The sequence below is a fragment of the Triticum aestivum genome, chromosome 3D, assembly GCF_018294505.1.
Source record: "Triticum aestivum cultivar Chinese Spring chromosome 3D, IWGSC CS RefSeq v2.1, whole genome shotgun sequence".
Lineage (NCBI taxonomy): Eukaryota > Viridiplantae > Streptophyta > Magnoliopsida > Poales > Poaceae > Triticum > Triticum aestivum.
The window spans coordinates 223,090,182-223,234,360 of NC_057802.1; positions in this window are offsets into that span (position 1 = coordinate 223,090,182).

A 144,179-nucleotide genomic window follows, 5' to 3' on the forward strand; every position below is an offset into this window, starting at 1 on the left:
CAAGGAAGAAGAAGCGAGCAGAGCAGGAAGAGATGAGTGACGGGGTCTCCGCCCCCCTCCTCATTTATAGCGGGAGAAGGCCAACCGGCGATCCCCACGATCACAGGTAATGATGTTTTTCTCTGCATGCATCAGGGACTCGTCAAGTCGGGCAGTTGCCAAGGCAGCGTGGGGAAGCGGAGACACCCACGTCCAATCAATCGCCACGCGTCAAGAGAGGCTGCGGGTTGTTGGGGCCCGCGGCTCTCTACACTTGCCCCTTGGCTTCGCCTCGAAGCCAAGTACGAGCGCGCCTTGGGCCCAGGGGCTACTGTCGGCGTCCTAGGAATGGGGGTCCCCAGACTTGCCTGCCTGCGGCCCACAGTGTGGCTCCACCCGCGGCCCTGTACGGCCCATCTTCACCAGCAAACACTCAAGAATCTCACGAGGGGCCAAGCCTCGCGAGGCGGACGACGCAAGACCTCCTCGGGGCGGCCTAACCAGGCTGACTCGCGAGGGGCGGAGAGATCAAGGCCAGGGGCACCTCGCGAGATTCCCGTGACGTAAGCCATGACAACCGAGGCCAGGCAGGTGCCAGGCGGGCACCAGCGCGCAGTGTCCTCGTTTCCTCTTTGGTGCTAAAGAGGCAAGCGCAGGCGAGGAGTCCCGAGGCATCAGGCAAAGGTTTCCATATCGGTGCACCGAGACCAAGACCAGTAGGACGGCAGGACGGAGGTTAGCATGGAGCCCAAGACGGCGTCACCACCAGAGCCTTTGGTAGGCGAAGACCACCTTTAGTCAGGATAAGTTGTACTAGTTGTCTCCCTTCAAATTTGGCCGTTGTGGGATCCCTTCCTGCTCAATATTTGGGAAGAGGACTAGGGCCTCTATAAATAGGACTAGCCATCACCTTAGCAGGGAACGGATCATTCAGACCACCAGCCACCTTACAATCTCACCAAGCACAAGAGCACCTCTCTTGAGGAGGCTGTTCTTCCCTTGTAACTGTTCATCCTCAGCCCGAGAGGAAATCCACCACACCACACTGGAGTAGGGTATTACACCACAACGGTGGCCCGAACCAGTATAAAACTTGTGTCACTTATTTTGTGAGTTCGACGCGCTAAGCTTGGAGATCGTGGTGAGGGTGTGAGCTTGGGGGAGGAGAGATCTTCGTGCGCACCCCAGTGTTCGAACCTCAAGGGTTTTGCTGGAATCCGAAATCCGATAGTTTCATTGAAGCCAATCCCTTCAACTTGAGTGTAACCTTGAGCAACGAGACAAGCCTTGTTTCTGACAACTTGACCATGCTCATCTTGTTTGTTGTGATAGATCCATTTGGTTCCCATGATATTGTGCTTGCGAGGATCAGGGCGGTTGACCAATTCCCATACATTGTTCAGCTCGAACTGTTGAAGCTCTTCCTGCATAGCTTGAATCCATTCATGTTCCATGAAGGCTTCAGCATCTTTCTTGGGTTCTGATATAGAGACAAATGCAAAGTGCCCACAGAAATTTGCTAGCTGTGTTGCTCTTGAACGAGTGAGTGGACCAGGTGCATTGATGTTATCAATTATCTTCTCAATCTGTACTTCATTTGCAACACGAGGATGAACTCGACGAAGATTTTGCCCTTGCTGATCATTGTCTTCATCTTCAGCATTGGCTTCAGGATGAACAGTGTCTTCAGGTTGATTAGGTGCAGAAATGATGATTTCTTCTTCAGCCTGTGCCTCTGAAGGTATGATCTCTCCAGTACCCATAAGCTTGATCGATTCATTAGGTGGGACTTCATCTAGCACATTTGGCAGGTGCTCTCTTTGCGAGCCGTTAGTCTCATCGAATCGCACATCCACAGTTTCAACCACTTTATAGTGAAAGAGGTTGAAGCCTCTGTAGGAGTGCGAATCCTTTCCGTAGCCAAGCATAAAACATTCATGTGCTTTCGGTGCAAATTTTGAAGTGTGATGTGGATCCTTGATCCAGCACCTAGCACAAAATACTCTGAAGTAACTGACGTTTGGCTTCTTACCAGTTAGAAGCTCATAGGATGTCTTCTTTAGAAGCTTGTGAAGATAAACACGGTTAATGACGTGGCATGCAGTATCAATGGCTTCAGGCCAGAACTTCCTTGGAGTCTTGTACTCATCAAGCATCGTCCGAGCCATGTCAATGAGGGTTCTGTTCTTGCCCTCCATGACGCCATTCTGCTGAGGTGTGTATGGAGCTGAGAACTCATGAGTTATGCCCAATGTATCAAGATAAGTGTCAAGGCCAGTGTTCTTGAACTCTGTGCCATTGTCACTTCTTATGCGCTTGATCTTGATGCCATAGTTCGTCATGGCACGATTGGCGAATCGTATGAAGACATCCTGCACTTCATTCTTGTAAAGGATTATATGCAACCATGTGTATCTTGAATAATCATCAATAATGACGAAGCCATAGAGGCAAGCAGTGGCAGTGAGAGTAGAGTAGTGAGTAGGGCCAAATAAGTCCATGTGAAGCAGCTCGAAGGGACGAGATGTCGTCATGATTGTCTTCATGGGATGTTTGGCCCTTGTCATCTTTCCAGCTTCGCAGGCACCACACAGATGATCCTTCTTGAACTTGACGCCCTCAATGCCTACGACGTGTTTCTTCTTCGCGATTGTGTACAAGTTCGTCATGCAAGCATGCCCTAGCCTTCGATGCTAGAGCAAGCACTCTGAAGCTTTTGCTAGAAGACATACGGCCAACTGTGGTCCTGCTGAGAAATGTACCATATACAGATCATCTTTCCGATAACCTTCAAAAACTAGAGACTTGTCAGATTCCATAAGAACAAGGCAATGATATTTTCCAAATATCACAATCATGTTCAAGTCACAAAGCATTGAGACAGACATTATGTTGAAACCAAGGGATTCAACAAGCATCACTTTATCCATGTGCTGATCCTCTGAGATTGCAACTCTACCTAGACCTAATACCTTGCTTGTACCAGTGTCAGCAAATGTGATGTGACTTTTGTCAGATGGACGTAAGGTTGATTCCATGAGAAGAATTCGATCACCAGTCATGTTGTTAGTGCATCCACTGTCCATAATCCACTCAGAAGCCTTTGGTATCGCACCCTATAGTGCAGTTAGGGGGATAGGCTTCACCAAGGGAAATGTGAAGCATAAACATTTGACGAACAATCATATTATCAAAGTTCAGATCCTGGTTAGGGCAGATAGGATGACTGTCAAGGAATCCAGGAACAAAATACATAGTAAGACCATTTGGGCATTTTATCTTGCGCCCCACAAGATGTTTTAGGTCCCCGGCATAAGCATCAAACGCCTTTGATTTCTGGCTGGAGACCTTTCCCTGCAAAAGAGAGTTAATTTTTCTTAACCACCCACATCTTTAGGGGTGGCTTAGAAGCAATGAGTCTAAGTGCAGCATCTGAGAACTTCGGCTTTGGAGCCTTAGCAAATAGCCTTGCAGGACGTGAATAATACTCATAAGAATAAGCAGAATAGTTCTTGGTCTTATGAACATAGCGGTTTGAAGAAACACGCTCATATTCACAAGTCTGAGTATGGTTTCCCTGCAAAACATTGGCGTTAGGATGACTCTAGTGAGTCCTCTGTCTATATGAAGCCTTTGGTCTGGGGTTTGTCTTCTTCCTAGGTGGTGTCCTGATGACATTCACAGGAAGATTCTCAAGACAACTTTTGGGCACCCAGATCTTCTTCATAGGTGGCCCATTCCTGCAGTTAGTACCAATATACCTGGCAAACACTTCACCATTCTGATTCTTAAACAGTTTATAGTTTGCATCAAAGGATTCATCAATGATAATCGGGTTAGCACCAGTGAATCCAGATAAGGTAGACGGATCCACTGAAGGTCCCTTTGCAGCAACCCATGTGGTTTTGGGGTACTGCTCAGGCTTCCAGTAAGTACCATCAACATTCATTTTCCTTTCGAACCCAACACCCTCTTTCCTAGGGTTTCGGTTCAGAATATGCTTTTTAAGGACATCACATAGTGTCTGATGCCCTTTGAGACTTCTGTACATTCCTGTCTCAAGCAATGTCTTCAACCTGGCATTCTCATCAGCAATAGTAGTGGTATCCTCCGTAGAGGGGTTAGTTACCACATTAGCAGTTGAAGATATTGCAATAGTAGCAGTAGTTGAACATTCAGCAATAGAGGTAGCCTTATCACGCTCAAGAAATTTTAGACATGGTGGTTCAAATCATTCCTGAGCGGAACTGATCTGTTGAGCGTGAAGTGACTCATTCTCTTTTTGAAGATCTTCATGAGCCGCTCTCAAGTTCTCAAGTTCTTGCTTCCTTCGAAGATAATCGTAGGAAAGCTTTTCATGAGTTGTTGGGAGCGTTTCATGACGATGTTCAAGTTCCTCGTACTTAACATGAAGATTTTTGATGTCTTCAATTAAGGACTGAGATCGGGTCATTTCCGCGTCCAACAGGTCATCGCTTTTTCTAGCAATTTTTGAATATGTTCCATGGCATTCTGTTGATCAGTTGCAATTTTAGCAAGTGTTTTGTAGCTAGGTTTAGATTCACATTCAGAGTCATCTTCACTTGATGTTTGAAAGTAAGCATCGCGTGAGTTTTCATTGGCACCGCGTGCCATGAAGCAGTAGGTGGGAGCAGACTCGTCCTTATCATCAGCATCGGCGTTGGTGATGGATCCATTGTCTTCATAGTTGAAGATGGACTTGGCAACATAGGCAGTAGCCAGAGCCAAGCTGGCCACGCCTGAATCGGACTCCTCCTCAGACTCCACCTCTGCCTCCTCAGAAGCAGACTCCTCCTCTAAATCCATCTCCTTGCCAACAAAAGCACAAGCCTTGCCAGATGAGCTCTTCTTGTGTGATGAAGACCTTGATGAAGACTTTGAAGAAGACTTTGAGGATTTCTTCTTCTTCTTGTCATCAGAATCATATTCCTTGCTCTTCTTCTTCTTCTTGGTCTCATTGTCCCATTGTGGACACTCAGAGATGTAGTGACCAGGTTTCTTGCACTTGTGGCATGTTCTCTTCTTGTGATCACATGTGGAAGCTTCATCATTTCAAGAGCTGGATCTTGAAGACTTTCCGAAGCCTTTCTTCTTCGTGAACTTCTGAACTTCTTCACAAGCATAGCAAGCTCCTTTCCAATGTCTTCAGGATCCTCGGAACAGCAGTCAGATTCTTCTTCAGATGAGGAAACAACCTTTGCCTTCAAAGCGCGAGTACGGCCATAGTTGGGACCATAGATATCTCTTTTCTCAGATAACTGGAACTCAAGTGTGTCGAGCCTCTCAAGTATGTCAGACAGATCGAGAGTCTTGAAGTCAGGGCGTTCTTGAATCATCAGGGCCAGGGTATTAAATGAGATGTCAAGCGATCTCAAGAGTGTCTTGACGATTTCGTGCTTGGTGATCTCTGTGGCGCCGAGTGCGTGAAGCTCATTTGTGATATCAATGAGGCGATCAAATGTGAGCTGGACATTCTCATTGTCATATCTCTTGAAGAGGTTGCGAAGAACACTGATCCTTCAGTCTCTCTGTGTTGAGACGCCTTCGTTGACCTTGGAGAGCCAGTCCCAGACTAGCTTCACAGTTTCCACAGCACTCACACGACCATACTGTCCTTTGGTCAGATGACCATAGATGATGTTCTTGGCAGTCGAATCCAGTTGAATGAACCTCTTGACATCAGCAGGGGTGACACCTTCACCGGCCTTGGGAACGCCGTTCTTGACGACATACCAGAGGTCGACATCAATGGCTTCAAGATCCATACGCATCTTATTCTTCTAGTAGGGGTAATCAATGCCATCAAAGACAGGGCACGCAGCGGAGACTTTGATTATCCCTGCAGTGAACATAGCTAAAACTCCAGGTGGTTAAACCGAATCACACAGAACAAGGGAGCACCTTGCTCTGATACCAATTGAAAGTGCTAGTTATCGACTAGTGGGGGGTGAATAGGCAATTTTTATGAAAGTTTTCAAAACACGGGGGCTTTGAAGACAAGCAGTAGAAATGAACCTATTAATATGCAGCGGAAGGTAGACTACACTAGACAAGCCATGGTCAAGTAAGCAATGAAGTGAAAGCACGAAGACTGTTAGCAGATAGGTAGTAAGGATCGGGATGGAAGATGGTATGAAGCCAAACAACAACAGTCTTCACACAGTGAAGCCAATCAGATCATGCAAGCAGGCAATGACTTCACGAAAACATACTGTAAGTAAAGAGAGCTGAGAGATATAACCAGTTGCTTGGTGAGGACAGGGATTTGTTGGACCAGTTCCAGTTGCTGTGAGAACTGTACGTCTGGTGAGGGAGGCTGAGATCTACCTCAGAAGACCACGTCTTCACCTTATTCCCCTTGAGCTAAGAACACTTAGTCCTCGCCCAATCACTCTGGTAAGTCTTCAAGGTAGACTTCCAAACCTTCACAGACTTTGTTCACCGCCAATCCACAATGACTCTTGGATGCTCAGAATGCGACGCCTAACCGGCTGGAGGATTCACAGTCCTCAAGTGTAACAAGTCTTCAGATCACGCAGACAGAAAGACTTCAGTGATGCCTAACACTCTTTGGCTCTGGGTGTTTGGGCTTTGTCCTCCCAAGGATCTCTCTCTCAAATGCTTCCGAGGTGGGTTGCTCTCAAACGACAAAAGCCGTGCACTAACTCTGAGCAGCCACCAATTTATGGTGTAGGGGGTGGGCTATTTATAGCCAGGAGGCAACCCGACCTGATTTGTCCGAAATGACCCTGGGTCACTAAGGAACTGACACGTGTCCAACGGTCAGATTTCAAACACACGCGGCAGCTTGACTTGGGCTATAAGTAAAGCTGACTCATCCATCTCTGGATAAGATTTGCTCTCATTGTCTTCGCTCGAAGACATAGAATTTGGTTGAGCATCACTTCAGTCACTCTGAATTTGTTCACTTGGACCCCACTTAACAGTGCGGTGGTTCCTATGACTCAATAAAAAAGAAAAGGAAACTACTAAACAACTATGTCTTCGCACTCCATAGTCTTCATGTGAATGTCTTCTCAAGTCATAATCTTTGTTGTGAATGTCTTCACAAACCACTATTGTCTTCAATGTATTCACACATTTTTAATGGTCATCTCTAGTAGGTAAACTGAATCAATGTGGGACTACTACCTGTGTTATCCTCCAATTCTCACAAATAGATTAGTCCCTCAACCAAGTTTGTCGTCAATACTCGAAAACCAACTAGGGGTGGCACTAGATGCACTTACAACAGGAGCCAGGCAACCCAGCTTGGCAAAAACTTAAGTCATAGAGGTGCATATGATGGCGAAGACAGGACGTATATGAGCAAACAATACACATATATATATGGTGAGCTTTATGCTCGAAATAATAATAAGCTTCTATTCAAGGAAGCCCCCAGTTATGGTGGGGTGTGTACATTTAAGGATGTATACCCCTCAAGTGTGCGGCTTACCCGAACACACGCTAGAAGTTGTAAAAGAAATGAAAATAAAAAGGAAAAAAGGGAAAAGGAGAAAAAGGTAACAAACAATGTGTGCGGACTTAGGCGTAGAATCTTCGGAGTTTGGCAGCGTTCCATGGGTTCGGCTCTAAGCGATTGTCCGATGCATTGCGAAGGAAATAGGATCCTCCAGTGAGAACTTCATCTATAATGAAGGGACCCTCCCATTTGGGCTTGAGCTTGCCCTTTATCTTCTCTGGTAGGCGTAGAACGAGTTCACTGACATTATAAGTCTTAGCCCGCACTTCTTTGCTTTGGTATCTTCGAGCTTGTTGTTGGTAGAATGCGGAACGGGCTTTTGCGACATCGCGCTCCTCCTCCAGGCCATCTAAGTCGTCTTTCCGATCGAGCTTGGCCTCTCTCTCCTCGTACATGCGCACTCGAGGTGAGTCATGAATAATATCGAAGGGCAGGACAGCCTCTGCGCTGTACACCATGAAGATTGGGTGTGGTCCGCAGCCCCCAGAGTACGGAGTCGAGCTCCTCGACCTAGTGTTTATCCGATTCCTTTAAGGATCGCACTAGTCTGCTGCTTGGTTACTGTCTCGGGCCACATGATGAAACTCGAGCCCCTCGAACCGAGCTGATATTTTGAGTACGGCATTGCGGTAAGCTGCCATCTTTGGATCTTTTTCATCGAATTCTCCGTTTATTTGGAATATTGCGAGGTTTGAATCCCCGCGCACCTTGAGGAGTTGTATGCCCATAGAAACAGCCATCCAGAGACCATGCAGTAGTGCCTCATATTCGGCTGTGTTATTGGAGTCCGTATACATGATTTTTAATACGTAACGGACTGTGTCCCCTGTAGGGGATGTTAGGATGACACCGGCCCCCAATATGGCTAACATTTTGGAGATGTCGAAGTACATCGCCCAGTTGGAGTATGTGTCGTACTCTTTAGGGAGTTCGGCTTCCGTCCATTCGGCGACAAAGTCGACCAACACCTGAGAATAGCTCGGCGTGGTTTGTACGTTATTTCAAATGGTAGGAGCTCGATGGCCCATTTTGCAATGAGGCTGGTGGCGTCTCGATTGTTTATGAAGTCATTGAGTGGTACCTTGGAGGCCACCGTGATCGAGCGCTCTTGAAAGTAGTGTCGCAGCTTCCGAGATGCCATAAAAACCGCATATGCTATCTTTTGATAGTGCGGGTATCGGGATTTTCATGGTGTGAGAACCGCCGATATGTAGTATACGGATTTTTGGAGTGGGAATTTATGTCCCTCTTCCTCTCGTTCAACGATGAGTACTGCACTCACCACCTGGTGAGTTGTAGATATGTACATTATCATAGGTTCGCCGATGTTAGGTGCGGCAAGGATTGGGTTGTTTGCTAGCAGAGTTTTTATTTCTTCCAACCCGGCTGTTGCCGCGTCCGTCCACTCAAAGTGGTCGGTACGTCGAAGCAGGCGACATAGCGGCAGCGCCTTCTCTCCCAATCTGGAGATAAAGCGGCTCAAGGCTGCCACGCACCCAGCTAGTTTCTGGACCTGCTTTAGGTCTATTAGTATTGCCAACTATGACAAGGCTCGGATTTTGGCCATGTTTGCTTTGATTCCTCTATTGGAAACAATGAACCCGAGCAGCTTTCCGGCCGGAACGCCGAAAATGCATTTTTCTGGATTGAGCCGTATGTCATATGTTCGAAGGTTGTCGAATGTAAGACGTAAGTCGTCCACCAGTGATTAGACATGTTTAGTTTTGATGACTACATCATCTACGTATGCTTCCACCGTCTTGCCAATTTGTTTTTCCAGGCATGTTTTAATCATGCGTTGATAAGTGGCGCCGGCGTTTTTGAGTCCAAAAGGCATAGTGTTGAAGCAGAAAGGCCCGTATGGGGTAATGAATGCCATTGCGGCCTGATCGGATTACTTCATCTTAATCTGATGGTATCCGGAGTATGCGTCGAGGAAACACAGTGAATCGTGCCCTGCAGTTGCATCAATGATCTGGTCAATGCGGGGAAGTGGAAAGGGGTCCTTAGGGCAACCTTTATTGAGGTATTTAAAATCGACACAAAGGCGCAGGATTTGTCCTTCTTTGGTGCCATGACAAGGTTTGCTAGCCAATCTGGGTGTTTTATCTCTCGAATAAACCCGGTTCATGTAGTTTGGCTAGCTCCTCCCCCATAGCTTGTAGCTTGTGTTCGGAAAATCGCCGCGGCGTTTGCTTGACTGGCTTGAACCCCTTTATTATGTTGAGGTTGTGTTCGGCCAGTCTGCGTGGAATTCCTGGCATATCCGAAGGGTGCCAGGCAAAGATGCCCCAATTCTCATGCAGGAATGCTCTTAGAGCAGCATCGACCGTCGGATCCAGCTGTGCTCCAATGGATGTTGTTTTATTAGGATCCATCGGGTGGACTTGGAATTTGACTATCTCGTCTGCTGGCTTGAAAGAAGTGGATTTCGGCCTTTTATCGAGGATTACATCGTCTCTATCCACTGTGGAACGCAGAGCGGTGAGCTCCTCGGCTGCAAGGGCCTCGGAGAGTGCCTCGAGGGCCAAGGATGCGGTTTTGTTTTTGGCGCAGAGTGTTATGTCCGGATCACTGGTGATAGTGATAACTCCGTTGGGCCCGGCCATTTTGAGCTTCATGTACCCGTAATGAGGTATGGCTTGAAAGCGTGTGAATGCATCTCGCCCCAACAGTGCGTGATATCCGCTGTTGAAAGGTGCCACCTGGAAGATTAACTCTTCGGACCTGTAGTTCTCCGGTGTGCCGAATACCACATCAAGTTTAAGTTTTCCTGAACATCGCGCTTCACGGCTAGGAATAATGCCTTGGAAGGTTGTACTGCTCTGCTCGATGCGGCTCTTATCCATTTGCATTTTGTCGAGCATGTCCTCATAAATGAGGTTCAATCCTCTGCCACCGTCCATGAGCACTTTAGTGAGCCGAAAGTCATCCACAATTGGGTTTAGAACTAAAGCAGCTGGTGCTCGAACTGATCGGGCCCGTGGTTCGTCAGTAGCGTTCAAATTTATCGCCATGTTATTCCAAGGATTTATTGCGGCTACTCGGTTAACTTCGGCGAGGTCGCGGAGTGCCCTTTTGTGCCGATTTTTTGAAGAAAAGGTCTCGAAGATCGTAAATACATTGAGATCGTTATCCTCCGAGGAGTACTTCTCTGGGGTGGTGTTGGTGAGGATGGCCTCACCACTCTCAGCCACCTGCCGGAGTATCCAACATGCCCGAAGGCTATGTGTTGGTTCAGAATTCAGCATCGTGTGTATCTGATAAGGCTTGTCGAGCCATTCATCAAGGACAGTTCTATGTCCCGTTAAGGGCTTAATGTTCTTGTCCGTGGAGCGATGACCAGGTGCCCCGTGAGGGTGCATCCTTTTTTCCCGACCGGTGGGTGGCTTAAAGGCCGGCGGTTCCCACCGAGCTGTCTGGGCTTTCCAGGCGCTTTCCATTCCGCTTTACTTCTGTACTACGTGTGCCAAATCTGCAAAGTACAGTATGCGGCGTCGGTTGAGGGCATTGAGGATCCCCTCATCCGTACAGTTGCGGCAAAACACTACAAAAAAAAGACACATCCATGACATTTTGGGCTGAACGAATTTTTTTCTGTCATGCTTATGACACTTCTATGACGATAATTGTGAGAAAACCCGGTATCATCATAGATGTGGTGGGCTCCTACTTCTATGACAAAAAATCATGACAGAAAATGGGCTTTTCGTCTTGGGCGGGCCGGAGACACAGCTGCATGACATTCTTTGGGCCGTCCATGACGTAAAAAACCGTGGTAGAAGCGAGGGCGAGGAAAATATTGGGGGAGTTCCCGGTTACGGTGGGTTGTCGAGGGCCGAGCGATGCGCGTTTCTCTCGTACGTACGCGCGTGTGTGCGAGGCGTTGGGCTCTAACTAAACCTGAGCGATTGCACTGCAAGCTGCGCGTTACTGAACCCGAATGATTGATCGATGGCAGTTAACTGAACCCGATCGAGCGATTCCTTCGCTACTGCTGCTAACTGAAGCCGATCGAACCTGCTGCCTCTTGATGAACAGTGAGTGTTCGGGGTTCCTGATGGGGGGTTGGATGAACAGGAACCCGTGGTGTTGCTGCTGGATGAATAGGACCCCGATCGATCGAGCCGGTGCAGGGTGGATGAACAGGACCCCGTGGAGGGCTGGATGAACAGGACGACCCCATGGAGGGCTGGTTGAATAGTAGCCGTTGGAGGGCTGGATGAACAGTACCCCGTGGAGGGGTGGTTGAACAGGACCCCGTGGTGAGGGTTGGTTGAACAGTAGCCAGTGGAGGAGCGCGCGGTGGAGGCTGGATGAACAGGAGCCCGTGGATGAACAGTCGCAGGTGGAGGCTGGAGGAGGTGAACGGTGGATGAACAGTAGCCTGTGGAGGCTGGAGGAGGTCGGCGGTGGAGAAGAACAGTATCCATCGAGTCCCGTTTTGCGGTACGCCACAACCCTAGCGATGAACAAGACCCCCGTTTCGACCGTAGTGCTCCAACACAAGTTCGTTTCCTCCATTTTGCGGTACGCCACAACCCTCCTGATCAACAGGACCCCGTTTCGAGCATAGGAGGTCCAGGTGAAATCCGTTTCCTCCGTTTTGCGGTAAGCCAGACCCCTCCCAATGAAAAGGATCCCGTTTCGACCGTGGCCGGTCGAACACAAGGCCGTTTTCTCCGTTCTGCGGTACGCTGGGCCTCGTTTCCATCGGCTATTCCGTCCAAGCCGGTTGGCTCCCGATGAACAGCATGCGTTCCGTTGCCTCCCGGTGAACACAACACATTCGTTGCCTCCCCATGAACACGACGACGACGCAGTTTCTCCGTTCCGACCCAGCCATGTACACGAGCCCTGGCCGTACGTATGCGCGAGTAGGCGTTCGAGACCCCGGTCGTATGTACGTACGTGGCCGTATTTACTTTCTTACACCTTGGCCGATGTACGTACGTGTACATGGTACGTGCGCGCCTCTACTACGACACATGCGCGCCTCTACTACGACGCGTGCCCTTCCTTACACGGCCGCGGTTCATCGCTGCAGCCTGCAGACAGAGCGATCGTATGTATGTACATGTTCGCGACCAGAATGACAGCGCTACGTACGCTTCGACTAGGTGGGTCTCAACTGTCAGGCACTTCCTTGCATGCGAAGATGTAGCTAGTGGGTCCCAACACTCAGGGGCGAATCGGTTTTTTTTGCCCGTAATATGGACGCACTTCCTTGTGTGCGAAGATGTAGCTAGTGGGTCCCAGCAGTTAGGGGGGAAACATTTTTTTCGTGAAATACGGTAGCCCGTATGGTGGGTCCCTGCTGTCAGGTGGAGGAATCATTATTTTTCGCATAATAAGGAGGCACTTCCTTGCTGCGGCCGTGGACCTAGCTGCAGCCTCTCCACGTACAGTACTCTTCCGATGGAAGTCTTTCCTTGACCACGTTGACCACGCCACACCGAGAGCACCAGGGCGGTGGACGACGGCGAGGCCTAGGAAGGGGACGACACGGAGCCGAGGAAGACGTGGCAGTGGATGCCCACGCGAAGAGGAGTACGAGGGTTCACTGGTTTGGCTGCGGTGTGAGGTTGCCGTCACCGCAGGGCCTGGCCAGCGAGGGGGGGGGGTAGTAGGGGCGGTGAGGCCTGCGCGGCATCATAGTCGGCCATGGGAGGCAGGAGCACGCGGCACGACCGACGCTCCTTTGGGTGGCTGGAGCAAGAAGACTAGAGGTTGAAGAAGCACGACGGCCGTTGGATGGACATCGTACGGTCACTTGAGCTAGAATCATTCATACTGACTAAGTTGACAAAGCCCTCCGTCCCCGTTAACTTAGTAGGCCCACAAGTCAGCCTCCCACTATGCTGGGTCCCAGCTAGGAGGGTGTATTCATTTTTTGTGCGTAATAAGGAGGCACTTCCTTGCATGTGAAGATCTAGCTGGTGGGTCCGACCTGTTAGCGGGGGGAACATTTTTTCACGAAATACAGAGGCCCTTCCGATGGGTCCCAGCTGTCAGGTGGAGGAATCATTACTTTGCGCGTAATAAGGAGGCATTTCCTTGTGTGCGGTCCTGGACCTAGCTGTCAGCCTCTCCACGTACAGTCCACTTCCGGTTGACGTCATTCGTTGACCGCGTTGACCACGCCGCGCCGAGAGCACGAGGGCGGTGCACGACGGTGAGGCCTAGGAAGGGAACGACACGGAGCCAGGGAAGACTCGGCAGTTGTTTCCCATGCGGAGGGGAGTATGAGTGTTTACTGGTTCGTCTGCCGTCGCCGAAGAAGAACAATAGGTGTGGGTGGGTAGAGGGATGGCTAGGCCAGCGATGGGAGTACGATGGGGCGGTGAGGCCTGCGGGGCAGCATAGCCGGCCGCGGGAGGTGGAAGCAGGCAGTCCCGCCGGTTCTTGTTTGAGCGGCTGGAGCAGGAAGAGCGGAGATTGAAGAAGCACGACGGTCGTTGGATGGACATCCAACAGTCACTGCTCTCATGTGTTGACTAAGTTGACACGGCGTTGCGTGTGCGTCAACCTTTTTTTAGTAAAGCATACGCGTCAACCTATAGTAGGCACACAAGTTAGCCTCAAATCTATGGAAACCAACATACAACCCATCTGCCATTATTTCTAATAATTTACAGCACATTTGCTAATTCTTAAGAATCTTTTTGGAGCCCATCTTCTTTTTGTTAGCATTACACCCCATATTGTGGCCACTGTTAAAAATTATACAAAATTTTGCATATTTCAGTGCGGTCAACTGTTTTTAATCCTGAAATATTGAGTCACATTCAAACTATTTTGAAAAATAATTTATATAAACATAAAATCCAAATAATTGTCCACGCATAAAAACCAATGGAATTTAAAATCTTGTAATGAAAAAAAAATTGAAACTAATTCCCGGTTTGATGTGTTTTAAAAATGTACAGCCCATTTCTGGGCAAACCGAATGAAACTCTCCTCATCTTGAAAGATTTGCAGCCCAGCAAGGCTGATAAAGCAAGTAGGCCTCGTTTGGTTATTTCTTTTAAAAAATAGAACTGGGCTAGCCATTTTCAGCAAGAAAAAAAACAACTGGGCTCATGATGTGGTAAACATAAATAAAACCCTCGCTAGCCGGGCCACAGCCCCCGCACAGCCCCGTTGTTACCCTGATCCGTCGCTAAAACTAGTATAAATAACAACTGCTTATTCCTCAAAAAAAGTAAATAACAACTGCACGACCTGCTGGGTCCCTGGTGTCAGCTGCTCGTTGTGTAATTCTCTCGTTTATTGACTACGTTGACAATGCCGTGAGCCCCAGATGTCCAAGCATTAGGAGGAACCATTTTTTTGGGATTGTTATAACGAGGAACTTGCTTGCGTACTCCCATGACGCTGGTGGGTCCCTACTATCATCCTCTCCACGTACAGTCATCTCCTTGTTCCTCTCGGTTGTTGACGACGTTGACAACGCAAGGGGGGGGCGCACCGCGCATGACGAGCGAACCAAGGCTGAGGACGATGGCGAGGCCTTGGACGGAATGAACACGAGCCGTGGAAGATGTGCCAGTCCAGTCACAGGCGGAGGGGAGTATGAGGGTTGATTGGTTTAGGTGCCAGTGCGTGTTGGGGCTAACGTCACCGGAAAATAACAGGATGTGCGGGTGGGTAGAGGGATGGCCTGGTGGTAGCACAGCCAGCCACGGGAGGAGGGAGCAGGCAGTCCCGTCGGCGCTGGTTTGGGCGGCTGGAACAGGAAGATCAGAGATTGAAGAAGCACGACGGCCATTGGATGGACATGCAACAGTCACTGCTCTATGTTGACTAAGTTGACAAAGCCTTGCGTAGGCGTCAAAAAAAATTTAGGACTGCATCATCGTCAATCTAGTAGGCCAAGAAGTCAGCCTCCAAATCTGTGGAAAACATCATACAACCCATTTGCTAATTCTTAAGGATATTTGAAGCCCATATTCTTTTTATTAGCATTACAGACCATATATTCTGGGCACTTCTAAAAAATTCAACGAAATTTTGCATATCTCGGTGGGGTCCGAAATCTTTTAATCACAAAATTTCGAGTCACATTAAAAATAATTTTTTTAAAATTATATCAAAATAAAATTCAAAAAAACAATTATTCGGAAAAAATGAATGAAATTTAAAATCTTAACTAGCAAGATGCCCGTGCGTTGCACGGAACATGAAGATGCATTTGTATGAGTAGTTTATCTTGTGCGAGAAAAGACGATATTTTAATGTAATTGCCAGTTTGCTTTGGTTTTTATAAGAGTAGAGAGAAGAGAAATCCAGAAAAAATGATATTTTATGTAATTGCCAGTTGGCTTTGGTTTAAAAATTTACAGCCCATTTCTTACAACTTATAGCCCATTTCTTACTACTTACATCCCTCCTCGTCTTGAAAGATTTGCAGCCCAGCAGGGCTGAGAAAAGCAAGTAGGCCTCGGTTTTGGTATTCTCCAAAAAAAAGAACTGGGCTAGCCATTTTTAGAAAGAAAAAAGATATCAACTGGGCTCGTCATGTGCTTAAATAAAAGCGTAAGCGTGGGCTAGACGGGCCACAGCCCCCGCACAGCGCGCAGTTGAGCTCCGTCTCTGAAACTAAAAAACAACTGGGCGAGCTGCTGGGTCCCTGGTGTTATCCGCTCGTTGTGTAATTTTCTCGTTTATTGACTACATTGACAATGGCGTGGGACCTAGTTGTCAAACAATTAGGAGGAAGTATTTTTTTTGGCTTGTAATAACGAGGCACCTGCTTGAGTAGTGCAATGATCTTGGTGGGTCCGTACTGTCAGCCTCTCCACGTACAGTCATCTCCTGATTCCTCTTGGTTGTTGTCCATGTTGAAAATGCCAGAAGGCGGCGGGCACAGCGAGCGAACCAAGGCGGAGAACGACGGCGAGGCCTCGGACGGCAACGAACATCAACCGTGGAAGACGCGGAAGTGTAGTGGAAGGTGGAGGGGAGTACGAGGGCAACAACATGCAACTCAAGCTTACAAACGGTACAAAAAGCCCAAGGATTAATTGTTCATCTTTGTAGGTCACCTTTGTAGTTCGTGCCAAATTTTGACCAAATACTTAGCTAACAATATGTTAATGCATGTCAACAAAAATTATATCTTTGGATTTGTATTTCCACATAGTTTTCAATGGTATAAATTTTGGTAACATGCATGAATGTTTTGTTAGTTCAATCTATAGTCAAAATTTGATACAATATACAATGGGGACCAATAAACCAGGACGGAGGTAGTACCTATGTTACTCCCACTATGAACTGTTGCACGTCCACCACTTGTAAGCAAAAGTTTCTCCTAGTGTTGAGAGCCACCGCACACGCATTGGTGAGGGAGAAGGCGTAGTAAGCAAGCTTCTCGTTGTTCTGCGAGTTGCCGCGTGTTGGCAAACGGATGAACAAAGCTCACGTCAAAAAAAGAGTGGGAGAACATAGATTCCCGACGACCGAGAAGGAGCAAGGAACCTCGTGGTGGAGCGTCTACACTCATAATATTTTATATTATACAGCGATATAAAATCAACCAATCATCTCCACAGTGGACTGGAAGAGTACGAAACACGGCAGCCCAGTGTAGTTACATCATACTACATGGCTAACCCACGCTATCACCATATTTCTTGGCCTTCGTGTGACACCTAGCTCTAGTAATCCAGCAGCTTGTATCGCTTCTCGCTCCTCCTCTCTCTCAAAGTGCGGCGGGCTGGCGTTTTTGCCATCTATTGAGGTCGGTTAACTCATCACATGTTAGCGATATGCCAAGAGCATTCTAAAAAAATTATTGTACTCTATTGTTATGCCAAGAAGAGGAAGCGCTTTGACCGACGGACCAAACGAGACAGGCATGTCCTGCCGTGAGTAGGTCCAGTTTCTCGTTTTGAACTCGTTTATAACACTTGGTTTTGAATATTGATAAGATTTTATATAGGGCCTAATGTATTCTTCGAGGATGCCTTTGACTATTGATAAGATTTTATATAATTTGAAAATTATATCATTCGAAGATCCTTTCACGTTCCGTTTAAAAAAATCCTTTCACGTACGAATTTGTTTGTATGCTTTGAGCAGCTTGCATGTCCTATACTGCTCCTGTTTGGATACTCTAACTTAGCTAGAGGTTAGACTAACTCATGACTAACCCTAAACTAACTGTAGCCAAAGAGGTGCTTGGGTGACAGGGTTAGATTGACAATAAATGCACTTGATAGAGAGATAAAAGTAATTTTTCAGTGGGCCCAATGAGAACTATCTCCAATTAGCACCTCTTGGGTGGGATAGTTTTTTTGGTGGGTTCGGTGCAACTTGCTCCAATTTAACCCTCATGCTTGGATACTTTAGGGCTATTTGATCCCCAACTAGCTCAAACTTAACTCTAACCCATGGATCCAAACAGGGCCAAAGTTAGTCTCGGAAAACGTATTAAGCCCTATATACATGGACAGGCAGAGTACATGATACTAGCAAACGCTCACCATTAGTAGTAGTTCATTGGTTGGTTTTGATTTTTGATTCAGTTGCTGTGCTGCTACCGCCAATATTCGCGTGTGGTTGTTTCTAGAGTAAAAAAAGGAGGTACTAGTACTTACTGTGGGAAAGGTGAAGTGATGGTTGCTTCACCCGAGCAACTTATTACTCTGGGAATATGGGAGTGCCCGTGGATTCAAGGAACAGAGAAATGATGGTTGCTTCGTCCGAGCAACTTACTGTAGCGAAGGTGGGTGTCTGTGATTTGACTGCTCACTAGTCATTACTACTTCGGCGCAACGACCGGGGGGGATCTTTCCTTGCAGTTGTGCACTCAATATTGCTGCATGGCAGGTGGAGCCGGATGAAGGATGTCCCACATGTTGGCGAAACGAAGTTGAATTGTTTCTGGCATTGCTCTCAATCCTTCAGGATTTGTTTATATGTACGCATAATTTTAATGAAATTGTAATGTGATGCTACGAAGGTTTCAACTTTGGTTCCTGCAGGAAAAAGAAGGTTTCAACTTAGGATTCATGTGTCCTCTTGCCTCAAGATTATCTCGTTACAACATTCCATCCAATACAAATGAAACTACCATGGCTGCTAATGCATCTCAATAGTTCGCAGATCAGCGCCAATATTCACATCACAACTGAAGACAAAGTTGTGAGAAGGTGTACAAATAAAGAAAAATATATAATAGATTGATGTTGTTCGTAGGCATGGCTCCATTTCCTGGGCACAGTGTTCATTGCTTGGGAGCTAGTTTCACCCAGCTCTATAGCCAAAAAAGAGTTGTATGGAGGACACCACAATCCGATCATTTTGTGCAGCTCCACTAAAATCGAGCGGACCATCCCTGTTTGCAAAGATATCCAGTCAGTGTGGTCACAATAATAGTGGAACTAGATGATGAAACATAACACACACAAATAGAAGTCGATCACCTCTGCGATCTCTCTTTAGGACTAACTACTTGTTGGAGAAGATTAGGCACGGAGTTGGATGGGGAGGATAGCAAAACAAATCTCCCTTTCTGCAGTCCCACAGAAATGTAAAAACGTTGCCCGTGTGACATTTTGGCGGAACTGCACAAAACACTCTTAAGAAAAAAGTGATTTGTGCAGTTCACCAAAAGGTCGCAATAGCAACGAGGTGAAAATGGATAGCCCTGTTTGCAAAAGGAGGTAGAAAGGAAACAATTACTGCCCAATAACACGAGTTGAAGACACAAACGCCGACAAAAAAGAAGCATATTCCATGTAATAAGGGAAAGGTAGCAGCATGGTGGTTTATCAAAAATTGTTTGAGGACGAGATTGCACGATGGAAAGTACGCCGGCCGAGATACGTTTTACGCAAACAACTAAAGAAGATCCACATGCAGCAACATGGGAAGATGGGCAGTGGAGCAAGGCCGGAGGAAGCTGTACTTGAGGGTCCTCGGGATGTTACTAGGATGGCGTCGGCGGTCGGGATCTGCCCATACTGCAGCACCGAGCAAGTAGCGAAGGCCCTATCGCGCCGGAGCTTGGTCAAAGAGAACGGCGGGTACTGCAGATCGGGACGTGCTGCCTCAACGCCGTCGAACGAAGAAACGATGCACATCCTCCCTTTCCGCCGGCGGACGGGATGTGGTCGGATCACTGACCAATGGTGAGAGAGAGAGGCCACCGCGGCCTTGTGTGAGATGGTGTGACGAGAGACAAACCCCGGCAGGCAGGCTCCGTTCTATATAGTCGAGCGGATTTTTCCATTTTCCCCACGGCAATCATTTTATATTCTGTACGTACCATTGAGGAATATATAACTTTATTTAATACTAACACGTCAAGTCGAACTTTGTTCCGTCTAGGCATGGTACCCGACCCTCCTTCAAGTAAACAACCACTACACGCGTCAAATTATCACGTGGGCTGCCTTTTCGTACAGAAACGAACTCCACCGTGTACCTGCGCGGGTGTGGCCGGGAACGAGACGTGAGTACGTGCATCCTACGTGCACCCCTTCTTTAGGTGCAGGTACGTACATCGGTGGGTGTGAGAGAGATGGTTTGTGCAAAACAGAGGCAATGTGTCAATGATATCTCAAAAAAAAACGTAACATATGCAATGTGTGTGAAACGGAGTCATGGACGTGAGATATCGATAGAATCAAAAACAGAGATGAAGTGTGTGGCTGCGCGATCGATAAAGAGTGCCATCGAATTTGTGTTTGCCCACGTCAAAGATACAAGGCGGCTGGCCTACTGGAATTTGAGAGGGCAGAGGTGCAGTTTTTCTCTGTGGCATGGATACCTACCTACAACGTTCGACTATCGGTGTGGGGGGGGGGCAGAGACCGATCGACTAGTATATGTGTGGGGAAGAAGAGAGACCTAGCTTTGTATTGTGGGAGATCGATCGGCATCCATGGATATGTGTAGCAGAGGAATGAGGTTGGGAGTAAGACAAAGGTAGAGTGCCGGAGGGTTGGTGGTGGAGTGGCGTCTCACAAATGGTGGGAGAGGCCTGCTAGACAAATGGAGGGTACGAGTGCAATATCAATAAGAGAGGGCGGGGGATGTCTGTCTGTCTATGCACGTGCTTGTGAGAGACGGGTCAGAAGGTATGCAAGGATGATGAGGGGAGACGATATGGTTGTGGTAAGCATACATAACTACACAGGAAGATCAACCGTCGTGTGTCCGAGAAAGGGAGAGACATAACTAGTGAGGTAAGTCTATCGGTGCATGGGGAAAATGAATTATAGTCGACCTGGCTATATGTAGGGAGATCGGTACGTATACATGCATGCATGTGTTAGAAGCAAATAAGGTCCGGAGAGACAGACAGGGGGAGAGGGGTGCGGCAAGGAGGTGGTGCGAGAGGCCTACCATGTCGAGGGGGAGGAGTGTGCGAGTATGAGATCAATGAAAAGAGGGGCGGGAGTGTGCACGTGCGTGGAACCGTATTGGACATAGGGGGGCATGGACGGTGAGAAGAGAAGAGGGGAAGTATGTGTTTGTGGTAGGCACACTTGGCTGGAGAGGTATATGGACCGGTGTGTGCCAGGAAGGAGCCGGGGGCCTACACACACCACGGGTGAACGACCTAAAGAGAAATAACGAACGCACGCAATCGAGGGGACACTGAGGGAGGGTGAGAGGGGGCTAATGTGTGGCTTTTGCTGCTGAGGGCTAAATACTTGTCATAATGTAGGGGGCGGGGCACTATACTTTGTGTGATAAACACGGTGTACGTATGAAACATGGTTTAGATTATGAATATATAGTTAGTACATCAAATGTACTATTATTTGGAATCAACGTCAAGTGTATTCAAAAAATAGAATTCGAGTTCATATAGTACACATACTTCATATCTATCTCTATAGTAATCCTGTGGTGTGTTATTAAGGTAATACACGAATGATGGTTAAAGTTGGCAACAATCATGATTGTAGATTCTTATTGAAATAGAGAAACGAATTCAAATTCAGTTCGAATTGTAGCAGTAGTATAGACATTTGGAATGCACTAAAATGTTGGTATGAGTAGGTTACATGCATTATACAGCCAGCAAAAAAATTAATTGGACATAACATGGATTCGTACTCCCTCCTTCCATCTATATAGGGCCTAATGCATTTTTTAAGACCGCCTTTGACTATTGACAAGATTAATAGTACATGACATGCACAATGTGAAAATTATATCGTTGAAAGCTCCTTTCACACACAAATTTAACGGTGTGCTTTTGTGTAAGTTGCATGTCATATATTATTGCACTAATATTTGGTCAAAGTTAGCCTCGAAAAACGCATTAGGCCCTATATAGATGGAAGGAGGGAGTAGCTTTGAATAGCATTTGTATAGTAAACGGGACAAGACATTCTCTTTGTGTGGTGTGAATAGTTTTATTTTTTTCGTTTTCTTTTGTTGAGGGAAGTGCGAATTGATTTGGTACGTAGAAGTACAATATTACACGTTAGGCTTGTCCCTAAAATTCAACACGCGCCTTGTTATATCCCGAAAATTCAGATATCGTGCTCCCAAAACTGGTGCCTTCACAACCCGCGCCTTGCTATCCCGAAATTACAACGCGCGTGAAAACTCCCTCCAGCTGCCAAATCCCGAGACGCGAAATCCCCCTTCTGTCCCTGTGCCGAAAGGGCCGCTAGTTCCTATCGGTGGGGGTACTTTTGTAACACACCCTACATTTTGGACAAGCGCGTCCCTAAGTCATGGTTCCCCCCTCCCATCGCCTCCTTTTCGCCATTCAAAATACCAGGCCGCCATAACCTCTCCGCTCCAGCCGCGAAACCCCACCCTCCTCCGTCCGCCACCTCACCGCTGCCCAGCTGGAGCCTCTTCCCCGATGATATCGTCCACCGCAACAGCTCGACGTCCCTCGTCCACCTCCCAGGATGAGGATCCGTCGTCCATCTCGTCGTCCTGCCGGTTCAGCCGCCCCGTCCTCCACCTCCAAGGAGCTGCTCCGACGATCGCCTCGTCTATCGCGACAGCTCCATCCCCACAGCACCGCCTTAACCTGCTCCATCGGAACCGCGACATCCTCACCGACTCCTCGGACCAAGCCGAGGCCTACTCGGCACCACCAAATAGTTTGTACACTCATCGCATCGCACCTTCTCCTTAACTCGACCTCCCGGCACCGACGGTGCTCCATCCCGCACCCCCATGGAGCGGCTACCACGAAGCCGGCGCCGCGGGCAACATCTCCACGGCGGCTCTGCCCCAGTGCGAGGCCCCTTCGGCGGCGGCGTCCATACCATCCGATTTAGCTACACTTCAGTCGACTGAATCGACTTTTGGGTCAGTCGATTTTCAGGGCGTGGGTGGGCTCGCCGGAGTTAAGGAAGAACCACCCGCGGCAGGGAGGGGGCCTCGCTGGATAGGTACCCCACTATCTATCTTAGGGTTCAGGGTGGGGGCGGTGGTCGCCGACGGTGGGGGGCACGGTGGTGGGGCGGTGGGTGGGGATCACTGGAGAAAAAGCTCGGCACGGGGAGGGGGGGGGGCTAGAGGGCTGCCCGGGGCGGCGGCGGACCAGCGGTGGGGAGTTGTTTCTGGGCGGCGAGGCAACGCAGGGGCCGGCGGTTCGGTCGGTGGTGGCTGGCGGCTCAGGGGGGTGCAGGTTCAAGATGAACTGCAGGCCCTCCCTAAACTACATGTCAAGTGCCTCTCTGCTACCATTGCATTGAGTTTCGACAGTAACATTCAGATTCCATAGTAAATTTCAGTTTCGACAGTAACATTCAGATTCCATAGTAAATTTCAGTTTCGACAGTTAAGTTTAGAGTCAACTATTTTTACCTCATCTATTGTAGTGAGGTGGTTTTTGGTGATGTAAATTTTACATCTATTTTACATCATCTATTGGAGATGCTACTAGAATCCCACTTGAGATTAACGATGTCTGTCTTATGCTGCTTCAGCCTTGACGTCTTATGGCTCACCGGAGCTGCTCCAATGATAGAACGATCCATCACAACAAAGCAGTGCCCTGGACGCCGTCTACAGATTCCTCAGATCTTCCTCCACACCTCCGACAGCCACCTTGCCTCAACTTCTTCAGCGACCAACCCAATGATGATGAGGTCGACACGGCTACGGCAAAGAGGTTATACACTTGTTGTATCACTTATTACTCTACATCCATGTCGATCCATTAGGGCTATTTTGGTTCAATGGAAAAACATAGCAATAGGAAATTTTCCTATGGCACTCTACTATTCAATTATTCATGCATTTTGTTGAAAGGAATGGAGCAAAACATCTACCTGGACCTACTTTTCAAAATCCTCTGCATGAAAACAAGACCAAGCGCATTCATATGGTTTCACTTTATTTTGGCCATGTTTCCTTGCATTCCTCTGCTCTTCCAATTCCTGTGAACCAAACACCCAAGTTGACAGAAATCTTGTGTTTACAAATGCTCTGTTTACCATGTGCATTCCTATCCTATTCTGGTGTTTTTCCTATCCCTGCGTTTTTAGAATCATGCAAGCCAAATGAGACCTTACAGAATTACTTCAGTTATAGGTAGGTGTCGAAGGAAACTTTGTGTGGTTTGTCCTACTCCTGCCGCGACGTCGTCCACCTCACCTGAGCTGCTCCATCGACAGAAGCATCCATGTCGTGGTTTTGTCACGGCAGATGTCCTAGAGAAAGGACTTAGTCGTGGAGCCATCGCTACGGGTTAACTTAAAGGGGTTAAAGCGGACAAGGGACGCAAGAGAGTTTTATACTAGTTCGGCCCCTTCGATGAAGGTAAAAGCCTACGTCTAGTTGTGATGGAATTGATGGGGTTTCAATGACCGGGGAGCGAATACGCTTTGCCTGAGTCTCGAGTTGTTGTTTGCTGTCCCTGAAGCGCCGCCGGGTCGTCCCCTTACATACATGGGTTGACGCCCGTCGTTTTACAGACTCCGAGGCCGGCTTATAATCGTGTATGGCTTGGTCTCTGCTACGCATATCTTACAACACAAGTTTACATCTCAATGCCGGTTTGTGTCTACATGCCTTAAACCGGCTTTGGGCCCTGGGCCTCCATGAAGCATCACCGTCTGTCTTCATGGGCTTCAGATACAGATGAACTACTTATGAAGTTAACCCGGCCTCTCCTGGCTGGTTTAGGCCCAGTGGTAATATCCCCAACATTAGGCCCCAGATTGATTTGAACTGGTTCATGTCAATCCTCAATACTTGAGAAAATTCTTCTTCAACATCTTCACACAATCTTGTAAACCGCCATGACATCATCTTCTAGGATCTTGGTAAACTGCCGTGACGTCACCTGTCATTAACGAGCCTCCGACAATCGAGGCAACAGCATTACCTTATATCCAGAAATCAGGCTCCTCGATTTTCGCATCTGTCGTGTATCTCTTTATAAATAGGGCCAGGGGGTCTTTCCAGTTTCCCCCTCGTGCCTCTTCGCTTCATCTTCATCCTCGCGACGCCTGAACCTTTGACCTCGGCCGCCGGCGTCAACCTTCAACTACTACACCACCCTTGGCCGCTGCATCAACCGGAACGTACCAGAGCTCCTCCACGCGAAGCCGCTGCTCAACAACATCCGTAAGTCTCCCCTTTCTCTTACCATAGATCTGCGCTTAGGGTTTCGTTGCTCATCGGTGTTCGTCGCTGCCCTTCTTTTCCGTTGTTTATATCAGTGGGTTAGATCCAAAAACCACATAGGTCTCGTGCGGTAGTAGTTTAAACCACATAGATCTCGTGCTTTAGCAGTTTCAGCACCTATTTGATATCCAACTCATCTCATCTTGGTGAACCTTCAGTACACTGGAATTTAGGTCAGAATATATTTTGTTTTTCCCATGCGCGGTAGATCTGAAATTACCATAGCAAGATGTGAAACTTGTTTCTTCCTTCTCTTACACCCTTTGAATACCAGATTGGCCGGTTTAACCTCACAGAAAAAATGATGACCCGGTAGATACCATTAGTCCCCTGTAGAACCGCCAATGCATTACACTGTTCCATTGCCAGACTCCGGTTTACCAATATGCTAGTATCCTCATACCGCTGTATAGTTGTCCACTGTAAATCTTAAACCGGTAATACTCATGTTTCCGATTTTCCCTGTCATGGCTAAACAAGTTTATGAGTGCAATTGGGCTCCCTCTCGAGTAACCGAGGAGCAATTAAACAACCTTGTTAAGACGGGCGCCCTAGCCAAGAAAGATGTCATCCACTGGAGGGTCCCTGGCCCGGAAAATCCTCCTACACCCAAGGATGGAGAAGTAGTCGTGTTTGCTGATCATCTCGGACGAGGTTTTAGCCCTCCCGATTCAAAAAATTTCCAAGATGTGCTAGCCAATTTTCAGCTGCGCCCTGAAGACATCGGTCCCAACTCTGTTACCAATATCTGTCACTTCCAAGTATTCTGTGAAGCTTATCTGCAAGAGGAACCTACAGTCGAACTGTTTAGGGATTTCTTTCATTTAAACTGTCGCACCGAGTTCTCAGATGGACCCAGTACGGAACTGGGAGGAATGGCGGTTCAGAAGAGAAAAGAAGTCACCTTCCCCCATCCCTAACTCCATAGTCACCCCAAAGAGTGGAACCAAACTTGGTTTTACTTAATGGATACCTCTCCATCTGACGAAAACCCCCTGTCGGGTTACCACCCTGAACGCCTGAGGAACACACACTCGTTTCCTCAGAGGCTGACAGCAAGAGAACGGTCCAACTATGCTCCCCAACTTTCGAAGCTTAGAGCCTTCATGGCGAACGGTTTGACAGGAGTCGATCTTGCTCGTTGCTGGATAAGCTGGAGAATTCTACCCTTAAGCCGGCGCCCCGGTTTGATGTGTGAGTACACGGGGAGTTTGAAGGATGCTCAGCGGCACATTGACATTCAGCTTACAGATGACGAACTCACTAGGTTGTAAATAAAATACTGAACGAACCGGAGGCCGTCTGTGCCCAAACCGGGCTACATCCTTTCTGGACCTTCAATAAACCACCAGCTCTAAGAATCATATAATCCTTTGTATCTGAATTTGCTTCTGTCCAAATATTCTCTGAAAGTGTGAATATTTTTCTGACAGGGTGATGATCCGTTCTGGCAGAAGAAACCATCACAAGATAAACCGGCAAAACCGCAAGACAAGCCGGTCAAGCCAGTTCGTCCAAAGACCAAGGTTGTCAAGAAACCTGCCAAGAGAAGGACCACTGCATCCTCCGATCTACCAGCTGATGACAATGTGCGTAATCCGGAATCAGAGGTAGAACTTGACTCTCCTGGTTTATTTTTCGTACATCTCATTGACAATGATTATTATCAGGACGACGCTGAAGGCAGTCACGCTGAGGACGTAGAGGTAACTATTCTTTCCTCCGATTCAGATCCTCTGCCAACATCAAAAATCCGTCAAGCAAACCGGAAAGTAAAATTTTCTCACCCTCTTGCTTATTTGGATCCAAACTTTCTTTTGAAGACGCAGCAGCACGAAGCTCGCCGTACAACCCGGCACAGCGGCCAGGTAGTTACCTCCGCCGGTTTACCGAACAGTCCGGTTCGGAAACGCCGATCAGAGGTCTCTTATCCCATTGATACTTCATGCCCAAAAGCAGGTTGTTTTCGCCAGCCTCTTAACCCGTCTGATTCAAATTATCAGGGTACTTCTCACTCATCCTCTGGCGAGTCTTCGGCCACACAGCTTCCACCTCTCAAAACAGTTCCTGGGTGAGTTATGCACATGTCTTTATTCTTGATATGTTATCTTTTCATACTGTACTGATCCTTATGTCTTATCTTTTCGCAGCGCCAAGCCAAGACCCAGCAAGAAAGCTCGGTTGAACAAACCGGCTGATGAAATGTAGCTGCTGAACCGGAAACAACTCCAGATCTGGAAGAAACCGATGCTGACGCCATGCTTCACGATCCGCCGCTTCAAGACCATGATTTCCTTGCTGAACAAGTGCAAGTTGATACTACAAGTCATGCAGACCGGCCAACCAGCCCTGTCCGAACTGGTGACAAACCGGTCAGTCCAACGAAGGACACTGATAAACCGCCAACTCCGGCAAGAGCTGCGGATGAACAAGATGATGATGTTATGATTACTGGCACTGGCCACTCCACTCCAGGCAACCCTGTAGCTTTGTCAAAGCATACTGCCAAGGATGATCTCTCTGCTATCGGCAAAGGCAAATGGAATGCCGATTTATCAAGCTTCGCCAACCTCAATGTTCAAGATATTCACTCTGGCTTCTTGAACCGTCTGTATACCAGTCGTGACTATGAAGCTAGTTTGGTAAACTTGATGAAGGAGCGATATGAGGTAACTACTGTTTTTCTCCTTTGTCCAATTGCAGTTCATCGACTCGTAGTAGCTCCCAAGTGACGGTTTATGATACCAATCTAAACCGGGACTTTTGTCATAACTTAACCTTGCCTATTTAGCCTCCAGGGACCGGATTACCTTGTTAAGATGAACCGGTTCCTTATAATTTGCCATACTTCTCTTTCGCCGGTATAGTCCCCAAGGGCCGGTTTAACTTTATAAAGATGAACCGGGACTGTAGAAGAATTCCCATATCAACAGCTTTTTGAGCAAACACACATTAGCCCCCAAGTGCCAAGCTTAATACTTGTATTGTGTTTGGGACTTGTAAAAATTTCTGAGTAAACGCAAATATGCATTAGCCCCCAAGTACTAAGGGCATAACTTGTTATGTGCTTGGTACTTCAAATATGTACTGTCAACTCATTATGTATCTGTCTCTTTACAGGCGGAGCTGAGCAAGAAGGAACGCCAAACCGCTGATCTGCAGGAGAACATCAAAACCCAGCAATCTGAAGCCTCCAAAGCGAAGGAAGAGTTGACCCGCGCTCTAGGCGCTATGGAGAAACTGAAAGAGGGCTTCAACAAAGAGCGGGCGGATTGGGAGACTGAAAAAGCCGCTTTGATAAAAAGGGCTGAAAACGCAGAAGCCGCTCTTAAACCGGTGGTTGACGAGCTGACTGGTGTAAAGCGGCAAGTGCATGCTATGACCTCTGCTGTGTTTGGTAAGCATCCTTCCTTTATGCTTTCAACATATCCTCTCATGCGTTGCCGGTTTACTGATGTTTGTAATGATACAGGAACCCGCATTAGCCATCTGGGCTCAGATGTGCAGAAGAAGTTGAAAGCTGCCTACACGCTGATAGAGCAACTTTATACCGGCGCACAACGGATTATCTGCACCGCTTCGCACAATAAGCCACCCCCGACGTTGATCAAGGATACCTTAGACAGGCTATCTATGCTGCCTGCCCGGATAGAAGAGCTGAAGAGGTCTGCTGCAAGGGCTGGCGCTCTGACCGCGCTAACCCGGGCAAAAGCATGGGTGCCTGATCTTGATCCGACGGACGTGGCTAAAGGCTACCCAAGCTTGAAAGAGGACGGATCAGAATTTTGCACTGAAGATCTCCGCGCCATAAACCGGGAAGTACGTCCACTGGCTTGTCAACTTGCTGAAGAAGCTGATCTTTCACATTATCAGGCGAGTTATGATATCAATAACAAGCGGGTTGCTGCACCAGCTCTTGAAACTCAAAGCCTGATCCCTCCAATCCGTAAGCACACTTATGCCCCTGATATTGAACCGTCCACCCTTATAAGCGACGAAGCTGTGTTCCAAGCTTTAACTGGGATCGACTGGACAACTGTTGACTTCCAGCCGCTGGGTAGGGACGAAGAAGAAGAACCGGTGCAAGATGACCCGCAGCCGTCAGGTCAAGCTGCTCAGTGATCATAACCCGGGGCCGGTTTAACCTTCCATACTGCAATGTTTATTGAGAAACAATTATTCCTTTGGGTACTGAAACGCCTTGTAATAGGCTAGTTAAAACACTTGGTCTGTTATGCCTTCGTGCATATTTATCTGCAACTGATGCGTGTTAATCCGCCATGCTTTGAGATATGATGTTCATAATCCATAGCTATTTATTCCAATTGTTCCTGCAGATAAAAAGCTTAAAAGCGCCCTGGCGGTTTACCACCGGGCGGGTCATGATACCCAACTATATATATGACCAAGTTTTATAACCAAGGTTGTAAAAGATAACCAAGTATGGAAATATATGATACCTGCGACCTTTAGGCATAGTGTTGGCTGACCAACCTTGTAATGAAGGTAATAACCTTAATCCGGAGTAAAAGTATCTCCTGTTATATAATGCCGGTTTACAACAAAACCGTTCCGGGTTGTGATAAACACCGGCTTATTCCATACTGGTGACTATGAGTCAAAACCAGACCGGGCTGATAGTCTCCGGATTATAACTTGGTCATGTACTGACAACTTGTAGTTGACAGCCCAACCGGGTTGATAAACACTGGTTTGAAAACATCACAAATCTTAGCAAAAGAAAAAGAAACTTAGCAAAAGGCAAATAAAACCGTTGTAGTCGAGGCTTTTCACGGGCTGCCAGGCCCCAAATTTGATCAAGAGGTGTTGCTATGGTTCGGGTTCGACCAAGCCCCCAAGTGATGCTGTGGCATTACGCCGATCAAAAGGCATTGCTATGGTTCGGGTTCGACCAAGCCCCCAAGTGATTCTGTGGCTTTACGCCGATCAAGAGGCGTAGTCATGGTTCGGGTTCGACCATGCTCCCAAGTGATGCTGTGGCATTACGCCGATCAAGAGGCGTGGCTATGGTTCGGATACGACCAAGCCCCCAAGTGATTCTGTGGCTTTACGCCGATCAAGAGGCGTAGTCATGGTTCGGGTTCGACCATGCTCCCAAGTGATGCTGTGGCATTGCGCCGATCAAGAGGTGTAGCTATGGTTCGGATACGACCAAGCCCCCAAGTGATCTGATATCAAGCTTTAAGAAGCTAAATCAAGGGGTAAACCGGACGCCGCTTTGTAAGCTCCATGTAACCACACGTGATGTAAGAAAACAACAGATACCCCGCTTTAGCTGAGGTTCCGGTTTATTATATTGATCATAATATATACAATGTCATAATATGTACATAAGCAGAGCCTGTAGCTCAAGTATAGTAGGGCCGAAGATGAGCAATATTCCACGGCCGGTTGGTCTCCTCCTCCGATTTACGTGAGTCTTTGCGCTCTCGAACATCGATTAGGTAGTACGACCCATTGTGCAAATCCTTGCTGACCACAAAAGGCCCTTCCCAAGGGGGGGATAGCTTGTGCATATCCGTCTGATCCTGGATGAGTCGAAGCACCAAATCTCCTTCTTGAAAGGTTCTGGTTCTAACCCGGCGGCTATGATAACGACGCAGATCTTGCTGATAAATCGCCGAACGGGCTGCCGCCATGTCACGCTCCTCATCTAACAGGTCAAGAGCTTCCTGCCGTGCCTTCTCGTTATCCGCTTCAACATATGCCGCTACACGAGGCGAGTCATGACGGATGTCACTAGGAAGAACCGCTTCCGCTCCATAAACCATGAAGAACGGCGTGTAGCCTGTCGATCTGTTGGGTGTGGTATTGATGCTCCATAACACTGAAGGTAACTCCTCAACCCAACAACCCGGCGTCCGTTGCAAAGGAACCATAAGCCGGGGTTTGATGCCTCTCAAGATCTCTTGATTGGCCCTCTCCGCTTGACCATTGGACTGGGGGTGAGCCACTGATGACACGTCAAGCCGGATGTGCTCACGTTGACAGAACTCCTTCATGGCACCCTTTGACAGATTGGTACCATTGTCTGTTATAATGCTGTGTGGAAAGCCAAACCGGAAGATCACCTTTTTGATGAATTGAACTGCCGTGGCTGCATCACACTTACTAACTGGCTCTGCCTCCACCCATTTTGTGAACTTATCAACCGCCACCAAAAGGTGGGTCTTCTTGTCCTTGGACCTCTTGAAAGGCCCAACCATATCCAGCCCCCAAGTTGCAAACGGCCAGGTGATTGGAATCATCCTCAATTCTTGAGCTGGTACATGAACACGCCGTGAGAATTTCTGACAGCCATCACATCTTTTAACCAAGTCCTCGGCATCAGCATGAGCTGTCAACCAATAAAAACCGTGACGAAACGCCTTGGCCACCAAAGATTTTGAACCGGCGTGGTGCCCACAATCTCCTTCGTGGATCTCACGCAAAATTTCACGGCCTTCCTCAGGAGATACACAGCGTTGAAACACCCCTGTCACACTGCAATGATGTAACTCTCCATTGATAATAGTCATGGACTTGGACCGCCGGGTTATCTGTCTGGCCAAAGTTTCATCCTCTGGTAACTCGCCCCGGTTTATATACGCCAGATACGGAACCGTCCAATCCGGGATAACATGTAGAGCTGCCACCAACTGAGCCTCCGGATCAGGAACAGCCAAATCCTCTTCACCAGGGAGCTTGACGGACGGATTATGCAAAACGTCCAGGAAAACATTAGGTGGAACCGGTTTACGTTGGGAACCCAGGCGGCTTAAAGCGTCTGCCGCTTCATTCTTCCGCCGGTCCACATGATCCACCTGATAACCTTTGAAGTGACCTGCAACAATATCCACCTCACGACGATATGCTGCCATTAGTGGGTCCTTGGAATCCCAAGTGCCAGACACTTGTTGAGCCACCAGATCCGAGTCACCGAAGCATTTAACTCGGCTGAGATTCATCTCCTTAGCCATCCGTAGACCATGGAGTAAGGCCTCATATTCAGCTGCATTATTAGTGCAAGGGAACATTAAACGGAGAACATAACAAAACTTATCACCTCGTGGGGAAGTTAACACGACTCCAGCCCCCGAGCCCTCCAATTGCCTGGACCCATCAAAATGAATAGTCCAATAAGTGTGATCCGGCTTCTCTTCTGGCGCTTGTAATTCTGTCCAATCATTGATGAAATCCACAAGTGCCTGAGATTTGATCGCCGTTCGGGGTATGTATTTCAACCCGTGAGGCCCGAGCTCGATAGCCCACTTAGCAATTCGACCAGTTGCCTCCCTATTCTGGATTATATCCCCCAAAGGAGCAGTGCTGACCACCATGATGGGATGACCTTGGAAATACTGCTTAAGCTTCCGGCTTGCCATGAAAACCCCATACACCAATTTTTGCCAATGCGGCTACGTCTGCTTGGAGTCAATGAGTACCTCACAAGTATAGTAAACCGGCCGCTGAACCGGATATTCCTTTCCTGCCTCCTTGCGCTCCGCAACAATAGCCACACTAACAGCCCGAGCGTTAGCTGCCACATATAGCAGCAACGGTTCTTTATCAACCGGAGCAGCGAGAATCGGCGGATTAGCCAGCTGCCGCTTTAAGTCCTCAAATGCTTCATTAGCGGCGTCACTCCAGACGAAGTTATCCGTTTTCTTCAGCATCTGATACAAAGGAATGGCCTTCTCACAAAGACAACTGACAAACCAGCTCAACGCGGCAATCCGGCATGCCAGGCGTTGAACATCATTGATACACTTTGGTTTAGCCAAGGAGGTGATGGCCTTGATCTTTTCTGGACTAGCTTCAATGCCCCTGTTAGACACCAAAAAAACCCAAGAGCTTGCCTACAGGTACACCAAAGACGCACTTGGCCGGATTAAGCATCATTTTATAAACCCATAGGTTATCAGAGGTTTCCTTCAAGTCATCAATCAATGTCTTTTTTTTCCTTGATTTCACCACAATATCATCCACATAGGCGTGAACATTGCGGCCGATCTGTTTATGAAGACAATTCTGCACACACCGTTGATAAGTTGCATGTGCACTCTTGAGCCCAAAGGGCATGGACACATAGCAGAAGGCTGCAAAGGGAGTTATGAAGGCCATCTTCTCCTAGTCCTTAACTGCCATCTTGATCTGATAATAACCAGAATATGCATCCAAAAAACTTAACCGCTCACAACCCGCCGTAGCATCAATAATCTGATCAATACGAGGGAGGGCAAAAGGATCTGCTGGACAAGCTTTGTTGAGATTTGTGTAGTCCACACACATACGCCAAGTGCCATTCTTCTTGAGGACCAACACCGGATTAGCCAACCACCCAGGATGGAATACTTCAATGATAAATCCAGCCGCCAAGAGCCTGGCTACTTCTTCTCCAATAGCTTTGTGTCTTTTTTATTGAACCGGCGGAGAAACTGCTTGACGGGTTTATACTTAGGATCAACATTGAGGGTGTGCTCAGCGATTTCTCTCGGTACAGTAGGCATGTCAGAAGGCTTCCATGCAAAGATGTCCCGATTCTCACGGATGAACTCAATGAGCGCGCTTTCCTATTTCTGATCCAAGTTAGCGCTGATGCTAAACTGCTTGGATGAATCGCCAGGCACGAAGTCAACAAGTTTAGTCTCATCAGCCGATTTAAACTTCAGGGCCGGATCATGCTCCGTAGTTGGTTTCTTCAAAGAAGTCATATCTGCCGGATCAACATTGTCTTTGTAAAACTTCAACTCCTCTGTTGCACAAACCGACTCAGCATAAGCCGCATCACCTTCCCCACATTCCAGGGCAATCTTGCGGCTCCCATGCACGGTTATAGTTCCCTTGTGACCCGGCATCTTAAGTTGTAGATAGACATAACAAGGTTGTTCCATAAACTTAGCATAAGCTGGCCGTCCAAATAGGGCATGATACGGGCTTCTGATTTTCACCACTTGAAAGGTCAAGGTTTCTGATCTCGAGTCATGCTCATCTCCAAAGGCCACCTCCAGAGCTATCTTACCAACAGGATATGCCGACTTACCAGGCACCACACCATGTAACACCGTATTGGACGGTTTAAGATTTTTATCTGTTAGCCCCATGCGACGGAAAGTTTCATAATAAAGGATATTGATACTACTCCCTCCATCCATGAGTACCTTAGTGAAATTATAACCTCCCACCTGAGGTGCCACCACCAGAGCCAGATGACCCGGATTGTCAACCCGGGGTGGATGATCGTCTCTACTCCACACAATGGGTTGCTCGGACCAGCGCAAATAACGGGGCACCGCCGGTTCAACGGCATTCACCATACTCTTATGTAGCTTCTGATCGCGCTTGTCCAAGCTAGCGGTGAAGACATGATACTGTCCGCTATTCAGCTGCTTCGGGTTGCTCTGGTAACCCGACTGCTGCCGCTGCAGATTGCCTTGCTGATTATAGCCACCTTGGTTACCTTTCTTTTATTGTTATGTCCAACCTGATTGCCATGGAATCCCGAACCGGAATTTCCTCCGCCATAACCCGGCCCATGAGAGCCAGAGCCCGAACCGCCTCCAGAACTCTTGCATGATATAACAATCTTTCCAGAGGTGCGTAGATGGTTCCTCCTTCGTCCCATGCTTTGGAAAGGGCTGGTTCAACAGATATGACAAACGGTCCGGATTAGGATTCGGCATTCCATTCTGTCGGGGAGGTTTACCCTTACGCCGCTGGCCCTTGTCGTGCGTATTAGTGTTAGCCACAAAGTCTAAACCGTGGTCCGCTTTACGCTTGCCGCCGTTTCCATGACCCGCCGGGTTGTGGTGCTGCCCCTTGGCGTTTCCGCTCTTCTTTCCCTTCCCTGTCTTGTCATCGTCAGACTCGGGATCCTTGGTACTATCAGAATCGGCATACTTCACCAGTGCAGCCATGAGGGTTCCCATGTCATTACAATGACGTTTGAGCCGTACCAACTTCAACTTCAAGGGCTGAAACCGGCAATTGCCTTCCAATGTTAAAACTGCGGTGTCAGCGTTGATGCGGTCTGATGAATGCAAAATCTCCGAAACCCGACGCACCAAATGGGTTGTTGACTCTCCTTCCTCCTGGACACAGGCTGCTTGCATGTATCCTTGAAATTCTGAACAAACCGGGCTCTCAACTCAGCCCATGACCTGATAGAATTAGCCGGTAAACTCTTTAACCAAGTGTGGGCCGTTCCTTCTAGCATCATGGTGAAGTACTTCGCACATGCCGCATCATCCACGTCCAGCATCTCCATGGCCATCTCATAGCTTTCAACCATGTTTCAGGGGATAAATCAGCGGTGTAATTCGGTACCTTGCGCGGGCCCTTGAAATCTTTGGGCAGGCGCACATTGCGCAACGCCGGGACAAGACATGGCACTCCCAAGGAACTAGAGGTAACTCCTGGTTCCACCGATGTGGTTGGACGAACCGGAGTAAGCTGACGGGCCTCGTGCTGCGCTGCTAACTCGGCCTCTCTGCGTGCCCGAGCCTGGTCCACGACATCCTGAGCATCACAAGCACCACCCGCCTGGTTATGGCCACGGGGCGGATCACGGTTCCGCGCATTGCTTGACACTGCCGGTTCATCCATACGCCTGCTGTAACTCCGGCTTGGACGGGGAGTGGAATGAATCCGATCGCGACTATATGAATAAGCCTCCTGTTGAATCAAGGCTGTCTGAAGAAGCTCCTTAACCCGACGCGTCTCGACCGCTGCTGGAGAATCGCCTTCGATTGGGATGGCCGCCAGCCGGGAAGCGGCAGCGACAATGTTGTCCATTGGGTTAGAATAATGACCCGGTGGTGTCGGGACATGAGGTACCACAACGTTGTTCTGACGAGGTGGATCCACCAAACTGAAGGAAATATGCCCTAGAGGCAATAATAAAGTATTATATATTTCCTTATATCATGATAAATGTTTATTATTCATGCTAGAATTGTATTAACCGGAAAAATAATACATGTGGGAATACATAGACAAACAGAGTGTCACTAGTATGCCTCTACTTGACTAGCTCGTTAATCAAAGATGGTTATGTTTCCTAGCCATAGACATGAGTTGTCATTTGATTAACGGGATCACCTCATTAGGAGAATGACGTGATTGACATGACCCATTACGTTAGCTTAGCACCCGATCGTTTAGTATGTTGCTATTGCTTTCTTCATGACTTATACACGTTCCTATGACTATGAGATTATGCAACTCCCGTTTACCGGAGGAACACTTTGTGTGCTACCAAATGTCACAACGTAACTGGGTGATTATAAAGGTGCTCTACAGGTGTCTCCAAAGGTACTTGTTGGGTTGGCGTATTTCGAGATTAGGATTTGTCACTCCGATTGTCGGAGAGGTATCTCTGGGCCCACTCGGTAATGCACATCACTATAAGCCTTGCAAGCATTGTGACTAATGAGTTAGTTATGGGATGATGTATTACGGAACGAGTAAAGAGAGTTGCCGGTAACGAGATTGAACTAGGTATCGAGATACCGACGATCGAATCTCGGGCAAGTAACATACCGATGACAAAGGGAACAACGTATGTTGTTATGCGGTCTGACCGATAAAGATCTTCGTAGAATATGTGGGAGCCAATATGGGCATCCAGGTCCCGCTATTGGTTATTGACCGGAGAGGTGTCTCGGTCATGTCTACATAGTTCTCGAACCCGAAGGGTCCGCACGCTTAGAGTTACGATGACAGTTTTATTATGAGTTTATGTATGTTGATGTACCGAAGGAGTTCGGAGTCCCGGATGAGATCGGGGACATGACGAGGAGTCTCGAAATGGTCGAGACGTAAAGATCGATATATTGGACGACTATATTCGGACTTCGGAAAGGTTCCGAGTGATTCGGGTATTTTTCGGAGTACCGGAGAGTTACGGGAATTCGTATTGGGCCTTAATGGGCCATACGGGAAAGGAGAGAAAGACCCCAAAGGGTGGCCGCACCCCTCCCCATGGGCTAGTCCGAATTGGACTAGGGAGGGGGGCGCCCCCTTCCTTCTTTCTCCTTCCCCCTTCCCTTCTCCTACTCCCACAAGGAAAGGAGGAGTCCTACTCCCGGTGGGAGTAGGACTCCCCCCTTTGGCGCGCCTCTCCCTTGGCCGGCTGCCTCCTCCTTGCTCCTATACGGGGGCAGGGGGGCACCCCATAGACACAACAATTGATCCTTGTGATCTCTTAGCCGTGTGCGGTGCCCCCCTCCACCAAATTACACCTTGATAATACCGTTGCGGAGCTTAGGCGAAGCCCTGCGTCGGTGGAACATCATCATCGTCACCACGCCGTCGTGCTGACGAAACTCTCCCTCAACACTCGGCTGGATCGGAGTTCGAGGGACGTCATCGAGCTGAACGTGTGTAGAACTCGGAGGTGCCGTACGTTCGGTACTTGATCGGTCGGATCGTGAAGACGTACGACTACATCAACCGCGTTGTGATAACGCTTCCGCTGTCAGTCTACGAGGGTACGTGGACAACACTCTCCCCTCTCGTTGCTATGCATCACCATGATCTTGCATGTGCGTAGGAATTTTTTTGAAATTACTACGTTTCCCAACAGTGGCATCCGAGCCAGGTTTTATGCGTTGATGCTATGCACGAGTAGAACACAAGTGAGTTGTGGGCGATATAAGTCATACTGCTTACCAGCATGTCATACTTTGGTTCAGCGGTATTGTGAGATGAAGCGGCCCGGACCGACATTACGCGTACGCTTACGCGAGACTGGTTTCACCGTTCGGAGCACTCGTTGCTTAAAGGTGACTGGCGGGTGTCTGTCTCTCTCACTTTAGTTGAACCGAGTGTGGCTACGCCCGGTCCTTGCGAAGGTTAAAACAGCACCAACTTGACAAACTATCGTTGTGGTTTTGATGCGTAGGTAAGAACGGTTCTTGCTAAGCCCGTAGCAGCCACGTAAAACTTGCAACAACAAAGTAGAGGACGTCTAACTTGTTTTTGCAGGGCATGCTGTGATGTGATATGGTCAAGACATGATGTGATATAATGTGTTGTATGAGATGATCATGTTTTGTAACCGAGTTATCGGCAACTGGCAGGAGCCATATGGTTGTCGCTTTATTGTATGAGATGCAATCGCCATGTAATAGTTTTACTTTATCACTAAGCGGTAGCGATAGTCGTAAAAGCAATAAGTTGGCGAGACGACAACGATGCTACGATGGAGATCAAGGTGTCGCGCCGTGACGATGGTGATCATGACGGTGCTTCGGAGATGGAGATCACAAGCACAAGATGATGATGGCCATATCATATCACTTATATTGATTGCATGTGATGTTAATCCTTTATGCATCTTATCTTGCTTTGTTTGACGGTAGCATTATAAGATGATCTCTCACTAAAATTTCAAGATAAAAGTGTTCTCCCTGAGTATGCACCGTTGCAAAAGTTCTTCGTGCTGAGACACCACGTGTTAATCGGGTGTGATAGGCTCTATGTTCAAATGCAACGGGTGCAAAACAGTTGCACACGCGGAGTACTCAGGTTAAACTTGACGAGCCTAGCATATGTACAGATATGGCCTCGGAACACAGAGACCGAAAGGTCGAGCGTGAATCATATAGTAGATATGATCAACATAGCGATGTTCACCATTGAAACTACTCCATCTCACGTGTTAATCGGACATGGTTTAGTTGCTTTGGATCACGTAATCACTTAGATGATTAGAGAGATGTCTATCTAAGTGGGAGTTCTTAAGTAATATGATTAATTGAACTTAAATTTATCATGAACTTAGTACTGATAGTATTTTGCAAATTATGTTGTAGATCAATAGCTCGCGTTGTTGCTTCCCTATTTATTTCTTATATGTTCCTAGAGAAAAATTATGTTGAAAGATGTTAGTAGCAAAGATGCGGATTGGATCCGTGATCTGAGGATTATCCTCATTGCTGCACAGAAAAATTATGTCCTTGATGCACCGCTAGGTGACAGACCTATTGCAAGAGTAGATGCAGACGTTATGAACGTTTGGCTAGCTCAATATGATGACTACTTGATAGTTTAGTGCACCATGCTTAACGGCTTAGAATCGGGACTTCAAAGACATTTTGAACGTCATGGACCATATGAGATGTTCCAGGAGTTGAAGTTAATATTTCAAGCAAATACCCGAGTTGAGAGATATGAAGTCTCCAACAAGTTCTATAGCTAAAAGATGGAGGAGAATCGCTCAACTAGTGAGCATGTGCTCAGATTGTCTGGGTACTACAATCGCTTGAATCAAGTGGGAGTTAATCTTCCAGATAAAATAGTGATTGACAGAATTCTCTAGTCACCATCACCAAGTTAGTAGAACTTCGTGATGAACTATAGTATGCAAGGGATGACGAAAGTAATTCCCAAGCTCTTCGTGATGCTGAAATCGACGAAGGTAGAAATCAAGAAAAACATCAAGTGTTGATGGTTAACAAGACCACTAGTTTCAAGAAAAGGGCAAAGGGATAGAAGGGGAACTTCAATTAGAACGGCAAGCAAGTTGCTGCTCAAGTGAAGAAGCCTAAGTCTGGTCCTAAGCCTGAGACTAAGTGCTTCTACTGCAAAGGAACTGGTCTCTGGAGGGGGAACTGCCCCAAGTATTTGGTGGATAAGAAGGATGGCAAAGTGAACAAAGGTATATTGGATATACATGTTATTGATGTGTACTTACTAGTGTTTATAGCAACCCCTCAGTATTTGATACTGGTTCAGTTGCTAAAGAGTAGTAACTCCAAAACGGAGTTGCAGAATAAACAGAGACTAGTAAAAGGCGAGGTGACGATGTGTGTTGGAAGTAGTTCCAAGATTGATATGATCATCATCGCACACTCCCTATACTTTCGGGATTAGTGTTGAAACTAAATAAGTGTTATTTGGTGTTTTCATTGAGCATGAATATGATTTGATCATGTTTATTGCAATACGGTTATTCATTTAAGTTAGAGAACAATTGTTGTTCTGTTTACATGAATAAAAACCTTTTATGGTCATACACACCAACGAAAATGGTTTGTTGGATCTCAGTGATACACATATTCATAATATTGAAGCCAAAAGATGCAAAGTTAATAATGATAGTGCAACTTATTTGTGGCACTGCCGTTTAGGTCATATTGGTGTAAAGCGCATGAAGAAACTCCAAACTGATGGGATTTTGGAATCACTTGATTATGAATCACTTGATGCTTGCGAACCGTGCCTCATGGGCAAGATGACTAAAACGCCGTTCTCCGGAACTATGGAGAGAGCAACAGATTTGTTGGAAATCATACATACAGATGTATGTGGTCCGATGAATATTGAGGCTCGCAGCAGGTATCATTATTTTCTGATCTTCACAGATGATTTGAGCAGATATAGGTATATCTACTTGATGAAACACAAGTCTGAAACATTTGAAAAGTTCAAAGAATTTCAGAGTGAAGTGGAGAATCATCGTAACAAGAAAATAAAAGTTTCTATGATATGATCGCAGAGGTAAAATATTTGAGTTACGAGTTTGGCCTTCAGTCAAAACAAAGTGAAATAGTTTCACTACTCACGCCACCTGGAACACCACAGCATAATGGTGTGTCCGAACGTCATAACCGTACTTTATTGGATATAGTGCAATCTATGATGTCTCTTACCAATTTACCACTATCGTTTTGGGGTTATGCATTAGAGACAGCTACATTCACGTTAAATAGGGCACCATCAAAATCCGTTGAGACGACGCCTTATGAACTGTGGTTTGGCAAGAAACCAAAGTTGTCGTTTCTTAAAGTTTGGGGTTGTGATGCTTATGTGAAAAAGTTTCATCCTGATAAGCTCAAACCCAAATCGGAGAAATGTATCTTCATAGGATACCCAAAGGAGACAGTTGGGTACACCTTCTATCACAGATCCGAAGGCAAGACATTCGTTGCTTAGTATGGATCCTTTCTAGAGAAGGAGTTTCTCTCGAAAGATGTGACTGGGAGGAAAGTAGAACTTGATGAGGTAACTGTACCTGCTCCCTTATTGGAAAGTAGTTCATCACAGAAATCTGTTCCTGTGACTCCTACACCAATTAGTGAGGAAGTTAATGATGATGATCATGTAACTTCAGATCAAGTTACTACCAAACCTCGTAGGTAAAGCAGAGTAAGATCCGCACCAGAGTGGTACAGTAATCCTCTTCTGGAGGTCATGTTACTAGACCATGGCGAACCTACGAACTATGAAGAAGCGATGGTGAGCCCAGATTCCGCAAAATGGCTTGAGGCCATGAAATCTGAGATAAGATCCATATATGAGAACAAAGTATGGACTTTGATTGACTTGCCCAATGATCGGCGAGCCATTGAGATTAAATGGATCTTCAAGAGGAAGACGGACGCTGATAGTAGTGTAACTATCTACAAGCTAGAATTGTCGCAAAAAGGTTTTCGACAAGTTCAAGATGTTGACTACGATGAGAGTTTCTCACTCGTATCTATGCTTAAGTCTGTCCGAATCATGTTAGCAATTGCCGCATTTTATGAAATATGGCAAAGGGATAAACAAAACTGCATTCCTTAATGGATTTATTAAAGAAGAGTTGTATATGATGCAACCAGGAGGTTTTGTCAATCCTAAAGGTGCTAACAAAATATGCAAGCTCCACCGATCCATCTATGGACTGGTGCAAGCATCTCGGAGTTGGAATATATACTTTGATAAGTTTATCAAAGAATATAGTGTTATACAGACTTGCGATGAAGCCTGTATTTACAAGAAAGTGAGTGGGAGCACTACAGCATTTCTGATAAGTATATGTGAAGGACATATTGTTGATCAGAAATAATGTAGAATTATTCTGCAAAGCATAAAGGAGTGTTTGAAAGAAGTTTTTCAAAGATAGACCTCGGTGAAGCTGCTTACATATTGAGCATCAAGATCTATAGAGATAGATCAAAACGCTTGATAAGTTTTTTCAATGAGTACATACCTTAACAAGATTTTGAAGTAGTTCAAAATAGAACAGTCAAAGAAAGAGTTCTTGCCTGTGTTACAAGGTGTGAAATTGAGTAAGACTCAAAGCCTGACCACGGCAGAAGATAGAAAGAGAATGAAAGTCATTCCCTATGCCTTGGCCATAGGTTCTATAAAGTATGCCATGCTGTGTACCAGATCTATTGTATACCCTACACTGATTTTGGCAAGGGAGTACAATAGTGATCTAGGAGTAGATCACTGGACAGCGGTCAAAATTATCCTTAGTGGAATAAGGATATGTTTCTCGATTATGGAAGTGACAAAAGGTTCATCGTAAAGGGTTACGTCGATGCAAGTTTTGACACTAAATCTAGATGACTTTGAGTCTCGGTCTAGATACATATTGAAAGTGGGAGCAATTAGCTAGAGTAGCTCCGTGCAGAGCATTGTAGACATAGAAATTTGCAAAATACTTACGGATCTGGATGGACCCGTTGACTAAAATTATCTCACAATCAAAACATGATCACACCTTAGTACTCTTTGGGTGTTAATCACATAGCGATGTGAACTAGATTATTGACTCTAGTAAACCCTTTGAGTGTTGGTCACATAGAGATGTGAACTATGGGTGTTAATCACATGGTGATGTGAATTATGGATGTTAAATCACATGGCGATGTGAACTAGATTATTGACTCTAGTGCAAGTGGGAGACTGAAGGAAAATATGCCCTAGAGGCAATAATAAAGTATTATATATTTCCTTGTATCATGATAAATGTTTATTATTCATGCTAGAATTGTATTAACCGGAAAAATAATACATGTGTGAATACATAGACAAACAGAGTGTCACTAGTATGCCTCTACTTGACTAGCTCGTTAATCAAAGATGGTTATGTTTCCTAGCCATAGACATGAGTTGTCATTTGATTAACGGGATCACCTCATTAGGAGAATGACGTGATTGACATGACCCATTACGTTAGCTTAGCACCCGATCGTTTAGTATGTTGCTATTGCTTTCTTCATGACTTATACATGTTCCTATGACTATGAGATTATGCAACTCCCGTTTACCGGAGGAACACTTTGTGTGCTACCAAACGTCACAACGTAACTGGGTGATTATAAAGGTGCTCTACAGGTGTCTCCAAAGGTACTTGTTGGGTTGGCGTATTTCGAGATTAGGATTTGTCACTCCGATTGTCGGCGAGGTATCTCTGGGCCCACTCGGTAATGCACATCACTATAAGCCTTGCAAGCATTGTGACTAATGAGTTAGTTACGGGATGATGTATTACGGAACGAGTAAAGAGACTTGCCGGTAACGAGATTGAACTAGGTATCGAGATACTGAGGATCGAATCTCGGGCAAGTAACATACCGATGACAAAGGGAACAACGTATGTTGTTATGCGGTCTGACCGATAAAGATCTTCGTAGAATATGTGGGAGCCAATATGGGCATCCAGGTCCCGCTATTGGTTATTGACCGGAGATGTGTCTCGGTCATGTCTACATAGTTCTCGAACCCGAAGGGTCCGCACGCTTAAAGTTACGATGACAGTTTTATTATGAGTTTATGTATGTGATGTACCGAAGGAGTTCGGAGTCCCGGATGAGATCGGGGACATGACGAGGAGTCTCGAAATGGTCGAGACGTAAAGATCGATATATTGGACGACTATATTCGGACTTCGGAAAGGTTCCGAGTGATTCGGGTATTTTTCGGAGTACCGGAGAGTTACGGGAATTCGTATTGGGCCTTAATGGGCCATACGGGAAAGGAGAGAAAGACCCCAAAGGGTGGCCGCACCCCTCCCCATGGGCTAGTCCGAATTGGACTAGGGAGGGGGGCGCCCCCTTCCTTCTTTCTCCTTCCCCCTTCCCTTCTCCTACTCCCACAAGGAAAGGAGGAGTCCTACTCCCGGTGGGAGTAGGACTCCCCCCTTTGGCGCGCCTCTCCCTTGGCCGGCTGCCTCCTCCTTGCTCCTTTATATACGGGGGCAGGGGGCACCCCATAGACACAACAATTGATCCTTGAGATCTCTTAGCCGTGTGCGGTGCCCCCCTCCACCAAATTACACCTTGATAATACCGTTGCGGAGCTTAGGCGAAGCCCTGCGTCGGTGGAACATCATCATCGTCACCACGCCGTCGTGCTGACGAAACTCTCCCTCAACACTCGGCTGGATCGGAGTTCGAGGGACGTCATCGAGCTGAACGTGTGTAGAACTCGGAGGTGCCGTACGTTCGGTACTTGATCGGTCGGATCGTGAAGACGTACGACTACATCAACCGCGTTGTGATAACGCTTCCGCTGTCAGTCTACGAGGGTACGTGGACAACACTCTCCCCTCTCGTTGCTATGCATCACCATGATCTTGCGTGTGCGTAGGAAATTTTTTGAAATTACTACGTTTCCCAACACAAACGTGGCTGAACCGGCGCCCTTGCTCCGGGTGCCTTTGCCCGGTTTACCACCGGCGGATTACTGGCTCCTGCCGCTGGGGTGTTAAAGAGATTTCTAGCGTCGTAAACCGGCGGCAGGCGAGATCGGTGCCTCCTCTTCAGGACTTCGTTCGACGCACTCTAATCCAGCATAATCCGGTAAGCTTGTGCTAAGCTCCGCGGCTATCCTGGTATCCTCAGCTGCTAAGTCGGCTTTTCCCAGGGTGATCTGATCTTTCACTTTCGCGACTTCCGCATTGTGTGCATCCTGATCCGCCGGGTTAGCCTCCGCCATCAGTGTTGCCAACACATCAAAAAAATCAGATAGAACCTGAGCTAGCGGTCGCACAGGGCCTCCTGCCCCAGCCGTTGCCGCCGCTGCTGACCCGGAAATCATCGCCGCTGCGGTTGAAGAGTGGAGCGCTGGTTGCGTGCCGGCCATGAAGATCGCCACCCGGTTTGGCAGATCGAAGGGGTCCGGAATACTGTCGCCATCGAAACAGCCCCAATCCGGCCATCTTGTAACTGATATAACGACTCGGTCTCTCCAGTCGATGACTCGTCGCCGGAATAAACGACGGTCTCACCACCGGATTCCGATCTATCCTCAGATTCACCTCCATGGATAACTCCCACGAAAGCACGCTTCATGACAGGCTTGGCCCGGGCAGATCTCGCACGCTGAGCCGTTTCGACGAGGTCGGTGCAGATGTCCGGCTTAGGGCCCGATTCACCGATCTTGCCAATGAAAACGTGTATGCCACCAAAGGGGACCTGTTACCCGTACTCGATTGAGCCGGCCTCGGGGCCCCAGCCTGCATCATCGATGTAGATCTTGCCGCGACGACTCTTGGTCATCCGGCCCATAGCGTAACCCTTGAGTCCTTCGAAGCTGCCCTCCAAGAACTTGAAACCATCATGCGATAGCCCCACGGTGGGCGCCAACTATCGTGGTTTTGTCACGGCAGATGTCCTAGAGAAAGGACTTAGTCGTGGAGCCATCGCTACGGGTTAACATAAAGGGGTTAAAGTGGACAAGGGACGCAAGAGAGTTTTATACTAGTTCGGCCCCTTCGATGAAGGTAAAAGCCTATGTCTAGTTGTGATGGAATTGATGGGGTTTCGATGACCAGGGAGCGAATACGCTTTGCCTGAGTCTCGAGTTGTTGTTTGTTGTCCCTGAACCGCCGTCGGGTCGTCCCCATATATACATGGGTTGACGCCCGTCGGTTTACAGACTCCGAGGCCGGATCATAATCGTGTCCGGCTCGGTCTCTGCTACGCATATCTTACAACACAAGTTTACATCTCAATGCTGGTTTGTGTCTACATGCCTTAAACCGGCTTTGGGCCCTGGGCCTCCATGAAGCGTCACCGTCTGTCTTCATGGGCTTCAGATACAGATGAACTACTTATGAAGTTAACCCGGCCTCTCCTGGCCGGTTTACGCCCAGTGGTAATATCCCCAACAATCCACCAAACCAGACATCACGACTCCCGACCGTCTTTCGCCGCCTCAGATCTCCTTCCCTGCCGCCGGCACCCACCGCAATGACATCACCATCATCGACTCAGCAGATGAACCTGAGGAGTACACGGGTCCACCAGAGAGGTCGCACTCTTTTGTTTCTGCTTATGTTATGCATTGCTTAAAATTACCTGCTACTTTATTGTCTTGTTCACCTCTTAGACTCCAAGTCAGGTCCAAATTAATGTTCAAACTTGAGTTCTAAATTAGTTGTGGCGCATATATCGAGGCAGCAATGAATAGTATCTCTGTCTAATATCTGGTTCACCTAGGGTATGCCTATGTTGTTCATCTTGGGTGGGAAACAAATATTAAAGCAATCATCATCTGTCTTTTTATTAAATTAAAGCAATCATCAGCCTGCTATCATTATTTTTGGATCCATCCACTAGTTGTTACCATCACTCTAGATTTCTGCATGCTCTCCTTCCATAATCTCACCATATTTTTTTGTATGCATGTCAGATATTGTACACGGTCATGCTGAACATGTACAGAAAAAGATAAGAGTTTTGCATGGCAATACAATGTCATGCAGACATCGCTCCATCGTGGGTTCAATGGCAAACCCTCACCCCCCTCTCCTGATTGTAATCCAGAGGAAGATATCTGTTCTGAAGCGGATTCAGACGCAGCTGACCACTCCTATTTACCCCCAAGGTGTTTGCTCTACCTTGGCATGATGATGTTAGTCATATCATGCATATGTTGCCTTGCAGTGCCTACTTTTGACATCATATATGTCATCTGCTTAGTTTAGACATGTTCTGTAATGCCACCTGTTTAGTTTCTATATCATATATGGGAATTATGCAGTCTCATGTCTTTTAGCCAGCCATAATATATGTGAAATGTGCAATGCCGTCTTGTTTAACCAGGCATCATATATTTGAATGATATCTTGCCCATCCTTTTCTTCATTACGTTTCCATTTATCGACAATGTTTGTACATTAAACTACTCTTCCTGTGAATCAGCCATTTGGGTGGGAGAGGGAAAAATCTGGAGTGAAAACAAGGCCTTCAGAGCAGACAGTGCTACCTGTCGAAGCAGATCTCTTGTTGGGTCCCGATAGCTCCTCAGAGATGGATTCAGAGATAGATGACCAGTCCTATTCCCCCACCGAGGTGTATGCTCTAACTTGGCACGATTATACTGCTCATATCATGCATATGGTGTCTTGCATTGCATAGTTTAGACATCATATACACAATATTGAACACCATGTTCATAGTTCAGACATCATATCGAATGCCCTCTGTTGAGCATATAAATCACATATGTGAATTAAATCATACGATCCTGATTACTTATATAACATGTATGTTAATTATGTCATCCGATCATGCTTAGTTATTCATCATATCTTTGAATTATGTTATGCTATGCTATCCAGTTTAGATAGACATCATATATGTGAAATTATGTCATGCTATCCGTTTTAGTTAAACAATATACATGTCAACTATTTCGTGCCCTCTTTTTTCCACACTATCCATTGCATCTGTCTCTCATACAATGTTTGTACATTCAACTATGTTTCCTGCTTATCAGCCATTTGAATTGGAGCGGGTGATGCCAGTATCTAGCGGAGTAAAAACACGGTCTTCAAATAAAACAATGCTACCTCTTGGTGGAGATAGCACCCCGGTTGTACATGCACGAGAACCAGCCCTACCACACATAACCCAAACTCTCGCGGATTGTACCCCTAGTGCGATGGACAGAGAACCAACTTCACCCAATCTAACAACAACCCCAGCAGATAGTAACCCAGTTCCTGTTAACATGGCACGATCTCCACCACTGAGCTCCCAAACAAGAGTAGTTAGTAAGGCAGCTCCAGTGCCCAAAGGGCAATTACTACCACGGCGAACCCCAACTCCACCAGTTAGTACGCCTATTCCTGTGGAGGAAGCACAACCAGCCAGTCGTAGTTTAGCATCTATCGCATTTGATGTTGTTAAATCCTATGTGCGTATCTTCCTATCTTGGAAATATTATACTGAAGATGAAGGAAAATGCCAGTTGCAGGTGTTTCTCCAGGAGTTATGTGTAAGTAATGTTATTCATGGCAATTACTTTGCTTTGTCCCATACATTCTAGCTCCATGATGGTTATAACACAACAAAATTTTCCCATTTTTCTCTATAGAGAAGGACCGATTTGGAAACTTAGGATGAGGTAACCTATGCTAATAGCTCTGATATCTTCAAGAATGCTTGGTGGCAGTATCAGAATTACCTAAAGGAAAGGTACTTCACTGGCAAAGAAACTCATCAAATTCCCTTACGTTCTTCTGAGACACATTTACTGGATGATGACTGAGAATGCCTTGTTCTGTACTGGTGCCGAACCAAGAATGTGGTAAGGTCTATGAGCTCATTTTCTATTTTAAGTACTATATTCTTGCATCTTACTGTACTCTGTTCATGTAGAACAAGTGCGTAAACCTGAAGAACAACTGTTCTAATTAAATATTCCATTGCTATCATGCATACTGCTTTGCTCTTGTATCAGTGTATTTACTCATACAAACTTATTTTGAAATTGAAGGATTCAATCGAAACTCCAATGGCACAGCAGGTATGTTCACGCATGTTTCTTGAACAGGTTTGCTCTTATCAATAGCTCTGTTGATTTCAATTTCAATTGTGTATACAGTTGACTTCTCATATCATGCACATTACTAGCATCACAACAGAGCCAATAGTGTTGTTGTACATGTAGACCCATGGTACACATCTGAAATCTTGTTGTGCTGTGTAGTTTCCCACGCTTTGTATTCTCTCACTCCTGCTTTGTCTCGAACTGATATGATTTGAACTGTGTCTCTATTTTGATTTGGCAAGACAATGCAGTGACCATAGGACATAGATATATGTTTGTTTGATGCTTTTATTATGAACTAGTACTTGGCAATAGAAGACTTGGTAGTTTAATCCTGTCCACCTTACTAATGAATTGGTTCACCGAAATGAGTTTCATATACTCCATGCAGAGCATTGTAGACATAGAAATTTGCAAAATACATACGGATCTGAATGTGACAGACCCGTTGACTAAACCTCTCTCAAAAGAAAAACATAATCACACCTTAGTACTCTTTGGGTGTTAATCACATGGCGATATGAACTAGAGTATTGACTCTAGTAAACTCTTTGGGTGTTGGTCACATGGCGATGTGAACTATGGGTGTTAAATCACATTGTGATGTGAACTAGATTATTGACTCTTGTGCAAGTGGGAGACTTATGGAAATATGCCCTACAGGCAATAATAAAATTGTTATTATTATATTTCCTAAATAATGATAAAGGTTTATTATTCATGCTAGAATTGTATTGATCGAAAACTTAAATACATGTGTGAATACATAAACAAATACCATGTCCCTAGTAAGCCTCTACTAGACTAGCTCGTTGATCAAAGATGGTTAAGGTTTCCTAACCATAGACATGTGTTGTCATTTGATAATGGGATCACATCATTAGGAGAATGATGTGATGGACAAGACCCATCCGTTTGCTTAGCATGTTGATCATTCAGTTTATTGCTATTGCTTTCTTCATTTCAAATACATATTCCTTCGACTATGAGATTATGCAACTCCCAGATACCGGAGGAATACCTTATGTGATATCAAAGGTCACAACGTACCTGGGTGATCATAAAGATGCTCTACAGGTATCTCTGAAGGTGTTTGTTGAGTTGGCATAGACCGAGATTAGGATTTGTTACTCCGAGTATCGGAGAGGTATCTCTGGGCCATCTCGGTAATACACATCATAGGCTTGCAAGCAAATGACTAAGGAGTTTAGTCATGTGGTGATGTATTACGGAACGAGTTTAGTCAACTAGGTATGAAGATACCGACGATCAAATCTCGGGCAACTAACATACTAATGGACAAAGGGAACTACATATGTTGTCATAACGGTTTGACCGATAAAGATCTTCATAGAATATTTAGGAGGCAATATGGGCATCCCGGTTCCACTATTGCTTATTGACCCGAGAGGTGTCTCGGTCATGTCTACATAGTTCTTGAACCGGTAGGGTCCGCACGCTTCACGTTCGTTGACGATATAGTGTTATATGAGTTATGTGATTTGATGACCGAATGTTGTTCGGAGTCCCGGATGAGATCACAGACATGACGAGGAGTCTCGAAATGGTCGAGAGGTAAAGATTGATATATAGGACGATAGTTTTCGGACACCAGAAGTGTTTCGGATGGTACCAGGTACTTATAGGGTCACCGAAAAAGATTATCGGGCACACCCTACAAAGCTATGGGCCTTATGGGCCAAGAGAGTAAACACACTAGCCCATCAGGGGATGGTGCGCCCCTACAGAGGCTGACCCTATGAGGAGGAGAAGGAAAGAGGGGAGGGAAAGGAATGTGTGGAGTAGGACTCCCCCTTCCTTCCCTCTCCCCCCTCTGTCCTTCCCCCTTCTTCATACAAGGAAAGGGGGGCGCAGGAGGGCAGGAGCCCTAGGGCCGGCGGCCAGCCCCATGCGGCGTGCCTTGGCTGCCCTAGGCTGCCTCCCCTGCCTTCCCTCCTATATATATGCGGGGAGGGGGCGCCACACAAGGACATAAAATTGTCTTAGCCGTGTGCGGCACCCCCGTCCACCATTTACTCCCTCAGTCATATTTTTGTAGTGCTTAGGCGAATCCCTGCGAAGATCACATAACCATCACCATCACCACGGTGTCGTGCTGCCAAAACTCATCTACTACCTCGCCGTCTTGCTGGATCAAGAAGGCGGAGGACGTCACCGAACTGAACGTGTGTAGAACGCGGAGGTGCCGTGCGTTCGGTACTAGATCGGTTGGAGTGCGAAGAAAGTTCGACTACATCAACCGCGTTGTGAAATGCTTTCGCTTACGGTCATCGAGCGTACTTAGTCACACTCTCCCACTCTAGTTGCTATGCATCTCCTTTATAGATCTTGAAAAAAAATAGTTTTCGATCCAACGTTTCCCATCAACTGACTGCTCCACCATTCAGAATATATACGTATCTGGTCTGAGACTTTGAGTCATTGAGATCAGTGTCAAAGCTAGCATCAACGTAACCCTTTACGACGTGTTGTTCGTCACCTCCATAAACGAGAAACATGTCCTTAGTCCTCTTGAGGTACTTGAGGATATTTTTGACCGCTGTCTAGTGATGTACTTCTTGATTTCTTTGGTACCTCCCTGCCAGACTTATGGCAAGGCACACATCAGGTCTTTTACATGGCAGGGCATACATTATAGAGCCTATGGCTGAGGCATAGGGGATGACTTTCATCCTTTCTCTTTCTTCTGCCATAGTCGGGCTTTGAGTCTGACTCAACTTCACACCTTGCAACACTGGTAAGAACCCCTTCTTCGACTGGTCCATTTTGAACTTCTTCGAAATCTTGTCAAGGTATGTGCTTTGTGAAAGTCCTATTAGGCGTCTTGATCTATCTCTGTAGATCTTACTGCCCAATATGGAAGCAGCTTCACCTAGGCCTTTCATTGAAAAACTCCTGGTCAAATCTTTCCAGAAATTATATACCATTTCCAATCAACAATATGTCATCCACATATAATATTAGAAATGCTACAGAGCTCCAACTCACATTCTTGTAAATACAAGCTTCTCCGTAAGTTTGTATAAAACCAAAAGCTTTGATCACCTCATCAAAGCGTATATTCCAACTTCGAGATGCTTGCACTAGTCCATAGATGGATCGCTGGAGCTTGTATAATTTGTTAGCATCCTTACGATCGACAAAACCTTCCAGTTGCATCATATACAACTCTTCCTTAAGGAATCCGTTAAGGAACGCTGTTTTGATGTCCATCTGCCAGATCTCATAGTCATAATATGCGGCAATTGCTAATATAATTCTAACAGACTTAAGCATCGCTATGGGTGAGAAAGTCTCATCATAGTCAATTCCTTGAATTTGTTGAAAATACTTTGCGTAAAATCTTGCCCTCAGATCTGTTATAGAAGGTATACCCAGTAGTCTCTTTAGGGTATCTTTTGAAGATGCACTTCTACGCTTTGGGTTGGCGCTTATCAGGCTGAAGCCTCTTGACATAAGCGTTGCATTCCCAAACTTTAAGAAACAACAACTTTGGTTTCTTGCCAAACCATAATTCATACGGTGTCGTCTCGACGTACTTAGATGGTGCCATATTTAAAGTGAATGCGGCTGTCTCTAATGCATAACCCTAAAATGATAGTGGTAAATCGGCAAGAGACATCATAGAACGCACCATATACAATAAAGTACGATTACGACATTCAGACACACCATTATGCTGTGGTGTTCCGGGTGGCGTGAGTTGTGAAACAATTCCACATTGTCTTAAATGATTGCCAAACTCGTAACTCAAATATTCACCACCACGATCAGATCGTAGAGATATTATTTTCTTGTTATGATGATTCTCCACTTCATTCTGAGATTCCTTGGACTTTTCAAATGTTACAGACTTGTGTTTCATTCAGTAAATATACCCATATCTACTTAAATCATCAGTGAAGGTAAGAAGATAACGATATCTACTTAAATCATCAGTGAAGGTAAGAAGATAACGATATCCACTGCGCCCTTCAACACTCATCGAACCGCATACATCGGTATGTATTATTTCCAATAAGTCACTTGACCGCTCCATTGTACCAAAGAACGGGGTCTTAGTCATCTTGCCCATATTGCACTTCCTTTCGTGCGAAGATATGCCTGGTGGTTCCGAGCTATCGGCGGGAGGAACGTTTTTTCGCATATTATAGAGGCCCTTCCGGTGGGACCCTGCTGTCAGGTGGAGGAATCATTATTTTGCGTGTAATAAGGAGGCACTTCCTTGCGTGCGGCCGTGGACCCAGCTGTCAGCCTCTCCACGTAGAGTCCTATTCCGATGGATGTCATTCGTTGACCATGTTTACCACGCCGCGCCGAGAGCACTAGGGTGGTGGACGACGGCGAGGCCTAGGAAGGGAACAACCCGTAGTCGGGGAAGACTTAGCAGTTGTTGCCCACGCGGTGGGGAGTATGAGGGTTTACTAGTTCGGCTGCTGTTGCCAGAAAAAATAGGAGGTGCGGGTGAGTAGAGGAATGGCCTGGCTAGCGATGGAGTAGGGTGGGGCGCTGCAGCCTGCGCAGCAGCACAACCGGCCACGGGAGGAGGGAGCAGGCAGTCCCGCCGGCGCTGGTTTGAGCGGCTAGAGCAAGAAGAGCAGAGAATGAAGAAGCACGGCGGCCGTTGGATGGACATCCAACAGTCATTGCTCTCGTGTGTTGACTAAGTTGACACAGGCTTGCGTGCGTGTGAACCTTATTTTTTTAGGAAAGCGTACGCGTCAACCTATAGTAGGCGCACAAGTCATCCTCAAATCTGCGGAAAATAGCATACAACCCATCTGCCATTATTTCTAATAAATTACAACCCATTTGCTAATTCTTAAGGATTTTTTTTGGAGCCCATATTCTTTTTGTTAGCACTACAGCCCATATTGTGGCCACGGTTAAAACTTTCTATGAAATTTTGCATATTTCGGTGCGGTCCGAACCGTTTTTATTCTCGAAATTTTGAGTCATGTTCAAACTAATTTAAAAATAATAAATTTATATCAATTTCAAATCCAACATAATTTTCCCTGCAAAAAATTTAAATTCGAAATATCAAAATTTTAAAAAATGATATTTGAAACTAATTGCTGGTTTGCTGTGTTTATAAATTTACATCCCATTTCTTACTACTTCATTTTCTGGGCAAGCGAATACATCGCTCTCATCTTGAAAGCAAGTAGGCCTCCATTGGGTATTTCTTTAAAAAAAGTAGAACCGGGCTAGCCATTTTCAGCAAGAAAAAAACACAACTAGGCTCATGATGTGATAAACATAAAATAATACCCTGGCTAGACGGGCCGTAGCCCCCGCATAGCCCTATTGTTACCCTGATCCGTCTCTAAAACTAGTAAATAACAACTGCTTGTTCTAAAAAAAGTAAATAACAACTGCGTGACTTGCTGGGTCCCTTGTGTCAGCCGCTCGTTGTGTAATTCTCTCATTTATTGACTACGTTGAGAATGGCGTAGGACCCAGATGTCTAACCATTAGCAGGAACCATTTTTGGGGCTTGTAATAACGAGGCACTTGCTTGCGTACTGCCATGACCCTGGTGGGTCCATACGGTCATCCTCACCACGTACAGTCATCTCCTTATTCCTCTCGGTTGTTGACCACGTTGACAATGCCAGACGGCGGCGCACCACGCACGGCAAGCGAACCAAGGTGGAGGACGACGGCGAGGCCTCAGACGAAACGAACAGGAGCCGTGGAAGGTGCGCCAGTCTAGTCGCAGGAGGATGGGAGTACGAGGGTTGACTGGTTCGGGTGCGGGTGCGTGTTGGGGCTGACGTCGCCGGAGAATAACATAACGTGTGGGGGAAGAGAGGGATGGACTGGCCAATGTTTGAGGGTACGGTATGGTGGTGGAGGCGCAGCCAACCGTGGGAGGCGGGAGCAGGCGGAACCGACGGGGTTGTTTGGTTTGGGCAGCTGGAGGAAGAAGACAAGAGATAGAAGATACACGACAGATGTTGGATGTCAATCCAACGGCTAGTAGACAGAATCCTTTGTGGACTAATAAGTCGACACCACCTTGGATAGGCTTTTTCCTCGTGGGTCCCAAATGTCAGAATCCAAATCTGTCACAGCCATGTAGCCTTTCTTATGAAAATTTACAGCCCATTTGGTGTGCTAGTTCAAAATAGGTTTGTGGGTGCTGGTGGGGGCTAATCACTTGGGTTCTATAATGCATAGTGAGCTCAAGCAGCCGGCGAGAGTGATGTTATTTCCCTTGGTTGGGATTTGTTACAATATTTCTCTCTTAATTAAACAAATGGCAAGCCATTTGCCATGTTTCAAACAAAATATGACAGTCACAGCCGAGTTGAAACCCACATTACAAACTGTACAAAAGAACGAGGGTTAATTGTTCATCAGGTTTAGACAAAACCCAGACTAAACATGCATGGCAATAACATCTAACCCAACCACTATTTTTGGCAGTCACAAACAAATGGGTTGGTCTAATCCATAAAATCAACATCCCGTGCCAAAAAGTTTACTGGCATATGACGACAAGTTGTTGTAAATAGAAGCCGAGTATGTTCAGAAGCCCATTTGTCGACTTGAAACTTCTTTTTTTGCTATTCAACATATCCATTCGTGAGGAATTTCTTGTTGAAAACTTAAGCCTCATGGACAATAGTAACCTCACATTCAACATTAAGAATGTGACGAAGTTTCTGTTAGCATGATTGGATGCATAACCTTCCATCCTTATTGTCCTAAAACGAATGCCATGAGAACTAAGAAAATCCTGGTGCTTATTATGCCACCGATTGGTTATATGTTTTTCTCCATGTGTTGCTGCCTACGTAGACATGAAGATTGAAAACATGTTAGGTCTAAAAAAGAGTATGTGGATAGAGCGACAGCCAAAAGGTAATTCTAGTACAATATATGTGGGCTTTCAATGTGCATGAAATAATCACCTCTATATACAAATTCTCCAGACATGGAAAGCATTGCAGCAAGACAATAATTGTGTTCAGGTCAATACTAAACATTCCGATATATAAGATCTTGACAGAATCCAACACCATTGATAGGCTATCGATGGACAAACTCTTAATTGAGCATATAACATAATATTAGTATTCAAAGTTACTCCAAGATGATATAGAACGTATGCGCACAAATGAAAAATGCAGCTTATGATTAGAAAAGTGTAGATGATAATACACAGTACCTAAATAAGTGTGGAGCCAAACACCGTATTGTGGTGTATAAACGGATCACGAATTACACCCAAGGCCTCAAGTTATTTGTGAAGATTTATAACAATAATCAAGGAGCAACCTTTGAAGTGAATGGGCATCTTCGATGATGAGCTCCTGTCCTTCAAAATAAATTCCAATGGTTTTAAGGTTAGGTGACTTTATTTGAAGACAACTGATATGGATTTCTATTCCCAAAACAATCAGCAAGAGCTCCAGGGCAGGGCAACTGGAGTGGATGATGCTGTGTAGTGAGGCCTCCGACAGATCAACCACCACAAGCGGAAGTCTTTTTAGCGGTGGGAGTCGAATCATTAGTACCAGATTGTCTGGTAGATGGCAACGGGCTCTGGTGAGGGTGTGGAGAGAGGAGGAAAACCACGAGATGGACAACGATGGTGTGGGCACAAATACATGGACTTGGGAACGCGGCATATATTTTTCATAGTAATGGTAGAATTCAAGCTGCTAGAGTTTTTCGAATTCAGTGCATTTCAGTCAAGCGTCCACTGTACGGGGTATGGACAGCAGCTAGCGTGTCAGGTCACACAGGCATTGAATAGGGCCCTAGTAGGAGGAGACGATGGCTCTAAAGATATAAAATTCAGGAAGGGCAGATATCTGACGACAGTCGAGATTAAGAGGCGCGGTGCGCCAGAGAGTGCACCACGGAGATGCGAGGACTTGTGTGCGGCAGCCATCCTTGGTGGGGAGAAGGGAGATGATCTCCCCAAGGATGTCGTCCGGGAGATCAGTGATACGGTCCACCGGAGATTCTATGGGTTCCTTAGATCTGGGTGGGGGGGGGGGGCTCGCCACTTCTCCCCACGCTACCGTGTGCGGGATCTACAACTGGTGTCGCCGCTAGCGGGAGCCTCATCTTCTTGGCGCTGAGGCCAGTCGACTCCATTTTCCTTGTGGGCATCGCGCTGAGCTCACGGGTTTGAGCAGAGTAGCAAGAGACGAGCCTAGTGGCAGTGCGAGTGGGTAAGAAGGATGCTGGGGTTTTCTGTAGGAGCGAGGAAGAAGAGGAGCAGGCGTTTTCTATACGAGTGAGGAAGAAGGTGAGCGAGGGTTTTCTGTACGGGTGAGGAAGATGGGGAGCGGGGGTAATTGGGGGCAATGGAAGCGGGAGAGTCTAGCGTGCTGTAGTATAAGTGGAAGCGAGGAGGAAGGAGGGCTTTTCTGGGATCGCCCCCTCTTCAATAAATATGGGCTTTTCCTCGCAAAAAAAGGGCTTTAAGATGGATAGGCTTTTGTATCGGCCCAGTCGACTGCCCATGTTTCATATTGGAAGGCCTTAACACTAGAGGCAGCCCATTAGAGACAATCTCCAGCTTATTGCCAATTCGAAAGAAAAAAAGAGACACCTCTAGCTTAATTATGGCTCCTCATCGGTAACATTTTTCAACTTGAAAAAAAGTTATAGCTCCTTTTTGGGCTGCCTTGGCATCCACCAAATTAGAGGATGGTGTACTGCATGCAGACACTCACACTGGTCATAGCATGACAAAATGAGGGGTCAAATAACATGCCCACAATATAGATAGATTGTAATGGTTGACACGCTAACATTCACACTAAACTAAGCTTCACAAGATACGGTATGCATACTAGCTAACATTCACAAGCACTTAAAGTTCAGCATGTTTACGCATCTAAATGATTCACAAGACTATAACCAAGACAAAGCTGTGAGAAGGTGTAGAAATAAAGAAAAAAGATAGATGCTTCTCTGAGCAATGTGCCTCCCTAGGCACGCGTTAATTTCCTGGGCATGCTTCTTTCTGCTCAATGTTGCGTGCACTTTGAGCATGTTGGCAACTCCACAGCTAGCTTGATGGCTCATCTTGCAATTTACGCAGACACATTGCAACAAACAGAGGAGCCAATAGAGATCACTCAACATCAGACCATTTTGTGCAGTTCCACTAAAATCATCTTCATTGTGCTGAATGTGAAAAGATAGGAAAGCATTGTACTTAAACGGTGTCGCAAAACAGTAGCAGATATCAATAGCTCGACATGACAAAACACGATCATCTGGACGAAGGGGATATTGACCTGCGTGAGGAAGATTATGCATAATTTTATAGGTGGTTAGTTGAATTCCACCTTGGGATCTCCTATGATGGCACGGAGGAAATTCTATGCAATCGATGAGCGCAATTCCTTCCGTGTGGCTATAGAAAATTTGTCCGACAAACCCCAATATCTTTTTTGTTCAGTTCCACTAAAATAATGCACCGCTGTTTGGATGACCCCTACGCGCTGGCCAGGCCATCAATGACTCGGTCTCTTTTATCTTGCGTTGACGGAGCGGCTGCAGTGCTTGTTTGATCCTCCACACATGACAGGCTCATTCCACACTGCAGACAGCAAGTCAACGTACGAATAAGCTTATTTCATCTTGTGTTGGTCATTCTACTTAGTTAAGAATGTAGGAATACCTGGAGCATCGTGAGGTCAGCTCACAGTAGGTTCCACTAAAATTGAGGTTTGTGCTTCCCTTTGCACAAATGGACACCATACGGAGATAGACAATCCTGTTTGCACAAATATGTAACAGGGTTATTTAATCAGTGTCATTTTTTTTGCAGCGGCATATGATTAACAACAACATCTCATATGTTATCAATGGCCTTATAGTGACAGTATGAAAATATGCCATTAACTAAGAAGTGCCATCACATCAAATCAACACTGGCACTAGATTAACGGGGGCTTACATTAACATGCATAACAATTGCATTATGGCTATGTGATGATAGAATGGGAGTAACACTTGATCAGTATGTACGTGCACGGTTAACAAGAATGATCGTTCTAACAAAGGGTGATACGGAAAGGAGAAACACATCATCATTTCAACCATTGTGCAATTAAATTTTGTGCAGTTCAACAGAGATGCAGCTATGTTATGGGTGTCAGAGTTTAATGTAACGGCCCAAAACAGTCTTTATCAGAAATAAAGCAAGACATAAGCATTTCATAAAACGGTGATGGCATTGATTCATTTTATCAATGACAATAGATTGGCAACAGCATAACTTAACAGCAACATCACATTAAAGTGGCATTGTTTCATTTTGCCTGTTATGTTAGATTAACAGCAGCAGTAAGGGCACAGGGACAGGGGAGGCACAAGCACGTTTTACATCCACCGAGGCATAAAGTGGTGAGGCAGAGGTGTTTCCTAGTGCGGCGAACATGCAAAGCATGTCTGGATTGGTGGTTTTTTTGTTCTCGTCAGTGACCTTTCCTATTTGACCACAAGAAATCTAGACGTGCTCATTCTCGGTTGCATTGTCGACCCAACACCCCCACTTTCTGTCCTTTTTCGACCAAGAGACTGGTTAGGCCAACATCTTTATTTCCCTTTCCAACCAAGAGATCGGTTCGTTAGCCAGTATCTGCAGTACCTTTTTTCCTCTAATAGTAAAAATTTAGGTGGTTTTCGAGTGTTCGACAAGGCGACGGAGCTAGCTACATGGAAAGCTTTGTAATACAAGAAGAATATCCACATGTAGGATGCAGCGATGTGGGGAGCAATCCTAACTTGATGAAAAAAGGGATGCAGCAACATGGGGAGCTAGGCCATTAGAACAAGGCTGGTTCTAAAAAAAGGTATACCTCCGGTCGGCGGGATGTGGCGAGGCAGGCGGCGGGATCTGCCAACTCGACGGCGGGGAGCAATGGTGAGGAGGACCTCCCATGCTGGCGCTAGGTCAGAGAAGACGACTCGCTTGGCTTCCTCCCTCGCCACTGGCGACCACCAGCAGAAGGTATCCAGCCGGATCTGCGTCAGCCAGAGAGGAGAGAGAGAGAGAGAGAGAGAGAGAGTGGACACCACGGTCTTGTTTAGATCTGGAGAGGGTGAGAGAGTGAGAACAAGAGAACAACCCTAGCAAGCAAGTCCCGTAGTGGACTTGTGGAGTAGTAATTGTTTTTCCCTCCGTAGCAATCATTTTAAATTGAATACGCACGAAGCCATATTTTTTTCATTTGACGTAACAGTAAAGAGAAACTCGATCAAGAACCACGCTACCACGTTCAGGTCGCACTGGTATGGCTGACATTTGGTCCCAGACCCCACATTAAGTGGATGATTAGATGTCTCATTTTGTCACGTTGCGTGCCTTTTCATGTGCAAATGCGCTCCATCGTGAGTGTACCTGGGCGTGTGCGTGAGGGGAGAGTGAAGTCCGATTTACTCCCTCAGTCCCAAAATAAGTGTCTCGAGCTTAGTACAACTTTGTATTAGAGTTACTATAAAGTTGAAACACTTATTTTGGGACGGAGGTAGTATAAACCTTGAGGTTGTAGAGCTAGTCGGAAACAAACCCTCACCTTTAAATCCTTGAAGTTTGTACCCTGTACTCTATAATATCGGTCATATTTAACCTTAGACTAGTCACAATGGGTAGTAACTTAGACTAGTAACATGCATATGTTACTAGTCTATGTTACTACCTCTACAGTGGGGAGTAACATATGTGTGGTGTCATGCAACACTTCATTTATTAGGTTGTAGACTCATCTTGTCTTGGTATGTGTGATGTTACAGTAACAATCTATGTTACCACATGCCTCTCTTTCCTCATTAATTACTCGCCACATCATTTGTTTTGTCTAGAGATGTGTGATGTTACCACCTATGTTACTCCCACTGTGGGTAGTCTTAAGGGCATGTGCGGTTCAAGGGGTTTTAACGGGGATTAACAGGGATTGTGGGGGATTAAATCATGTACAAGCCAAATTCCCCTCCATTCCTCTCGAAACCCCTTGGGAGGAAGTTGAACCGAACAAGGCCTAAGACTAACCACAGTGGGAGTAACTTAATTCCATACGGTAGCATAATATGATACTCAACCCTCTGTTTCTTCATTTAATTATGCGCCACCTCATCAAATTTGCCTACTTGGCATGCATGATACTACTTATGATACTCCCATTACAACCACCCTGGTAGAATTAATATACCTAATTTAAATGGTCGTCGCCCGATCTCTTTGTCCTCCTCGAGCATCCGGCTGAAGAAGAATCATGCAAGGCAATGACTGTTTTCGCCGGCGTCGCCTCGGCGGTGGCCTTCATGGGATAGAATCGGTGGCGGCCTCCCGTGTTCTACTTCGCCTCGATGATGGTGGCGGGCGGGGACGTGTTGGCCGTCACCTCGTCGACATCCGCGTAGCCGCGACACCTCATCGACATCCGCGGCGGCTTCTTTCTCTGCCTGCATGGCATGGCTACGCGCGCGTCGATGGCGGATGGCGCAGTCGCTGGCACTGGAGGCTATGTACGACGCGGCGGCATCGGGGGCAGCGACGATGCCCGTGCTGCCGTGCTCCACGACAAGCTGGCGTGCAGCAAGTCGGCACTCTTCCTTCAGCTATAATCGAGCGGCCAGCTACGAAACCACACACTGGCTTAGTGCGACAACTGCCTCCGATGGGCTAGGCTAGGTAGGTGGAGTAGCGAGCTACCTTGCTCGTAACTTTTGGGCTCGGCAGGCCACCCAGACGACTTTTACGCCGGAGAACTGCTCTTCCTGCTCGTCGGATGTCGCCGAAAGAGTGGAGAAAATGGTGGACGGAGGAGCTTGGCCGACGTCCTACTCCTGAACAGATGTGTGTGGCCGGAGTGGGTTTCTCGCATTCCACACGGGTTTAAATGTAGGTTTTTGAATGCGGCGAGGAGGTGGGTGTCGGTACAACAAACCCTGGGTATGTTTCCCAGACCATGCACAGTCCTAAGAGCATGATTGCAACATCCAAGATCAGACCAAGCCAAAAAGATAGCTCTTTGAGGAGTCAGAGAGCGGATCAAGATGACCAAGTCAAGCCAAGGGAGCAAGACACCACTAAGGGAAAACCTCCCTTACCGGGCAGGCGAGCCTTGTGAGGTCATGGTTACCTGAAGACATGCCTCAAGACCGTCCCGGCAGGCCTGCTGGGCCCTATGAAGGCAAAATACCCCGCCAAGGCATCACCGCTCCACCTCACAGTGACGCAAGTCATCGATCGATGCGGTGTCAAGCCCCCAAGTGACTAAGTGGCTGTTTCTTGCCACATGGCAGCCACTTCCTATGGAAATCACCTCCAAATGACACACGTCCAGAGACGTGTCATGCAGGCAGGAGAGAAGGTGGCCGAACAGTGCGGTAAGGCTTGCTGGGCAGGCCATGATGTGACACTAAGCGGCACATTTAATGCGCTCTGCCCTATCTACAGAGTTAGGTATGATAGAACTGTTTGCTATCTAATCAGTGCACAATGACTGAGTTGCCATTGTGGTGACCCCTTGATCTATTAAAGGAGGACTATGGTAACCATAGAAAGGATTCAGACACTTGTACACTCATACGTGCGTAACTGCCCTCGCCCCGAGGCAATCTTGCTGGGCTAGAGCGCTGCGTTTCCACCACAATGCACCATCAATCCACCAAAAGTAGGAGTAGGCTTTTACGCCTCGCGGCGGCCTGAACCTGGGTAAAACTGCCCGCGCAATCTCTGCCGTGCTGCGCTATGTCCCTCTGCTCTTTGTGCAATGTGCTCATCCCCCCCCCCCCCCGCCGAACCACAAGGGCTCATGGCCCCATAGGTGGCCATGGTTTCCCACGACATGATTAGCGCGCCAGGTTGAGGGAAGCGCTTTGATACATCTCCAACGTATCTATAATTTTTGATTGTTCCATGCTATTATATTATCTATTTTGGATGTTTAATGGGCTTTATTATACACTTTTATATTATTTTTGGGACTAACATATGAACCGAAGGCCCAGTGCAAATTGTTGTTTTTTTGCCTATTTCAGTGCTTTGTAGAAAAGGAATATCAAACGGAATCCAAACGGAATGAAACCTTCGGGAGAGTTATTTTTGGAACAAACGTGATCCAGGGGACTTGGAGTGGACATCAAGAAAGAAGCGAGGAGGCCACGAGGCAGGGAGGCGCGCCCCCACCCTCGTGGGCCCCTCGCAGCTCCACCGACCCACTTCTTCCTACTATATATATCCATATACCCCGAAAACATCCAGGAGCACCACGAAAGCCTATTTCCACTGCCGCAAACTTGTGTACACGTGAGATCCCATCTTGGGGCCTTTTCCGGCACTTCGCTGGAGGGGGAATCTATCACGGAGAGCTTCTACATCAAGACCATGGCCTCTCCGATGATGTGTGAGTAGTTTACCACAGACCTTCGGGTCCATAGTTATTAGATAGATGGCTTCCTCTCTCTCTTTGGATCTCAATACAAAGTTCTCCTCGATCTTCTTGGAGATCTATTCGATGTAACTCTTTTTGCGGTGTGTTTGTCGAGATCCGATGAATTATGGGTTTATGATCAAGATTATCTATGAACAATATTTGAATCTCCTCTGAATTCTTTTATGCATGATTTGTTATCTTTGCAAGTCTCTTCGAATTATCAGTTTGGTTTGGCCTACTAGATTTATCTTTCTTGCAATGGGAGAAGTGCTTAGCTTTGGGTTCAATCCTGCGTTGCTCGATCCCAGTGACAGAAAGGGAAACGACACGTATTGTATTGTTGCCATCAAGGATAAAAAGATGGGGTTTATATCATGTTGCTTGAGTTTATCCCTCTACATCATGTCATCTTTCCTAATGCGTTACTCTGTTCTTATGAACTTAATGCTCTAGATGCATGCTGGATAGCGGTCGATGTGTGGAGTAATAGTAGTAGATGCAGAATCGTTTCGGTCTACTTGTCGCAGACGTGATGCCTATATAAATGATCATGCCTAGATATTATCATAACTATGCACTTTTCTATCAATTCCTCGAAAGTAATTTGCTCACCCACCGTAATACTTATGCTATCTTGAGAGAAGCCACTAGTGAAACCTATGGCCCCCGGTTCTATTCTCCATCATATAAGTTTCCAATCTATTTTACTTTGCAATCTTTAGTTTCAATCTTTATCATAAAAAATAACAAAAATATTTATATTATTATCTCTATCAGATCTCACTTTTGCAAGTGGCCGTGAAGGGATTGACAACCCCTTTATCGCGTTGGTTGCAAGGTTCTTATTTGTTTGTGTAGGTAGAAGGCGACTTGTGTGTAGTCTCCTACTGGATTCATACCTTGGTTCTCAAAAACTGAGGGAAATACTTGCGCTACTTTGCTGCATCACCATTTCCTCTTCAAGGGAAAAACCAACGTAGTGCTCAAGAGGTAGCACACTTGCGCGAACCCGAGAAACGTACGCAGCGCATCATGTTCATCATCAATTTCTTCATCGACGGCTTCATCGTCCATGGCACCCAAGAAGAAGCCCGGTGCCGCAGCCCACCCGTCCACCTCGAAGGCCCTGTCGCACGCGGCCGGCGACGCTGCGGGGGCTACAGGGACGAACGGGGATGTGGATATCGTGGGGGATGTGGTCAGCGCAGGCGGCGCCGTCGCCACCTCCCCTGCGGCCGAAACGGTGGCAAGAGACACAGGAGAGGGACAGCATCAACAACATCCCAGCGACAACGCTCTACGAGGTACGGGTGGAGAGATCATTCCATCTGCACCTCTCCACCCGGCCGAAGGGCACAGCCACAGTGGCGACACTCCCTCTGGGGCGAATCGCAATCCTCCGGCCGCTAGCGCTGTGCGCGCGAGCGCAGGGCATGCACCACCCCCGGAGCGAGCTGACCCAGCCAATGCGCCAAACGGAGCCGCTGGTCCACAAGCGCGTCCACCTCATAACAACCCCATCTTGGCGACTAGCGCACGACGACGAGAGCACGGCGCAGTGTTGGGGAACGTAGTAATTTCAAAAAAATTCCTACGCACATGCAAGATCATGGTGATGCATAGAAATGAGAGGGGAGAGTGTTGTCCACGTACCCTCGTAGACCGAAGGCGGAAGCGTTATCACAACGCGGTTGATGTAGTCGTACGTCTTCACAATCCGACCGATCAAGTACCAAACGCACGGCACCTCCGAGTTCAGCACACGTTCAGCTCGCTGACGTCCCTCGAACTCTGATCCAGCTGAGTGTTGAGGGAGAGTTTCGTCTGCACGACGGCGTGGTGACGATGATGATGTTCTACCGACGCAGGGCTTCGCCTAAGCTCCGCAACGATATTATCGAGGTGTAATATGGTGGAGGGGGGCACCGCACACGGCTAAAATATCATATATCAATTGTGTGTCTAGAGGTGCCCCCTGCCACCGTATATAAAGGAGCAAGGGGGGAGGCCGGCTGCCCTTGGGCGCGCCAAGGAGAGGGGGGAGTCCTCCTCCTAGTAGGAGTAGGACTCCCCTTTCCTAGTCCAACTAGGAAGAGAGAGGGGGAAGGAAAGAGAGGGAGAGGGAGAGGGAAAGAGGGGCCGCGCCCCCTCCCCTAGTCCAATTTGGACACCTCATGGGAGGGGGCGCGCCACCTCCTGGCTGCTGCCCTCTCTCTCCCCTCAAGGCCCATTAAGGCCCAATACTTCCCCGAGGGGTTCCGGTAACCCCTCCGGCACTCCGGTTTTATCCGAAACTTCTCCGGAACACTTCCGGGGTCCGAATATAGTCGTCCAATATATCAATCTTTATGTCTCGACCATTTCGAGACTCCTCGTCATGTCCGTGATCACATCCGGGACTCCGAAGAACCTTTGGTACATCAAAACATATAAACTCATAATATAACTATCATCGTAACTTTAAGCGTGCGGACCCTACGGGTTCGAGAACTATGTAGACATGACCGAGACACCTCTCTGGTCAATAACCAATAGCGGAACCTGAATGCTCATATTGGTTCCTACATATTCTACGAAGATCTTTATCGGTCAGACCGCATAACAACATACGTTGTTCCCTATGTCATCGGTATGTTACTTGCCCGAGATTCGATCGTCGGTATCTCGACACCTAGTTCAATCTCGTTACCGGCAAGTGTCTTTACTAATTCCGTAATACATCATCCCGCAACTAACTCATTAGTCACAATGCTTGCAAGGCTTATAGTGATGTGCATTAGCGAGTGGGCCCAGAGATACCTCTCCGACAATCGGAGTGACAAATCCTAATCTCGAAATACGCCAACCCAACAAGTACCTTTGGAGACACCTGTAGAGCACCTTTATAATCACCCATTTACGTTGTGACGTTTGGTAGCACACAAAGTGTTCCTCCAGTAAACGGGAGTTGCATAATCTCATAGTCATAGGAACATGTATAAGTCATGAAGAAAGCAATAGCAACATACTAAACGATCGGGTGCTAAGCTAACGGAATGGGTCAAGTCAATCACATCATTCTCCTAATGAGGTGATCCCGTTAATCAAATGACAACTCATGTCTATGGCTAGGAAACATAACCATCTTTGATTAACGAGCTAGTCAAGTAGAGGCATACTAGTGACACACTGTTTGTCTATGTATTCACACATGTATTATGTTTCCGGTTAATACAATTCTAGCATGAATAATAAACATTTATCATGATATAAGGAAACAAATAATACTTTATTATTGCCTCTAGGGCATAATTCCTTCACGCAGTCACTACTGGCACCATCAGGAGCCGGGCGACGCTACGATCTACGTCGTCATCCATGCCAAGCACCACTTTGGAGGCCATAGCGCGGGCCCAGGTGCTGTTGAGATTTCCGCCAGCAGCCGATCAGATGGATGAGTGGAGAGCCACCATTCAAAGCCTGATTGGTTTCCTCGAGGTGGGAGCATCCCAGCGAGCTGTCCCGCCACGGCCTCCCCAGGCGACGACAACGGCCCACGCTCCTGGCCGTGCGGAAGGGGTCACCCCCACGATGCAGTCCCCTCCACGGGAGCCTGAGCGGGAGTCGCGCGACCAAGTACCCGACGACATCTCAATGGCTTCGTCCGACCCTCGAGCGCGTCAAGGGCAACGGCAAGTCTTGGAGGACAGGCAAAGGGAAGGCGTGCGTGTCACCGTCGAGCGACGCCGCGACACACACTACCAGTCCGATAGGCGCGATGGCCCCAACGTCGACGAGTCCACGCTCGGTGATGGTGGGTAGCTACCTCTGGAGGCTGGGTGCCCTGCCTTCACCCGTGAGTTGCGGCAAGTCCGTTGGCCATCCAATCGCATGTTCGAGCCCGAGATACCAGAGAAGTATGATGGTAGAGTAAACCCGGCAGAGTTCTTGAGCATCTACACCATCGTTGTTCAAGCTGTCGAGGGAAGAGACGAGAAGGTGTTCGCCAACTACTTCCCTTTGTCACTCAAGCCAAATGTGAGGTCTTGGCTAATGCACCTGCTGGAGAATTCCATTTCGACCTGGGCTGACCTGTGCCATAAGTTTGTTGGTGCCTTCATGGGCGGCCATCAAGAATCAGGGCGGCCCAGAGACTTGCAGCTCCTCCCGCAGAAGGAAGGAGAGACTCTGCAGAAGTACATGCAGAGGTTCAGCCGAGTGCACAGGAACATTCCACACATCCACCCGGTAGCTATGATAGATGCGTTCCATTCCAACATGCGCAACTATAGGATACGTTCCAAGATGAACGTTCAGTTGCCCAAGACTGTGAAGGAGCTATACACTCTGGTGGATAAGTGTGCTCGGGTAGAGGAGGGGAGGCGGCTCCCCGGTGAAGAGGATGGCGTCCACATCGATTTAGAAGATGATGACGAGGCCACCAATCAGAAGAAGAAGAACAAGAAGCGCAGCAATAGGCGCAAGGATAAGGTGGTGATGACATTTGAGGGGTCGAGCGCACCTAGTACCGGCAAGAAGGCCAAGACTGAGGTTCTTGGCCAGGAAGTTGCCGCGTGCACTGATTGTCGGGAAGCCACGGCTACCGAGAAGGCTGGGAAAGGTGATGGCCCTTATTAGAAGACCCATCGGACCAAGGGCCACGACCCCCAGGAGTGTCATCAGGTTGAGCAGCTCGTCAAGAAGCAGAGGGCTGAATATGAGAATTGCGATATGGAAAAAGGTCAAAGTGGCGCTGGCAGGAAGGGCCAAGGCGGCGGAGAAAGCCGCTCCGACAAGGCTCCTCAGAATCAAGGAAAACCCGCCAGAGGCCGTGAGAAGGAGGATTGCAATGATGAGAGTGATGGAGGAGATGAAGAGGAAACCAGCAAGCATGAGTTCCAGAAAGCAGCTGGCGCCCTGTGCATTTACGGGGGTGCATCTTTGCACTCCTCTCACCGCCAACTTAAATAGTGGGCGTGTGAAGTCAATGCCGTGTAGCCAGTGGTAGATTCTCGGAAGCCGCTCAAGTGGTCCCCACGCCCATCATCTTTGACGAGGAGGATCACCCTGACCGCACCACCGCGGTAGGGTGCTTTCCGTTGTTGGTCTCACCAACAATCCGCGACCTCAAGGTCAGAAAGATGTTGGTTGACGGCATGGCCGGGTTGAACCTGATTTCTCCAAAGGTCATCGGCAAGCTTCAGATAGCAGAGGAAGAGCTCAAGGTTACTAGCTCATTTCAAGGGATCAACCTCGGCAGGAGTCGTCCTAAGGGGAAGATCACGGTACCGGTGACGTTTGCGGTAGAGTTGAATTACCGGACTAAGAAGATTGTGTTTGATGTGGTCGACCTCCCCCTATCGTACAATGGAATCCTTGGTCACCTAGCTCTGGCCAAATTCATGGCAGCATCCCACTATGCCTACAACACCTTGAAGATGCCAGGGCCGATAGGCATCATTTCCATTCCATCGGACGCGAAGGATGAAATCATTTGTGTGGACAAGATGTACCGGGAAGTAGCCGCGGCAGAGGCCGTTGAGACCACTGTTCCCGCCAAGGAAAGTAATGGGAAGAAGAAAGCTAACAAGGATGCCAGCAAGGAATCCGGGAAGCATACCTCTTCAGAGTACACTACACATATTGATGACTTGCCGGAGAGTTCGAATAGCAATAGATCCAAAGCTGCGGCACCTGCTGTGAAAAAGGTCCCGGCAGGGCTGGCTGGCGCTGATGGTACCTTCACTATCAGTGCCACCCTTGATGAAAAATAGGAAAGCACACTCATTGCCTGCCTGCGGGTGAATATCGATGTGTTTGCTGGCAACCATCTGATATCCCTAGTGTTCCCAGGGAGGTAATCGAGCACCACCTTGCTGTCTGCCCACATGCCCGATCCGTCAAGCAGAAGGTCCGGAAGCAAGCCTTGGTGCGGCAGCAGTTCATTGCCGAGGAGATCAAGAAACTTGAGGCAGCTGGTCTGGTCAGAGGATACTGCATCCAACGTGGTTAGTAAATCCCGTGGTGGTACGCAAGGCTAATGGGAAGTGGAGGCTTTGCATAGATTTGACGGATCTGAACAAGGCATACCCGAAGGATGCATTTCCCTTGCCGCGCATCGACCAGATTATGGATTCAACCTCCGGGTGTGACTTGCTTTCTTTCCTGGATGCCCACTCTGGATACCACAAGATCTTCATGTTTAAGGAAGACGAAGAGAAGACCGCGTTCATAACCCCATGTGGCACGTACTTCTTTGTACGAATGCCCTTCGGGTTGAAGAGTGTCAGATCCACTTTTGCAAGGGCAGTACAGATTGGTTGTGAGTCACTGTTGTATTGAAGCTTACATGGATGATATTGTGGTCAAGACCAAGGACAGATCAACCCTCATTCGGGATTTGGAAGAAACCTTTGCAAATCTGCGCAGGATCAACTTGAAGCTAAACCCAGAGAAGTGTGTGCTTGGCTTCTATGTGTCCGATCGGGGGATAGAGGCCAACCCCTACAAGATCAAGGCTATCGAGCAGATTCAAGCACCCAAAACAGTTAAGGACATGAGGCGTTTGACTGGATGCGTTGCCGCGCTTAGCAGATTTATTTCCAAGTCTGTCGCGCGCGCCTTGCCACTCTTCAGAATCTTGAAAAGGCAGGACCCATAGAGTGGACCTCGGGGGCAAACGCTGCACTGCAAGATTTGAAGGCCTGCCTTTCCTCTATGCCGACTTTACAGTACAAAAAAGGACACATCCGTGACATTTTGGGCCGAACAAATTTTATTTCTGTCATACTTATGACACTTCTATGACGATAATTGTGACAAAACCCGGTATCATCATAGATGTGGTGGGCTCCTACTTCTATGACAAAAAATCATGACATAAAATGGGCTTTTCGTTCTGGGCGGGCTGGAGACGCAGCTGCATGACATTCTTTGGGCCGTCCATGACGGAAAAAACCGTGGTAGAAGCGAGGGCGCGGAAAATATCGGGGAGTTCCCGGTTACGGTGGGTGGTCGGGGGCCGAGCGATGCGCGTTTCTCTCGTACACGTACGCACGTGGGTGCGAGGCGTTGGGCTCTAACTGAACCCGAGCGAGGCGTTGGGCTCTAACTGAACCTGAGCGATTGCACTGGAGGCTACGCGTTACTGAACCCGACCGATCGATCGATCCCTTGGTGTTAACTGAACCCGATCGAGCGATTCCTTCGCTACTGCTACTAACTGAAGCCAATCGGTGCTGCCTCTGGATGAATAGTGAGTGTTGTAGGGGGGTTTGGATGAACAGTTCCCGGTGGGGGTCGGATGAACAGGACCCCGTGGTAGTAGAGGCCGTTGCCGCTGGATGAACAGTACCCCGATCGATCGAGCCGGTGGATGAACAGGACCCCGTGGAGGGCTGGTTGAACAGTAGTCGGTCGAGGGCTGGTTGAATAGTAGCTGGTGGAGGGCTGGATGAACAGTAGCCTGTGGAGGGGTGGTTGAACAGGACCCCCGTGGAGAGGGCTGGTTGAACAATAGCCGGTGGAGGCTGGATGAACAGGAGCCCGTGAATGAACAGTCGCAGGTGGAGGCTGGAGGAGGTCGACGGTGGATGAACAGGAGCCCGTGGAGGCTGGAGGAGGTCGACGGTAGAGATGAACAGTATCCCATGGAGTCCCATTTTGCGGTACGCCACACCCCTCCCGATGAATAGGACCCCCATTTCGACCATAGCTTTCAAACACAAGTCCGTTTCCTCCGTTTTCGGTACGCCACACCCCTCCCGATCAACAGGACCCCATTTCGACTGTAGGAGGTACGTTTCCTCCATTTTGCGGTACACCAGACCCCTCCCGATGAATAGGATCCTGTTTCCACCGTGATCGGTCGAACACAAGGCCGTTTCCTCCGTTCTGCGGACGCCAGGCCTCGTTTCCATCGGCTATTCCGTCCAAGCCGGTTGGCTCCCAATGAACAGCACACATTCCATTGTCTCCCGATGAACACGACGCATTCCGTTGCCTCCCCATGAACACGACGACGACGCAGTTTCTCCGTTCCGACCCAGCCATGTACACGAGCCCTGGCCGTACGTATGCGCGAGTAGGCGTTTGAGACCCCGCTCGTATGTGTACGTGGCCGTATTTACTTTCTTGCACCTTGGCCGCTGTACGTACGTGTACATGCGTCTACATCGAGTAGTATGTACGTACACGTTCGCGACCAGAATGACATCGCTTCCTACGCTTCGACCAGGTGGGTCCCGACTGTCAGGCACTTCCTTGTGTGCGAAGATGTAGCTGGTGGGTCCCAGCAGTCAGGGGGGAAACAATTTTTTTTTGCAAAATACAATGGCCCGTCCGGTGGGTCCCTCCTGTTAGGTAGAGGAATCATTATTTTGCTCATAATAAGGAGGCACTTCCTTGCTGTGGTCGTGGACTCAGCTGTCAGCCTCTCCATGCACAGTACTCTTCTGATGGAAGTCGTTCCTTGAACACGTTGACCATGCCACGCCGAGAGCACCAGGGCAGTGGACGAAGGCGAGGCCTAGGAAGGGTACGACGCGGAGCCGGGGAAGACGCGGCAGTGGAAGCCACACTAAGAGGAGTACGAGGGTTCACTGGTTCGGCTGTGGTGTGAGGCTGCCGTCGTCGCAGGGCCTGTCCAGCGGTGGGAGTAGTAGGGGCTGTGAGGACTCCGCGGCAACACAGCCGGCCACGGGAGGCAGGAGCAGGTGGCACGACCGGTGCTGCTCTGGGCGGCTGGAGCAAGAAGACCAGAGGTTGAAGAAGCACTATGGCCGTTGGATGGACATCGTATGGTCACTTGAGCTAGAATCGTTCATATTGACTAAGTTGACAAAGCCCTCTGTCCCCGTCAACTTAGTAGGCCCACAAGTGAGCCTCCCACTATGCTGGGTCCCAGCTAGCGGGGGGGTATTCATTTTTTTGTGCGCAATAAGGAGCCACTTCCTTGCGTGCGAAGACATAGCTGGTGGGTCCGAGCTATCGGTGGGGGGAACGTATTTTTTGTGAAATACAGAGGCCCTTCTGGTGGGTCCCAGATGTCAGGTGGAGGAACCATTATTTTGCGCGTAATAAGGAGGCATTTCCTTGTGTGCGGCCGTGGACCCAGCTGTCAGCCTCTCCACGTATAGTCCACTTCTGATGGATGTCGTTCGTTGACCACGTTGACCACGCCGCGCCGAGAGCACCAGGGCGGTGGACGATGGCGAGGCCTACAAAGGGAACGACATAGAGCCGGGGAAGACATGGAAGTGGCTGCCCACGCGGTGGGGAGTATGACGGTTGACTGGTTCGGCTGCCATCGCCGGAGAATAACAGCAGGTGTGGGTGAGTAGAGGGATGGCTAGGCCAGCAATGGGAGTACGGTGGGGCGGTGAGGCCTGTGCGGCAGCACAGCCAGCCACGGGAGGAGGGAGCAGGCAGTCCCGCCGGAGCTTGTTTGAGCGGCTGGAGCAAGAAGAGAAGAGATTGAAGAAGCACGAGGGCCGTTGGATGGACATCCAACAGTCACTGCTTGTGCGTCAACCTTTTTTAGGAAAGCCTCAAATCTATGGGAAACAGCATACAACCCATCTGCCATTATTTCTAATAATTTACAGCCTATTTGCTAATTCTTAATGTTTTTTTGGAGCCCATATTCTTTTTGTTAGCATTACAACCCATATTGTGGCCACGATTAAAAAATTATACGAAATTTTGCATATTTCAGTGCGGTCCAAACCGTTTTTAATCCCGCAATTTCGAGTCACATTCCAACTGATTTTAAAAATAAATGTATATCAATATAAAATCCAACAAATTGTCCATGCATAAAAATCAATGCAATTTAAAATCTCGAAAAAAAAATTTGAAACTAATTGCCGGTTTGATGTGTTTTAAAAATGTACATCCCATTTCTCATTACTGATAGGCCATTTTCTCGGCCAGCCGAATGAAGCTCTCCTTGTCTTGAAAGTTTGCAGCCCAACAGGCCTGACAAAGCGACTTACTTGACAAATCAAAAAAAACTTGGCTAACCATTTTTAGAAAGAACAAAAAAACTACTGGGCTGGTCTGTGATAAACATAAAAGAAAAGGCTAGAGTGCCCCGCACAGCCCAGTTGACACCCTGCTTCCGTCTCAAAAAAAATAGATAAATGCCACTCCAATTATGGTGATTCATAAAAATGCCACTACAATTTTCAAACTTTGAAATATGTCACTACAATTTTTGCAAACTTTGAAAAATGCCACTGCAATTTGCAAACTTTGAAAAACGCCACTCCAGACTTCGAAAAATGCCACTGGAAATGACATGAAATGGCATTTTTCAAAGTTTGGAAATTGCAGTAGCATTTCTCGGAATCACCAGATTTGGAGTGGCAGTTATCAAATTAACCAAAAACAAAAATAACTGGGCGAGTTGCTGGGTCCCTGGTGTCAGCCGCTCGTTGTGCAATTCTCTCGTTTATTGACTACGTTGACAATGGCATGGGACCCAGATGTCAGAAATCCATTAGGAGGAGCCATTTTTTTATTGGCTTCAAATAAGGACGCACTTGCTTGCGTACTGCCATGACCCTCGTGGGTCCCCGCTGTCATCCTCTCCACGTACAATCATCTCTTGATTGTGTACATGTCAACCTGGTAGGCCCACAAGTCAGCCTCTAAACCCGTGGTGGACAAATACAACCCATTTAAAAAAATAACAGCCCATGCCATACGTTCAAACGGAAAGTTCAACATTCAGAGCAAAGTAACAGGTCTGATCCAGATATAGAGTACTAAACTTCCACATTGACTACCATCATAGCCAAGTTAACTCTCTACTCCCATTAATACTCTAGTAGTGTACAAGTACTAACTTACTCTTAGCTAACTAGACAATGCCGGCTGCCATCTGCGGTACACGCTAAACGCTGGCACCGGCGTCCTCCGCCTCGCCTCGGACTTGCCAGAGGTGCGATAGGGCGCGTTTCTCACGCGCGTTGGCCCTTTCCATGCTGGTGTGGTCCACCGAAGCTTCGGCTTCTAAGCGGGAAACCCACTTGACGAGCTTGTAGTAAAATTCGGCGTCGTGAACGCGTGCGTGCCCGACAGCCTCCAGGGCTATTTACCGGGCGCCGGCCTCCATGTAGTCGGCCCAGTTGCGGGAGCTCTGCTCGCGAGTCAGAGCGTCGGTGCGCTGCTGCTCCATGTCCCGCTAGCGGCGCAAATCGGCAATACGCTGCTCCTCCGCCAGGGAGTCGCGCTCCAACAACTCCTCATACTCCGCATTGCCATCTAAAGACCGATAGAATGCCTCCTCCCTCCGTCTGCCTTCCGATGAAAAACCGAACACTAATTCTGGCGGTGACCGCCTCTGGCGTCACCTATCGTGGACGGGCGGGGGCATGGCGGACGTGGCGAGAGCAAGGATAAGTGGCGAGCGACATCGGGCCAGTGGGGGCTCATGAGGATTGGGCAAGTTGGGTGATGGTGCCACCGGAGAAGCCCGGGAAACAGTAATTATAGGCGGAAGGTAGCCGAACTAGCAAGCCACAGGAAACGCGATGGTCATCACGGTCATCGAAATTCAATGCATAAGCAGTCATGGCTTAGCGCGCCAGCTTCCCGTGGAAAACTAGAAAAACTGAAATTATGACTGTGTCGTCCCGTCCCGTCAGTGGTGCATCCCGTCCGTGCTGGGTCGCACACCGGCATGACGGTCAAACGAGTGCACTCGAATCATCTAGATGAGGTACTCCCTCCTTGTCAAAAATGATTCCACAGATTTAAAAGGCCCGCAACAATTAAAGAGCATCTTTTTTCGCATCAGTTAGCTGCCTTAATTACGACCGGCTGCATGCAGCCACTCAGAATCGCTCGCAGCGAGTACGCGGAGCAGCATGCAACGAGTCGCAGCCGAGGGCACGCATGCAGCCACTTAAATCGCTGGAATTAATTAGGCTTAAACTTCTGCATGCAGTTAATTATTGACATGCCTTGGTCTTGCTGCTTTGGCTCATGGGACTAATTAGGCTTAAGCTTCGGGCATGAACCTTGCGGCTATGGTAGCGGCGCAAGGCTTGCTGGTAGCGTGCTTCTCTCACAGCCGTTCGAAGACGATCTTCCTCAAGGAGCGTTGCGTCATCTTGCCGCAATTGCTCTTGCTCAAGCTCGTCGTAAGCGAGCAATCGAGGTGACCCGTATGTGAGTTCTGTGGGGAGAACTGCTTCTACCCCGTATACCAGGGCAAAGGGTGTCTGGCCGGTGGCTCGATTTGGGGTCGTCCTGATCGACCAAAGTACCGCCGGCAACTCATCGATCCAGCGCCTTCCGCTCTTCTGCAGCTTTTCAAAAGTATTTATCCTCAGGCCTCGCAACACTTCAGCATTTGCCCTGTCTGCTTGGCCGTTGCTCCGTGGGTGTGCCACGGAGCCAAAACAGACCTTGCTGCCGAGGTCTTGGATGTATTGCATGAAGGTGTGGCTTGTGAACTGCGTGCCGTTGTCGGTGATGACTCTGTTTGGCACACAAAATTAGCAGACTAGTCCCTTGAAGAACTTGACGGCTGACTGTGCTGTCACCTTCCTCACTGCTTCCACCTCCGGCCACTTTGTGAACTTGTCGATTGCAATGTACAAGTATTCAAAGCCCCACGACAGCACGGGGGAAGGGGCCTAGTATGTCGAGCCCCCAGACCGAAAATGGCCAGGAGAGAGGGATTGTTTGAAGGGCTTGAGCTGGTTGATGAAGCTTCTTTGAATGGAACTGACACGCTTCACACTAGGTTACTAGTGTTGTTGCATCCTGGAGGGCAGTGGGCCAGAAGAAACCCTGCCGGAATGCCTTGCTGGCAAGGGCCCTCGACCCTATGTGGGTGCCACATATGCCTCCGTCTATCCCCGCCAACAGCTCCAGTCCTTCCTCCCGGGGAATACACTTCAATTTCACACCGTTCGGTCTCTTTCTGTACAGGACGTCATCGACGAACTGATACATAGCAGACCGACGGGCTACTTTCTCCGCTTCTTCCTGCTCCTCAGGAAGCTCCCCTGTTTGGAGGAGTCGGACGGTATGTTGCGCCCATGCCAGAGCCTGCGGCTCGACGGCAAGGACCAAAGGCATTTCTTCTGCCATGGGAGCGGCCTTCTCTACGGCCAGGGCTTCACGGCCTGGCGGAGTCGGTCGCTCCTTGGTAGGCTCAGGGCCAACGGCAACACCCTTGCTGGCGGCCCCTGGGGGCTCGGTGGGAAAGTACTTGCCGGGGCCTGATTTCCTCCACTTGTTCTGCTCCGTTGATGGTTCGGCGGATGGTTGAGTCAACCGAAGCAAAAAGGTACCTGGTTCGACAGGTAGCTTGAATGCAGCACGCTTTGACAGGTAGTCAGCGATGTCGTTCTCTGCTCGGGGAACGTGCTCTGCTTGTATACCGTCAAAGCGCTCTTCCAGCTTCCTCACCTCATCTACGTAGGCCGCTATCAACGGGCTCTGATAATCCTTGTTGACTTGTCTGACGACAAGCTCTGAATCACCCCGGGCGATGAGCTTTTTTTACTCCGAGGTCTGCCGCGATACTGAGACCGGCAAGCAATCCCTCGTATTCAGCGGTGTTGTTGGTGGACATCTCCCTGGGAAAGTGCATCTAGATTACATACTTGAGGTGCTCTCCAGTGGGTGTGACGAGCAGCACACCCGCACCGGCGCCTTGCAGCGAGAAAGCTCCGTCAAAGTACATAATCCAGTCGCGAGCTGTTTCCTTGCCGGGGAGAGTGGTCTCCTGGATCTCTTCGTCAGGCGTTGAGGTCCATTCTACAAGGAATACCGCCAGGGCTATGCTCTGGATGGTTGAAGTACTTTCAAACTTCAACCCAAAGCTTGACAATCCCAAGGCCCACTCGACAATCCTTCTGGTTGCGTCTGGGTTGTGCAGTATCCGTTGCAACGGGAGGAGGGTCACGACAGTGATCTCGTGGGCTTGGATGTAATGGCGCAGCTTCCTCGAGGCCATAAGGAGGCCGAAGAGCAAGTTCTGCACACCGGAGTACCTTGACCTAGCCCCCTGCAAGAGGGAGCTGACAAAGTAAACCGGGTGCTGCATCATCTTCTTCTTCTGCACCACCTCATTTGGCCGCGCGGGCCCCACCCTGACGGCGTCAGTCTCTGCCGGGGGCCTTGCTTTGTCGGCACCAGGCCCTGCTGGGGGAGTCTCTGACTTGCCGTCCGCAGGTCCTACCATTGCCAATGCCTCTTCGTCAATCTCCCTCTGCGCCACTAGCGCGGCACTGACCACTTGGTTCGTCGCCGCCAGATATAGCAACAACGGTTCTTGTGGTTTCGGCGCAACTAGTATCGGCATAGAGGAAAGGTATCTCTTCAGGTCTTGCAACGCCACTTCGGCCTCTGGGCTCCACTCCATTGGGCCTGCCTTCTTCAGGATCTTGAAAAAAGGAAGGGTGCGCTCGGCAGACATGGAGATGAATCGGCTCATGGCGGCAACGCAGCCAGTGAGCCGACGCACATCCTTGATCCGCTTGGGCGCCTCAATCTGCTCGATAGCCTTGATATTTTCTGCGTTTGCCTCGATCCCACACTGCGACACGAAGAACCCGGGAAGTTTGCCAGACGGAACACCGAAGACACACTTCTCATGGTTCAGCTTGAGGTTGATCTTGCACAGGTTCGCAAATGTCTCTTCTAAGTCTTGTACAAGAGTTGCCCTGTCCTTGGTTTTGACCACTATGTCATCCATATAGGCTTCCATATTTCTGTGTAGCTGGGGTTCAAAACCAATTTGGACTACCCTTGCAAACATTGAGCCAGCACTCTTCAACCCGAAAGGCATCTGTAAAAAGCAGTACGTACCACATGGGGTGATGAATGATGTCTTCTCTTCGTCTTCTCTTGTCATGAAGATCTGGTGGTAGCCCGAGTAGGTGTAGAGGAATGATTACAGATCACACCCGGCCATGGAGTCAACAATCTGGTCGATGCGCGGCAACGGGAAGGGGTCCTTAGGACAAGCCTTATTGATATCTGTGTAATCAATACACAGTCTCCACTTCCCATTTGCCTTGCGCACCACTACCGGATTGGCCAACCACGTCGGATGGAGCACTCCCCTCACCAAGCCCACTGCTTCCAACTTCCTGATCTCCTCTGTGATGAACTCCTGCCGTTCCAAAGCTTGCTTCCTGACCTTCTGCATGACAGGTCGCGCATGGGGACAGACAGCAAGATTGTGCTCAATCACTTCCCTGGGAACGCCGGGGATGTCAGATGCTTGCCATGCAAACACATCAACATTCTCCCGCAGGAAAGTGACGAGCGCACTTTCCTATTTGCTGTCAAGGGTGGAGCTTATGGTGAAAGCCCCTCCCGTGCCATCCTCCCTGACGGACACCTTCTTGGTCTCTGGTGGCGTAGCTCTGGATTTCTTGCTCTTGCCGGTGGAGCTCTCTAGCACGTCCTCGACGGTAGCACAACACTCCGAAGAGGTGCACTTGCCAGAGTGGGTGAAAGAGGTCTTGCCGGTCTTCTTCTTCCCTCCCGGGGCTTCAGCGGCAGGAGCAAGTGCCTTGGCGGCAGCTGCTGCAACTGCTTCCCGGTAGAGTAGGTCGGCGCAGATCAGCGCGTCCTTCTTGTCGGAGGGGACGGTGATGATGTTCATCGGCCCAGGAATCTTCGACATGTTGTAGGTGTAGTGCGATGCCGCCATGAACTTGGCTAGTGCCGGGCTGCCGAGGATCCCATTGTAGGGCAACGGGATATCGGCTATGTCGAAGACAATCCTCTCCGTCCTGTAGTTTAGCTCGCCTCCAAACGTCACGGGCAACGTGACCTTCCCCTTTGGCTGGCTCCTCCCCGGGTTGACCCCTTGAAACGTGCCCATTTCCTCGAGGTCTCCATCAGGAATTTGCAGCATTTTGGTCACAACGGGTGAGATCAAGTTCAGACCGGCCCCGCCGCCAACCAGCATCTTGTTCACCTTGAGGTTGCGTATCGTTGGTGAAACCAACAACAACAAACACCCGACCGCAGTTGTGTGGTCAGGGTGATCCTCGGCGTCAAAGATGAGGGGCGTGCTAGACCACTTCAGCGGCTTCTGAGCATCGAACGAGGGCTCCGCCGCTGTAATCTCACGCACCCACTGTTTGAGCTGGCGGTGAGAAGTATGCAGCGAGGCGCCACCGTCGACGCACATGGCCTCTGTAGCCTTCTGGAACTCTCGCTCGCCGGACTCGTCGTCCTCGTCATGTTCATCATCTTCTTGCTTCTTGTTGCGGCCCCGAGCGGGCCTCTCTTGTTGGTTATCCTTGCAGCGGTGGCCTCCTTGGCCGCCACGCTTCTTGCCGGATCCCTCGGCACCATCCTGGCCTTTTTCCTTGTCCCGCCTCTCGTACTCCGCTCTTTGCTTCTCAGTAAGCACCTCGACTTGTTGGTAGTTCTGGAGCTCGTGGCCCTTGGTGCGGTGGATCTTGCAGTACTACTTGCCGGAGCTTCCTGGCTTGTCGGCAGCTGCCAAGGCCCGGCAGGCGGCGCACCCGGCAATCTCCTTGCCGGGGTCGTCTGCCTTGGCCTTCTTGGCAGCGCGGTGCTGTCGGATCCCTCAACGGCAAGCACGGTCTTGCCCTTGCGTTTCCTGTTGCGATGCCGGCCATTCTTCATCGGGGCGGCGGTGTCTTCATCAGTAGAGTCGGTTTCCGCGTTGGCGTCCGCGCCGGGGTACTTCCTTCCCTCTTCAGCCGGGGCGCACCTATCGGCCAGAACATAAAGTTCGGCCACATCCTTAACCTTGTTCATCACCAGCTCTTCGCGCATCTTGCGGTTGCGCACGTTCTGATGGAACGCGCTGATCACGACGGCGGGATGAACATCGGGGATGTTGTACTGCACCCGGCTGAACCTCTGGACATACTTGCGCAGGGTTTCCCCTTCCTTCTGGGGAATGATATGCAGATCACTGGCCTGGCCATGAGCTTGGTGGCCCCCGGTGAAGGCACCAACGAACTCATGGCACAGATCCGACCAAGAAGAGATGGAATCCGCCGGCAAGTGCATCAACCAAGACATGACGTTGGGCTTCAGTGCCAACGAGAAGTAATTGGCAAGCAACTTGTCGTCGCGAGCTCCAACAGCTTGCATCGCGATGGTGTAGATGCTGCGGAACTCTGACGGATGGGTCTTGCCATTGTACTTCTCGCCAATGTCGGGCCTGAACATGCGGTGGGACGGCCACTGGAACTGCCGCAGCTCACGGGTAAAAGCTGGGCAACCCACCTCGTAAGGTAGGCCGCCGGAGCTCCCCGGCGCTGGGTGGTCCATAGCGGGTCCCGCCCGCTTGTCCGACTGGTGGCGCGTATCGCGCCGGCGCTCGATAGTTGGTTCGAGCATCTTCGTGGGCTCGTTCTCAAAGAACATGGCGTTGGTCGCGGTCTGTCCGTGGGTCGGACGACGCTATGGAAATATTATCACAAGCGTCATCGCGACGGACCGACACCCGCGGTGGCTGGCGTGGAGGAGGAGAGTGCACCGTGGCCGCAGCACCCCCGGCCCCTCCACCGTTGGGATGCGGTGGTTCGACGGAGCGCCAGCCCGAAGGCCCCGCCGGTCGCGGATCATCTTTCTTGGCGACGGCGACGAGGCTCCGGATGGTGGCTCTCCACTCGTCGAGCTTCTCCGCAGCAGGAGGGAATTCGAGGAGCAGCTGCGCGCGCGCCAAAGCTTCTGCTGGCGTGGGTCGTGGTGACAGCTACGTGGACCGTGGCGCGCTTCGACTTCTAACTAAGTTAGAAGGAGCTCTACCATGGCCCAGCGGCTGCGTGCCATTTTCGCCAGCACTTCGGCGAGCATGCTGGACTCCTTCGTCCCGCGGACGATGCACACGGCTCTTCCCACAGCGGTGTCCGGGGTCTCCAGCGTGGTGGTGCTGCTCGTCGCGTGCACGTTGGGAAGAGCACGCTGTGGGCGCCTGCGTGGGCGCCTTGGAGGTTGCTGTACCGCCCGTGGGTGGCACAACGACACTCCTGGAGGGCCCCGCGCCGCCTGCGGGGGGCCCAGCTCCGTCTTTGGATTTGGCAGCATGCGGCCCGTCGCCTGGCGCACGAACGACGCCGCTCGCTAGGCTCTGACTGCCAGAGCAATGCTGGTGCTCGCAAACTGCGGCCCGTGTCCTGTCCGCGACCGGCCTGCTGCTCGCCCGCACTGGCAGAGGCTGTTCGGCTCCCGACAAGCCGATCGCCGTGACCGTCTTCTTCTTGGGAGCCACGGCGATGAAGAACTGTTAGGCTAACTACTAGACCAGATTCTCACAATTGCGCCCCCTACCTGGCGTGCCAAAGATGTCGGTGGGAAACGACACCTATGGGATCACAAGAATCCCTACTACGGTTGCCGGGGCGCGGGGTTGTGAGAAGAGCAGGATTAGCAGTCAACACAAGGTTTGTTTACCCAGGTTCGGGCCGCGAGGATGTGTAATACCCTAGTCCTGCTTTGGTGTGTATTTGAGAGAGTTCTTGAGCTCTCGAACTAGCTATGGTGGCTGCATAGTTCAAAAGAGCCCAATCCCTCTCCAGTATGCTAAGGGCCTCCTTTTATAGTCGAAAGGGGCTGCCACAGTGGCACACGGGAGGTGGAAAGGCCTACAGTGTTGCGAGCTTACCGCTCGTGTTATAGGACAAGACGCATTTAATGTGTAGCTTAGGTGTCCCTTAGCATTATTGGGGATTGGAACGAGGCCCGTCCCGTCCGTTGCCACCTCGCCTTGCTTCGACACGCACCCAGGCCAGCGGTGCATGCGGCGCCATGTAGGCAGGCAGGCAGCTGAGGTGGCACGGTGGTAGGGTCTTCATGAAGATCTGCATGCCACCACGCAGGTGCTTGCTGAGTTGGCGTAGAGGCCACCCGTCGCCACGCAGGTGCCTGCCCAGCTGGTTGAGCTAGCAGCTGCTTGGGGAAGGCGGTGGAGTCTTGGTCGACACGGGCTTGGCTGTGGGCCCACTGACGCCCTCGGCAAGGGCCTTGCCGTGGCGTTGCAGCCGTCCCCGGCAAGATGTTTGCCGGGGTTCTTGTGGATCTCCTCGGCAAGGATCCCGCAGAGGGTCGCCGTCTTCTGGTTCTCATCTGATCACATATCTCTATGGTCTGGACAAAGATTTGCATGCTACCACGGAGGTGCCTCCCGAGCCCTAGTTCCAATGTGGTTGGTTGAGTTGGAACCCGTGTGCTCAAGGGTGGCTCGCTCTGTTAGCATCGGGCAAGTTGCCCCGGCAAGGGCCTTGCCAGGGGAGTCCACCTCGCCCTCTCGATCTTTGGTATCTTTGGTCTTGGCGTTGCCTTGGCCATCTTGTGCTTCGGCTTCTCTCCGGCTCCCCTCCTCTGCCCTGCTTAGTGTGGCCGTGGCGCGTGGCTCCGACTGCCCGTGCACAAGTAAAGGGGTACAAAGGTGTGCCCCTACTTTTGTACACCAACAACTAGGTTAGTAGTTGACTTGCGCTTGGATCTTCTCCTCTTCCGGAAGTCGAACAATAATGATGGTACTACAGTAGTTCTTCTGGCAATCTGACACCAAGTGAACTGCTGCACGTCCACCGCTTCTAAGAAGAAGTTTCTCCTCGTGTTGTGAGCCACCGCGCACGCGTTGGCGAGGGAGAACACGTAGTAAGCAAGCTTCTCGTCGTTCTGCGAGTTGACGGGACACATCAAAGTTACGTATTTATTAGTACTCTCTTCAAAAAGGGCCGACCATGTCCATGTCTACCATCCCGTGCTCTGTCATTGAGTACGTGCACTATTCATGTGCCATCGAGGAGAAAAAATATTGTGTAGTACTAGGTGCCATCGAAGTGCACGACTCTCTTACGCACTGCATATCTCCATTTTCTTGCATGACACGCCACCTTGATGCTAGATTTCCCGCGTGTGATGGAGGCATATAGTATGATTTTTAAAATGGAGGCATATAGATGTCCCGCGTGTCGGCAAAAGGATGAACAAAGCTCATGTCTTAAACGAAAGAGTGGAAGAACATAGATTCCCGACGACCGAGAAGGAGCAACAAACCTCGCGGTGGAGCGTCTGCACTCATAATATTTTATATTATTCAGCGATATAAAATCAACCAAATCTCTCCACGTTCCTATACCATTCTATTGTATGAGAATAACTTTGAACGTAAGCCATTGATTCACTCTATCCAATGGTCATAGTTGGAAAATCCAAACAAAATCAAGCATTGGATCAACTCTTTTAGCACTTAGATTGTTGCGGCCTGCCCACCTAGCCCACCTATATATCCGCTCACGTCTGATGACCACAGGAGCTATCCACTCAGATTGTATGTTAAAAAAATAAGGGTCGATAACTAATGCCGCACCTCGGGCCAACGCGGCCAGATCGCATTTTGCACGAGAAATTACACACCATGTTTCATTGACGTGTGGTCCCGTTCAAACATGGCAGTGAGACGATGGCGAGTCCTTTTGTACAATTTTCGAACGGACGTGTAGGCTGGGGCGCCTCTTCGTGTACCGTGGGAAACTGGTAACCGCCCACTGACTCTTTGCCTTTCCCTCTCGATTTGGAACTGTTGTCGCACGCTCTTCCTCCCTCCTCCATTTGCCTTCACCCTTCCTTCTGCCATTGTTCAATAGTCTTCTCCATGGAGGGAACAGGCCGGAAACGACCATGTTATTCTTGCCCCGATCTGAAAGATGACGTGGTGGAGGAACTCATTGATCGGTGCAACGTCATCACCTCGTCTAGCATGGCAGGTTCCTTCAAGACTATTCTTGACTCAACTAATAACATCATTATAAGGAACCCAAGCGTCCAGGAGCGGTTTCATCTCCCCTATCTTCTTCGCCATGACCCTGGTGACTGGCGCGGGGACGAGGGAAGCCTCTCCTTGTGCAAGTTGATGCCGCTTGATAATGATACGTATGATGTTAAGATGCCATCGCTTGAGGGCAAGGCTTGGGAAGATGCAAATGGAGATTGGGTTGTTTATATCGGGTACAACTGCGAGTGGGAACTTGTGAATGTGTACACTCGTCACCAGGTTCCACTTCCAAAAATCTCAGATTGCCCAGAGGTTGAGCACACCGGTATTCTACACACGTTCAAATACGATCATGGTGACTGTCTTCTACGGACGATAGCAATTTGTCGAGTTCCCAAATGCTCTTGGCATTACAGGAACTATGAAGTTGTTGCTATCTTCGACAAGCTTGTTGCCGTCCATTGTGGTTCGACTGGATGGATATTGCTCAAAAATCAGTTTCTATACACGGATGTGTACTGTGATGCAATTCCATACGAGGGTCTTGTGTTTGCTGCCATCACTCGTGGCACTGTTTTTGCATGGGATCCTCGTAGTTTCGATACATTTGTCTTCCACCGTAATTATATATTTTTCATCCACATGCATGCGGGTTAGCAAGTTTCCCTTCACTAATTAAGCTTCTTCTTGTGTTTCCAAGGTCATGTGAACATTCCACCACCTATACTTGAAAAAAATTATAACCATGGGGGAGATGACGATGGTGATGATCAGGAGCATGAGGACGAGGAGGGGCCATATACTCAGTGGCGCCTGGCAACTTATTCCGATGGATCACCCCTTCTTGTCTGTACACAACCCACTGCTGATGTTACTACTAAGGAAGCAGGTGTTGTCTCCCATGGTCGCACTCTCCGGACCTATTCCAACACCCGTTGCATGGTATTCGGGATGGATACTAGTGTGCTAGCGCCAACACCTTCTCCCTGGTACAGTACTGATAGTCTTGGAGAAAACTCGATCTTCCTTGGACAAAACTATCCAATGATGTTGAAAGGCGATCCAACTGCTGTTGACACAACGTTACTACCATTTATGAGAAGCAACTGTATCTATACCTCGGACAGTGCGGTGGTTCCCTACCCTGGTCCTGATATATGCCGCTTGAGCCTGGATGATCAGTCCTGCGTTGCTCTTGATATTGACAATAGCTGGCCCTTCCTAGAGAATCACTTGTGGTTCAAAGCAAGTGTTTCCAACACCGAGGATTGGTTGAGTTGAAGTTCATTTCATTGCTTGTTATTTGTTGTGTGATGAAAACTTTAGTATTTATAATGTATCCTCATTGTCGTTGTGGGTTGATGACCTGCTGTATGTAATAAAATGATATGCCTGTGATAAACTTACTAAATTTATTAATGGCTTTCGAGTCGCTTCTCTGAGTGGGTGCTGCGACGAGGCAAAAAAATATTTTCTGAATACAAAATTGTACGTGCATTGGAACAGGTTATCGGACGAGGCCAATCAACAATAGTACACTATTTGTACTAGCTTCACATGCTGCACTATCTCTACGTCTACGTACGTAATACAACAAGTTTTAAAATTGAGACCAGCCACCCACCCTCACAAAGAACACTTTTTAACCTAGCACAGACTCTAGGACATTTGGCCACAGTGTGAGGTGGGCCATATGTTAATGTGTTTGCTGTATGTAACCAGCACCTCAAATCCTCGATACTACTACTATTATATACTACTACTTGGAGTACTAGTAGGGTGGCATGGGCCAGAACAAGCATTCACGTCCAGGAGTACGACACACGCCACCAGCACGACTTCCATCTGACACCATATTTCTTGGAGTCCGTGCTACAGCTATCTCTTCAACCTCGTCGTCTAACTCAGACATCGTGCAGCGGGCGAGGTGGGGGTTTTGCCGATAGTCGGTTTCCTCAACTGCGGTCCCAGTTGTAAGGCCAACTCCAACGCACGACCCCAAACGGACCTTCGTTTTGCCCGGATTCCATCCGTTTGGGTAGGGTAATGGGGTTGTGTCCGGGCCATTTCTCGGATGCGGTGGCCGTGCGCCCAACGCGCGGACGCATCCCAGCGACGTACATTTTTGTTTGCAAACACATATCTTTTTTTCATCATTGATTTTTGGTACATGGAAATGCATCACCAAAATTTGACTAGAAAAGCAAGACCAAATAAAACAAGAACCACAAGAATACATTTTAGAAGATATCCAACTTCCATAACTGCTCCTGTAAGTTGGATTAGTTACTTCTCTATGCATTCATAGTTGATCTGCAGAGGCTCGATCTTGCGTGCTTCTTTTTCTTCGAGTGTAAAGAAGTAGACATTGCTTCCTCGCATCTAGTCTCATGTCTAGCGTCTATTCTATCAAAAAGTGCACTAGTCTCATCTCTAGCCTCTATGCTAGCTAAAAGTGCTACAACATCTACTAAATTGCGCTCTATCAATATATCGATGTACCCTTCTTCCCAATACCAAAACTTGCATCCATTCTACACAATAAAATTTTAAGTTAGCACAACAAGTCTAATCCGAGAGCACAACCGAAGCTAAAGTAGCACATACCCCATTGGTTGAGCACTTGATGAAAACCCATCCGGGATGTTCTGGCATTGTAGACACGTGGCGCAAGACCTTCTTTGGGCAGTCGTCACACGTAATGAGTGGCAACAGTGTGCCGACGAGCTTTTGGGCCAGCATCGAGCTCGGCCAACCGCCATTCATATATCTTCCGGCGGACCGCCGACGGTGTAGATCCGAGCGGCTAGAGGATGAGTCAGTACTTGCATGCGGCCTTGCAGCCTTGCCGGGGCCTTCCGGCCCGGTGCCCGGCCAGTCCATGGCGCAGCGCGGCCTCCCACAACCGGGCGAGCTCAAGCCCGACCGGATCCGCTCCAAATCCGGCCGCTGGGTGCGCAAAACACGTAGCCGTGGTTGGGTAGCTCCGGAGCGTCGAGGGAAAGGGGGCCGAGTGAGCGCGCGTCCGAGCTACACACGCTGGAGTTGGCGTAGCGGCGTGGCGGACCAACCGTGTGGGGGTGCCAAGCGGCTTCGCTCGTGTGGGGGACAAAAGCCATCCCGCGCGGCCGCTAGGTCTGACAGTACGGCCTTGTCGTCAGGGTGTGCCCTTTGTGGCAAACGTCCGCTCCCCACTAGCCTCTTCGTTGACATGTGGTACCGTTCCCACATGTCAGTGAGACGGCGGCTAGTCCTTTTGTACAATTTCCGAACGGATGTCTATGTAGGCCGGGGCTCCTCTACGTGTACCGTGGCATGGGCCATAACTAGAATTCATGTCTAGCAGTACAACACACGCCACCAACACGAGTCCCATCCGACACCAATTTTCTTGGAGTCCATGCTACAACCATCTCTTCTCCCTCCTGTTTTCTCAGTCATCGCGCGCTTGGCGGGGTGGGGGTTTGCCGATAGTCGGTTTGCTCAACTGCGGTCCCACTTGCAAGAGAAAATGCAACACAACACGCATTCCCCCTTGAGCGGCGTGCCGGACCAACCCTGTGGGAAGCGGGGTGCGACGCAAACACGGCAAGCTAGCTTTTCCTTTTGAAGTTGTAACTTGTAAAATTTGGTTCTACTCCATGGCGCGACCGATAGATAGAAATAACGATTTTCCCTAGAGTAATGAGAAGTTAGGTTCTGGCGCGGTTCATGCATGGAGTACATACAAAAATTATGAAGTTGATGCGAAAGGTAAGATAATTACTAGTAGTACCATATACTACTACATGGATTTGACAGAAAGATAAAGATACATATGGATCCATCAACGACATCCTCACGCCCTACTGCGCCGGGTCACCAACCGACGTGTGAGGATCAGCGGCGTTGGCGGCGAGCTAAACGTGCTTCTAAACAATGCCGTCCAAGGATGCCCTGTGGGTCAAGAAGGCCAGCGGCCTATCGTCCTCCTCTGGCACGTAGTAGTGTTGTGGACGATTTGCGCATAGACGTGGGTGGTTATGTCGATGGTGTCTTGTTGAGCCAGGCGCTGCGCGGCGAGCGCGACCTCGAGGTGGACATTCTCCGGCGTGACGGCGGGCAGTCACAGGGCCACCAGTGCATCGAAGAGGTTGTCACCATAGAGGCCGTTGAGGGTGGCGGGCATTGCAGAGCCTGGGCGCGTGGGCTGGAGGCGTATGTCAAGATCGTCCGCGAGCTTCTTGACGATGGTGAACTTGTCGAGGAAGCCGACGAGGACCTTGTCGAACAAGGAGACGAAGTTGTTGTCCAAGCGGCCTCTCACCTGGCGGCCTCAAGCACCACCTGGAGATATTCCTCGGTGCCGGGCCGCAGGCTGGCTTCGTGGACCATCTGGCACAGCCGGCTGATGCTCGCGCTCATTGCCTCCATGGGTCTAGCTTCTAGTCAACTGATCTTGCGATTGGAGTGATCACTCTTGCCCTTGGTTAGGCTGCGTAGATGTGTAGGATTTCGTAGATTGGACTGGCGGGGAGTCTTTATATGAGAAGTCCAGACTGCGTTGAATTCACGTGAGTGTTGGCCATCTACTCCTCGGCCCTCTACCGCACCTGCCTTTGGCTGTATGACAGGCAGGCCAGCCACCTGTTGGGCCCACGTGTCATACAACCAAAGGCTGGAACAGTAAGTCAATGAAGCTGCGTCCCCCTCCGTGCCGGTGCAGTATAGTCATCTCACCGGACCTCTAGTTGGGGCCAAACGAGAGAACTTTGATGTTTACTGGTTTATTGGTCCCCTTTGCATTTTGCGCCAAGTTTTGACCTTTGATTTAACTAATAAAATGTTAATGCATGTAACAAAAAATGTTGTGTAATCCCAAAACACTTAGGCACGGTATATTAACTCCCTCCTCATTTCTTATTTCGTGACATATCAACCAATTAAAGATGTGGGTCGTGCATGCTTTCAATGACTTGAGGCTGGCCATAGTGGGGGTAACATAAGTAGTGTCATGCACTTGGGACTCGCAAACATGCTGATGTGGCAGGAAATTAAAGAAGAGAGAGATTATTATAATAACATAGGTAGATACCGTAACATAATAAATGTGATGCTACTATGTGTCATGCATGGCAATAAATGAGACCACCTATGATACTAATCTATGATACTATGCACTTAGAGGTAGTAACATAGACTACTAACATATGCATGTTACTAGTCTAAGTTACTCCCCACTATGACCAGCCTGAGACTACCGAACATGACATGCAGTTGTTAGTTCATTGCATGTAATCCTATTAATTAGCAAAAAGACATTAAGTTCTATCGCTGATAGGAATAAAACAATACACCATGTATTTATTTACAGAGGGAGTAGTACATTTTTTCTGACATGCATTACTAGATATTGCTAGTCAAATACTAAATCCAGATGGACGTGGTAGTACTACTAAATCTAGACGGTGGTGCGAGTACTAGTAGTAGTACTACCAATGTACTAGTAGCACTGTACTACCCATTGGTCAAATTATTACGTGCTGCTCCTCACAGTGAAGTGACAAGACCCTGCGCCGGAGATGACACCTGAGTATAGGCGCCATGTTTGGCATACCACAGTCAGCCTCACCATCTACAGTCACTATCATCATGGCTGTAGAGCTAGCCTGCTTACAACTAGCCATGTTCGACATAATTTCCCATGCGTAGATGCCCGTGCATTGCACGGAACACCAAGATTGGGGGTGGACGGCGCCGGCAGCGGCCATCGCGCCAGATTTTTCCATGGCCTTCTAGATGTGGTTGGGAGGAGATAAGGCTGATTGTGAGAGACAAGGAGTTGTTTGTAAATAGGGAACAAGCGCAGGCATGTTTTTGCAAAACTGGAGAAGTTTGGTTTGTATGCGTCAGATCTAGATCCGAAGGCTTGGTGAAAGATGGCAGGCACAACATCATCACCAACTCAGGACCTCTTTGATTCGCAAGATTTTGAAAACGCGGGAATAGGACATGGCAATATTACAAGTTTCAAACTGATATTACAAATGTTAGGAGTAATGCTGCACCTACGAAGAGAGAATTACTAGGAAGTTTACGTAAGAACTTTCTTTACTTTAGGTGGATGCAGCATTATCCTAAAAACTAATATCCACCGCCCTGACAAGTCACTAATGGGCAAATAAATTTTTGATTCTCTAGCCACTTGATGTTTCAAAAACAAATTCAGCTTCTGCGGAGACTTTGTCATTTAGGCTTAGACGCTTGCGGTGATCAGCACGCCATTCATTGTTGCCCTAGAGAACGCCAAACCTCATTACCTTGAGCACACTTGCCTCCAGAACGAAGAACCTGGTCAATTTAATCTCAGATGTGCTGCCTCGGTAGCCGATCAAATCAATTTCTGTAAGATGGAGATAAAGGCATTCGATCAGATTGTTATAGTGTAGCACATTTTTCACTTTCGGGTATTTTTTTATCTGCAAAAGAAGAGAACATATTAGAGCAGCTGGCTGTATAAGATTGCCGTGAAGAGGTACCAATATCATTGGCTCATACGATAGGGTTGGCTGGCTAGTGATATTTTTTCACTCTCTCTCTCTCTCTTTCTCTTTCCTCTCATTTACCTAGGAGCACGTGAAGAGCTTGCACATTTTTTGCCTTCCACTATGTGGTCGATGCCATATTTCACAAAAGTATGCCACATAATACGCATCGATGTCAAATCAAAAGATTTTGGCAACGCTTTCACGATGTAAGAGAGTTGGCACCGCTGTGCACATAGACCCACATGTATAAACAAATCAATCAAACTAACAACACCAGCCTCTCACTCTCCCAAACAAGTGTTTTGTTATTGCCTCAGTCCTCTCTCTCTCCCATGCAAGTGTTTTTCATTGCATGAGTTAATTTGGCACCGGAGCAAAGTAGGTGATCCAGATTGGGGCACCAGGTGAGCAATGGAGGGGCATCGATGACAAATGCATCACAAGTGAATTTGGCACGTGTTTTGGCCTACATAGTGGAGGGCCGTTATAGCCCACTTTTGTACTACCTCGTATTTAGTGTAAAATTTTGACCATAGATTTACCTAAGAAAATGCCAATGCATGTCATCAAAAATTATACCATTTGAAATTATGTTCAAATACGAATCCAACGATATAATTTTTAGTGACATGCATTAACATTTTGTCAGGTAAATCTATGGTCAAATTTTGATACTACAAAATAGGAAGAGTAAACCAGGACGGAGGTAGTACTTGCTCTTAGGGTAACCATAGAGTTACTAGTCTAAGTTACTTTCCACTATGACTAGCCTAGGCTACTATAGTAGTACAACAAAATAACGATGCATGTGATCACGTGAGAAAAAATACTAAAAACATTTCTTTCGGTGCAGTGCGTAGATGCAATTTTGAACACTACAGTTGTCATCGTAATTTGGGAAAATTACGAAAAAATTGAGCTACGTTGTGATTACTGTTTACTAATAGGAAAGAAGTTTCACCTCGATGAGTAGCTTCTCCGTGCACGGAAAGCATGTAAGGAGTCCAACAACTTGATCCAGATTGGGGCCGATAGATTTTATTGCCAAGATCTTCACTCTGCGCATAGACTGGGTCAAGCTTGTGGGAATCCTTTTCTAGAAGACGGTCGTAAATACATCAAGAAGAAATTTTAAAATGTGAATTTCAAGAAGACAGAGAAGAAGATGAGTGCTGTACCTGAACGATTACCAATCCAATAAAGAGTTTGGAGAATTTGGCAGACGAGTACACCAACGCTGTCAATTTCGGTGCGTCAATGACCTAGATTTTTGTTGGACCTTCTAGATCAGATACAAGCAATCTCTCAAGGAAAGGCGCATTCTCAATGACCATAACATGGAACAGCTGGAGTGATCTCTTCCCAATTGATGTCTTGTTGCGGGGCCAGCAAGACACAAAAATCCATCGGAGATTCGTCGAGGTGATGTGGAGGCGAATGAACCCGTGGATCTACTCAAGATGAAGGTACTTGAGCGCAGTACAGCTGCGGAGCAGGTGCTCCATAGCCTGCTTCGAGATGCCAATGTCGACGAGGTCGAGCTACTTGAGTTGAGGGAGAAGAAGGGCGGGCGCGGTATTAATCTGGGGAAGATGGCAGGAGCTGAAGCTGGCGCGGCGCAACGTTGGCGTGAGGCGGAGCGCGGACAGTGGCAGGGAGCGACATCGTCCATCTTCAAAGCTGAGCTCCTTGAGGTGATCTAGGGCGGGGGATAAGAACCACTCGTCGAACTTGGCTTGGACCTTGCAGTTGGTACTGAACATGCGGATGTCAAGGCATCTGGGTGGCCTAGGGTGCGATGAAAGGATCTTGGAGACTGCAGCCATGCGTTTGCAATCCCCGTCGCAGAGGGAGCTGTCGACGGTGAGGTTGAGGGGGACGCGGCGCCAGAGGGGGCGCCACCGTCGGGAGGGCAGGGCGGTCCACACGGCAGATTTGGTGGGGAGGAGGCCGATGATGATGAGCAGCATGTCATCGGGGAGGCTGCTGATGAAGTCCAGGCTTGCCGGATGGGGTTTTGGCTCGAGCCGCCTCCGCTTGGTGGCTGCCTCGCCGTCCATCTCAACCGGCGGCGACGTTGGTGTACACGTGTGCTGGTCTGCTGGGTGTGCGCGAGTGTGTCCTTCTGTGCATGCCACCGCGCAGTGGTGAATTGTGTGCGACTGCGTCCTTCACATAGAAGAAGTGTGTCCTCAATGCGCCCTCAATTTACTAGCGTGCGGGGTGCTACCCCGAGTGGTTTCAACTTTGTTTACTTTACCATGTGTCAGATGGGCCTCTAGTTTACTTATTTTCACCCATTGCCACATGGGCCAGCACACGAAGATAGAGAACACGAGCTAACAAGACAGCATGTGGACTGGTTGACCGGTCAACTAAACAATATACGGAGCTATACGCTGACACGGTGAGCGTATAATCCGTCGGTATAGAGAGTTCGAGTGAGAGGGGAGGCCCGTGAAAGATACTCCCTCCATTCGATAATGTAGTGCCAACATTTTTTTTAAGTCAAACTTTTGAAACTTTGACCAAGTTTATAAAGAAATTACTTATGTCTACAATACCAAAGATAAATGATAGTATGAAGTAAGCACATGTTGTGATGAATCTAATGATCGTTCCAGATGTAAATGTTTTTCTCCACATATACCTGGTCAAACATTTCTGAGATTTGACTTTTCAACCCATCCATATGCTTATGGACATGAGAGAGTCCCTATCTAGAGAGAGAGTGAGAGAGAGTGTGTGTGAAATAGAAAGAGTGAGTGAAAAAAGTGTGTGTGTGCGTGTGTGAAAGAGACATGGACAACACACGATAAAAGTAGAGAAAAGGCGTGTGTGTCTTATGCAAAAATATCACACATGCATCTTCGACAACGGAAGCAAGGTGAGGAGATAGTGTGTGGTTGTTTGCAACCGCGAGAGAAGACCCCTAGCACGTGGCCAACAGGGGTCTGACAAGCAAGGGAGAGAGGTCAAGAGAGACGTACGGAGAAAATGTAGACATGGGGAGGAGAGAGTGTATGTTTGTGATAGAGAGATCCCCTGGAGATAGTGATGGGACTACATGGGTGGGAGATCGAGTGACAAGGTGTGTGCGCGATAGAAGATACCTCGAGAGATATCGAGATAGACATATGGATGGAAGGAGACAATACGTGTGTTCCTGATGGATAGTGAGAGATAATTATACTTATGGGGGAGTGTGTACGCCTATGATGGAGTGAGGGATTATGGTTCTTAGGGGGGTGCGTGTCCTATAGAGAGAGAACAAGGGCGGAGAGTGTTGGATGGGTCTATATGTAGCGCGAGCGAGACATGTGTATGTGTGAACCAGGGAGATATAAAGTTTGAGAGAGATAGAGGAGCCCCAATAAGGCTGACTGATGTGTCAGATAGCTGAGAGGGGGAAAGAGATATTCCATCCGCTCGATAATGCAGTGCATGTAATTTTTTTTAGAAGTCAAACTTTGGAAACATTGATCAGGTTTACGCAAATGTTATTTATATCTACAATACCAAAGATACATCATATGAAACTACATCTCATGATGAATCTAATGGTATATGTTTGCCGTTCTTGATGTAAATGTTTTTCTCCAGGTACATGGTCAAACTTTGTGATGTTTGACTTTTGAATAAATCTATATGCTCTGGACCGAAGAGAGTGCCTAAGTCGAGAGAGATCAAGTGCGTGTGATGGAGAATGAGTGAGTGTGCAAAAAGAGTATGTGTGTTAAAGAGAAAGGGACAACAAACGATAAATTAGAAAGAGAGTGTTTCTTTTTTTGTTTCTTGTGCAAACATATCACGCATGCATCTCTGAGATAGAAAAGCGAGGTGAGGAGATACATGAAGATAGCTAGTGCGTGATTGTTTGCAACAGAGAGAGACACCCCTATAGCACATGTCCAATAGAGGTCTGGCCAACAAGGAACAAAGGTCGAGAGGGACACATGGAGAACATGGACGCATGGGGAGGGAGAGAGGGTGTGTTTGTGATAGAGAGATCCCCTTGAGATCGTGACGGGACATATGGGTGGGAGATCGAGGGAGGTGCGTGCGATATAGAAAGATGCCCCGAGAGAAATCGATATAGACCATGCACATGTTTGTGATGGAGACTAAGATTAGCTAGTCATATACATATAGGGGGGGCTGCGTGTGCCTACATTTGAGTGAGAGACCATCATACTTGGCTAGGCATGAGATTGTGTGTGTGTGCGTGTGAGATGGAGAGAGAACGAGGGAGAGAGATAAAGTTTTAGATGGGTCTATCGAGTGCGAGTGAGATATGCATGTTTATGTGTGAGCCAGGTAGATGGAGTGTTTGAGAGAGAGAGGGAAGAGCTCCGAGACGACAGAGTGGTCCGTGATGGAGTTACGGGCAACGATCCAAGGAATTTATGTGCGTACAATGAGTGCACCCAAGATATTTAGCTTGGACTAGAGAATCATACATAGTGTGCAAGAGAGACCTATAGATGGAGTATATGTGCATGCGAACTAGAAAGACCCCCCCCCCCACACGCAGACAAAGAGAGAGAGAGACGGAGGGAGGGAGAGGGACCAACAAGGTTTGTGCGTTGGATGCGTGCGACAGAATTGAAGATTGTCGGCGAGAGAGAGAGAGAGAGATAGAGAGATAGATAGATAGAGAGAGAGAGAGAGCAGGAGTCTGGGAGAGGGGGAGGTCGCGTTTTATGCATCAAAGACTGATATAAACCATGTTTTGATATAAACTTGCATCCAAATATTTAAATTCGAGAACATGTTGTCTGCAATCCACACATGAACGGAGATATGCGTATATCAAACAAGTTCATTAATATGACTCTCAACATGTTCATGGAGTACTATAATACTATACAACATGCTACTCGATTGAGATGTTTAATTTTGGATTTAGTTCACTATTTTCAAATGGTGAACGAGCTCTTTCATTGAATCGAGATATTCCATTTTGGGTTTGATTCCCGTTTTTGAGTGGGTCAACTATTTGTCATATAGTAAATGGCTAGCAACGAGCATGTAAAAACACATTACTCCCGATCATCATCTCTCCATCTAAAAAAGAAGTGGCAAGCTAATACTTCAAAATTTGATTCGAATCGACTTGGTAAGGTAGACGTGGATGCTCGTTCTCCCAAAATTTGAACGAACCGTTAAACACCCTCTGCTCGGTGGAATTCGCTCGAGCAAATAAATGGGAGACGCGTAATTACCGGCCTATGTGGGACACGCATCAATTGGCCCGTTGTACATCGAGGGTAGGTTCGTAACTTCATCCAAGCGCTCCTTCTCCTCGGCCGAAATGACATGTGCAGAATAATTCATAAACCATGGTCGGCAAAACACCCTCTCCTCGCCCGAAATAGCTCGCGCTCATTATTTCAAAACACGCTCTCCTCGCCAGAAATCACTCGCGCCCACTATATTTCAAAACACGCCCTCCTCACCCGAAATCGCTCACGCCCACTATATTTCAAAACACGCCCTCCTCGCCCAAAATCGCTCGCGCCCAGTATATTTCAAAGCACACCCTCCTCGCCCAAAATCGCTCGCGCCCACTATTTGGGAGAAGGAAAGTTACTCTACTATCCCTGACCCTCAGTACACAGACCCAAGCCGAGAAGCCTAAAGGCAGGGGTAGAATTGTAACTCCCCCCACATTTCAGATAAATGCGTCCGTAAGACATGGTTCCCCCTCCCAATTCCCCATTCATACCTCGTGGGCGCCAAATCACCTTCTCCCCGGAAGCTCCCTTCTCCTGAGCCGCGAAACCTTAGCCCCTCCTCCATGGCGCCCCCCACCGCACCAAATTCACAGCCGCCCTCCTCTCTAATCCCGGAGACGCTGTCCATTTGCCATCGTGCACTGGGCCGTGTGCCTCTTACTCCGTGCTGCGGAGCTGCCTCGACGACGGCCGCGTGAACCGTACCGGAGCGGACTCACCCCCGCCGTTGTTCACGGCGCCAGAGTGGCTACAACTTTTGTGACACCCCCAAAATTTTGGCCTTGTTTTTATTTATTAAAATGTTGCCAGGAAATAAAACTTTTCCAATTGTCAAGTTTTACCTTTTGTGATTTTGGATTTATACCTCTTGTGGGAAAAACCTTCAAAGGTATTGTTGGACTTGATTTCTCTCTATAATAAAACAATTATTTATCAGTGGATTCAAATGTTGCAAGATTTACTTTCTCAAAACTTTGTTCTTATAAAATGATTTCTTTTGCATTTGGAGCCTATTTGCTCTACAAACATTTGGCAAATGCATTCAAATTTTCCACCAAAATTTGGGGATGTCATGTGATGGTTCCACATCACTTTTATGCAAAAATACCTTCTGGCCATTGGAGATTTTGAGCTCTTCACCAACTTTTCCAATCTGGTCCAGTAGGCACTTTTGCACTGCAACCCATTTAAATATTCTTCTAAAAATTCTTCCAAGTGTTTGGAGATGTCAATGGATGTATACAATTCATCTTCAAGCAAAAACCCAGTGATGTTCTTTGAAAAAATTGAGTGGATCAACCTCTTTTGCATTCTGACCCAATTTGGTGATTTGTACTGCAACCTTATTTTTCTTTGCTCTAGTAACCCTGAGCTTTTTCCTACTAGTAGCCCTCCCTACCAAACTCTTAAGTCCAGGAGTTTGGGCTCATTGGAGGTTTTGAAATGCATGTTCTAAACCTTTTTTCTTTCTGTCCAAAACTGGAGTTTTGCAAAACCTACACTAACAAGTTTCGGGTTTTGCCCAAGTGACCTTACCACCATATCCTGCATCTAAAGAGACAATGATCTGGAGATTTTGGCCACTCCAAGAGTTGCCTAAGTGCATCTGGCATTCTGTCGAACACCTGGTGTGCACAGTCCTTTTTGGCAAGCTCTCTGGTTTGCATTATGGGCTTGAACCCCTGACCGATCCACCTTGTCCACTGAGTGCCTTGTTACCCCTACCTCCATCCTGTGCAGTGCCAGCTCCACCCTCGAGCTCTAGAGCGCGCTGGCATTTCGTCGAGCAGGTGTCGTGCGTGCTCTGGGCGCGCCCAGAGCGCACGTTTTGCACGCGCGCGCACTACGCCGACACGCCGCACTGCCGCCCTCGTCGCGTCCCATCTCTGACCCCTGCTCGCCTGCCGAACCCCGCCATGCACTCGCCCTCTCTCCAGTACATTCCAAGCTCCCCCTGGCACCCTGCAGCGCTGCCTTGGCAGCACGCCGGCGTCGGCAGCAGATTCCGCGGCAGACAGCCCCGCCCAAACCGCCAGCGCACGCCAGCTGCCCCAGAGCACAGGCCGTTCTTATCCTCCCGCTCGTCGACACGCTTTCGTCGCCTCCACGATGCCCTGCAACTACAGGAAAGTGGTCGCCGGCGATCTTATCTTCTGCCACCGCGGAGCCAGCCCCGTCACGCTATAAAAGGAAACCCCGAGCTCGTTCAAGGCTTCAGGCGACACCAGGCACTCCCCGTAGAGCTTCCCACGCAGTAGATCGACCCATATTGGCCATCTTCCTCAACTCCGGCCAGCTCGGCGGCCGCCAAGCCCCGGTGCGATTCGTCGCAACCAGCCGTCCTTTTTCCCAACCAGCGCCACCAAGAACTTCCCCGTAGTCGTGCGGAGCTGCCCAGCTACTCAACTTCGATCGGAGACCACCGGAGCACCAAAGTCACTTCACCACCGTAGCTTTTCTCCGCCGCGGAGCTCGCCGCCGGCGATTCCTTCCACCTCCGACGACCCATCAACCACCCAAAGGACCGCCTCGGTCTAGCCGTTCCATCCCCGCCCTTGGATGCCCGTGAGGCGCTGTCGTTCGTCGACGGCGATCGCCGGAGCCCCGCTCCCGTCGGGCAGAAGAGAGGAGAAGGAGGGAAGAAACGGTCAAACCTGACCAGTGGGCCCTCTGGACCCACTGTCAGTGACCCGCGCGACCGCTCCCTCTGTTTAAGTGAAGGCGCAAACTCCCGAGTGCCTCTCCTCTACTGCGAAAGCGTATTTTCTTCTGAATCGTTTTCTTTTTCTGGTTTTATTTAAAAACAGAGTTTGACCAAACTTTGACTGGCTATAACTTTTAAAATAAAACTCCAAATGAGTTGATTCTTTTTCCTACCTCTCTCAAATTTCATCTAGTTTATTTTAAGATTTATTTCAAAAATATTTGAGACAGGTTTTGGTACTGTGTTTGAAATATTTGTTATTTGTGTATTTTGCAAAATAGGATTTTTGGAGGAAAAGGAAAGCTTCCAATAAGTGCATCCTTTGCATACTCTTGAAGGCAAGCATTTCTGAACTCTGGCATAATATTTTGTTGTGGTGTTTGGATACGATCACAACACCTTTGGACTTGGAGTATGTGATAGCTTTATGTGTCGATATGGTCTCGTGCATGAGTGCACTTTGGAGTTGTTTTGTGGTCAGCAATGGATACACTAATGATTTGGGTCATCCTCGTGAGCTTCTCTTCCACACCGGTAGGAAGCCGGGAAAGTCGTGGTCTTGGGTAGACACGAGCTTGTCCCTAGTCCCTCGTCGAGACGAGTATGCCCGGTATGGCTTGGTGAGGCTCGAGGAGTGGTGATTTATTTCACTAGTGGTAATGTTGTTGGTGGATACTTGGACCACCTGAGTCGGTTGTAGACCGAGTCTTGAGCAATAGCTTCCTTTTTGTTGGTACCACCACATGTCCCTGCAGGGGACAGGGTATGGTTCAGTAGGTTGTCAACCCCTTTCCAAAGCACACACCGTACAGAGAGGCCGTGATGAGGGTCCCCTGGCCATGGATTAAAGCCAGTCATCCGGTCCGGGGGCATGGGTGTTTCGGTTGTAGCCGAAGGGGATAGCTTCCCCAGTTTGCGCGCGGTATAAATTTTGTGATCCCATGCTACGTCGAGGTTGTAGCCTCCCCACTTAGAGTTTTGCTTGGCAGGTGTCGTGGGTGATTCCAGACACTGGTGAGTTAAGTTGGTGTGTGCAGGTCAGGTGTGTTTTCAATTAAAAGACCGTAGACGGAATTAGTCCCAAGGGACTGAGTAATCCCGTTACTCGTGGAAAATGGTACTCCCTCTGCAGAGGATACATCCTGTTGGATAGTCATGTTCTTGAGTAGAGACCACAGTCTGAGTTGAGTCTAGTGACGGTATTCGGATGGAGATACGGTTTGACTAGACCATATTATCGGTTTTCGGATGGAGACACGGCTAACTGGATCGTAGTAACGGTATTCGGATGGAGATACGGCTCGACTAAATTATCGGTTTTCGGATGGAGAAACGACTGTACTAAATATTGTTTATGAGTATGGCACGTATGGATTGTGATCTTTATTATTCTGGACTAACCATTTATATTACGTATATTATTGAGTATCCCTGGGACGGTTCTACCTCCTGGATATTCACTATTATTATTCTCTTATAAGCCCTTTCTGTGGCGTCGCTCAGACCCCGACTGCGGCATGCTTGTTGTTCATATATCTTTTATAAGCCCTTTATGTGGTGTCGCCTCGACGCCCGACTGTGGCATTATTATTCCGCATTTTTCCGCTCGAGGAGTCATTCAGACACTCGCTTGGCACCCAGTAGTTTATATTTGTGGATTTTACCCACATGTGTGCATCTTGGTCTTTCATCTTTTTCGTGACAGACGTGTGATCACATAATAATCCGGAGCATGTTTGATATATTATACCCGTGTTCTTAATGTTTGCGAGTACATTCAAACGTACTCACTGGCTTGTCCCTAGCTATTGTCTTGGCCAGATTCCTTTCTTGGAGATAAGCATCGCGGTGACAACCTCGGAACCTACGCGTTGACATTTGCAGCCTCGCGAAGATAGGAGTTATCCTGGTCAGCTGTTCTTGTGGGAAATGGAGTCCCATAGACGCAGATGAACCACAGACCGCTTCCGCCATCAACCACTAGCAAACCAAATGTTGTACTCCTAGGCCTAAATGGTCTTGTACTACATATTTTTTGTACTTGCTTGGAACTCTTGTATCAAGTTGGTACCTCATAAGCTAACAGTAATCCTGGGGCTGATGAGCGCACAGGCCGTTTTTCTGGGAATTTATATCCCAAAAATCTGGTCGTGACAGACTTGGTATCAGAGCCAAGCTGACCATTGGCTAATCCTATCCTAGCCATGTCAATAAACCTAGGTTAACCCAAACCATCAGACCTTAGCTTAACCCCGGTCAGGCTTCCCGAGTAAGGTAGCCCCACAGTGATCCGACGCCCTTTTCGGCGGACGGTGCCCAACCTATCCGCCTAGCCCGTCGATCACGCGCCAGTGACCGACGCCCAACCCGTCTCTATCGCAAGCGTGCGGAGGAAGACTCCGTCCCCTTTCCCTATAAAAAGGGCACGCTAGCCTCAATCACAGCACAGCCTCTTTTTCCCCAAACCCAGCCACGATGCCTGGTCCCATTGTCCACAATGAGACCACAGCGACCAACCTTGGAGGTTTTGTGACCGTGCTCGCAAACCTCACCCGCCGTGCCTATGTGTTAGAAGAGCCTCCTGAGTATGTTGTGTACCAGGGACCCATGTACGGTGAAGGCCGTCAGTACTGGGCCACTGTGCACATCTATGGTAGGGGTCTGTCGCCAGAATGCCCCTACAGGTTCACTGGAAGGACAACTTCCTTTGAGCCACAAGCCATCCAACTGGCAGCCCGAGAAGCTATAGTTCAACTCCGGAACTTGTCGCCCAGAGTTAACTGTCGCTCGTTCTACTACTACCCCAATCGTGACGGGTATGGTAGGCCGCCCCAAGTTGCCAACGGAGACCACGAGACGGATCCTGCGCTATTACATCTGGTGCGCTATGTAAGCACACTGGAGCAACTGTTCGATCAGGTCACTCTCGATCTGATTGCAGCTCGTGGAGAGCTGGTTCGCCGAGCCCCGGCGAGAAGAGAAGCGGAGCCCGACACCGACAACCCAGTCGTGCTGTTCGGACACCCGATCGATCCCTTGAGGTCTGCGCCATCCCTCAACCAGAGCACTTTGGTGACCCCAGAAGCGCTTCGTCGCCTTTTGGGAACCCATTCCAACGGGATTGTGGCCAACAACCCCCGCGATGGTCATCACCATTCCCCCGACTCTGCAGCACCTCAGCCTCAGCCAGCAAATCCCGACGGTGAGAACCGCGGAGAAGCATCGGCGTCCGCAAGGCCAGCCCACTTAGACATTAACGAAGTAGACTAAGTCGCTGAAAGTTGTATCGAGCTTTAGTTTTCCTACGCTTTGTAATGTGTGGCCTTGTATCGCTTTTGTTGCATGCTGTCTGTTTGAGCGCTCTTATTTTTGGAGTAGTAGCTATGCATGTGTACGTGGCGTACAGTTGCATTTTTATATTTCGGGCACATCTGCCAAGACCAACCCCGTCAGCGCCCATAGTAATGCGTCACCTTTATGTGATGTGTATATCTGTGGCTTTGACCCGAGTACAGGATCGGCAGTCAGTTACCCTTCTCCCCGGTAGATATCCCAGCCCCGGTGCTATATAAAGGCCACTTCGTGACCTTGCCGAGCACCCCTCACCTTTGTGCGCAGCACCCACAGCCATTCCTTGCCATGTCGACCCCCAGTATTTATCTGAGAACCCCAGACGCGACCCCGGGCAGTTTTGTCAAGTTATTGTGGGACTTTACCTGCAGTACTATGAGTGCCACCCATCCACCCCAGTACGAGTTACTCAAATCGAGGATCACTCCTTCCACCTCGAAATATTGGGCAGTGGTGCACATCCCTCCCGCCTACCCAAACCAAGATCCAAGGGAAGTCTCCTTCGTGGGGAAATCCATGCCGACTCCGCATATGGGCATAGAAGCTGCCGCATACGAGGCGCTCACCCGTCTTCGATTCGCGGTGCCCTATGCCAGTGAGCGAGGGTACTATTATTTTCCGAGTCGTGCAGCACCCGGAGAAGTTGCATCTTTTCCCGGTGGGCGCATTGAGAGAGATCCAGTACTGGCCAACCTTGCCCAGTACGTCATCGCTCAGGAGTGTTTAACTCAGCGAGTAATGGGTTATCTCCAGAGCCTCGCTGATTTAAATCCTCGGATCGCTATTGGCAGACCACTGAGGCCTGACCAAGAAGGGTGCATTCATCGGCTGGTCAACCCGCTTCCCCCGATAGAAGAGGAGTGTGCCCCAGTGCCAGAGGCATTTTCTCAGGATCCTGTCTTTTTACCGTTTTCCATGTAAACGCCTCCGATGTATTTATTGTCCCAGTACTTGTATTCGTGTGTTACAGCATGTTCGTAAAAATTTTGTGCGACGGATCCGATTTTTCCTTAGTTCCTGTTTTGTGAGCAGTTTTACTGCTGTTAGTTTGGTTCTAATTATTTTTCTCTCGCAACATGTTTTCGAGGAGATTTCTTTCCCCCGAGTTATTGCTGCGTATATATGTATTTTCACGACATAGATTTTTTTATTCGCGCAGCATCGTAGCAGCAAACTCTCAGCAGCCACCACTTGACCTCGAGCACCATTACAAATCCCTGAGCACATTTTTGCGCCTATCTAACCACACTCGAGGACACCACAGTCTCAGTAAGAGAGATTTGTGAGTGTTCATTCGAGCGCGAGCTGCCCCAGCGCTCCGACAGCAGTCAGCCCCGATGCTGCGCCTAATCCACGTGATCACCGCCACCGCGAAGAGCTAACACTCGTGCGGCAGCATCACGACGACCATCCAGGATCATCGCGCACAGGAGCACGGAGAACCCCAGCAGCACCGCCAAGCCTCCACACACCAGGACCACATACCAGTCCGGCATTGCCTCCGCCATTAGAGCCTCGGCTCGAGCTCCTGCCAGCAGCTATGGAGGAGAAGGATGGAGAAGTGGAAGCGAGGCCGGGTGTGTGGAAGAAGAGAGGAGCACCGCGATCGTTTTATAGCCCGAGATTGGTGTACGGTGGGCGAGGTCCACCAGCGTCACTCGTCGCTCGGCCGCCGGTGTTCGGAGGCGAGTCCGCGAGCAGTGCCGACAGCGCCCTGGCCCGCGAGGTGAGTGCACGCTGCACCGGCAGCTAGCACGCCGCGCACTACCACGGTACGGCCTCGATGCCCTACGAGCTAGGCATCGCCGGTGGAGGAAGCGCAGGAGAGCGCGCGAGAGAGAAGAGAGAGCCAGAGGTAGGAGAAGAGGCCGACAGTGGTCCCTGGGCCCACCTGTCAGCCAGAGAGAGCACTATGCTCTCGGGTGCAGCCAGCGTATTTTAGTAATTTAGAATTTATCCTAAATTACTGTATCTGCGTAGAAATATCTCATTTTCCCTAACCGTGGATTTTTTTTCCACGCTACGCCAGTGTACCACACTGTGGTTTTACACCACTTATTGCCCTCTCACTGTAGCCGTTTTGTTTTTGTGCAATTGAAGGATTTCTTTGATAAAAACAATTTTATTTCAAAACAAATTCTTGTTCAAAACAACTTTTAACAAATCTCGAGGACGAGATTTTTCTTAAGGGGGGTAGTGTTGTGACACCCCCAAAATTTTGGCCTTGTTTTTATTTATTAAAATGTTGCCAGGAAATAAAACTTTTCCAATTGTCAAGTTTTACCTTTTGTGATTTTGGATTTATACCTCTTGCGGGAAAAACCTTCAAAGATATTGTTGGACTTGATTTCTCTCTATAATAAAACAATTATTTATCAGTGGATTCAAATGTTGCAAGATTTACTTTCTCAAAACTTTGTTCTTATAAAATGATTTCTTTTGCATTTGGAGCCTATTTGCACTACAAACATTTGGCAAATGCATTCAAATTTTCCACCAAAATTTGGGGATGTCATGTGATGGTTCCACATCACTTTTATGCAAAAATACCTTCTGGCCATTGGAGATTTTGAGCTCTTCACCAACTTTTCCAATCTGGTCCAGTAGGCACTTTTGCACTGCAACCCATTTAAATATTCTTCTAAAAATTCTTCCAAGTGTTTGGAGATGTCAATGGATGTATACAATTCATCTTCAAGCAAAAACCCAGTGATGTTCTTTGAAAAATTTGAGTGGATCAACCAGTTTTGCATTCTGACCCAATTTGGTGATTTGTACTGCAACCTTATTTTTCTTTGCTCTAGTAACCCTGAGCTTTTTCCTACTAGTAGCCCTCCCTACCAAACTCTTAAGTCCAGGAGTTTGGGCTCATTGGAGGTTTTGAAATGCATGTTCTAAACCCTTTTTCTTTCTATCCAAAACTGGAGTTTTGCAAAACTTACACTAACAAGTTTCGGGTTTTGCCCAAGTGACCTTACCACCATCTCCTGCATCTAAAGAGACAATGATCTGGAGATTTTGGCCACTCCAAGAGTTGCCTAAGTGCATCTGGCATTCTGTCGAACACCTGGTGTGCACAGTCCTTTTTGGCAAGCTCTCTGGTTTGCATTATGGGCTTGAACCCCTGACCGATCCACCTTGTCCACTGAGTGGTTACCCCTACCTCCATCCTGTGCAGTGCCAGCTCCACCCTCGAGCTCTAGAGCGCGCTGGCATTTCGTCGAGCAGGTGCCGTGGGTGCTCTGGGCGCACCCAGAGCGCACGATTTGCACGCGCGCGCACTACGCCGACATGCCGCACTGCCGCCCTCGTCGCGTCCCATCTCTGACCCCTGCTCGCCTGCCGAACCCCGCCACGCACTCGCCCTCTCTCCAGTACACTCCAAGCTCCCCCTGGCACCCTGCAGCGCCGCCTTGGCAGCACGCCGGCGTCGGCAGTAGATTCCGCCGCGGACAGCGCCGCCCAAACCGCCAGCGCACGCCAGCTGCCCCAGAGCACAGGCCGTTCTTATCCTCCCGCTCGTCGGCACGCTTTCGTCGCCTCCACGATGCCCTGCAACTACAGGAAAGTGGTCACCGGCGATCTTATCTTCTGCCTGTCGCGGAGCCAGCCCCGTCACGCTATAAAAGGGAACCCCGAGCTCGTTCAAGGCTTCAGGCGACACCAGGCACTCCCCGTAGAGCTTCCCACGCAGTAGATCGACCCGTAGTGGCCATCTTCCTCAACTCCGGCCAGCTCGGCCGCCGCCAAGCCCCGGTGCGATTCGTCGCAACCAGCCACCCTTTCGCCCAACCAGCGCCACCAAGAACTTCCCCGTAGTCGTGCGGAGCTGCCCAGCTACTCAACTTCGATCGGAGACCGCCGGAGCACCAAAGTCACTTCACCACCGTAGCTTTTCTCCGCCGCGGAGCTCGCCGCCGGCGATTCCTTCCACCTCCGACGACCCATCAACCACCCAAAGGACCGCCTCGGTCTAGCCGTTCCATCCCCGCCCTTGGATGCCCGTGAGGCGCTGCCGTTCGTCGACGGCGATCGCCGGAGCCCCGGTCCCGTCGGGCAGAAGAGAGGAGAAGGAGGGAAGAAACGGTCAAACCTGACCAGTGGGCCCTCTGGACCCACTGTCAGTGACCCGCGCGACCGCTCCCTCTGTTTAAGTGAAGGCGCAAACTCCCGATTGCGTCTCCTCTACTGCGAAAGCGTATTTTCTTCTGAATCGTTTTCTTTTTCTGGTTTTATTTAAAAACAGAGTTTGACCAAACTTTGACTGGCTATAACTTTTAAAATAAAACTCCAAATGAGTTGATTCTTTTTCCTACCTCTCTCAAATTTCATCTAGTTTATTTTAAGATTTATTTCAATAATATCTGAGACAGGTTTTGGTACTGTGTTTGAAATATTTGTTATTTGTGTATTTTGCAAAATAGGATTTTTGGAGGAAAAGGAAAGCTTCCAATAAGTGCATCCTTTGCATACTCTTGAAGGCAAGCATTTCTGAACTCTGGCATAATATTTTGTTGTGGTGTTTGGATACGATCAGAACACCTTTGGACTTGGAGTATGTGATAGCTTTATGTGTCGATATGGTCTCGTGCATGAGTGCACTTTGGAGTTGTTTTGTGGTCAGCAATGGATACACTAATGATTTGGGTCATCCTCGTGAGCTTCTCTTGCACACCGGTAGGAAGCCGGGAAAGTCGTGGTCTTGGGTAGACACGAGCTTGTCCCTAGTCCCTCGTCGAGACGAGTATGCCCGGTACGGCTTGGTGAGGCTCGAGGAGTGGTGATTTATTTCACTAGTGGTAATGTTGTTGGTGGATACTTGGACCACCTGACTCGGTTGTAGACCGAGTCTTGAGCAATAGCTTCCTTTTTGTTGGTACCACCACTTGTCCCTGCAGGGGACAGGGTATGGTTCAGTAGGTTGTCAACCCCTTTCCAAAGCACACACCGTACAGAGAGGCCGTGATGAGGGTCCCATGGCCATGGATTAAAGCCAGTCATCCGGTCCGGGGGCATGGGTGTTTCGGTTGTAGCCGAAGGGGATAGCTTCCCCAGTTTGCGCGCGCTATAAATTTTGTGATCCCATGCTACATCGAGGTTGTAGCCTCCCCACTTAGAGTTTTGCTTGGCAGGTGTTGTGGGTGATTCCAGACACTGGTGAGTTAAGCTGGTGTGTGCAGGTCAGGTGTGTTTTCAATTAAAAGACTGTGGACGGAATTAGTCCCAAGGGACTGAGTAATCCCGTTACTCGTGGAAAATGGTACTCCTTCTACAGAGGATGCATCATGTTGGATAGTCATGTTCTTGAGTAGAGACCACAGTCTGAGTTGAGTCTAGTGACGGTATTCGGATGGAGATACGGTTTGACTAGACCATATTATCGGTTTTCGGATGGAGACACGGCTAACTGGATCATAGTAACGGTATTCGGATGGAGATACGGCTCGACTAAATTATCGGTTTTCGGATGGAGAAACGACTGTACTAAATATTGTTTATGAGTATGGCACGTATGGATTGTGATCTTTATTATTCTGGACTAACCATTTATATTACGTATATTATTGAGTATCCCTGGGACGGTTCTACCTCCTGGATATTCACTATGATTATTCTCTTATAAGCCCTTTCTGTGGCGTCGCTCAGACGCCCGACTGCGGCATGCTTGTTGTTCATATATCTTTTATAAGCCCTTTATGTGGTGTCGCCTCGACGCCCGACTGTGGCATTATTATTCCGCATTTTTCCGCTCGAGGAGTCATTCAGATACTCGCTTGGCACCCAGTACTTTATATTTGTGGATTTTACCCACATGTGTGCATCTTGGTCTTTCATATTTTTCGTGACAGACATGTGATCACATAATAATCCGGAGCATGTTTGATATATTATACCCGTGTTCTTAATGTTTGCGAGTACATTCAAACGTACTCACTGGCTTGTCCCTGGCTATTGTCTTGGCCAGATTCCTTGCTTGGAGATAAGCATTGCGGTGACAACCTCGGAACCTACGCGTTGACATTTGCAGCCTCGCGAAGATAGGAGTTATCCTGGTCAGCTGTTTCTTGTGGGAAATGGAGTCCCATAGACGCAGATGAACCACAGACCGCTTCCGCCATCAACCACTAGCAAACCAAATGTTGTACTCCTAGGCCTAAATGGTCTTGTACTACATATTTTTTGTACTTGCTTGGAACTCTTGTATCAAGTTGGTACCTCATCAGCTAATAGTAATCCTGGGGCTGATGAGCGCACAGGCCATTTTTCTGGGAATTTATATCCCAAAAATCCGGTCGTGACAACTTTGCACCCGTCCAGAGCCCCGACGCTGCTTCCCCGGAGCCGTCGACCATCGTGACATCTCTACTTCCCTTGCCGCTGGTAGCCACCGCAACCGCGTCAGCATCACCGACTAGGCAGCTAGAGCTGCCTACTTCATCGGGCCGCCTGATAGGTTGCACCCTCATCTCAAATCACTTTATTTAGGCGTTAGTTGTCTGAATTTTTATCTGGGCCAATCGATGCCCAATGGGAAGCAGCACCCCTCGAGCCGGCGGAGCTCCTAGGCTGCCGGTTGGCTGGTGTCTAACGTAAGGGTGCGGGGGCGCAAGTTCGCCGCGGAAGAAGCGCTTAGATGGCTATCTTAGAGTTGCGTGGGTTGAAGGTACTGCCGCCGCCGGATCTGGATGACGGCGGGTCTTTGTGGATTGGCCTGGGGGCGGCGCAACCACGGTAGTGCGGTGGGGCGGGGAGCGGGGTTTTGTTCGAGGCCACGGACGGCGGAGGCAGGCTGCTCTGCCGGTGGTCACTGGATATTTGGGAAAGATTCCGAATAGTGTCAGCCGGGAGGCACAAGACAACCATCAAGCCATCCGGTGTAGATCGGACAGTGCCAAAATAAAATAAAATCGTGTGACCCCAATTTAGTCGTCAGTCAACAGACGTGTGACCACTCTCGTACCTTGTTGTTGATCTCTTAGGGTATTTGTTAGGTAATAGTTCGATCTAGGTTTCAATTACAGGCAGGAGGGTTGAATCAGTCTCATCACTCAGATACAACTCGCTACAGGAAGGGAACAGAAGAGAAAAGCCGCCGTGCCGATTTCTGATCCAAGCCCGGATGGTGCTCCTGCCGAACGATGCGCCCTATGTATGGTTCTTCCACTCCGGCCCCACGTACAGACGGTTGGGGTGCTTGATCCGATGTGGCCTGGCGATGACGCGACTTTGCCCCTGATTGGTTTCCGTGGTTGGTTCTGCTGCCAGCGTGTTCCCTCTTGCTGCCGCCTCCGCTGATTCCTTCGTTGCCTTGGCTATGTTCCGGTCGGTCTTCGCTGCTTCTGCAGTTGGGACGCTGACATCCCCCGCTCCTTGAGAGCATGCTTGACCCCAAGCTGCTACATTCGGGTATCGCCCTTTGAGCATGAGAGCGTCTTCCCACGTAGCGTCCAGCATCTCTGAATCCGACCAGCGTACCAAGTACTGCTCTCGCCGTCCCATGGGAGTCTGTCTCCAGCGTTTGTTGAGTAACTCCACTGGGACTAATTCTGCAGGTCGAGGAGTTGGCAATGTAGGAGAGGCAGGTGTACCTGGTAATGCTTGCCGTAGCTGGGAGACATGGAACACCGGATGAATTTGCGATTCCTGGGGAAGTTCCAATTCATATGCCACCGGATTAATCTTGCGCAGTATCTTGTATGGTCCGAAGTATCTAAAGGCGAGCTTGTGGTTGGCTCTGCGATGCACCGAAGACTGCACATACGGTTGGAGCTTAACGAAGACAGCAGCTCCTACACTGAATTCTCTGTCGGACCTCTTCTTTCTGCTTGTATCTTCATTATGTGGCGAGCTCGATGCAGATGTTGTTTTAACACTAGTTGCATTGTTTTCCTTTCTTCCAACCAGTCTTTCAGTGCTGGTACCTTACACGCAGACGCGGCTTCAATCCCCCAATGCCTTGGTTCATGACCGTACAGGGCATCGAATGCAGACATATCCAAGGCTGAGTGATAACTAGAATTGTACCAGAATTCTGCCAACGGGAGGAACTAGCTCCAATGATTTGGGCACGCATGGATGAAGCATCTCAAATAGATTTCCAAGCATTGATTGACGCGTTCAGATTGACCATCAGTTTGTGGTTGATACGGAGTGCTCATCTTGAGTTCAGAACCGATGATGTCGAATAGTTCCCTCCAGAACTTGCTTGTAAAAATGGGATCGCGATCTGATATGATAGCTTTTGGTAACCCATGGAGTTTGTAGACATTATCTAGATATGCCCTCACCACCTTTGCTCCTGTGAATGGGTGTTGCAATGGTAGGAAATGGGCATATCATGTGAATTTCTCCACAACGACCAAGATGCAATTTGCTTTGCCAGATTGTGGAAGTCCATCAATGAAGTCCAATCTAACAACTTGCCACGCTCCTTCAGGTAACGGAATTGGCTCGAGTAATCCTGGGTATTTAACCCTTTCTAGTTTTGCTTGTTGGCAGATCAGACATTCCTGCACATATTGTTTAATGGCTTGCTTCATTTTTGGCCAGGCAAAGAGCCGCCTAAGGCGTCTGTTAGTTGTTGGGAATTCCGAACGGCCACCCACAGTGCTATCGTGAAATGCACGAAGGACGCTCTTCTGGATTGCAAGGGAGCCGCCTAGCCACAATCTATTTCTATAGTATAACAGCCCGTCAGCGACTGAGAAGCGCCCCTTCGGATCTGATGTATGCTTGAACTGCTCCAATAATTTGCTGGCGTGTGTGTTGTCCGTGTAGCTGGCCCTGATATCCTCGATCCAAGGGGGTTGACAGACGGAGATCGCCATTGCTTGACTCTGTGCTTGGTTGCAGCGGGACAGTGCGTCGGCAGCGTTATTGGTGGTGCCCTGTCTATAACAGATTTTGTACCGCAGCCCCAAGAGTTAAGTAAATGATTTCTATTGCCAAACTGTCGACAGCCGCTGATCATCCAAGTGCACTAAGCTGTGTTGATGCGTCCTAATCAAGAACTCATCATGATGTAAATATGGTCGCCATTGTTCCGCAGCCATAAGTATGGAAAGGCATTCCTTCTCATAGGTGGAAAGCCCCCTGTGTTTGGGAGCCAGAGGTTTGCTCATATATGCGATTGGGTGCCCTCCCTGTTGTAACACTGCGCCCACTACGTAATCACAGGCATCTGTATCAATAACGAATTGCTTGCTGAAATCTGGAAGGTGCAGGACTGGTGCTAATATCAAACTCTGCTTGAGTAGTTCAAATGTTGTAGTAGTGTCTTCAGTCCAGACAAACGGGTGGTTCTTCTTCAGCCGATTGAAAAGAGGCCTGGCAATAATGCCAAAATGCTTGACAAATTTCCTGTAGTAGCCAGCCAACCTAAGGAAACTGCATACTTCACGGCCGTTACGAGGTAGAGGCCAGTTCTTGATGGTCTCGATCTTGCTTGGGTTTGTAGAGACGCCATGCTCATCGATAACGTGACCCAAATAAGCAATCTATTTCTGACCGAATGCACATTTTGATTGCTTGACTTGCCAGTGGTCTCGTCGAAGCAATTGTAATATTCGCCGGAGGTGCTCTACATGTTGCTCTAGAGTTTTACTGAAAACCAATATATCGTCAAAGAACAGAATGATGCAGTCTCTTAGTAGCAGTTGCAGAGTGCAAGTGACTGCACCAATGAAGGTTGGTGGAGCCGCCGCCAGTCCAAAAGACATAACCAAGAATTCCCAATGACCGGAGTGCGTAGTGAATTCCGTCTTGTACTCCTCGCCCTCTGCCATTCTGATCTGATGGTATCCCGCACACAGATCCAGTTTAGAGAACCACTTGGCCCTGACCAATTCGTCTAGCAGTTCATCAATTATCGGAACGGGGTACTTGCTGACAATTGTCATTGCATTCAGACATCTATAATCCACGCATAACCTCCAGGTACCGTTCTTCTTCTTTACCAGTAGAGCTGGGGAGCAGAATGGACTGGTACTCCTTCGAATGATTCCTGCGTCTAGCAGCTCTTTAATCTGACGTTCAATTTCATTCTTGAGTTCTGGTTTGTGCCGATATGGTCGCAGGTTGACAGGCTGAGCCCCTTCCTTGAGAGGAATCCTGTGATCGCAAGCACGTCGCGGTGGAAGGCCTTTGGGTTCCTCAACCACATCTGTGTACTGCTCCAAAACCCGAAGAATTTCCACGGGAATTGATTCTTCTTTGACCCCCGTGTCGTTCGCAGCATTCAAATGGATGACATAAGCTACTGACCCCTATTTATAGGCAGCCACAAGTTCTTGAGAAGATATTGCAGAACAGTGGATCTGATCGCTGGTGACTGCCTTCAAGTCCACTAAACCTTAGTCTGTGGTAATTGTCATCCATTGCGCCTCCCAATCGATGTGCATAGGACTATGTTTCTTGAGCCAGTCCATGCCGAGGATGGCGTCGTACACCCCCAATGATATGAGCTTGAAATCTGTAACAAACTCATGACCATGCGATGTCCACGGACATTGTGGAATGAAACTGTCACAACGCAATACTGCACCGTAGGCTACCTTGACCTTGCAAACTGTAGGCAATTTGCAAACCCCCGTCAGTTTAGAAGCCATTCGATGATCGACAAACGAAGATGAACTGCCAGAGTCCACTAGTAAGACATCTCTCTGCCTTGGATCCAAGCATGAACCTGCATCACGCCCGGACCTGAACCTCCCTCAATTGCTTGCTTTGAAATGGTACACAGATTGTCCTCGTCAGGCTCGTGTGGCTCTTGCTGATGCTCGCCACTTGCTTCTTCTCCTGCAAACAGCGCCAGCAATTCCTCCACCACATTCATCTGTACTGTAGGTGGACATGTGTGCTCCTTGCCCCACCTTTCGCCACACTGAAAGCAAAGGCCTCGAGCGCATCTGAATGTGCGCAGTGCTGAAATTTTGCTGCTATCTGATGCTGAACTTGCTATTGCTGCATCAGTACCTCGGCAATCTTCAGCACTAGCAGTAGGTGCCGATGGCCTCAGGTTGCTCACTGGAAGACTTGGTGTGCTGGTTGTGACCCAGCGCGACGAGGATGGACGGCTGGGTGCGGAGCGCATGGAGAGCTCGCCATCCGCAACTTCTTCCTGGAGCAAAGCCAATGAACACGCCGTGTCGAGGTCTGGCGGTCTTTGAATGAGCACCACCGCCTGTCAAGAAAAAATACGGGTCCGTCAGTTCAGAGTAAGAGATCATATGATTCATCGAAGTCTCAAAACGCTCAATGAAATCGGCGACTGAATCAGACTGACGGATACCATAGAATTGCCTAATGAGTAATTGGTGCTTATCACGCCCAAATCGTGTGCACAACAGGGCTGTGAACGATTCCCAGGCAAGACCCGCGATCTTGCGCTGAACTGACTGCAACCAAATTGCGGCAGGACCAGAGAAATTCAAAATTGCCATCGGAACCCAGTACGATTCGTTGACCGTGAACATCTGAAAATACTGCTCTGCCAAAGTTTTCCAGAGTTGGGGATTTTCGCCCGCAAAGACAGGAAATGTCATCGGTGGTGGAGCTTGACCCATGGCTGCTAGCATTTGCGAAGATAGGGGAAGTGACTGTTGGGACGGGATATGGTCATACCCGTGACCGGGGGCGTCGCCTGTGACTCGACGGTCACCGACGAAAGATCCCCGGTGTGCAGTGACGCGCCGCGGCATGGTTGCCCTTGGATCTCGCATGCGACCGCAGGAGGGGTCGCTGGCGGCGTGGAGGACGACGCAACCTGAAGAGCCGCGACCGAGAGTTCAAGCTGCGTGAATCGCGCCTCCAGCTCCGGCTTCCAGGTGACGTGGGAGTCGATGCGTGTTGTTTGTGTCGCCAAAGCTTGGAGAATCGTGGTGGTGTCGCCGTCTTGCTTCTTGGCGCGAGCGGTGGCCTCTTCGCGCATCTTGTCGGCGCGGGTGGTAGCCTCGTCGCTCATCTTGTCGAGGTAGGCCTTCAGTGCGGGATCCATGGCGGTGATGAGATGGTCGCGGGCTTGCTTCTGGCGGCGGCGGCGGCTAGCTGATACCAGGATGTTAGGTAATAGTTCGATCTAGGTTTCAATTATAGGCAGGAGGGTTGAATAAGTCTCATCACTCAGATACAACTTGCTACAGGAAGGGAACATAAGAGAAAAGCCGCCGTGCCGATTTCTGATCCAAGCCCGGATGGTGCTCCTGCCGAACGATGCGCCCTATGTATGGTTCTTCCACTCCGGCCCCACGTACAGACGGTTGGGGTGCTTGATCTGATGTGGCCTGGCGCTGACGCGACTTTGCCCCTGATTGGTTGCCGTGGTTGGTTCTGCTGCCGGCGTGTTCCCTCTTGCTGCCGCCTCCGCTGATTCCTTCGTTGCCTTGGCTATGTGCCAGTCGGTCTTCGCTGCTTCTGCAGTTGGGACGCTGACAGTATTTCTTCAGATCAATGAGATGTGTCGTTCTTCACATTATGTGTTTTCTGCATCTTCAACCACACCGTCTTCTGACTCATCGCAGCTGCTCCAAGAAGGGAAGCATGCACCAGAATGGAGCTATATTCCCCACTCAACAGTTCCCTGCATCAAATGCACGTGCCTGACATGGACAGCCACAACAACTGCAGGGCCATCGACAAGTCAGCACATGATGCTCACTCCTATGGATGGTGGCCAGATAGGTTGTACCCTCATCTTACTTGTGTGCAACATTTATGGCTTTGCTATTCAACTAAGCATTGAAAATAGATTATCACATTTCACTGTATATTCATGCTGATCTCTTACGGGTCTTGTTCAGGAGTTAACGTTGTTCCATAGTTCAACTAAGAGACTTTTTCTTTAGGTAACGTTCTTCCATAGTTATCATCCATCAGCCAATGCTATCCCACAGACCCACAGGCTGGTGATTATAGTATTATACCACTTCTAGTATAACCTATGTTGTTCCTTAATACTTTTGTGTGCAATCTAGTTAATCTTGAGTACAAACGATACATATTCTCTATCTTTCAACTGTGTTCTCCCTTTAGTTTTTGAGACTTGTTGCTGCTAGTTAACCCCAGTCCTACTATTTATGTCTTCTCCTACGGGCACTCATTACATAAATCTAACTACTAGTTGTCTTCCATGCATGTCAGATATAATTGCACACACTGATTTATCCACAAGAACCTCACGGAGCAATGTAACGGCCACCAAACTTGACGTCAATGATACCAAATATGTTGGAACATGTAAAGGCAGTTCTTCACAAGACTTGCAGAAACATGATGAATCCTATTCACCCCATAAGGTCATTGCTCTAACTTGGCCCTTGATATGGGTACATCATGCATATAATGTCCTAGAGTGCATCTACTCTGTTGCAATGCCTTGTGCTTAGCCTGCTGATCATGCATGTAAATATGGCATGCCTTCCTATTTTTCAGTACCTATTCCATTCATGATAACATGTTTTAAAATTCAAGTACTGTCCTTCTACTCTATCGCAATGCCATATGCTTAGTTTGGACATCTTACTTCTCCATATCTTATGCATTGTTATTCATCAGTATGTACTTCATCTGTCTACCATACCATTTTTTTACATTGAAGTGCTGTTCTAGTGGTCTCTTGCAATGCCATCTTAGTTTCCCAATCATACATGCATATGTTGCCTTAGTGTTTTTCTGTATATATTCCGCTAGCATATAGTTTTACTTTCAAGTAGTGTTTTTTTACACTGTTGTCCTGTCGTATCCCTAGCTCTTACATCATACATCCTCCGTCAGGATTACATGTCGCACAAATGGATAAAACTGGATGTATCTAGAACTGAAATACTCCTAGACCCATCCATTTATTTCCGGATGGAGGGAATACATGTCAATATGTCATGCCTTTCTATTCTTCAGTACCTATTCCATCTTTGTTGTAGCATGTTTTATAATTGAAGCACCATTCTTCTATATAAGGCATGCAAGGGGAAGACGTCTATGTTAGAATCTGAAGGGTTACAAACCAGGTCTATGCAAAAGATCCAAACGCCATGAGATAATAAACCAACTCCAGTTTCTGCTCCAGGACAAAGAAACCCAACTCCTACTGATAATAAGCAGATTCCAGTGGCCAAAGAACAAGTCCGCTCCAGTCCAGCAAAAATATGTCAACTCCATTCTAAGAAGCGTGTGCGTATCCTCACATCATGAAATTTTATAACATTCTGATCATATTTTCTACATGTTTCTTACCCATCTCTCTTTTAGAAAATAAGCCAAAATGATAGAAGAATTTCTGCACTGGGATCGTACTCGAGGAAACTATCTTGCGGGAATTCTCTGTGCTCCAATGCTGATGTAAGTACCTGTTGAATATCACTATATTTTTACATCAGCATGTATTTTGTTAATCGGCATGAATCCAACCTTTATCTGATCTAAATTTAGTTGTAGCAAAATGTATAATTAAGGGCGACAATGTTGATTTTTGTAAGGAAAACTGCCTGGTAGTTTTCCATACCGAGCTGCATGAGTTTACTATCTCATATCATGCAAATTACTGAATAGTAGTGCTGCTTTGGTTGCCCATTCATTCATTCAATGTGTCAATGTTGCTTTCGTATTAGCTTACCTGGCTGATGATAGTTGTGCCATATTGTGTTAATTTGGTGTAGGCCGGTGTGGTCTGGTTGCGCAAACGTTCGTTGTGTCAATGTTGCTTTCCTATTAGCTGATCTGGCCAACGATAGCAATGCTAGTGTGTTAATTTGGCGCAGGCTGCTGAAGATAAGAATACAAACTCTGAAAATAGCAAGGCAGCCCCATTGTTTCTTTCCAATAAATCTAGGCCAGGTAATATGGCAATAACTCTTGATTAATCTGTTCGGTTCCCCTCCTAATTTATGTATGATGCAGTGGTCAAGACACTCTCCACTATCAATAATACAAGCCTGCCAAAACCGCCATATGAATCTATTCAGTTTCCTCTGTCTCGAATGCAATGGAAAAAAATGTATGTTTGTGAACCAATTAATGGCTGAAGCAATGATGGAAATGGTGGAGGAATCACAGGTGCACATTCGTGCGCAACAACAACTAATCAATGTTTTCAGAGACAGTGTAGCAAAGCAGCAAGAACTTTCCCACATGCTTATGGGCGTCATCCGTGCTGAGGTTGCAGATTGTGACGTTGTAGATCGTTAGGTTCTGTTCATTTATTTGCACTGGCATCAATCTTTGATTGCCCAGTGGATGTAATTTCCTGTAATATATGCTGGATGTGCAACGTTTTTCCATGTATGCCGTACCTTTGCTTGATCGGTTTTGGTCCTGTGCATAATTGCTCGTCGTAATGGGCTCAAATTATCTAATTGGGCCTAAAGACATGTACGAACTTTAGTGGGCCCATTAAGTTAATGGGCCGTTACCAGGCCGAAAGTTAATGGTCGGCCCTCTTACCTCCCGGTTCATTAACAGGCCGACATCGAAGCGGGCAACAGGTGGGCCCATTTGATTTCACGGGCCGTTATCAGGCCGTTACTAAGATCGGGCTACATATGGCCCAACTATACTATGGGCCTTTAGCAGGCCGAAAGAGACAGCGGGTCCGTACTAGACCATGAAGAGCATGGGCTGCTAAGAGGCCGAAAGTCAGGTCGTACTGTAAATGGCCCAATTGTGTTGTGGGCCTTTAGCAGGCCAAAAGAGAAACCGGGCTGGTATTGGACCATGAAGAGCATGGGCCATTAAAAGGCCAAAACTCAGGTCCGACTACAAATGGCCCAAATCATTTATGGGCCGTCAATAGGCTGAAAGACACACCGGGCCGGGAAATTGGCCCAACACTTAAATGGGTCGCTAAAAGGCCAAAACTAAGGTCCGACTACAAATGGCCCAACTCATTTATGGGCCGTCAACAGGCTGAAAGACACACCGGGCCGGAAATTGGCCCAGCACTTAAATGGGTCGCTAAAAGGCCGAAAGATGTATATCCTGAAAATTGGCCCATCCCTTGAATGGGCCATTAACAGGCCGAAATCACATCGGGCCGATATCGAGCCCAAATATATAGCAGGTTGTTAACGGGCTTGAACTGCTGATTGGCTGCAATGGTGTCAAATCTTTAACAGGCCGTTGACGGGCCGAATTGGCACATTTCGTATGGGCCGTGGGCTTAAATGGACCTGACACAAGTAGGCCTTACATGGGTCGGCCTGCTAATTTTTACCAAGCCGGCCTTTTTCACTGGAATGGGCCACTGTTGGGCCGTGCCACGTGTCGACCTATCATAGGCGCCTCCTGTCCAATGAATGGATGACATCTGTCCCAACTGTTAGCCAACACATGTTTCCTCCAGCCAATGAGAATTTTACACGTGGAAAATCCTCATTGGTCCGGGCTGTTAGCGGGTAATCGGATCCAAAACTGGACCCGATAGCTTAACGGTGTTCCGTTACGGTGGATGCCAGGTGTCGGTCACCCTTGACGAAAGCACTTCCATGACACACGATTTATCGTCATGGAATTGGACACTTCTGTGATGATAATTTTGGTAATGTCATGGAACACTTCTACGACAGCACAGGTATGACTATCTTGATTCTGTCATAAAATTGTCATGGATGTACATGCATGACAAAAAACATGACCTACTGTGACAAACACGTATCATCACGAAAGTGTCTTTTTTTTGTAGTGTTAGTCGCTCCCAAACCACAAGACCCGTTGCTGCTATACTTAGCGGCAACTAATCAAGTGGTCAGTGCAGCACTAGTGGCACAGCGGGAAGTGGATGAAGCAGCAGCCACAACCATTGTCCCCTCTCGGGAGTAAAGTGAACACACCCCGGCATGGTCAGATGCAGTTCAAAACAGAGAAGATCAAGGCACCAGAGGCAGTCTCAAGGTTGCGGCAAGGAAGAAGCAGGTGCAGCGCCCAGTGTACTTCGTCAGCTCCCTGTTGCAGGGGGCTACACCTAGGTACTCTAGCATGCAAAAGTTGATTTTTGGCCTCATCATGGCCTCAAGAAAACTGCGCCACTACTTCCAAGCCCACGAGATCACGGTGGTCACTTGTTTTCCTTTGCAAACGGATACTCCGAAACCCTGAGGCCACCGGCAGGATAGTGGAGTGGGCCTTGGAGTTATTCGGCTTTGGTTTGAGATTTGAAAGCACATCAATTATTCATAGTAGAGCATTGGCAGAGTTTATTGCAGACTGGACGCCAACTCCTGATGAAGAAGTGTTGGAGGCAGTTATTCCCGGCAAGGAAGCGCCCCAAGAATGGATTATGTATTTTGATGGTGCCTTCTCCCTACAAGGTGCCGGGGCTAACATGCTTCTTGTTGCTCCCGCTAGGGAACACCTTATGTACGTCATCCAGATGCATTTTCCCCAGGAGAAGGCTACCAACAATACAACAGAGTACGAAGGGCTCCTTGCCGGCCTCAGGATTGCAACAGAACTGGGGATCAAGAAGTTGATCATCCGCGGAGAATCGCAACTTGTGGTGAGACAAGTCAACAAGGATTACCAAAGTCCAATGATGGAGGCATACGTTGAGGAAGTGAGAAAGTTGGAGGAGCGCTTTGACGGATTGCAAATAGAGCACGTACCCCGTGCGGAAAACAACATTGCTGATCATCTGTCAAAGTGCACTACGCGAAACTCCGGGTGGAACCAGGGACTTTCGTTCTCCATCTGACTCAGCCCTCTGTATCCCTATTAACAATGGCCAGAAAGAGGAGGAAACTGGACTCCGGCAAGCCTCTCCTAATAGAACCTTCTGAGGCTCCCGGCAGAGATCTTGGCAGGAACAACTCCCCTTCGGTCGCTGAGCTACACCCTCCCGCTAGACCATCGGTCCCCGTGGTCGAGGAATGCGCTCCCGTGAATGAGGAGGTGCCGCTAGTCCTCATTGTCGAGCCTCAGGATCCAACTTGGGCGCGGCATATAGTCCATTTCCTCCAAATTGGAGAACTTCCGGAAGAGCAAGAAGCTGAAAGAGTAGTCCGGAAGGCCCATATGTATCAGTTCATTTGCCAGGAAGAAGGAAACGAACTATTGGCAGAGATACACAAGGGTATGTGCGGCTCACACACTTGATCGAGGGCTCTGGTTGGAAAAGCCTTCCGGCAAGGATTTTACTGGCCCACAGCCCTCCAAGATGCAGTTGAGTTGGTCACCTAATGTGAAGCCTACCAGTTCCATTCCAAGAATATCCATCTGCCAGCCCATGCTCTTCAGACAATCCCTTTGTCATGGTCGTTTTCGGTCTGGGGGCTCGACATCTTGGGCCCCTTCCCCCGTGCTACCAGGGGCTTTGAATTCTTGTTCGTAGCACTTGACAAGTTTACAAAGTGGCTGGAAGTAGAGCCTGTGAGAAAGGTGACTGCTCAGTCAGCTATCAAGTTCTTGAAAGGATTGGTGTGTCATTTCGGGGTCCCTGCTCGAAACATCACCAACAATGGCACCCGATTCATGAGCCACGCCTTCATGCAATACGTTCATGCCCTCGGAGGCAAGATCTCATTCGCCTCTATTGCTTATCCAAGGAGCAATGGGCAAGCTGAGAGGGCAAATGCTGAAGTGTTGTGAGGACTCAAGATGAGAACATTTGATAAGTTGCGGAAGCGTGGTAGGCGATGGATCGACGAGCTGCCGGTCGTTCTTTGGTCCCTCAGAACGACACCAAATCGAGCTACCGGGCAGACTCCCTTCTCCCTAGTCTATGGGGTAGAAGCAGTTATCCCCACGGAACTCATTTATGGGTCACCTCGAGTGCTTGCCTATGATGAAGTAACGGAGGAACATCACCAGCATGACGATTCTATGCTACTTGAGGAGAACCGTCTCTGGGCTGCTACGCATGCTGCACGCTACCAGCAAGCCCTGCGTGCTATCACAGCCATAGGGCTCATGTCTGGAGTTTTGAGGAAGGCGACCTTGTACTTAGGCGCGTTCAGTCTGCCAAGGGTACAAACAAGTTCACGCCAAAGTGGGAAGGCCCTTACCGGGTAGTACGAGTCACCATACCTGGCATTGTCCGTCTGGAGACCGGAGATGGCATTCAGTTGCAAAACTCATGGAACATTGAGCATCTCCGTATGTTCTACCCATAAGGCGCGCCTGTCGGGCCCTGCCCGGCAGCCACCATTTTCTATAGGCCTTACCGATGTTGCATGTAACCCCTTGTACAAAGCCAGGCGCAGACCCTGAGCAATAGAGAAATAAATGAAGTGATGCCCCCCCCCCCCCCGACAAATTGCATGCATGCATAAGCATATCATGAGCATAGCATGTTCATGTAGATAAGATTGCATGTGGCATCATTTTCATCTACATTCAATTGCAGGCTCTTACCATGGACTTGGTCCCGAAGAAGAGAAGAGAAGAAGAGCCTACATTGTGATCCCTGGCAAGCCAAACAGATAAGTTCTTTTCTCATCCATACGTGTTCTGTAAGTAGAGACTTGTGCATATGAAAACATCGCCACCTTCAAAAACTTAGGTGCTCCCATCCCTTGACACGAACGTTGCTTCGGTCAGGATGGTTGCAGTGGCCTATGGCGAGAAGGTTTGGCAGGGGGCTGGTCCCTCTTTATGGTTTACGCCTGGCAAGCCTAGCACCGCAACAACAAACTGAGGGTACCAATAGGATAGCCTGCCGGGGGAAACTTGTTTACTTAAATGTATAGAGGCATTTCACCTCTGCATGGACACGTTACATGCATAAGTACCCGACAAGGTTTGTCTTTTTCATTAATATGCTGATCAACAAGTACAGATCTTACAGAACACAAACATGGGTAGAGAAGATTACATAATTTAAACTAAATTTTGGCAGGTGCGTGTACATTTTAGATTGAAAAAAGATAAGTGCCCCGTGAAGCCCTTTCTTGTCCCTGTCCTCCAAAGCACTATGACAGGAGGCGAAGCGGGCAAAAGGGGCGCCTAGACAGAAGCCTAGCCGGACCATGTCGGGCTCCAGGAAAGGTAGCCCAACAAGACCAGGAAGGCGCGGGCGAAGGTGATGGTGAAGAGATCAGCGGAGATGGCCCGTCAGCCGCCACCACCAAGGCCAACAGTACGCGGCAGGGAGAACGAAGACACAGCCCGCGAGGAAGCCTGCCGGGGCCCTACTGGAAGGTTGCTGGAGGAGCCGGAAGCACCATCTTTGCCTCCGCATCCAACTCCCCGACAAATCACCTTGCCAGAGAGGAGATGCAGGTGCAGATGGTGGTGCTGCGCCTTACGGTGATGGTGCGACTGGTGCTCAGCCAGAGTCAAATTCATCGTCCTCCTGGTCGACGTTGTCATTATCACCGTCACTGTCCTCCTCGTCGCTATCGCTCGAGGAGGAGCTTTTGTCGTCGGTTGAGCTCTCCGCGCAACACCCTAAGCAAGCACCAGAGCACCCAAAGACCTTGACGGAGAGAAAAACAGCCTCCATTAACTTAAAATGGAGGACATGCCCTTCCGACAAGCTATGGGCACGAGGAAAGGTCTTCTAGCCACGGCTGAAGAACATAACATGAGGAGCGGGGAAGTCCACATCCACCCGCATGTTGTCGTTCCCGCAGCCCCTCATGTGCAGTATCAACGCGCGCGGCTGTTCGAACACCATCGCCCTTGCGAATGGAGAAGGGAGACGGTGGTGGCCGCACGGAGGCTTGTACAGCCTGATGACAAACTCCAGTGGCTGGTCTCCGACATGACCTTCTATCAGGGGAGGGGCGGCCGGTGGGGGTGCAATCAGAGCGCCGCCCCGTCCCCCTCGGCCCCGTGCGCCACGACAACCACGACCTCGCCCCCACCCACGTCCTGTCGTAGCGGGCTCCACCCCTGCATCCTCGGCAGGAGGAAGGAGACGTTGTCAAGCAGAAGTTCTCGTCACCACTGGAGCAGCGCCAGACCCTCAACCTCACACCATGATAGGCAAGGACTACTGTAGGAATGGAGGGAGAAGAAGGTGTGGAGGAACGCCTCGCCCCGCGTCCCTTTTATAGGTGAGCATGGCAGAGGGCTAGATTTTTCTATGAAGGTAGCCGCCCCGTTCAACGTGTCCGGCTCCCGCCTTGCCATTAACGGCTCGAAGCATCGAGGCCGACCCCCTGCACGAATCCATGATGCCTGGCTTTCTACCATGGCGCTCATTCCTGCGCCCTCCCCATCCACCACTGATGTCTGCTAGAACTACGTCGGTATTTCCCCAAAGTGGAAGGGATGATGCAGCACAGCGACGGTAGGTATTTCCCTCAGTGATGAGACCAAGGTTATCAAACCAGTAGGAGAACCAAGCAACACTACGTAAACATGACCTGCACACAAATAACAAATACTCGCAACCCGACGTGTTGAAGGGGTTGCCAATCCCTTTCGGGTAACGGCGCCAGAAATTGGCACATGGACGTGAGAGAGTTGTAAATATTTATAGATCGAACGCCAAATAAAATAAAGTGAAGCAAGATATTTTTGTATTTTTAGCTTAATAGATCTGAAAATAAATGCAAAGGAAAATAGATCGTGAAGGCAAATATATTAAAGAAGAGACCCAGGGGTCGTAGTTTTCACTAGTGGCTTCTCTCGAGAAAAATAGCAAACGTGGTAAACAAATTACTGCTGGGCAATTGATAGAACATGAAATAATCATGATGATATCCAGGAAATGATCATTATATAGGCATCACGTCCAAGATTAGTAGACCGACTCCTGCCTGCATCTACTACTATTACTCCACACATCGACCGCTATCCAGCATGCATCTAGTGTATTAAGTTCATGGAGAAACGGAGTAATGAAATAAGAATGATGACATGATCTAGACAAGATCTATTTATGTAGAAATAGACCCCATGTTGTTATCCTTAATGGCAACGATTCATCCATGTCGGTTCCCCTTCTGTCACTGGGATCAAGCACCGTAAGATCGAACCCATCACAAAGCACATGTTCCCATTGCAGGATAAATAGATCAAGGTTGCCAAAAAAACCAAATATCGGAGAAGAAATACGAGGCTATAAGCAATCATGCATATAAGAGATCAAAGAAGACTCAAATAACTTTCATGGATAAAAAGATAGATCTGATCATAAACACAAAGTTCATCTAATCCCAACAAACACACCGCAAAAAGAGTTACATCATATGGATCTCTAAGAGACCATTGTATTGAGAATCAAGCGAGAGAGAGGAAGCCATCTAGCTACTAAGGACCTGTAGATCTACAAAGAACTACTCACGCATCATCGGAGAGGCACCAATGGACATGATGCACCCCTCCGTGATGGTGTCTAGATTGGATCTGGTGTTTCTGGAACTTGCGGCGGCTGGAATTGATTTTCGTCGACTCCCCTCGGGTTTCTGGAATATTGGGGTATTTATAGAGTAAAGAGGCGGTCTGGGGGGCACCCGAGGTGGGCACAACCCACCACGGCGTGCCTAGGCCTCCAGGCGCGCCTTGGTGGGTTGTGCTCCCCTCGGAGCACCCCCCCAGGCGCTTCTCCGGCCCACTGGATGTCTTCTGGTCCAAAAAAATCCACAAAAAGTTTCCCTGTGTTGGGACTCCATTTGGTATTGATTTCGTGCGATGTAAAATCATGCAAAATACATCAACTGGCACTTGGCACTATGTCAATAGGATAGTAGCAAAAAATGATATAAAATGATTGTAAAACATTCAATAATGATAATATAACAGCATGGAACAATCAAAAATTATAGATACGTTGGAGACGTATCAGCCACCAGCCTTACACAGTGCATGCGATACGCGTGGGAGAAGCACTTGGAGCGGGAAAGGTAATGGGGTGGCGGTTACCCCCCCCCCCCCCCCGTGAACATGGGACATGGGTACCCTGCGGATCGTGGCCCATTATCACCCCCACTGCAATTGGCGTTACGCGACGCACGGGAGAACTGGAAACTAACTCGAGCTCAGGTTAATGAAGAAGCAAAGAAGATCCCAAAGGACAAGAAATTGCTACCCTCTCGCCTGTGCAGAAGATAGGGCCTACCCCGACAACGCCCGACAGCGCATTCGGGCCGGGCCCAGGGGCTCCTGTCGGTAGAACAAACCCTCGGTCTGCTACCCAGACCGTGCACAGGCCTAAGAGCAAGATTGCAACATCCAAGATCAGACCAAGCCGAAAAGATAGCTCTTTGAGGAGTCAGAGAGCGGATCAAGAAGACTAAGTCAAGCCAAGGGAGCAAGACACCACTAAGGGAAAACCTCCCTTGCTGGGCAGGCGAGCCTGGTGTGACGCCCCAAGACCAACGCTCCGGTTGACTTCCATGTTTTGCGTGTCAGTTGTGTGTTTATTTGTTTGTTGCATTTCATCACAGCATCATGTGCACTGCATCCGCATGTTTTCAAAGAACTTGCATCCGTTCATAGTTGTCGTGTCCCCCTTGCTTTCGTTGACCGTTCCGAGACCAACAATGTTCTTCGTTTTCCCTCTTGCCTAAACCGGAGTCTCTTTGCTCAGTGCATCGACCCCTCGCCCGCGTCCGAAACTCCTCCGGACCCGACCCGGGCAGTCGTGACCAATTGGTCCGGATCATCCCCAAATATCCCTAAAACATCTTCGGTCTATTATTTGAACTTCCCTACATATTTATTCTCGCCCGTCAAATTTTGATCGGGTGATCTAGACTCTTTTCCTTTTCCATATATATAGTCCACCCCTATTCTAATTTGAGACCAAACCCTAAAACCAAGGGGATCTGTTCCATCCATCCCGTGTCCGCTGCCGCCACCAACTCACCATCTACCTCGGGATCCTCCCGATCTAGATCCACCTCGTCTTCAGCCACCCACCAACCAGCACCTCCAGCGCCTCCCCGACGGCCTCCTCTCCACCGCACCAGGCCAGTGCCGCCGCTCGCCCTACCTTCTTCTCCTCCCTCCCAAAATCTCCCTTTCCCTCCGGTCTCTAACCTCTCGGACCTCTCTCTTTTCCTCAACAAGAGTTGCCACAGCCGCTGTCATTCCTGGCCTCCCCCACACCCTGTTGCCGCGTTGACTGAGACTGTGTCGGCCTCCAGCTAGCGTCGAGTCGCCTGCCTCAAGATTCATCAACGCTCGGAGTTCAAGCTCGCGCCCGCGCTTCGTCTCCTCCGCCTCGGAGCCACTGTCTCTGCCCGTTTTCCCGTCGTCTGCCGGCCTCCGATGCCACGGGGACAGCCGCCTTGCGCCAAGTCCCTCAGCTTCATCCTCCGCTCGGGAACGAGCATGACGCTCACCACCACCTCGCCGGAGAACGTCGTCCCCTGCCTGGATCCTCTGCCACCGTGCTGTCCATGACCACCAAATCGCCTGCGCCAAGTTCATCTTCGAACCAAGCCGCCACCCTGAAGCTTCTCCGCTACTGCGCCAAGTCCCTCTGCTGCTCCTCTATGTCGCGTCGCTGCTCTGCTTCCCGGGGGACCTCGACAAGTCCCTGCACGCGCCCTTGCCATGACGCCTTGGCCTCCTCTGCTTCCTGCGCTGCCGGAGTCGCCCTCCGTCCTTCGCCGCCGCGCCGGAGATCCCCGACGCCACGTCTCCGCTTCCTGTCGAACAGAGGGCCGTGCCCGCAACCGCTGCCTAGCTCGCCCGTGTTGACCCCGTCCCAGCGCCAGTGGACCGGTCAACTCCATCCCCTAGGCCGGCCCTTCTCTTCCTCGTTCGGCCCAGCCAGATCTGGCCGCTAGGTGAGCAGCCCAGTTCTGGCGCTCACCAGTTCGGCCCAGTCCAGCAGTTTCGGCCCGTTATGTTTTTTTTCCTGTTCCAGCATTTTTTAGCTATTTATCCAGCGAGTGCAGTTTTACAGAAAAACCCTCATGTTCATGCATGTAATAACTAATTAACCATGCATCATATGTAAATAATTTATATATGTAAAATGCTTAGAATTTCATCTAGTTTCGTAATATGCTGCTTTCGTCCATGTTTAAAATGGTTAAATTGCTGTTTGCTTTAATTTGCATAAATGCCATGTTAAAATGTTTTATTTCATAACTAAATAAACTTTATATGTAAATGGGGTAGAAAAATGCCTAGTTTAACATGGTGCACTTCATTTTGCTGCTTAACAACATTAAAATTGTGTTTAGGGCAGAAGAGTAGCAAATTCGAAATATGCATATGAGGATTTTCCGGAATTGTAACTTTTTGTTCCGGCCTCATTTAAACTTGCCTAAATAGTTAGTTTACTTATGCTTCACCTCTTGCCATGTTAATCAACATTTAAGATTGTTGGGTACATAAACGAGAGCGAATTAAATAACTTGAATGTGGTGTTTCGTCAATATGCAACCCGTTGCATATTGAGCTCCACTTAACTTTTAGTATTGTTTCTGCACTTTGCCATGCCATGCCTCTTTAAACCGGACATGCATCATTCATTGTTTGTGCATCATGCCATGCTTATGCTTGTTGGTTTACCATGTTGTTTGCTTCTTTTCCGGGTGTACTTCTTCTCGATAGTTCCAGTTACGTTGTGTTTGTGAAGATCCGTTCGACTACATCCATGTGTCTTCTTCATGGACTCGTTCTTCTTCCTTCCAGGATCTCAGGCAAGATGACCATTACCCTTGATATCACTTCTATCTTTGGTTGCTAGTCGTTCGTTCTATCGCTATGTCGCGCTACCTACCACTTGTTTAACATGCCTCCAATATTGCCATGCCAAGCCTCTAACCCACCTTCGTAGCAAACCGTTGTTTGGCTATGTTACCGCTTTGCTCAGCCAATCTTATAGCGTTGCTAGTTGCAGGTGAAGATGAAGTTTGTTCCTTGTTGGAAGATGATTATGTTGGGATATCACAATATCTCTTATTTTAATTAATGCATCTATATACTTGGTAAAGGGTGGAAGGCTCGGCCTTATGCCTGGTGTTTTGTTCCACTCTTTCCGCCCTAGTTTCCGCCATACCGGTGTTATGTTCCTTGATTTTGCGTTCCTTACGCGGTTGGGGTTATGGGACCCCCTTGACAGTTCGCTTTGAATAAAACTCCTCCAACAAGGCCCAACCTTGGTTTTAACATTTGCCACCTAAGCCTTTTTCCCTTGGGTTCTGCAGAATCAAGGGTCATCTTGATTTTAACCCCCTGGGCCAGTGCTCCTCTGAGTGTTGGTCCAAACTAGAGCCCTTTGCAATGCCACCTCGGGGAAACTTGAGGTCTGGTTTTAGTTGTATGGATTGCTCATCCGGTGTGCCCTCAGAATGAGATATGTGCAGCTCCTATTGGGATTTGTCGGCACATTCGGTGGGTCTTGCTGGACTTGTTTTACCATTGTCGAAATGTCTTGTAACCGGGATTCCGACTCTAATCGGGTCTTCCCGGGAGAAGGAATATCCTTCGTTGACCGTGAGACCTTATGACGGGCTAAGTTGGGGCACCCCTGCAGGGTATAAACTTCCGCGAGCCGTGCCTGCGGTTATGTGGCAGATGGGAATTTGTTAATGTCCGGCTGTAGAGAACTTGACACTTGACTTAATTAAAATGAATCAACCGCGTGTGTAGCCGTGATGGTCTCTTTTCGGCGGAGTTCAGGAAGTGAACACGGTTTGCGTTATGTATGAACGTAAGTAGTTTCAGGATCACTTCTTCATCACTTCTAGCTTCTCGACCGTTGCGTAGCTTCTCTTCTCGCTCTTATTTGCGTATGTTAGCCACCATATTTGCTTAGTGCTTGCTGCAGCTCCACCTCTTTACCCTATCCTACCCATAAGCTTAAATAGTCTTGGTCTCGAGGGTTTTGAGATTGCTGAGTCCTCGTGACTCACAGATACTACCAATCAGTTGCAGGTGCCGATGATACCAGTGCAGGTGACGCATCCGAGCTCAAGTGGGAGTTCGACGAGGACCTTGTTCGTTACTATGTTCTCGTTTCCTGATGATCAGTAGTGGAGCCCAGTTGGGACGATCGGGGATCTAGCATTTGGGGTTATCTTCTTTTCATTTGGTTTTTGACCATAGTTGGTCTATGTGTGTATTTGGATGATGTATGATTTAGTTAAGTATTGTGTGAAGTGGCGATTGTAAGCCAACTCTCTTTATCCCATTCTTGTTCATTACATGGGATTGTGTGAAGATGACCCTTCTTGCGACAAAACCACCATGTGGTTATGCCTCTAAGTCGTGCCTCGACACGTGGGAGATATAGCCGCATCGTGGGTGTTACAAGTTCGTAATCAGAGCCATCCCCGTCTTAGGAGCCCCCTGCTTAATCGAATCGCTGACGTTGTTGAGTCTAGAACAAAATGTTTTGAGTCTTAGGATTATATATATCGGAGAGTAGGGTTCTTTTTACTCCTCAGTCCCTTCGTCGCTCTGGTGAGGTCTCCTGACGTAGATGTTTTGACTTTCCTCTCCTCAAATTTCACTAATTTTTTTTAGGATCACGCGGGTTTCTTGGGATCGTCCCGATATTCTTGTGACGAGAACGTTGTTCTTGGTGCCTCCTGACATTTAGGGGTTGTGGCAGTGTCCCGGGTAGTTGAGCTCCGAGGTGTTGTCGTCACAATTTTATCATTGCAGTTCTGGAATACCTGAGTTTTTCGCCGACATCGAAAATCTCTTTTATGCAGTTGTTGGTGAGATAACCTCGACGCCACCCAGTATTGGGGCGGGAGTTCGGTAGTATTGCCATAACTCGTATAACGGATGCTTTTCGAAGGTTGAGGTACACGATTTCCGGAGTTTTCTTGGTTATGTGTTGACGGATGGATACAACTGGATGTAGGGATTGTTAGAATTGGGTGAGATATATTGCTTCCCCTGGATCCCCAACACCAGATTGCATAACCAGAAAGTTTCTGGAGTTTATAGGTGGGAATTCAAGTAGCTCCTAGAATATCTTTCCAACAGATGCATGATATGGGATTGGGTAAATCTCTACCATATGTATTTATTCCGGCTTATTCTGCAAGCCAAATCCTTTGTTTTGTTTTGGTTTGTGGTATTCGAGTGGCTTCGATGTCAAGTGTTGATTCCATACCTTTCCTAAGCAGTGTTCTCATATTTCTATGAGAGTGGTAATCCTTCTTGATCATCGAGATTGTCATCCCAATTCTTTCGAACCGGCGTGCTTCTCTTCAAGTGGATCCGATCATTTCAACATTCGCCAGATCACCTCTCAGTTTTCCCAACGTTGTTTGTTTCATCCGTCCCAAGTTGCCTTTGTTTTCCCGCCCTCCCACCCTTTTTTTCAAGGACTCAGATTTCTTAATCAAGTATCCTTTTGTTGATGAGAAGTCTCTCCATTCTTTTCCTTCAACGTTCTTATCTGCTGATTCTCAGGAAGATGCTAAGGAAGCTACAAGTTCATCTTTTCTTCGTTCTTTTTCAATTCTTACGATGGTGCGTTCGAGATTCCTCTTCCTTGTTACCAGATCTATTCGTTTGTTCTCTCATAATCCTACCGGTGGTTTGTTCAACATTCCTATTCCTTTATTATCGTATCATTTCATTCGTTCTTTCCAATCCTACCGGTGGATCGTTGAAGACCTTCTTCAAGCTTACGCTATATCTCTCTCAATCCTTTCTACGAGAATAAGTAGTACGCCAAATCCGTTACTTGTCATCAATTTAAATTGGTGAAGGATACGCATAACCTAATTCTTATTATTGTTTCATCCAAGTGTTTTATCCCTTCCTTCTGAGTTTGTTCAGGATGAAGTAATTCTCGGTTCTAGTGTTGCATAATTTCTTTTCCGGAGTTCCAAGTTTTCCGCATTATCTCGTCGCGAAGCTCCATCTAAATCATTGCAAGGTTCACCTTGTGTTCTCAACTTCTCTTTCTTTTTATCATCCTTTTATTACCAGAGTTCTTCATGGAGGCTCTACATGGTGGTTCATCAAGGATTCCTTTCATTCTTCAATTGTTCGTCAAGATTTCTCTTGGAGTTATGATCCGCCAAGCTATACTCTTAAATAAACATGGTGTTCAAGACATGTTTTATTTTGAGGAGTTCAAGCATTCTTCATCTTGCATTCAAGTGCAATTCTTTCTACCTTATCTTTTGAAATGGTGTTATGTCATTCTTGATAATTTCCCTTCGTGTTTCATGATTCACAAGTTATCAAGAATGAGATATTTAAACCCATCATTTTCTTCCTTGGAGTTATCTTGGGTTATATATCACCTAAAGCCTTCTCTAAGGAATGTTGCTATTGTGGTGCTTATCAATGATCCAGTTTTCTCCTTCTCATCTGGGTGAAGAAGTTTTCATCTCCTTGTTGATCTCAATCCAATCAACTGTTTCCTTCAGTGGCGGGTTGTCACCTCATAATTATGAGATGTGTTCCATAAGCCCACAACAAGCTTGTTCTTTTCGTTGTTGATTTTCCAACTACTCCATTATAACCTTCTTGGAAGGGTGCTTTCCAAGCTCATTTGTGGTAGAAGTTGGCATTTTCTTCTCCATTCTTTTTTGCCAATGATCAATCTTCTATTCTTTCTTCCGGATGCATGGTGATGTTGCTCCCTTCACTCATCATCTCGAATTGTGAAGATCATGTACTTTTCCTTGCAAATCCATTTAACCGGAGTGTTGTGCCATCTCTTCAAGTTATTTTCATCTTATGAAGACTTGCATCTCTTTTCTACCAGAGTGTTGCCTGCATTCTTTCGTCCTTCATTCCTTGCTTTTTCCATTTAGCCGGAGTGTCATGTTTTCATTCGAGCTCTCTCATCTTATCAAGTTTTGCCTCCTTCCTCAACCAGAGTGCTGTCTGAAATCTTTCTTACCCCTTGTGCCATTCTCTCAATAGTTTCGGAGCTGGTGTGCTGTTGATTTCATCAAGTATCCTCTCATCTTGTCAAGATCATGTTCAATTCCTTCTATTTACAGTCGGAGTGCTGCCCAAATTCTTCCTTTCTCATCTCGTTTTAACCGGAGTGGCTTCAAAATCTATCTTGTCCCCTAAGCTCTTGGTTCTCATCATGTTCTTTGTTCCTCTTTGCTAACGGAGTGCTTGCAATCTCGCTCATCTCCATTGTATTCTTTCTTTCAATTTGTTCAACCTCTCAAGGTTCTTTGGTGACATTCGTTTGTCAGACAAGCAACTTTGCTATACCGCTTCCTCTTCCCCTTCTCTCCGGTGCCATCCTTAGATCTCGGGATGAGATCTCTTGTAAGTGGAGGAGTGTTGTGACGCCCCAAGAGCGACGCTCCGGTTGCCTTCCATGTTTTGTGTGTCAGTTGTGTGTTTATTTGTTTGTTGCATTTCATCATAGCATCACGTGCATTGCATCTGCATGTTTTCATAAAACTTGCATCCGTTCGTAGTTGTCGTGTCCCCCCTTGCTTTCGTTGACTGTTCCGAGACCAACCTTGTTCTTCGTTTTCCCTCTTGCCTAAACCGGAGTCTCTTTGCTCAGTGCATCGACCCCTCGCCTGCATCCGAAACTCCTCCGGACCTGACCCGGGCAGTCGTGACCGATTGGTCCGGATAATCCCCAAATATCCCTAAAACATCTTCGGTCTATTATTTGAACTTCCCTACATATTTATTCTCGCCCGTCAGATTTTGATGGGATGATCTAGACTCTTCTCCTTTTTCATATATATAGTCCACTCGTATTCTAATTTGAGACCAAACCCTAAAACCTAGGGGATCTGTCCCATCCATCCCGTGTCCACTGCCACCACCAACTCACCATCTACCTTGGGATCCTCCCGATCCAGATCCAACTCGTCTTCAGCCACCCACCAGCCAGCACCTCCAGCGCCTCCCCGACGGCCTCCTCTCCGCCGCACTAGGCCAGTGCCGCCGCTTGCCCTACCTTCTTCTCCTCCCTCCCAGAATCTCCCTTTCCCTCCGGTCTCTAACCTCTCGGACCTCTGTCTTTTCCTCAACAGGAGTTGCCGCAGCCGCTGTCGTCCCTGGCCTCGCCCGCATCCTGTTGCCGCGTTGACCGAGACTGTGTCGGCCTCCAGCCAGCGTCGAGTCGCCTGCCTCAGGCTTCATCGACACTCAGAGTTCCAGCTCACGCCCGCGCTTCCTCTCCTCCGCCTCGGAGCCGCTGTCTCTGCCCATTTTCCCGTCGTCTGCCGGCCTCCGATGCCACGGGGACAGTGTTGGGGAACGTAGCAGAAATTTAAAATTTTCTATGTATCACCAAGATCAATCTATGGAGTCATCTAGCAACGAGAGGGAGGGGAGTGCATCTACATACCCTTGTAGATCGCGCGCGGAAGCGTTCAAGAGAACGGGGTTGATGGAGTCGTACTCGTCGTGATCCAAATCACCGATGATCCTAGCGCCGAACGGACGGCACCTCCGCGTTCAACACACATATGGAGCGGGGACGTCTCCTCCTTCTTGATCCATCAAGGGGGGAGGAGAAGTTGATGGAGATCCAGTAGCACGACGGCGTGTTGGTGGAAGTAGCGGGATCCCGGCAGGGCTTCGCCAAGCGCAAGCTAGGAGGAAGAGGTGTCACGGGAGGGGGGAGGCGCCAGGGCTTGGGGTGCTGCTCCCATGCGCCTCCCCACTATATATAGGGGTGGAGGGGGCTGGTTTATTGCCCTCCAAGTCCATTGGGGCGTTGGCGAAAGTGGGGGGAAGAAATCCCATCATTTCCCTTCCCCACCGATTGTTATCCCCCCTTTTTAGGGATCTTGATCTTATCCCTTCAGGATATGATCTTATTCCTTCTAAGGTGGGATCTTGGTGCGCCTTGACCAGGGGTGTGGGTCCTTGCCCCCACTACCCACGTTCATGTGGGCCCCCCATGCAGGTGGGCCCCACTTCGGAACCTTCTAGAACCTTCCCGGTACAATACCGAAAAATCCCGAACATTTTCCGGTGGCCAAAATAGGACTTCCCATATATAAATCTTTACCTCCGTACCATTCCGGAACTCCTCGTGACGTCCGGGATCTCATCCGGGACTCCGAACAACTTTCGGTTAACCGCATACTAATATCTCTACAACTCTAGCGTCACCGAACCTTAAGTGTGTAGACCCTACGGGTTCGGGAGACATGCAGACATGACCGAGACGACTCTCCGGTCAATAAACAACAGCGGGATCTGGATACCCATGTTGGCTCCCACATATTCCACGATGATCTCATCGGATGAACCACGATGTCGAGGATTCAATCAATCCCGTATACAATTCCCTTTGTCAATCGGTACGTTACTTGCCCGAGATTCGATCGTCGGTATCCCAATACCTTGTTCAATCTCGTTATCGGCAAGTCACTTTACTCGTACCGTAATGCATGATCCCGTAGCTAACTCCTTAGTCACATTGAGCTCATTATGATGATGCATTACCGAGTGGGCCCATAGATACCTGTCCGTCATACGGAGTGACAAATCCCAGTCTCGATTCGTGCCAACCCAACAGACACTTTCGGAGATACCTGTAGTGCACCTTTATAGCCACCCAGTTACGTTGTGACGTTTGGTACACCCAAAGCATTCCTACGGTATCCGGGAGTTGCACAATCTCATGGTCTAAGGAAATGATACTTGACATTAGAAAAGCTCTAGCAAACGAACTACACGATCTTGTGCTATGCTTAGGATTGGGTCTTGTCCATCACATCATTCTCCTAATGATGTGATCCCGTTATCAATGACATCCAATGTCCATGGTTAGGAAACCATAACCATCTATTGATCAACGAGCTAGTCAACTAGAGGCTTACTAGGGACATGTTGTGGTCTATGTATTCACACATGTATTACGATTTCCAGTTAATACAATTATAGCATGAACAACAGACAATTATCATGAACAAGGAAATACAATAATAACCATTTTATTATTGCCTCTAGGGCATATTTCCAACAGACAGCCGCCCCGCGCCAAGTCCCTCAACTTCGTCCTCCGCTCGGGAACGAGCATGACGCTCACTGGCACCTCGCCAGAGAACGTCGTCCCCTGCCCGGATCCTCTGCCTCCGCGCCGTCCCTGACCACCAAATCGCCCGCGCCAAGTCCATCTTCGAACCAAGCCGCTGCCCTGAAGCTTCTCCGCTACTGCGCCAAGTCCCTCTGCTGCTCCTCTATGTCGCGCCGCTGCTCTGCTTCCCGGGGGACCTTGACAAGTCCCTGCACGCGCCCCTGCCATGATGCCTTGGCCTCCTCTGCTTCATCCGCCGCCGGAGTCGCCCTCCGTCCTTCGCCGCCGCGCCGGAGATCCCCGACGCCGCAGCTCTGCTTCCTGTCAAACAGACGGCCGCGCCCGCAACCGCTGCCTCGCTCGCCCGTGTTGACCCCGTCCCAGTGCCAGTGGACCGGTCAACTCCATCCCCTGGGCCGGCCCTTCTCTTCCTCGTTCGGCCCAGCCATATCTGGCCGCTAGGCGAGCAGCCCAGTTCCAGCGCTCACCAGTCCGGCCCAGTCCAGCAGTTTCGGCCCGTTATGTTTTTTTCCTGTTGCAGCGTTTTTTAGCTATTTATCCAAAGAGTGCAGTTTTACAGAAAAACCCTGATGTTCAGGCATGTAATAACTAATTAACCATGCATCATATGTAAATAATTTATATATGTAAAATTCTTAGAATTTCATCTAGTTTCATAATACGCTGCTTTCATCCATGTTTAAAATGGTTAAATTGTTGTTTTCTTTAATTTGCATAAATGCCATGTTAAAATGTTTTATTTCATAACTAAATAACCGTAGCGTCATTTTAAATAAACTTTATAAATAAATGCGGTAGAAAAATGCCTAGTTTAACATGGTGCACTTCATTTTGCTGCTTAACAACATTAAAATTGTGTTTAGGGCAGAACAGTAGCAAATTCGAAATATGCATCTGAGGATTTTCTGGAATTGTTACTTGTTGTTCCGGTCATATTTAAACTTGCCTAAATAGTTAGTTTACTTATGCTTCACCTCTTGCCATGGTAATCAACATTTAACATTGTTGGGTTCATAAACGAGAGCGAACTAAATAACTTGAATGTGGTGTTTCGTCAATAGGGAACTCGTTGCATATTGAGCTCCACTTAACTTGTAGTATTGTTTGTGCACTTTGCCATGCCATGCCTCTTTAAACTGGACATGCATCGTCCTTTGTTTGTGCATCATGCCATGCTTATGCTCGTTGGTTTACCATGTTGTTTGCTTCTTTTCTGGGTGTACTTCTTCTCGATAGTTCTGGTTACGTTGCGTTTGTGAAGATCCGTTCGACTACATCCGTGTGTCTTCATGGACTCATTCTTCTTCCTTGCGGGATCTCAGGCAAGATGACCATTACCCTCGATATCACTTCTATCTTTGCTTGCTAGTCGTTCGTTCTATCGCTATGTCGCGCTACCTACCACTTGTTTATCACGCCTCCCATATTGCCATGCCAAGCCTCTAACCCACCTTCCTAGCAAACCGTTGTTTGGCTATGTTACCGCTTTGCTCAGCCCCTCTTATAGCGTTGCTAGTTGCAGGTGAAGATGAAGTTTGTTCCATGTTGGAACATGATTATGTTGGGATATCACAATATCTCTTATTTTAATTAATGCATCTATATACTTGGTAAAGGGTGGAAGGCTCGGCCTTCTGCCTAGTGTTTTGTTCCACTCTTGCTGCCCTAGTTTCCATCATACCGGTGTTATGTTCCTTGATTTTGTGTTCCTTACGCGGTTGGGGTTATGGGACCCCCTTGACGGTTCGCTTTGAATAAAACTCCTCCAGTAAGGCCCAACCTTGGTTTTAACATTTGCCACCTAAGCTTTTTTCCCTTGGGTTCTGAAGACTCAAGGGCCATCTTTATTTTAACCCCCCGGGCCAGTGCTCCTCTGAGTGTTGGTCCAAACTAGAGCCCTTTGCAGCGCCACCTCGGGGAAACTTGAGGTCTGGTTTTAGTTGTACGGATTGCTCATCCGGTGTGCCCTCAGAATGAGATATGTGCAGCTCCTATCGGGATTTGTCGGCACATTTGGGTGGTTTTGCTGGACTTGTTTTACCAGTGTCGAAATGTCTTGTAACCGGGATTCCGAGTCTGATCGGGTCTTCCCGGGAGAAGGAATATCCTTCGTTGACCGTGAGAGCTTGTGACGGGCTAAGTTGGGACACCCCTGCAGGGTATAAACTTTCGCGAGCCGTGCCCACGGTTATGTGGCAGATGGGAATTTGTTAATGTCCGGTTGTAGAGAACTTGACACTTGACTTAATTAAAATGCATCAACCGCGTGTGTAGCCGTGATGGTCTCTTTTCGGCGGAGTTCGGGAAGTGAACACGGTTTGGGTTATGTATGAACGTATGTAGTTTCAGGATCACTTCTTGATCCCTTCTAGCTTCTCGACAATTGCGTAGCTTCTCTTCTTGCTCTTATTTGTGTATGTTAGACACCATATTTGCTTAGTGCTTGCTGCAGCTCCACCTCTTTGCCCTATCCTACCCATAAGCTTAAATAGTCTTGATCTCGCGAGTTTTGACATTGCTGAGTCCTCGTGACTCACAGATACTACCAAACAGTTGTAGGTGCCGATGATACCAGTGCAGGTGACGCATCCGAGCTCAAGTGGGAGTTCGATTAGGACCTTGTTCGTTACTATGTTTTCGTTTCCTGATGATCAGTAGTGGAGCCCAGTTGGGACGATCGGTGATCTAGCATTTGGGGTTATCTTCTTTTCATTTTGTTTTTGACCGTAGTTAGTCTATGTGTGTATTTGGAAGATGTATGATTTACTTAAGTATTGTGTGAAGTGGCGATTGTAAGCCAACTCTCTTTATCCCATTCTTGTTCATTACATGGGATTGTGTGAAGATGACCCTTCTTGCGACAAAACCACCATGCGGTTATGCCTCTAAGTCGTGCCTCGACACGTGGGAGATATTGCCGCATCATGGGAGTTACACCTGGCGAGGTCATGGTTACCCGGAGACAAGCCTCCCGATCGTCCTTGCAGGCCTGCCGGGCCCAACGAAGGCAAAATACCCCGCCAAGGCTTCACCGCTCCACCTCATAGTGATGCAACTCATCGATTGATGCGGTCTCAAGCTCCCGAGTGACTAAGTGGATGTTTCTTGCCACATGCAGCCACTTCCTATGGAAATCACCCCCAAATGACACCCGTGCAGATAGGTATGCTAGCACTGTTTGCTATATAATTAGTGCACAATGACTAATTTGCCATTATGGTGACCCCTTGTTCTATAAAAGGAGGCCCGTGGCAACCATGGAAAGGATTCGGACTCTTGTACACTCATACACTCGTAGCTGCCCCCGCCTCGAGGCAACCCTGCCGGGCTAGAGCGCTGTGTTTCCACCGCAATCCACCATAAATCCACCAAAGCAGGAGTAGGGTTTAACGCCTCGTGGCACCCCGAACCTGGGTAAAACTGCTCGCGTGGTCTCTGTCGTGCTGCGCTACGTCCCTCCTCTCTTTGTGCAATGTCCTCATCCCCCCTGCCGAACCACAAGGGGCTCATGGCGCCATAGGTGGCGATGGTTTCCCACAACGGTGAGTACAGCTCGGAGTGTAGTGGGCGGCGCCCTCGGCCGGCGCACCGCTACAAATGGCGGATGCAGTGAGAGGTCGCGTCCGCCCTGACCCCCTTGACCGTGGACCTTGACCGTGTACGTCCGGCTTTGAGGACAACATTATCCTTGGTCGTAATGGTGAGTATCATATACTACTATCATGCATATTATACTAGTGTATGATACTACGTCAGTAATGAATACTATCATAAGTTAGTATCTTAGGTTGCCTTATTAATTTCCATGCATGACACAAAGTAGTACAAAATTTTATATGATACGATATCATGATATTATACTACACCCTCTCTTTCCTCATTTAATTGTGTGCCACATCATCGAAAAAGTCTAGTTGACATGCATAATACCACTTATCATACTTCCATTAGGACCTGCTGACCTTGATGGTGTACATCACCTTGTGTCCTGATCTGAGATGCCAGGTGTACCAGATGAATGATTCCAAGTTCGACCACCGTGATGCTAGCTGCAAGCCAAGGAACACTGTTGGAGAGACCCCCCTCGTAATTTTCCTACATTGGTCGTTTGATTCATAGGATAGGATGCTATAGGATTTTTTTCCTATGAAATCATGTCTTAATAGGCCATCTAGCATCCACTTCAACTTTTGTTTCACTTCCTTTGTTTTTCCTATGTCAAACACTCTGTTTTTTTAGGGGAACACTGTGTTAATGCTATGGGATTCAAGTGGACATGCCACTCCAATCCTTTATTTTATCTATTCCTGCGTTTTAAGTTCCTACGAGGAGTGTACTTGCTCTAAATGACGTGCCCCTGCAAGAGCTGCCTATATTAATTAACCTACTCTAAAAAGGTGGACCAGCTTTGGCTATAGTATATTGTACTAGGTTAGCAGGTGACCTTGCGCTTGGCTCTTCGCCTCTTCCGGAAGTCGAACAATAATGATGGTAACACTACAAGAATCGGCTATATTGCCGTCTGCCACGGCGGACGGCAAAGGCATGAACGGCGGACGGGAAAGACCTTTGCCGTCAGCCGCGGACGGCAAAAGGCTCTGGCAAAGTAGGCTACGGTAAAGAGCTACTTTGCCGTCTGCTTCCGGGCGGCTAACGGCAGGCCTTTGCCGTCCGCGGCAGACGGCAAACTTTCTAGTGTCTTTGCCGTCCGCCGTATGATTTCATCTACACGTCACTACATGGCAGGCCTTTGCCGTCCGCCGCTGACGGCAAAATTGTTTACTCTTTGCCGTCTGCCACTGTAGGCAAACTGACCAAATGGGTCAGCTCCCAGGAAGCACAGCTGGATGCCACGTGGCTTCTTTGCCGTCCGCGGCAGACGGCAAAGAGCCTGCATATTGGCTCTTTTTTCTGTTTTTTATTAAATCCAACAATTTTCACAACAAATATATATGACATATATAGATATATTTCACAGGCATTCATATCACATATATCCAGCACATAAGTTCCATACATTCATACATAAGCAAGTTCAATCCATTCATACATAAGCAAGTTCCATCCATACATATTACATAAGCAAGTTCCATCAATCAATTCATACATAAACAAGTTCCATCCATACATAAACAAGCACTCCATAGCAAGCTAGCTTCCATGAAGTGAATGAAATCTGCAAAATGGCAAAATAAGAAAGTTAGAAATAGGTGACTAGAATAAGAAGACTAGAACAAGAATACTAGAACAAGAAGAGTAGAACAAGAAGAAGACTAGAACAAGAAGAGTAGAACAAGAAGAAGACTAGAACAAGAAGAGTATGTCATTTATGAGCTAACTTACGTGAAATGGATCATATATGAGCTAACTAAGTTGAAATGGGTCGTTTATGAGCTAGCTAAGGTGAAATGGATCATTTATGAGCTAACTTAGTTGAAATGGGTCGTTTATGAGCTAACTAAGGTCAAATGCATCATTTTTTAGGTAACTAAGGTGAAATGGATCGTTTTTTAGCTAACTTAGGTGAAATGGATCATTTATGAGCTAACTTAGTTGAAATGGATCTTTTTGAGCTAACTTAGGTGAAATGGATCATTTATGAGCTAATTTAGTTGAAATGGATCTTTTTGAGCTAACTTAGGTGAAATGGATCATTTAAGAGCTAATTTAGGTGAAATGGATCGTTTTTGAGCTAACTTGGTGAAATGGATCGTTTATGAGCTAAATTAATTGAAATGGATCGTTTATGAGATAACCTAGGTAAGATGGGTCATTTTGGAGTTAACCTAGGTGAAATGGGTCATTTTAAAGCTAACGTAGGTAAAATGGATCATTTAGGAGCTAATCTAAATAAAATGGGTCATTTTTTAGATAACTTGGATGAACTGGATCATTTATAAGCTAACGAAGGTAAAATGGGTCATTTTAGAGCTAACTTAGGTAAAATGGATCGTTTATGAGCTAACTAAGCTAATTATGCAATTTTTGACATAAGTAAGCTAAGTACAGATCGTTTTAGAGCTAACTTAGGTAAAATGGATGGTTTTGGAGGTCAGTAAGCTTCTTAAGTCATTTTGGAGGAGAAGAAGCTATGTCTAGGTCATTATGGTAAGCATTGGAGGAAATAAAGCTAAGTCTAGGTCTTTATGCATGTGTTAAGCAACACACTAGATAAACTTACCATGATCCAGGAGGTGTAGGAGCGGGCTGGCTCGTGTCGGTAGCTGGAGAAGGATCGTGTGATGCTTGTCTGGAGTTACGCTGCACCAAAGATCATTTCCAATGTCTTGTTAGCATGATGACACTCAAATGTTAAGACTAGCAAGTAATGTCCATTCAAATTAAACTCACAGTGGTCCCAGGAGCAGTCACTGGCATCGGCGGGGCGGTCTGACCGGTCTTCTCGCACACAGACTGCACATTTGGTTTTGATGACTCAGTCATACTAGTTAGTAATGAGACAAACACTACATGAATGTTTTGGCTAATCTGCAAAAGAAACTTACCACAAGGAGCTCGTACATGGCCCTTGCCTGCATGTCATTCCGTGCCCTCTCCTCCTCCATCATCTTTGTCGTCCTCTCCTCCAACTCCCGCTGCCTCTCCGCCGCCTCCCCCAGAAGTTTCTCCGTTCTATCTCTCTCACTCTGTATAGCAGCCTGCAACACCACTCACATGACCATTTGTAATCATTGATGGAACCGCACACAATGTAATGGAGAAAGATAGCTGAGTACGTATCACTAACCTTGATGGCGAGTTGCATTGGCCGTTCACGAGGCCTTATCTCAGGAGCGGAGCTCGACTGGTGCGCCTTGATCTACGGGAGAGTTCTAGGACAACGGATAAGTCCATCTCCAATGGCTATGGAGCCATGGGACCTCCCGCCACCAGATATCATCACCAGCTCTGGATCAATGGGACCCTGGCTCGGGTTAAAGTCCTCCCCTTTCCTCGCCTTCCCCTCATCTCTATATCTCACGAGCTTGTTGTGGGAGGAGATGTTGGTGAAGTTGTTTGCATCATCGAGGTCAGACTGAGAGAAAGCCTTGACTTTCTTGAAAGAGGCAGTGTGGGCCATGGCATACAGGTCGTACACCTCTGGCACCTTATCCACCTTATTGTGCCGTGCCTGAAAGAGAGAAACAATGTAAATTAGTAATTAAAGGGCTCAAGCTAGCATGATGAATGAATTGCATGAATCATGAAGCAAACCACATACCCAGTTCCGCCCAAACTGATATAAGTTGGAGCTGCCTTGATGGTGTGGCACACCTTCCATTTGGGCACGTTTGTCCTTGGCCTCGTTGTGGAGGGCTAGCCATTCTTTTGAGCACCACTCATTGACCAACACCTCCCAACAATCCATCCGATCCGCACACCATCTCGGAGGCGCCTAAGTTAGCAAATAGAAACTTGAGCGCTACGGCTAAGAATTACTAAATGAAGGAACTTAAGTAGAAGGCCTTAAGAATTACCTTCATGTACTGCTCCTTACTCAGGAACTTATCGCGGCACGCCGGCTTGGTCTTCTTGATACCACGCAAGGCGTAGTAGTCTCGAACAGCCTGCACCCGAGCCTCGTGCCGTAAGTTATGTAGTAGGCGCTTGCAGACGTTCTCGATAACATGTGCCGCGTCCTCCTCGCATCCCTCCTCACACCTGTAGAATGTCTGCAATCAAATGAGACAATATTGATTAGTACAATTAATAACTAGCTATTTGAAGATTTTTAAATGTGTAAAGGAGAAATTACCAGAACTTTCTGATCACCATGTCTGCCCTCGTGTCGCACAAGACACCGTCGATAATCTCATCCGGCGGGGCCGGGGCAGCCAAGTAGTGCTCCCAGCTCAATCCAAGCTCTGGAAGCCGACCCTCACCAGGCAACATGACAAACCCCCGGAAGTTTTGCCGGCAAAGAACTCCAAGGACGGAGTAGGGCCGGCGGACACTGTCACATCCCTAACTCCTGGCAATGCACTAGGCTAGATTCATGTGTGCATCATGTTTAAATTTTGCCTATACTTGAAATGGGGATGTTCAAACCCTAGCACCAAATGAAATCCAACTAGGATCACAATGAAATATTTTCAATGATCCCAAAATGCCTTTGGAAATGTTCATCATTTCTGATAAAGGTAAAAACCTCTGCCAAAATGATAAGCATATTTCTAGGTCATTTCTGGATTTTTGAATTAACTCATATTGTATTTGAATTGGGGCATTTAAATCCTATAAATATTTAAATGCTCTAATAAATCTGAAACTAGTTGAGGGCTGTTGGGAATAATTTCAACAGTGCCCACAAATATTATCAGGATTTTTGGAAATGCTCTGGCATTTTAATAAAGCCAAAACAATTGCAGAAAATAGAAAACAGAAAACAGAATTAGAAAAGGAGAGAGAGAGAAACCCCACCTGGGCTTACCTCCTTGACAGCCCACCTGGCCCAGCACTGTAGCTGGCCCAGCCCAGCCGCCGCACCGTCTTCAACCTCCTGCCAGTAGGCAGGAGGGCGTGTGCTCGCCGCACGCGGGCGCCACCTCCACCCTGCCTGGCTGCCCCCTCGTTGCCCTGGGCGCCTCCCGCGACGCCACGCACACCCCTGACCCTCTCACTCTCTCTGGACCCCTCCTCCTCCTCTGCTCTCCCTTCCTCTCGTCACCGAACGCACCTGAGAGCGCCGCTCGCCGTAGCCATGACCACCGTGCTCCCCTCGCCTCGCCGACGCACCAGGAAGCCCTGCCTCATTCCCCTCTTCCTCCCTCGCCAAGAAGGAAGGCGCCGGAAGCCCTGGATGCCGCCAGCTCCGCCGTTCCCCTCCTCGGCCACCGAGGATCGTCGTCGTCGATTTGCCGCCGTCTCCGCGTCCCCGAGCCCACCGACCACACTACCGACATCACCGTGAGCCCCTGAGCTTTTCCCCTCACCTTCCCCTCTCGCTAGCTTCCTCTAGTCGCCGCCCCACGAGCTCCCGAGGCCGTCGTCCGCCATGGCCGACCTCCTGCTCACCTCTGAGCTTACCACGCCCATCTGTGCTGCCCACCGTGCTCCTAGGGCCCCCTAGATGCGGCCTAGCTACCTGATTCCCTTGAGGGCGAGCCGTGCCCTGCGCTCGTGCACCACCGAGCTCCGGCCACCGCACTTGTCGCCATTGCCATCGCTACGGGCCGCCCTAGCCACTGCTGCTTGCACTGCTCAATGCGGACGAGCACGAGCAACGCGTAGATGCCCTCCGCCGCGCTTTAGGCCGCCGGAGGAGGAATTCCGGTGAGCCTCCGCCGTGCGTGCTGTCGCCGCCGGCTAAACTCCGGCCTAACCACAAGTTGATTAGACTAATGACCTTGCTAATCTAATCCTAGCCACTGCCATGTGGGGCCAGCCCCTGTTAAAAGTTAGTTTAGTTTAAACGTAAACTTAATTAGGCACTGAGAGACTGGCACGCGGGACCCACTGGTCAGGTTTGACCTGGACCAGCCGCTGTTGACTTGCTGACGTCATCCTGACATAGTGCTGACGCAGTAATTTAATTACTGGAATTATTCTTATACAGGAAATTTCAGAAAATAGTGCAAACTTCTAAAATTCATAGAAATTCAACCGTAGCTCCAAATCAAATAATTTATATATGAAAAATTATCAAAAAAATCCAATCTATCCATTTATG